Genomic DNA, 130,351 nt, shown 5'->3' with positions numbered 1-130,351 from the left:
GAGTTTCTCGTACATAAATCCACAGCGATACTGATTGCTATCAAGTCAATGTATGTGTATTCTCGCTGCGTCTTTGTTGCGATTTTTACATGCGAGTTTTGATTTTCACAGGCAAGTTCAACACCACAAAAAACGCAGCTACTTTCATGCGAGTTCTGTGCAAGTTTTACGCAGCGAGTCTGTATGTGTGAACAGACCCTAAGTCTCCCGGAATTACAAAGTTGCAGATAAAACCTGCCAGATCATCCGCTGTCTCAGAAGGGAAATACAAAACAATTTTTTTTTGTTAAATGAGAACTCTGGCCAACTCTAAAAATCCCAGGTGGGTAGGGTAAACATAATAAGCCTTGATTATTATGCCTCCGAAGTGCCGCGTCACCAGCTCTTTGTCAATCTCCAGTTTCTTCCGGCTTCCTGACATTTACTGACTGACTGATGTTTGTGTGCGGAACTAGACATCAATAGACCAGGAGCTGCAGGGGACCAGCTGGGTTCTGTGAGCAGTAATGCTGCGCTGCCAAGGCACAGGCATGGGTAAGTATAACTTATTTCTTTTGTTCCCCCTGCCCACCCAGGATCTTTAGATTTGGCCGGAGTGCTAAAGGAGTTGACCAGGCATAAACTCAAATAAATAAATATATTTACTAGGTATATATAGCTTGGGGTAGTTTCACCACGGGAGCAGGCCCGTATCTGCCATGAGGCGAATTGAAGTCTTCGCCTCAGGCGGCAGATAACACAGCCCTTGAGGGGGGCGGCATCAGCATCCTGTGTCATTATCATTACAATTAGTTACGGCTCAGTGCTCAGCCGTGTTTCCTGTCAGTTGCCTCATGAGAAGCACTGAGGAGGCACTGGAAGCCTCATATTCACAGGTATTCACATCACATAAGACATAGATATAGTGTCTCCTGCTGTTAACTCTTTCAATAATGCAGAGTTATTATACTCTGCATCACTTACACGCTTTGTCAGTTCTCGCCTCAGGCGGCAGAAAAGCTAGAATCGGCCCTGCACGGGAGGATCAGAAGCCTCGCACCCACACTGTCGCTGGTACCACACTTAGAGGTCAACTCCGGCAGGACCCCCCCCCCAAAAAAAACACAGACACCATACTCACCATCCCTCCGGTGACGATCGCCACTCAATTCGCCCGCCTCACCGTCACCTGCGTCCGCCGTCCAGCGATGTCTCTCACTTCCGGGTCCATGGGAGAGAAAAGGCTGCCGGTGCGCTTGCGCACAGGCAGCCTTTTCATTGGCTGGAGCGCATCACATGGCTTCCAGCAAGCTCAGCCAATCAGGGCTGAGCAAGCTGGAAGCCATGTGATGTGCTCCAGCCAATAAAAAGGCTGCTGGTGCGCATGTGCACCAATAGCCTTTTCTCTCCCATTCAGTTTCCATGAGGACGCAGAGGAGGAAGAAGACCCGGACCGCTCCCCGGCTCTGACGTCGTCGTCATCAGATGGCACCCAGGAGAAGAGTTATATAACTTTGTAATATGTGTTAAATAAGCCAAAAAATTTTTTCGTGGGAGTTGTCCTTTAAGGTCTTGGCTATCTTATTGCCATGCTGACCAAGGACTGTACAAGCTAAGTTATTTGTCTAAGCTATGTTGTTGTTATGATTGTATGACTGGACATTGTTGCCCTGTGTGGTGCCCTCAGCGGTCTATCCTATTGGGGCCTTAGTGCCTCACACCTGTTTGGGACTGTGTGCTCCTTGTAACTTAGTCATCTTACCTCCTAGGGATATGATTATTCTGTTTTTAGTGAACAATGAAATTATTCTGTAGTTGGAGTGGGTGCATATACTTGGAGGGGTTCATCCCTCTCATTTAATTTCTATACAGCATTCTGTTCATTGTGAAACCTTTACAATACTTGTTCCCTGATGAGCCCGCTGATATCTCTACCATCTTTGCACTGAATCCCTCCCCATTAAATCCTCTCTTAGTTCCACACAAAAAAACGTAACTTACATGGTGCAACTGCTTCCAGCTGCCATGGTTTGGAAGAATGAAATTCATTAAGATGGATATATTTCCCTGATTTTTAGGTTTGCCCATACACATTTTCTACACGTTTCTAAAACTACATGCGCTATTTGAAAGTTTTGTGTGGAAGCATTTACAACCTCGCCTCAAATTTAAGATGCTTATTTGCCCTAAGCATTGAGGAGGGGCCAGGTTACATAATTTGTCTCTTTATTACAAGGCCTCTAGTTTACTGACGTTGGTGGATTGGTTCCATGGCTCCATGAACAAACAATGGGTTAAAATTGAAACAGAGTTATCTTCGATAGCTTTGAAATCTTTTGGTCTGCCTATTCACACACCCAAGATGGAATCATTTTTATGTCCGACCCATTACTATTTGCAGGTCTGGGATAGATTGATGCCACTTTTGCCCCCTCGCACAGTCCTGGCATAATGAGTCCTCTTATTGATGACCCAGCCTTCACCCTGGCACTAGGTAGGAATAGCTTTCAAGGGTACCAGGATAAGTCAGGTGCTGGGGGGGGGCTCTGCTTTTCTAGCGGGATGTTATTTACTACATTTACAGACCTGGGGTCTTTACAAACCCACTTGACGTATTTGCTGCGTGAATCAGTCTTAAAAATAAGCAGGCAAAACGCAGGTTGGCTTTATACAATTGTTCTGCGTTAAAATACGCAATTGCGTATTTTTGAAGCGTGAAGCTACATGCGTTTTTCGCACAGGTTGTTAACAACTGATGCTTTGCTAACAACAAGCTTCACGCTTCAAAAATACGCGATTGCGTATTTTAACGCAGAACAATTGTATAAAGACAACCTGTGTTTTGCCTGCTTATTTTTAAGACTGATTCACGCAGCAAATACGTCAAGTGGGTTTGTACCCTTACAGTCTTCATCTGCGTCCTTGGTGATTTCTCAAGCGTATTTCATACTCTTGGAGACGGATGCTGATCAGGACCTTGTATGGATCCCGGAATGGGAGACAGATTTAAAAGTTTCCCAATTCAAAATGCACACAGCATGCTTGGCTCTGGGCCTGGGGGTGCTGGGCCTTCCTACAGTGCATAGAGCCGGGCCGATGTGTGGAAAATGTTCTGTGTTTTGATAAAAGCACTGTGATACTAGCGACGACTGGGTGACTTGTTCCTTTGGGCACCAGGTGAGTATGGCTTCATGTTATTTTTCAGGGACCCTGTGAGAGCTGTACAGGGCTGTGAAAATGATCTGGTCACCTACATAGAAAATAATTTTCAGTCTCTAGTAGATCCAGTAAGGACTTGCTTTATCCATATTAGTTATCTGCATATTTTTTATATGTTCATTTTTTCTCGCAGTTTGGGAATAAATTTAGGGAGCTTCAGAACCAAATACCAGGTTCTCCAGGCAGCGGAAATTAAAGGGGAACTCCAGGTTAAAAAAAATGAAACTGCAGGAGCAAATAGCATTACTTACCTATCTATCCCAGTTTTGAAACTACCAAAAACTACAAAAATGTGTTTGGGGGGTTTTGTTCTGTATTGTGTTTCTGTACTTCCTGATTGAGCAGTTCCCAGAATGCAGTACTGGTTCCAGAATGCAGTGCTTTCCCTCAGCTGTTCATCATAGTCCTCCACCCTGCCCATTCCCCGCCCAAAGCTTTTGCAGAACATCTAGGCTGTGTTCACACATTGCAGTTTCATTGTGTCACTGAATTATTTGCAGTACTTTATAATTTCATTGTGGTCTCACCCACACAGCACGCAGTTGTACCTGTACCACCACACAACACACTGTATTCCCTACCTGTAACGCTGATATTGGAATAAAGTAAAGAACTTTTTAATTTATTTTTTTTTCCATTTCCACGCACGTATTATGATCGAGCATCTTTTATCTTTGAAGTTGAGCCCCACAATAAGGAGTGTATTCGATATTATTTTACATGGGATATACAGTTTATGCATCGTTTTTTGTCCAGGTGGGATTAGCAGTGCCTGCTCTGATCCTCTCTGCCGTTTAGCATAATTTACTTGTGTTACTGCAAGATTTTTGTGAATATGCTGCAGTACTGCAATGAGACTTCAACATGTGTGAACATAGCCCTGATTTCACTGCAGACTTTTGCACAATCAGTAAAATCAGTGCAGCAGCTGCTTCTGGCCAGTCAGAGATGGAGAATTACTCAGGAGGCCAAGCCTCCTGTGACATTACACCCTGCCCCCTGTCTGCATCATCAGCCTGTGCTCAGCAAACACACACAATGTGTGACAGAGGCATGGAATACTTGTCTCCTGAGGTGGGAGAGCAGTGGGAGCAGGAGACAATGTGGATTGGCACAGAGGTAATTTTTCTTCACTTCCTGGATTTCAAACAGCTACCAGTGTGACAGAACCGTACAGATATGAAATATAAATTATATAGATAGTAGGGCTGGGCGATAATGGCCTAAATCAATATCGCGGTTTATCGTACATGTAGCCGCAGTAACGATAAATTGAACGATAATTATGACACGCCCCTTTTAAAGGCCACACCCCTTTTGAAAACCCCATTTTCCGATGGTAATACAAACGTGAATTTATTCCATATCACAATGTGCAGCAAACTTCACAAGTAATACACAATGTTTTGGCGTCTCCTACACCATTTTCAAGTGCCACTTAAGAATGGCATAAGAGACGCCAAAACATCGTATATTACTTGTGAAGTTTGCTGCACATTGTTATATGGAATAAATTCACGTTTGTATCACATCAGAGAGCTGCAGAGTATTTTTACTAGCCCACTTGGTATTCGACTGCTGGCCTCCACAGTTCGTTTAGTGTGCTGCCTATATTGTTTGCTCTATCTATCTATGTATATATCTATTTCCTCTATCTATTATCTATCTATCTCCTCTATCTATCTATCTATCTATCTATCTATCTATCTATCTATCTATGTATATATCTATCTCCTATCTATCTATCTATCTATCTATCTATTTATCATCTATCTATCTATCTGTCTATCTATCTCCTATATCTATCTATCTATCTATCTATGTATATATCTATCTCCTCTATCTATTATCTATCTATCTCCTCTATCTATCTCCTCTATCTATCTATCTATCTATCTATCTATCTCCTATCTATCTATCTATCTATCTCATATCTATCTATCTCCTATCTATCTATCTATCTATCTATCTATCTATCTATCTATCTATCTATCTATCTCCTCTATCTATTATCTATCTATCTCCTCTATCTCCTCTATCTATCTATCTATCTATCTATCTATCTATCTATCTATCTATCTATCTATCTATCTCCTATCTATATATCTATCTATGTATATATCTATCTCCTCTATCTATCTATCTATCTATCTATCTATCTATCTATCTATCTATCTATCTATCTCCTATCTATCTATCTCCTATCTATCTCCTATCTATCTATCTATCTATCTATCTATCTATCTATCTATCTCTCTATCTATCCCTCTATCTATCTACCTCCTATCTATCTACATCCTATCTATCTATCTATCTATCTATCTCCTATCTATCTATCTATCTCTCTATCTATCTAACTCCTCTATCTATATCTATCTATCTAACTCCTCTATCTATCTCTCTATCTATCTATCTATCTATCTATCTATCTATCTAACTCCTCTATCTATCTATAGACCAAAAAATAGGGTTTCAGCTTGAAAACAGTGCTGATTGTGGCATCGAAACGTTGCTGCTGCATGTTCCTTTGAGCAAATAAACTACACTTTTCTTCCCTATTGGAGTGCCGGAACCCTATTTTTTAGTCTGTATATGTGCACGAAGGATACTTAGTGCGGGGTGGCACCCTATACCTTTACTGCTGGAGTGCTGTGGATTTTCTGATTGCTCTATATCTCTATCTCTCTCTCTCTATCTTTTTCTCTTTCTCTCTCTCTCTCTCTCTCTCTCTCTCTCTATCTCTCTCTTTCTCTCTATCTCTCTCTCTCTCTCTCTATCTTTCTTTCTCTCTCTCTCTATCTTTCTCTCTCTCTATCTTTCTCTCTCTCTCTCTCTTTCTCTCTCTTTCTCTCTCTTTCTCTCTCTCTCTCTCTCACTCAGTTGCTGCAGGGGGTCAGGTATAGGTGGACAGCTCCTTGCTCCCCCGGGCACCGCTCTCTCTCTCCCGCACAGGAATCCTCGGCCCCTGTCACTCGGTGCTGTAGCACATGTATCTGTGTCCCGGACTGAGCGTCACACATGGCTGCTTCCAGCACTAACAAAACATAACGGGGCTCCGAGAATTCCTGTGCGGGACAGAGTGCGGTGTCCAGTGAAGCATGGAGGTGCCGACCCATACCTGACCCCAACTATATATGCGGGAGAGGGGGGGCAGGGCTCACCGTGCAGCTTACAGATAAGTTAGTAGGAGAGAGCCGCCCGGCAGCAGCGCTGAGCTCACACTGGAGGGGACGCTGCCGTCTGTGTGCAGCCTGTCACATCTCCAGCCTTTTTCTTCAGCCCCCACAGCAGGATCTCTTGCCCTGCAGCAGTATATGTGCGTCCTGGCTCGGGAGGTGAATCGGAGCATAAGCTTTCCAGCCTCCGTCTCTCCACCCGGCACCCCTCTCTCTCTCCTTGCACCAGAGCATGCGGCTGCCGGGTGTGGGGGGAAAATACCGCACATACCGTCCTGGCAGAGTTGAGGTCGGTTAACCGACGCCAGTGACGGTATCGGTATTTTTGCGGTATACCGCCCAGCCCTAATAGATAGATCTATATAAATTTTAATGTACTTTTAATAGAAAACAAGTGCACATGCAGGGAAGGAAGGCCATTGAGTGGCCCTGAAACCCCCATGTCACAGGATCAAACCCAAAATGCCCCCCCCAAAAAAGTCCCAGCCAGCACCACCGGCGAGGAAGGCTGCAGGGATTGTGGTCACTGACCAGCACAGTGATGTTTTTTGGTTAGGGACTCATGTGTATCAGAACACCTGCACGTGGTACATGAAGCAATATGGTTTGGCCAAATTATATACTAACTTCTGATGTTGGTTTTAAATGTAGCTGAATAAGCTTTCGTGTCAGCCATGGGTGCGATGTGCAGCCATTTCTGTCTTTTTGGCTTGTGCATATTTTATGTATTCTGTCCCTTTTTTCATTGTGGCTAGCACTCGTGCTTTGTAAGACCCATGTGATCCAAATTAGCAGGAAGCACCTGTGTACATAAGGGGAGGATCTCCTAGTATTCTCCCATTCTACCTGCAGAGGAATGGAGAGAGAGGTAAGAGCTTGTTCACACTTGTGTTGCTTGGCGTCCACTTTTTCCGCCTGCGGGGTCCGGGGGGGCCCTTTAGGGTCTGGTCCTGTGACAACGGGGTTGCAGGGCCATTCCATGGCCCCCCTTCTCTGCTTGTGCACGTTTTGCGGGGATTGTGGTCACTGACCGGCACAGTGATGTTTTTTGGTTAGGGACTCATGTGTATCAGAAGACCTGCACGTGGTACATGAGGCAATATGGTTTGGCCAAATTATATACAGTGGTACCTCGGTTCTCGAACATAATTGGTTCTGGAAGGCTGTTCCAAAACCGAGCAGTTCGAGAACCGAGCTGTAAGTTCCCATAGGGAACAATGTTAAACTGATTAATTGGTTCTTACACTCCGTGGGTCAGGTGCAGAGCACCCGGCCCACGGGGCGTAAGAACGCTCCATGTTCACAGGAACACTGAGAGGCAGGAGCGGGCAGCTATTTAAACTTGCCGCCGCGATCCTGCTCCACTCAGCTGCGGGGGACACCCTGTAAAGAAGTGGGGATTCACCTCATTATGGTGGGATTACCCACTTCTTTACAGGGTGTCCCCGGCAGTTGAGAGGAGCAGGAGCACGGTGGCAAGTTTAAATAGCCGCCAGCTCCTGCCTCTCACTGCAGGGACGCCCTAAAGCCGCACTGCACTGACCAGACACCCCACGTCCCCCACGCTGGCCCGGAGCTCTTCCTGTATGCATCCCCCCCGCAGCCCCGCTCATCAGCTTCTTAGCCGCTTCCTCCCGCGTCTGCAGACTCTCCTTCATCCTGTAGACGTGGGGGGGAGCAGCAGGGAGAAGCGGCTAAGGAGCTGATGAGCGGGGCCGCAGGCAGAATAGCAGATGCGTGCGGCTGCGGGGGGACGCATAGAGGCAGAGCTCCGGGTCAGGGGGGGGACGTGGGGTGTCAGGTCAGTGCAGCCGGCTTCAGGGCGTCCCCACAGTGAGAGGCAGGACTGAGCGGCTATTTAAACTTGCCGCCGTGCTCCTGCTCCTCTCAGCTGCGGGGGACACCTTGTAAAGATGTGGGGAATCCCATCATAATGAGGGAAATCCCCGCTTCTTTACAGGGTGTCCCCCACAGCTGAGAGGAGCAGGAGCACGGCGGCAAGTTTAAATAGCCGCCCGCTCCTGCCTCTCAGTGTTCCCGAACACCTCTAACTGTCAGCTGAACATCAGTTCAGCTGACAGTTATCCCCCTGGTTTTGTTCGGATACCGAGCAATGTTCGGATACCCAGCAAAACTTCAGGGGGAAATTTAGTTCAAAAACCGAATTGTTCGAATACCAAGGTGTTCGGAAACCGAGGTTCTACTGTACTAACTTCTGATGTTGGTTTTAAATGTAGCTGAATAAGCTTTCGTGTCAGCCATGGGTGCGATGTGCAGCCATTTCTGTCTTTTTGGCTTGTGCATATTTTATGTATTCTGTCCCTTTTTTCATTGTGGCTAGCACTCGTGCTTTGTAAGACCCATGTGATCCAAATGAGCAGGAAGCACCTGTGTATATAAGGGGAGGATCTCCTAGTATTCTCCCATTCTACCTGCAGAGGAATGGAGAGAGAGGTAAGAGCTTGTTCACACTTGTGTTGCTTGGCATCCACTTTTTCCGCCGGTGGCGCCTGCGGGGTCCGGGGGGCCCTTTAGGGTCTGGTCCTGTGACAACGGGGTTGCAGGGCCATTCCGTGGCCCCCCTTCTCTGCTTGCGCACGTTTTGCGGGGATTGTGGTCACTGACCGGAACAGTGATGTTTTTTGGTTAGGGACTCGTGTACCAGAAGACCTGCACGTGGTACATGAGGCAATATGGTTTGGCCAAATTATATACTAACTTCTGATGTTAGTTTTAAATGTAGCTGAATAAGCTTTCGTGTCAGCCATGGGTGCGATGTGCAGCCATTTCTGTCTTTTTGGCTTGTGCATATTTTATTTCTAGGAAACCTGTGCTTTGTCCGGTGAGCATTATCCTGCTGAAAAATGCCACTTGGAATTCCTGCCACGAGAGACACTTTACTTCTGCCAAGCTCCTGGAAATGGTCTGGACAGAGACAGTGTCTGAATGGTAGAAGAAGAAACTGGGGGAGCTGCTCATGCTTGTTGACTGATCACAATTCTATTGATGGTCTGTCTGGGCCATCTGAAGCCTATTTGCCATATGTGCATGCCCTTGCATAACCACACAGCTCCCAACACCTTATAACACCTTGGTTAGAATGGCCTAGATCAAACATTCCATGCACGGTCTGTATGTACGAACGATGTGCCGTGGAAGGGAATGCGGAGCTCCCGGTATCATAAATCATTATTATTGATTAGAGAATCAGATTTTTTTTGCTTTGTATGAAGCAGAACCAATCTGCGCTCATATCCCTCAGTCTGCTGGCTCCGTGTAGAGAGAGAATACCACCCAGGGACCGCCTGGAAAATGCTTGAAGAACATGGAGCCGGCAGACTGAGAGAAATGAATGCAGATCTGTTTTGCTTTGTACAAAGCGAAACATCTGATTTACTCATCTCTATTCATTATGATTCAGATTTAAACTGCGGCCTGGCTCCCAGGTATCCCGCTCAGCCACCTCAGGGAGCCAGGAGCCACAGAAGCAGGCTGGAGCGCGGACAGGTAAAGTATTTACTGGGCCGCGGCAGATTAAGGGGGGTGACGCTTTACATACTCACAGCAGAATGAACATTACACTGCGAGTACATAAACCTATTCAAACTAACAGTGCTGGGAATCAAAGTGGAACTCACAGCGTGAAATCTGCTGCAATTCCGTTATGTGTGAACTCACCCTAAGGGCACATTTACACATACAGGATCCGCCCGCATCAGAACCCTGCGGCCGGAAAGATCACCGGGATGATCCTGGCAGAGACCGGCCGTTTCGTGAACTGGCTGGGTCACGGAACGGCCGGTCTCTATACGTAGTGGGAACATAGCCTTAAACTGATTTGGAGCTCCCTGAAACATAACGAATGATGATGCTAGTTCCATAATTCTGGTCCATAGAATTTTCTTCCACCCATGGACCACAATCCCGTAACGTGCCCCAATAACCTCTGATGTGTCAGCAGAATTACTTTTACACTTTTTACCAAGTGCATAATCAGACCACATCTGTAATCATTTACAGATGTAAGTTGTATGTTGGTGTATATGCAATTCTGGTTCTGAACATATGCATATTACCAGGCTAATTCAAGAATAAACCTTTTGCATTATATGTTGATTTTATAGTTCATAGTTTTGACCATTTCCAAACAATTTCTGGCACATGGTATAGATGTAAATGACTTTATTTTTGCCATATATAGGGTTTTTTATTGTATATCGTAAGAAGAATTGTAATTAACTAATTGAACCACTATGCGGCAGTAGTATTGAGCAGAATAATTTTATCTTCCGTTCTCCCCAAATGTTGCAACTAAAGCAGATGGGAAATTTATACTAGTTAGTTTTCTGTTGAGAAGGGGTTGGGAACAGGCAGCTGTAAGTGGCAGTAGAAAAAAAAGAACACAGCCTGATCGGCATGGCGACTAGGTTGCTTTTTATTGTTCAATACAATTGTCTCCAAAGGACTCTATGGCCGCTGCCTTGCTATTTTGGAGTAGTTATATTAACCCTTTCCCAACCCCACAAATTCCATTTTTGGTTTATCTTTTCATCATCCTCACCCATAACTGTTTTATTTTTCACTGACAGAACCAAATGAGTGCTTATTTTTTGCAAGAAAAGTTGTACTCTTTATTTTATGATATGTATTACAAGCAATAAAAAAGTATTTTGGGGCAAAAAAAAATAAAAAATTTCAATGATAGCAAATGAGTAGTAATTACATATCTGAATACCCCAGTAAGTAATGGGTGAGAATGCTTATATATTAGGCTATTTCTGGAACAAGACTGACATTTTGAAAGTACCTATATTAGATCAAAGGCAAGTTTTTCCAATGGGAAGATGGTCATGTAGCATATCGAGAAGGCTAGAATTGGATCTAGCACATTCAGCTCACTGCATGTTGAGTTGTCTAAGCTATTAAATTATATGTTTCTTATTATTTCTTTACTTTTTTTTTTATTGGTAAAAGAGGTTCGCCCCCAGGGTCCTATTATAAGCAATCATTCGATTGCTTACATACTTTTTTTTTTTTTTTTTTTCTTTTAAATATTCTTTATTAGATTTTAACAGATTAACATAGTTGAAGTAAGAACAAGTATAAAAAACAAACCGCAAGTTTACAGAAGTACCCCTTTCTACTGTTCTACTCTTTCCCTTGCTCCCACCCCCCTATCCCCCTTCCCCCCCTTCCCCCTCCCGAGAGAGAGAAAAAAAAAAAAAAAAAAAAAAAGGAACCATATCTATAAATAATTTTTTATACCATCCCTTTTAAATTTTCACCTCAAACTCTTACCCTAACACTCAAAACTCCTGACACATTTTTCCCAGTCCTGGAATCTAGGGGGCTTTGAAGCAAACCAATTTCTTATAATTACCAATTTGGCGTAGAAACATAATCTTAATAATAATTTCACTTTCTCCCTAGAACCCTTAACCCCGGTGGTGTCACCCAGAATCACCACTTTCAAATCTTTATCCATTTGAGACCCCCATTTCGACTCTATGCCTAAAAAAACATTCTCCCAGAAATCTCTGAGTTTGCCACAAGACCATATCATGTGTTCAAAATTACTACCAATTTCCCCACATCTGGGACAGTTACCACCCTTGCCCCTCGTAAATTTTTTAAGTACGCCAGGGGTGTAATAAAGCCTATGGACCACATGAAATTGAATAAGTTGGTGACCTCCCGAAAGGGACACCTTTTTAATATTTTGATAAATTTTGGGCCAGTTCTCTATTTTCCCTATTTCCTTCTCCCACCCCTGTTGACTCTTAAATGGAGGAAAATTTCCCACTTGCAAATATCTATACAACCCAGAAATACTTTTTTTAACAAAATGACCCTCTTTTATTCTATCTATAATGGGGATCTTCACTGTAACCAATTTACCGGAGCATTCTGTAGTTTTTAGTGCGTTATACAATCTCAGATAGTCAAACCATCTCTCATTCTTCAAATTAAATTCCTCTTTTATTTCCCTCCAGTTCTTAATTTTCCCATGTAGCACCACATCTCCTATTGTTTTTATACCTTTACCAACCAAAGATTTTAACACACCTAGTTTTTTCACCTCTTTTAAATTATTATTGTTCCATAGAGGGGTATTTTCCAAGTATGAATGGGTTCCCACCTCCCTTTTGATTACCCTCCATAATCTACCCAGCGTTTTTCCCAACGGGCCCTCATCTATCATTCCTCCTTCCAGCCTCTGAAACACATCGTAGTCCAACTCTTCATCTCCTTTCCCCAATCGTGACAAAAACGTACTTTCCCTCCACTTCAGTAGCCAGACTAGCTGAGAAGCCATAAAATATGTTTCAAAGGCCGGAAGTCCAAGACCACCACTACCTCTTGGTATAGTTAAGAGCTCATATCTCATTCTAATCCTTTTTCGCCCCCATATCAAGTAATTCATCATAGTTATTATCCTCTTAAAATGCTTTTTCTCTATCCATATAGGAGAAGCCCCAAACACATAAAGGAGTTTTGGAAGACAGACAACTCTTACTAAAACTATTCTATCGATTTTTGCCAAGGGGAGTCTGTTCCATACCTCGATCTTCAGTTCCAGTTCTCTCACCACTGGAACTAAATTCAGCCTGTTATAATCAAGGATATTTCTAGATATGTTTATCCCCAGATATTTAAATTTTCCCTCGTCTTCTAACACCTTTAACTGGGGAAAGGATCCCCGGAAGTCCTTATCTAGGGGCATCAAAATCGACTTATCCCAATTAATTCTAATCCCAGAATAGTTGCCCACCTCCCTTATCAGGTTAATCACTCTTGGGACTGCTATTACCGGGTCCTGCAAATATAAGAGAATGTCGTCTGCATAGAGCGACACCCTATCCCCCTCACCCTCCGCCCCGAACCCCAATATATAGGGGTCACTTCTTATGAGATTAGCAAGGGGTTCTAAAGTCAGGGCGAAGAGCAAGGGGGAGAGAGGGCACCCCTGCCTTGTTCCCCTACCCAGTCGGAAAGGAGTCGAGCCATGGCCGTTGACGTTGACCATGGCATCAGCCTCCCTATACATTAATCTTACTAGCCCTATGAATTTTTCCCCCAACCCGCACTCCTCCATCACCGCCCAGAGGAACTCCCACTCCACCCTGTCAAAGGCCTTGACCGCGTCCAATGACAGGATGGAATGGGATCCCCGGCTTCCAGCAACCTGGATGTTCTCGAACAGCCTTCTTAAGTTATTTTTAGACAAGCGTCCAGGTATAAAGCCTGTTTGGTCTGGGTGTATCAGCTCCCCTATAACACTACCCAATCTTCTGGCCAGGACACTCGCAATTATTTTAATATCTGTATTTATCAGGGAGATAGGGCGAAATGATTCTCTTTCCAATAGGTCTTTCCCTAGTTTCGGGATCAAAATAATTTCTGCTTCCCCCATGGACTTGGGCAAACTCCCTATTTCCACTGAATAATCTATAACTTTTTTTAATACGGGTAACAAAATATTCTTATGTTGTTTATATAATCCAAAGGGAAGGCAGTCTCTCCCCGGGGTTGAACTATCCCTCGTTCTTGCTAGGGCCTCTTCCAGTTCCACTATTGTTATAGGAGCGTCTAACCTATCCCTCTGGTCCCGGTCCAATTTCTTCAATGCTGCTTTTTTAATCAGGGCTCTAAGACCTTTTTTATCCTGGGCACATTCTGATGTGTATAATTTCTCATAAAACTCCTTAAATTGATTTACTATTTCATCTGGGGAATTAGTTATTTTTCCAGAAGATGTTTTGATTGCTAGAATTTCTCTGTTCACTCTCTGATTTTTAATAACATTCATTAACCCCTTATTTGGCAACCCTGCACCCTCAAATCTAACTTTACCCATAAATTCTAATTTATTTTTTGCTTTAATAAGTAGGTAATTATCTAAATCCTCCTGACTGGCTATAAGTTTATTTTTCACCTCAATTGAGGGGGCATCCTTATACTCCCTTTCCTGTGTCTGCAATTTATTTCTTAACTCCGCTTCCCTAGCCTTATATCCCTTCCTTAATTTACCAATTGTGCCATAATACTTATCCCTTATTATTGCTTTAATCGTGTCCCAAACAGTGTTAGGGGGAGCTGAGTCCCAGTTAATTAAAATTAACTCTGAAAGCTCCCTTCCAATCTCATCTTTATTCTCTATCAATTTTAACCAGTGCGAATTAATTTTAAGAATTTGTGTACCCCTAACTCTCTGTGTTCCTACCTCCACCACTAGAGGACTGTGGTCAGACAAACATCTTGACATATATTTAATATTTGTGATTCTTTCCACCATATTACTATTTACTAAAGCTATATCTATTCGTGACATTGTGTTTTTTGATTTATTCCAGCAGGAGTAACTTTTTTTTTTAGGGTATCTACATCTCCATATATCAATCAGTCCCATCTCGTTCACAACCGTGGCGAGGGGGGAGCGACTGGGGTTCTTCAGGGATCCACACAGCCTCAACCTATCCATCTGCTCACACATCACTGCGTTAACATCACCAACCATTAATAAGGGGCAACTATCCCTTTTCTTGATGTAAACCGCCAAAGCCTCCAAAACAGTTGGTTTAAAAGGAGGGGGTATATATACGAAGGCGAGCACACATTCTAATTCCTCAACCTTACAGTGAAGGAATACATATCTGCCCTCATGATCAGTCACACAATTAAACAACTCCCATTTCAGGCTTCTATGCACCAACACCGAAACACCCCTGGGGGCCCGTATAGAAATGCAATGAAATGGGGAGGAGCATGAGGCGGAACTAGGTCACGCCTCCGCTGCCGGACCTCCGGATCCTATGTGGAGTAGCATGGCTCTGCAGCCCCGTTATGTCTGACGGTATGCCGGACTTGGTTGCCCCATATGAGCTCTGGTGAAACGGACTTCCCTGCATAAGACAAGCCTGGAGGAAGTGTCTGCCTCAATGTACCTTGCGGTGAGGTCGGTGTGAGCGGCCTGACACCGCAACAGCGGCTTGCAGAACACGTGGTTGGGCTGGTGAGAGCGGCTCACCTCTGAGTGCGGCAGTAGTGGAACCCAGGGGTACGTGTGAGCTGTGAAAAAAGTGGACGGCGGAGTTGGCTGCAGCAGAGGTCTGAGGGAGTGGGCTGGTGTGAGCAGCCTTCCTATCCCCAGTAGAGGCAGAAGCAGAGTCTGGATCAGTGAGAGAGACCCAGAACTGAAGCGATTTCCTCTGTCTGGAGCCGCCCGCAGTGCTAGAGTGGACACAGCTGATACACCACATGGTGACTGAGGTCCTGGAAGTTCGCAGGGGAGAAACGACACTGACTGGATAAGACGGTATTGGGGCAAGCAGGGGGGGCATGAATTAGGTGCTAACCCCATAAGCTCGGTCTCAGCTTTTTGTGTGACTAAAGTCTCATTAAGGAGAACGGATGTTTTTGGAGATCACATAAAAGTAAGGGTTCTCTGTCTGAACTATCCCCTAAGCATTCTAACCTCTTAGCTTTGGGCTGCTTATTCTCTGACTAATACTGATATATATGAAATTTGCTGAGAGCTGGCTATTAAAAAGCAACTAATAAGCTGTGTGAATGATCCCAGACCATCTTGCCTCTAGTAAAGCACATAAGAGGTTAATTTAATCTCTAGCCCCTCTACTGAACAAACACCTTATAAGCAGTAACTAGGAGTGTATGCTTGGCATAATGTCTAACAAAGCCAACAAGGGCAGCCCAGGGAAAAACACCAAGGCTGGGAAGAACTCTGTCAAAATTGATAAGATTTTTGGTTCCCCCACAATGAAGGGGAAGGTTATAGAAAAGAGCCATGGCGATATGGCTCAGGACAGGAGGGAATCCCTGGGGGTAGTGGATGGAAGTACCCCGGAGCAGCCCAGCTGGTTGGTTGAAATATTGGGAGCAATAAAAAAGTGTGACCTTTCTATTAACGGATTGACATCCCAGGTGGGATCTCTGGGGTCAGAAATAATGACTATGAGAGCTGACCTGGATAAAATCCGTGAAAGATTCCAGGAAGCTGAGCAGAGGATCAGCAATTTAGAGGACGAGATAAAGCCATTAAAGCAAAACTGGGAGAAGGTAACAGATGAGAACAGAGTACTCAAAAAGAAAGTAGTGGAATTAGAGGACAGATCTAGACGAAATAACGTCAGAATGGTTGGGGTACCGGAAGGGGAGGAAGGCAAAGAAACTGAGTTATATGTTCAGAAGTGGCTCATAAAGGAGTTTGGAAGAGACAAGTTTTCTGAGCTATTTTTGGTGGAAAGAGCTCACCGAGTGCCATTACGCCCCTCGCCCCCAGGGAGTCCCCCAAGAGCCATTTTATTTCGGTTACTGAATTCGCAGGACAGGGAAAAAATCTTGAAGTGTGCGAGAGAAAAGGGCGACATCAGGATTAATAATAACAAGATAATGTTCTTTCCGGATTATGCCTCTGAGACTCAGAAACAGAGAGAAGCTTTTTATAATGTTAAAAAGAGATTGCGGGAGAAACAGATCAGATATGCCCTTCTGTTTCCAGCGAAACTCAGGATTATGTATGAGGACAAATCCTGGTTCTTCACAAGTCCTAAAGAAGCACTGGGGTGGATGGACCAGAAGGGGTTGTAGAAGGCCATGTGACTATGAATATATTGTTGTCTTGTGAAATATCATTTATTTCTTTCTGATCCGGGGGTCAGGAGGGCTGACGCTCCAAGTTTGAAATCTGGGCAATGTTGCCTGGATTATGGGGGGGTGGGGTGGGAAGGGGGGTGGGTTGGGGGAGGGAGGGTTTGGAGAGGGGGTGGGGGGCGGGATGTGGGAGGGGGGGTGGAAGGGTGGTGGAAGGGGGGTTGGGTGGGTTGTGGGTGGTTTGGGAGGGTTTGTGGGGGGTGGGTGGGTGTTATTCTCCCCCTTTTTTTTTTTTTTTTTTTTTTTTTTTTTTGTGTTCTCTTTCCCCTCTTCTTCCTCTTTTCCTCTCCTTGGGTATTTCTCGCTGTCAATTCCCTCACGCTAAGGTATTTGGGTCCCAGAACTTTGGCCACGGTAGAAAGTCGGGGTTGCTAGATCAGGAACTAGAACTTAAATAAAAATGGGTTTTAAAATCATAACATGGAACATCAGGGGAATGGGGGATAGTAGAAAAAGGATGGCAGTCATGAATCACATTAAGAACTACCTGCCTGGTATGGTATGCCTCTTGGAGACACATCTGACAGAGGAATCAACCTATAGAACTCATAAACAATGGTGGGGGGAGCAGTACCACGCTTGCTTTTCAAGATTGCTTACATACTTCAATGCAATGCATATGTATTGCACTGACTTAATAGAGTGGTGGGCCACTGGAAACAGACCTGCCGAAAAGAGACCTTAAAGCGTAACTGTCATTTCAGGGTCATTTTTCTGAAAACATTAAATATCAACAGTACAAGCGATTTTAAGAAACTCTGTAATAGGTTTTATGGGACTCCTTAAACATCTAAACTCCAGAGTGATCTCCTGCGATTACACGTGTGTGTGTGTGTGTGTGTGTGTAAAGAAGAACATGTGCTGTTTTTAGTAAAGTAGCTTACATTACTGTACCATTTTCCTCCTCTATGTGATTTCTTCCTGGTTTTCTGTCTGAATTGTAACCCTGTGGTTGGCATAGTAACATAGTAAATAAGGTTGAAAGAAGACAAGAGTCCATCAGGTTCAACCTAGGTGAATCCTACTGTGTTGATCCAGGAAGGCGAAAAACCCCTATGGGGCAGAAGACAACCGCCCCACCACATGGAGAAACTCCCCTGCCTCCCCCCCCCCCCCCCCCGACTGCAATGGCAACCAGAACAATCCCCGGATCAACGTATCACCAGAAATCTAATGCCCATAACTTGTAATATTATATTGTTCAAGAAAAGTATCAAGGCCTCCCTTGAACTTATTTAATGAATCGGCCATGACAACCTCATGTGGCAGAGAGTTCCACAGTCTTACCGCTCGTACAGTAAAGAACCCACGTCGATGCTGATGATGAAATCTTCTTTCCTCTAGACGTAGAGGATGCCCCCTTGTCATTGTTACAGACCTAGGAGTAAAAAGACCACTACAAAGATCTCTGTACTGTCCATTCATATATTTGTACGTTGTGATCAGATCGCCCCTAAGACGTCTTTTTTCTAGCGTAAATAACCCCAAGCTTGATAACCTGTCTTGGTACTGTAACCCAACCATTCCCTGCAACAGTGCAGACACTTTCCCATAATCCTCCCTCTTGCTGCATGAGAAGTGAAAACCAACTGCCAGTACTAATCAGACTGGGATTGAACTGAGTATCAGCGCCCCAAGAAAGCAGTTGTCTGTTGGGCCAAAGGCAACAGGTTATGAAACAAAGCAGCACCTGAGGGGATAAGTGAGTCTATATCTCTCAAATAACACATTTTAGGAAATGCTTGTAAATGTTTTTAATTTTTTTTGTAAATCTGAGTTTATTGATATTTTTATAAACAACACATTACAACACAAAGAAGTCATGTGTAGAAAGGAACACACAAACAAAAATACCATAACATAGGTGCATATCATAAGGGTTGTCTCATAGCTACAGAAGGCAAAAGATATTAAAGGGAACCTGTCACCCCCCGTGCCGGGGTGACAGGCTCCCGACCCCCCGTTAGAGCCCCATATACTTACCTAATCCCGCCGGGTCCCGCTTCTGGAGATGGTCGGGTCACGGAGATCTCAGCCGCTGCAGCCCGGCGCGCGCGCTGAGAGATGAGTCCAACGCTCATAGAGAATGACAGAGCGCTGGACTCTCCTGTCATTCTCTATGGGTGTTGGACTCATCTCTCAGCGCGCGCGCCGGGCTGCAGCGGCTGAGATCTTCATCACCCGACCACCTCCAGAAGCGGGACCCGGCGGGATTAGGTAAGTATATGGGGCTCTAACGGGGGGTCGGGAGCCTGTCACCCCGGCACGGGGGGTGACAGGTTCCCTTTAAGACCGTACTCCTGTGCTGAGAAAAGGAATTCCACAAGTTAGTAACCACATATGTACATGGCAGTCAAATAGGATTCCAGCTAAAACAGAGTACAAAGAGTCTGCTGTCTCTGCTATGCATTTCTGATGAGTAACCAGAGGTAAGGAGTACAGGTGCATAAAGAAACTACAAGAGAGGGAAAGTCCCCAAGAGGGGTCAAGGGGTGTCCAGACACTGACGAATGGGAGAGGAACAGGAAGAGAGGAGAAGCTCAGGAGGAGGCAGAGGGGAGCAGACCGAATGTCTCAAAGAAAAAGACAAGAAGGGTAATTTACCACAGGCCTCCATAAGTCCTCTATCAAGTGAGGGACCTAGTGGGTCAGCCATTGAGCAAATAGTGGGCCCTCTTTATAAGTTGTCCAGGCTAGCGTAATCTTTTTATTTAACATAATCCATCACTATAGACCTAGGGCCTTATAACACGGCACAATTAGAAATGTAAACAAGCAACTATCTGCTAAATCAGTGTTATACTGAGCCTAATACACAGCTCGATAATGGTGCAGCAAGGGCTGCATGGAGATCATTAGCAATGTCTGTGAAGCTCTTTCTTTAAATGTATAAAATAAAGTATATACATACCTCCACACTCCCCAGTGTCTTCCTAGCTACTCCCCGTAACTTACTCTGGTGTAACTTCAGAGCTGGTTTCTGAGGGTCCTGTCCTAGGCAGGGACTGGCTGAGCAGCCTGTCACTTCAGAGACCGTCTCTGAAGTTGCATCAGGGGCTGCTGGGAGTAGCCAGGAAGACAGCAGGGAGTATGGAGAGGTAAAGTATATACTTTATTATTTTCTTTACACAGTCATCAGCTGTCGGCAGCACAACCCTATTACGTGTACCGTTGCACGGTCGGCAGCCAATGATTTTTTTTTTCTTCCTTTTATTTGTATTCAATCGCAAAGTACATTACATTACATACACACATCCATTGTAATTCCAATGGAGTGTCCAGCAGGGGCGCACTATATATATAGAAGTCAATGGTACTCATTGACTTCTATATATAGAGCGCCCCCTGCTGGACACTCCATAGGAATTACATAATTTGTCGTGACGTCACTGGTTCTGAGAGAATTCTAACACTTCCTGATACACTAAATTAAGGGAAATAGCAGTATATGAGCATTTCCCATAATTAATGTACATTAGAAAATTGTATAACTTTCCATAAGTAATAACATATAAAAAATAAATTTTGGCTGGACTTCTCCTTTAATACGGCACAATGGTGTTTTTGATGCTATTTGGATGGGGTGTAGTGGAGGGGACAGCAGCTGTATTCTGGCGACGGTCATGTCACATATCACAACCACATTGTGGATAGGGGGGTTCTGCGGCGTATAAATAGGGGACAGCTAAGAAGGGTGCGCTGGCCATTGTAGACTCCAGGGATCTACAATTTAGTGGCACTGTTCCTATATACATACATATATAGCCACACACATGGATGGAGGCCCAGGTTCTCAGGGCTGCAGCGTTCCTGTATAGGAGAAGCACTGTATATCACTACAAAACTCATAGGGGGAGATTTATCACACTGGTGTAAAGTGGAATTGTCTTAGGGCCCTTTTACACAGAAACATTATCTGACAGATTATCTGCCAAAGATTTGAAGCCAAAGCCAGGACTGGATTTGAAAAGAGGAGAAATCTCAGGCTTTCATGTATGACCTGATCTCTGTTTATAGTCTGTTCCTGGTTTTGGCTTCAAATCTTTGGCAGATAATCTGTCAGATAATCTTTCTGTGTAAAAGGGCCCTAAGTTGCCCCCAGCAACCAATCAGATTCCACCTTTCATTTTCCAAAGAATCTGTGAGGGATGAAAAGTGGAGTCTGATTGGTTGCTAGGGGCAACTAAGAGAATTCTACTTTACACCAGTTTAAAAAATCTCCCCCATAGTATTTTTCTAAGAATAAAGTGAAATGTGGTGAACCCCTTTTATAGCATCACATAGGGGAGAAGCTGGCACTGTATCCTGAAGGCCAAAACTAGAAATGTTATACTATAGTCAGATTGCAGGGCAGCTCCACCAGGTTATTGGTAACTAAAGCTGGGGGCCTTTGGTCAGGTCCCCTGCAACCTGATATACCTCAATTATCCTGTATTGCAGTAGCCTAGTGCGCCTACATAGAGTAGTATTGGGGGGTGGGCAGCCACCTACAAGAGGTTCTCAGGGCACTGATGTAATGGGATCCGTTCTGACACAGACTGAACCCCCCGCGGGCAGCTCTCCTCCTCTCCCGGCGGCCGTGGCGGGCTGTGCCGCGCGCCTTCCTCGCGCCTCGTCCCCGGGTCATGGCCTGCAGTACCCGCAGCAGCAGCCCCGCCCCCAGCCCTTAGAATGGAAAGTTGTGCAAGGGTTAACGCTGAAGAGGGGGCGTGTCAACGTTTAAAGAACAGCAAAACATCTCCCTAGCAACCTAACTGAGGGGGGAGGCGCGTATGGGCCAGTAGCTGCATACTTCCGTAAATACGAGACGTAATCGCCAGGACTGTACCATTATGTATTTACACGCTTTTATGTATTTATCTCTCTTATTATAGTATAAAGACCATAAGACTTGGAGGGAAGAGTGCCTGTAACATGAACTGTACGCTTCCCTATGACATCCCTCCATAAAAGCAGAAAGAATCAGTTACAGTGACAGGCGCCCATGTGCGTGATTTGGTACGGTCCGCCCCCCCAACGATCAGCTGTGAGGTGAAGCTGAACAAAAACATCAGAAGGGCTAGAAGCCAAACAGTGCTGAGCGCTGTGTATACCCCGAGTACAGGGACCCGAGCCGTATATATAGCTCCAGCTATACCGGTGTACAGACCCATCACCACAGCAGTGACCCCCGGAGGAGCCCGCTTGCCCTGCTCTGTACACTGACAGGTAAGGGGACACCATGGAGGGGGGCTGTAGGACTACAAGTCTCAGCAGAACAGACAGAGCCTTGCTGAAGTGGAAACGATTTGCCAGCAGGCCTCCTTGTCATATTAACCGTGTAGTGTCCAGCTGCAGGTAAGTGGCTTCATGTGTGTGTCGGTCATGGCAGTAAGTGGCACAGAGGGCATGTAAGGGCTGTAGTATCCGCTATCAGCCCCCAGGGGGCAGTGTTCCTGCTTACCAGCTGCTTCCTATCACTTTACATCCACAATGCAGGACCACAATACAGCCAGTGTAGTATTCCAGCTCCAGGGCTCTATGTATTGTGTGTCCTGCATTATGTGAGTCCTGCTCCAGTAGTGAGGAGGCTGCCAGACTCCAAATGCTGCCTGTCTCTGGGAGACCTAGCTATATATATCTTCAGGGTTTTTTAGTCTCCTGCACAAGAGGGATTGGTGCTTTACCTAAATATGTTGTGGCTAAAAGTAATTTTTAAATGATTTTGGGGTGAGGGGGCTTCTTTATAGGACTATTAAAACCAGAAAAAAAGCATATTAAAGATTATAAAAAAAAATGTTAAGGGGGGGGGGGGGGGGGAGGAGATTTGGTTAGCTAGCGCTTGTAACATACAAAAAAATTTGCATAAGTCTAGGTGATGCCCCAATTCTCTGTATGGTCTTATTCCCATACATGCAGCAGTCATGGACAGAGGTGTCAGCAGAAAACACCATGTCAGACTGGGAAGAATACACCCCTTCTCGCAGGACATACAGCAGCTGATAAGTAGTGGTGAACTGAAGATTTTTTGTAAATGCTTGGAACAAACTTCCAGCAGATGTGGTTGGTAAATCTACAATAACTGACATTAAACCTGCCTGTGATAAACATATATCTATAGTAAAAAAAGGAATACTAAAAGGGGAAGACTAGGTCAGGGGTGTTAAACGCAGGTTCTCTAGCTGTTGCAAAACTACAACTCCCATCATGCCTGGACAGCTGTTGATTCAGAGGCCTGTATATATAGGTGTAGTCCCACAGGTACGGTGTAAGCAGGTAGAATCACATCGCCTAGCTAAAGTTTTGGCTGTCCAGGCAAGATGAGAGTTGCAGTTACATAGGGAAAAAAACACATGACTCAGAGGCAAACAAGAGTTCTCCGAGTTTGGACTATAGGCTTGTTTTCACTGTGTGGGTCTACCGTTCTCTTATTGCTACTAAGCCTGGACAGGATAGTGAGTTTTTGTGACTCTGCTCTTCCTGAGTATACAGACTGAACCTCTGGTAGTTACCACAGAAGGGTGGTGCTTCCTTTAGAGTGCTATGAAGTGTTGCCAGAATAAAGCAGCTGTTTATTTAGCCTACTGATAAATCCGAGACCTCCTTTATTTTGTGCATATGGCTACAGCTAACAATGGCACTCAGCAGGAATATTTCTGTATAAGTGCTATAAGTTATAGCAGTCTGGGTTTACTATGCAAGTTCTTATTTAGGGTGTGTTCACATGTACAGGATCTGCAGCAGATTTGATATCAATGTAACTAAATAACTGAACACAGCATCAAATTTGCTGCATAGCTTGTACGTCCGGAACACGGACGTGGAATGCCTGTAAAGGACTCTCCCCCACCCGAGCAGCATCTGTAATTAGGTGCTGGGAGCGGGGGAACTGTACAGATATGCGCAGCGCTGTGATGACAGAGCCGCACGGCCGATTCATTACAGCGTGGCACATATTGACATCCCGCTGCGAGTATGTAAGGAGACCGCCCCGTTAACCCCCCCAGCGGCCGGACCATACTGAACCTGCTCCACGCTCCGACTTGCTTCGGGGGTTCCCTACATCTGGACATCCGCTCAGCCAATCGGTGCGCTGCGGCAGCACACTGATTGCTTTACCAGGACGTCCACCCGGGAACCCCTTCCATGAGTGGAAAGTGCACATCGTTTTGTTTTGTTTTTTTAGGAAGAAGTTAGGGTCCATTGACACAAAGGTTATTTGAGAGATTATCTGCCAAAGATTTGAAGCCAAAGCCAGGAACAGACTATAAACAGAGATCAGGTCATAAAGGAAAGCCTGAGATTTCTCCTTTTAAAATCCATTGCTGGCTTTGGCTTCAAATTTTTGGCAGATAATCTGCCAGATAATCTTTCTGTGTAAATGGACCCTTTGAAATCAGGAAAGAATATAACTGATATTCAAACAGATGCTAAGATAATAAGAATGGAAATACTAAAAGGGCAGCCTATTATCGCTCAAATGCGATCGTTATCGGGAAAATTCGAAAGATAATCGTTCCATGTAAACGCACCATAATGTGAACAGATTTGTTCATGAATGAGGCAAATGCAGGTGTGAACCTAGCCTACTCTGAGTTAACCTGTTAATCCTGTGAATTATTGCCTCCGGTAAACTATACTGTCTTTACTATGTAGATACAAAAATGCCATTCAGCGATGATAAATCCTTTGGGAATGAGGACCGGCTCAGCGACTCTGATGGATCACGGCTCTCAGAGAGTATGGCTTGTTCATCCAGTGACAGCGAGTCTCCTAGGGAAAGTTTTACCAGTGACTCGTCCAGCAAGCATTCTTCTCCAGTGTGTGAGTGTGAATGTTATTTACCATTTACCATGACACAAATGATTGTATTTGTGAACTGTAGTCCTATCTTGTTTACATATACAGCTATTGATAAGTACGGCAGCTTCCTGTGTAGATACCTGATTGGAATGTGCACATGTCATGTTGTAACATGTGGCACTCGTATGCACATGAAAATAGACTTCTATATGGTTTACTGCTCAAGGATAGGACAATTATCTGAAGCCAGTTAACAGTGAAACGGTGTTCACATATTTTAAAGGGATTCTGTCATCAATTTTTTGCGGCGCCACTAGGGATCCCGGCCGGAGCGTATACTATGTGTATACACTCCGTCCGGGATTCCCTCAGCTGCAGCACAGCGTAAGTTCCGTAGTAATCACAGCCGTTGTTGCCGTTTACACACACAGATAATTGATTTATTTATTTAATTGATTTTTGAAGCCAAAACCAGGAACAGACTATAAACAGATTATAGGTTATAAAGGAAATATTTCTAAGGACTAAGATTTCTCCTCTTCTCAAATCCATTCCGGGCTTTGGCTTCAAAAATCTGTCATATAAATTAGTTAGTTATCTATGTGTGTAAACGCAGTTTGTATGCAACAATAAACAATTCAGCGATGTTTTATAACATTCCAAGGCTGGGTTCACACTATGTATATTTCAGTCTGTATTGTGGTCCTCATATTGCAACCAAAACCAGGAGTGGATTGAAAACACAGAAAGGATCTGTTCACACAATGTTGAAATTGAGTGGATGGCCGTCATTTTATGGCAAATATTTGCTGTTATTTTAAAACAACGGCTGTTATATTGAAATAATGGCAGTTATTTACCGTTATATGGCGGCCATCCACTCATTTTCAACATTGTGTGGACAGAGCCTTTCTGTGTTTTTAATCCACTCCTGGTTTTGGTTGCAATATGAGGACCACAATACTGACTGAAATATACGTAGTGTGAACCCAGCCCAAACATGCAAATATAGCTACAAGAACAAATATAGTATTTATTTTAGTGGCTGACTTCTTTCTTGGACATTTTACAACTTCTACTTTGTTATTCATTATGTTTTATTCATTAGCAAGTCCACCAAGAACGACAACCTTTGATGATGTTATGGCAACCACAAGGAACTTGTCCAACTTATTATTAGCCCATGAAATTGTTGCAAATGAGAACTTTCATCTCGAAACTATAGATCCCCCAAAAAATAGGTTTGTATTTCTTCTTGGCTTCATTTTGTGTGTTAATTTCTATATGGAGGTTATAGTTGTGGCTTAAAGTGTCACTGTTGTTTCAAAAAACTTTGACATGTCATAAGCCATTATAAGCCCAACTGCAGTGTGGTCGTTCTCCCAATCTGTACAGGTCTGAACACTCAGACCTGGACCGACCAAAATTTTTGAAATGCCAAAAAAGTTTTTGAAACGACAGTGACACTTTTTAATGCAGATATGTCAGCTTAAATGGTTATCTCAAGATTCAAACATATCACCTATCTACAAGATGTGATAAGCAGCTGATTAGTGGGAATCCTACTTCTGGAATCACCATTAATCCTGTGATTGGGGGTCCCTTTTTCCTGAGTTGATGGATCGGCAGTGCATGTTTGGCCGCTGCTTCATTCACTCCCCATGAAACTAACAAAGATAGCTGAGTAAAGCAGTTGGCCATAGTAAACAAGGGATGTGGCAGCGTGTCAGTTTTAGGGTTTCATGGGAACAAGGAACCCAATTCTCATGATCAATGGGGGTCTCAGCGGTCAAATTCCACTTAGTACCTGTTCTGTGGTTTAGTAAAAATTTTTAAAGGGGTACTCTGGGTAGACTAAAAAAATGAGGGAGGGGTTGGTTTTAAATACCAATAAAGTGATACTTACCTGTGACAGCACAAAAAATTCTCTGCTATTTTCTTTCAGGACTTATAGCAAAATGGCAGATACACATAGGACAGTATAGTCAGCTGACAGATCTGGTTTAACAGGCTTATTTACCAATACTACTTTAACTTTTCTATACCCAGGACTAAATGTTATTGATGTGTATATGTATTTCTACTCCACATAAGTAAACGTTTCTGATAACTCTCTAGGCGATCTAAGTGATTTAGACCAGATCAGTGAAAGATACCACTTTTAAATGTCCCTCTTAGCTGGGTGCCAGGCTTGTTATATAGCCCCTGGAAGCTGTTTTGCTGTCTGGTGACTGTGCACTGTTCCTGAAAAGGGTGAAAAGGGTGTTTTTGAGAGACCAATATTTTTCAGCTGATATTGGTAATGACCGGACTTTACACCTTTCACAGTTTGGAAGGACAAGTAAAGCAGATTGTTCATAAAGCATTCTGGGATCGCCTGGAGTCAGAACTTAAAGAGGATCCTCCAGTGTATGAACACGCCATCAGGCTTTTTGATGAGATAAAAGAGGTAAATACACTAGGTTTTGTGGTTATGGTTTCAGATTTGTGACTTCTAAGCACTTTGACCCTAGAGATGAGAGGGTTAATAATCTCATTACATATTTTATAATTCCCAAATCATGACAAAGGACCTTGTAATACTATTCAAAAACCAAATTCACTAGATGTTAACTTTTATTTAGGGCTGTGGAGTCGGTAAGCCGCAGCTCCGACTCCTGAATTTTATCAGGACCGACTACGACTCCTGCTCCTTCATAAATGGCCAGTCATATACCAAGGGAGTTATTTATCACACTGACTCAGCAGCTTCTCTCTAATGTCCTACATAATCCTGGGGTGAATTCTGAGGGAATAAAGGAATACTGTATATAAAGTAGATTCTCCTGTGTGTGCAGTGGATGCAGCCAGTCTCCAGCCTCCCTGTCCTGAAATACTCACAACTAGACATGATGGAGCAGGTGGTCTTTTCCTGGTGACAGTCTTCTATGTTTCTAACTAAATATTCCAATTCCAGATACCTATGATATAGAGGGGGTCACACAGTGATATAGAAGGTCACTATGGGGGCACACACACACACACACACACACACGCACACAGCCTTCTGCAGCTATAGCATACACACACACTCACACACAGCCTGTTGCAGCTATAGCACACACACAGCCTGCTGCAGCCATAGCGCCCACACACACACACACACACAGCCTGCTGCTGCAGCCATAGCACACACACACAGTTTGCTGCAGCTATAGCGCACACCACACACAGACACACTCGGCTTGCTGCAGCCATAGCACGCACACACACACACACACACACCCTGCTGCAGTCATAGCGCACACACAACCTGCTGCAGTCATAGCACACACACAACCTACTGCAGCCATAGCGCGCGCGCACACATAGCTGCAGCCATAGAACACTGAAGAAAAACACACAATCTTCTCCCAGAGAAAAAAAAGCCACACTAAGGACAGAGGTTACTGCTACACTACTTATGTCTTCCCCTCCTCTATATTACACAGGATATCTTCATATTACACTGCTGCTCATATACAGGCATACAGGAAGAGAACAGCACAGATCTCCCCCCCACAATGGACTCTTCCAGCTCAGAAACAAACTGCCAAATAGTGACTGACAACTTTTCCATGACCACCCTTATGTAATAGGGCCAGTGTCCTATTAGAATGTTGCTCATAATATATATTCATGAGCAAAACTTGTAAAATTCATATCAAAATTAAATTCATTATAAATTATATTCATTCATGCAACTTCATTATAAATACATTAGCCCTGAATCCCTGATTTTTCAAGAAATATGAAGATATATGTATAACAATGTGATGACAGCAATGTATTTTAAATGCTATTTTTCTTTAATATGCAAAAGAAGAGCCAGTTGAGCCTCTTTGAAGAGTCTCGAAACACAGGACTAACCAGATATCCCTCCGGGAAGGACCCAGCCAAGGGGTAGCTCCTGTAAGGAAACCACCATATCAGGTGGCTCTATAAGTCAATGTAATGACAAGGGGAAAAACCAAGGCCAGGTATCCATCCACTTACAGCTGTTTCGGGGTGTTGCCCCTCTTCAGTGTGGTGCAGGATCCTGGCTAGGTGGGAGCAATGCCTTGTAGAGCCATAAGAGAAACAGATCGCTGATCTTAGGAAGACCAGCCAAATGATAACACTGCCGGCTGCTAGTGAAAGCGCTCAAAGCAGAGAAATCCTAGGTGCATTGCCCCCTGGGAAACATTAATATGCAAAACAAAAGAGCCTGTGGAGCCTCATTGAAGAGTCTCAAAACACAGGACTAGCCAGATATCCCTCCTGGAAGGACCCAGCCAGGGTTTGTTTTTTTTTTTTTTTTTTTTTAGGAAATATAAAGATATATGTATACAAATGTGATGACAGCAATGTATTTTAAATGCTATTTTTCTTTAATGTCATATTGTATTGTAGATTCTACTTTCCTTCTTAACTCCCGGTACAAACAGACTTCGGACCCAAATCTGTGAAGTTCTAGATGTGGACCTGATAAGACAACAGGCTGAACACAATGCTGTTGATATTCCAAAGCTTGGCGGTTATATCATCAATATAATGTCAAAGTTATGTGCCCCTGTTAGAGATGATGATGTTAAGAAGCTTAAAGCCAGTGAAGACATTGTACAAATGCTGCGGTTAGTGCTCACTTTATTAGGTTTTAAGAACTCCTAATGTACAGTCTTATGGCCTACAGCTGTGTTCGTGTCTGTGATGTGTTTTAGGCTCTGTTAAGAGTCTTGGTCAAATATTGACAAATTTTTCTGAGGAAATAGTGTAGCATATTGTGCTATTTTCTTTCACAGCAAATAGATGCCATTTAACAGGCTCCATCAGGCATTGTAGTTACCTGTCATGTGACAAGTTCAACACTGGTATTCCTTTTGTTTTTCTGTACTTTTTACTGAACACAAAAAATGTAAATGTAATGAAAGTCTAAGCTACACTACTGGCCAATATTGCTTTGATATGAGGCAACACCTTAAAGTGTATCCATCATTTAAACAAACTTCTGACATGTCATAGTGACTTGTCAAAGGTCTGTAACGGTGGGGGTACAGGTGCTTAGACCCCCCCCCCCAGAAGCGCTTTGCAGCATGCGCCGTGCCCCTTCACCTCCACTCTTACTGGTAAAGTATCAGTAGGCAGAATTATAATGGAACCTATGGGATGTCCGGTAATCGCATCCACCACAAGTTCCGTAGGCTCCAATTATTATAACTTGGTCTACTGCTACATTACCAGTCAGAGTGGAGTCGATGGGGCAGAACCCAGTCACTGTGCAGCATTTTGAAACTTGTTTTATGATTGGTTGCTTTGGTCAAAACAAACAGTTTTTTTTTTTTTTTTCTTTTTTACAGTTTTATAAACTGCATAACTTCATATCCTCCTGCCTTGTTCCCTTTTTAAAGGGAACTAATCGGGCTGACATGGTTCCCTGAACCGATGTACGTACCGGCCGCGGCTGCAGCAGTAGCTGTATACCTGAAAAAAAGCACTTTAATCCCCCAGGCGCGTGACAGGCAGAGGCTGCCCGTTACTGGCCTCTCTGCCTGTCAATCATCCCATGGAGCACGGTGACTAGACATAGGCAGGAAGCTGCCCAGATGACTACCTCCCCGCCTCTGGCTGTCACGTGCCCGGGGGATTAAAGTGCTTTTTTTCGGGTATACAGCTCCTGCTGCAGCCGCGGCCAGTATGTGCCGCGGGTGCTGCAGGAGCTGTATACAGCGGTTCAGGGAACTATATCATCCCAATTGTGCTGATTGGTTCCCTTTAATACTGGATCTGCTGCAATGTGGTTTTCAGTTAGAGAAGGATTGTCTAGGGATGTGACTGCTCCTTTTAAGCAGATCATGTACACATCCATGCAGCTAAACAATTACTTGTCCCAGGGTACTGTATGGCCTTATCACATCAATCTATCACCAGATACTAGCAGTCGGAGAGTAATGATCCCTATGTTGTTGTTTTTTTTTTTTTTTTTTTTGGGGGGGGGGGGGGGGGGGATAGCAGTTTTGTTGTTTAATGGTAAAAAGTACAACAAAACTGCACATTTTAGACTAAAAGTGAAAAAACTGCAGCTATTTATTTGTGTGAATACAAAAAGCGTGGAAGTAAACCCACTATTCCTGTTTAAATGTATATTTTTAGGGTGTTTTTATTTCATTATAGGAGCCTAATGCAGAACGTGACGATAAATAAATACAAATACCAGTGTGCTAATCTTTACACTATAGTTTAAAAACAGGAGTATTTACAGAGTTCTGTAGTAGTGATTTCAGTAGCAGTGCTGATAGAGGGGGGGAAAGTAAGTTTGTTTCTGAGTTCTTGACTTTATACAGCGAGCTGGACTTTCCATCTGCCTCAAGGTCGAATGTGGAAGCCTAAGTGCAGGGATATTAATAGTGCTGCGATCATCAGTTTATAAAAGGAGTGCCAGAGGGCTGCTAGTATATTTCTGGCTTGTGTAAAGCAAGTGGAGTGTCCCTGTCTCTCTCTATATTTGACTACTGTTTGGAATTTATCTTTACAACCCACACAAATAAAGAGACATGGACAAGAGCTGTTTACTGCTATGTTTACATCTAGGCTTGTACCATATACTATGTCATTGCATATACATCAAAACCTGTAAGAACGAAAACACCATCGTTTTCCATACCTACACAATTCTGTTGGCTTGTTCTATTCACCTTAAGGAAAAGCATTTTTGTGTAGGTTTTGAATAAATCTGTGGGGTTTTAAGAAGAATCCATTGGGCATATCTACTTTATGGGTGCGTTCACACCTATAGGATCTGCAGCAGATCTGCAGCAGATTTGATGGTGCAGATTTGATGCTGTGTTCAGTTATTTAAATGAAATCAGCTGCAGATCCTGTAGGTGTGAACGCACCATATCAGAGTAAAAATGCAATTTGTGGGGTTTCTTTTTGCAAATTTGCTACGATTGTGCATCAAAATTGCTAAAGCCAATTTTTAAAATTGAAATAGTAAATCTGGGCCAATTAATCAGTTTGTTCATACTTTGGCAGAATATGTTTTCATATATGCAACTCCCTGAAATTTGTGTACAGTACAGATTACTGTTATACATACAGCAGATGTATATATGTCACTAGTAAGGCCTGTAGTCATTTAAAGGGTTTATCTGGTATAGGAAAAATATTGCTGCTTTCTTCCAGAAACATAACGTATATACATTGCACTTGTCCATTTTCTATGTACCTATTTAATTTCTCTCCTCTCACCTTTGAATCATCAGGGATGTCTTCCATGTGCTAGACCTCATGAAAATGGATATGGTGAATTACACTATCCATAACATTAGGCCACAGCTTCAACGACAGTTGGCAGAATATGAGAGGGTTAAATTCCAGGAAATACTTGAAAAATCTCCCGGTATGTATAATCCTTTCCACCTCATTTTATTGTGCAACATTGGTTTGCTTATTGCTTATATTATACATTTTTTGAGGGTCATCCCTACACTTAGCAATAAATGAGTAAGTGAATGAATACTAAACAATAAAAAAAAAAAAAAAATATATATATATATATATATATATATATACACTACCGTTCAAAAGTTTGGGGTCACATTGAAATGTCCTTTCAATGAAGATAACTTTAAACTAGTCCTAACTTTAAAGAAATACACTCTATACATTGCTAACGTGGTAAATGACTATTCTAGCTGCAAATGTCTGTTTTTTGGTGCAATATCTACATAGGTGTATAGAGGCCTATTTCCAGCAACTATCACTCCAGTGTTCTAATGGTACTATGTGTTTGCTCATTGGCTCAGAAGGCTAATTGATGATTAGAAAACCCTTGTGCAATCATGTTCACACATCTGAAAACAGTCTAGCTCGTTACAGAAGCTACAAAACTGACCTTCCTTTGAGCAGATTGAGTTGTGGGGTCAATTAATCGCTCAAAATGGCCAGAATTCTGAATTCTAGATTCTGAATCTATCGCTCAATTTTGCAATGCAAATCTCAAGTAGTTGAACGAGGCAGCACTGCTATATAAAGTGAAGGAAAAAAAAATATTTTATTCACCCATCAATATGCAACGTTTCGATTTCTCATTAGGATCTTTTTCAAGCAACCTTATATATAACAAAATATATAACAATTGAAAGTTTCGGGTCTGCAAATACCAGTAATAAACTGTGGAAGGTAAAATGTGAGCTCTATTTCTTTTGTAATAGTTGCAAAATGTCTTCCAATAGGTTTGTATTAAACCATAGGGAACAGTTAAATAATGTTCATAGAATGGTCATAGAGGCACCTGCTGCTGCCCTCCTCCAATAGATTCTCAGTCTCTCCTTGCCCACAGGCGCTGTGTGTGTGTGTGTGTGTGTGTGTGTGTGTGTGTGTGTGTGTGTGTGAGGCAGGAGAGAGTTCATGCTTGCTCCGTACACAGCGCAAGCATGAACTCTCTCCTGCCTCACACACACACACACACACACACACACACACACACACACACACACACACACACAGCGCCTGTCAGCTGAGAACAGCTGCTTACAATAAGTGCCGATACGGGGGCCGGCGCCGCAGCACACTGGGGGGTGCGGGTGAGCTATCTTTGATCAGGACAGATTACATAGGAAGGAGAAGGCCAGGACGATCGGGCTTATAGCACAGGGAGGGGGCCGGGGGGATCGCTGTAATGATAGAGAAGGAGGGGGCCGGGGGGATCAGAACCCGGCTAACTTCGTACAGCAGGAGCACTAAACCCTGATTGGCTACACACTACAAGTCAGTCAGGGTTCAGTGCTCTGCTGCTAATAAGAAAGAGTCAGTCGCCGGCCGGGTGGTGACGTCACCGAACCGGAAGAAGAGGATCCGCGAGTCACAGCTTGGACCATCACGTGACTGGACGGGAGATCTCCGTGGGGGGCCAAAAACGGACAGGTAAGTATATTAGGAAAGGGTTAACCTTGGTTAACCCTTTCCATTGCTAAATTATTAATTTTTCCTGGAATACCCCTTTAAGTATTCCAGAAACCCATTTCCTTTTCAGTCAAACTGAGTGCAGGTAACACCCAGGGACTTTCTGGGCTCGCTATACATAGTCCAAACAGAAAATGATGCAGCACAATTAGACCATAACATCTGTACTTTATTCCTAATCCATGGATAAAATCTAGTTCTTATAAGAACGCATGTATGCGATGTTACATGCTTTGACTATACGTCTTCTTAAAGCATGTAAACAATATACAAAAGTGTTTCATAAATACTATGTGTACATACCCCACAGTTGCTGCTTACCTCACCCAAGATCCGGTCACCAGCCGACTGCCATGCACATGCTCCAGTGCCACTGTGTAATCTGTATCATAATTATGACCCCAATTGGAACAGGCAGCCGCACCTAGTGGTTATCATATTAGCACTGCAAACCTGATCACATCAAACAAATACACAAGGCATTTAATATATAAACATATACACACACATACATAAAGTTCTCCACTCCATAGAAAAAGTATTGTAGATCTCCTTCATAACAGTCTAATGAAGTTCTTTTGTGTGCCAGATAGATTGGTTCCCTTACGATTGATCAACTATATAGGCAAAAAATATACAATGCAGGTAGTGGAAGCAGCAGACCCTGAACCACTCTCACCACACCTCAGACTAAACTCCCTAAATTAATCCTCCCAAACCACAGCAAAAAAAAAAAAAAATTCACGCCCACCAGGGGACATTGCCTGACAGTAAACAATATCTGAACATTGTATATTCCAACACATACTACGTCCTGATGTGTTTAGACATAAAGTCCATCTGGGGTGGTGGGACCTGAGACTAAGTAAGGAGCTGTGAGGATGAGGCATTATGGATTAGTTTTGTATGGTGCAAATCGAAACCCGTAGAAACCGCCTACAAATAACATATTTTTTATTATATTTTTATGCAGATGCACTGAACCAAACCACCAAATGGATTGAACAGTCTCTCAAAGATGCAGTAGAAGCAAAAGCCCAAGAGGGTACATCTGGTGGTAATGGAGTATCTGTGGATAACCTGAGCCCTACCTTGGTGCTGAACAGTGGTTTTGTAAAACTGCTGCATATGGACTATGACAGTGTTGTGCCAGAGGTTGGTGGTTCCTTCTTTAAAGGGGTATTCCCCCCCCCCCTAAAGAGCTAAAAAAATGAAATGTTCCCAAAATTACTCACAAAGTCCCCCTGAGTATTTTGAGCCATCTCCCGTCTTTCTAGCTGCTGCCGTTCCTTTTCTAGAAGCCAATATATACATGCAAGATGGTGCTGGCCAGGAAACTACATTTCCCATCATGCATTGCTTCCTGCTGAGTGCTGCTTGCTGGGACCTGTAGTTCTACAGGAACTCTGTAACCTGATATATTGTGATGTGGATGGATAGCAGCTTACTGGGACCTGTAGTTCTACACAATATATCAGGTCACAGAACTTTCTGTAGAACTACAGGTCCCAGCAAGCTGCTATCAGTCCAAATCAGAAACTGTGTGACCTGATATATTGATGGGAGGGAGGATATTGATGGGAGGGAGGATACAGAGCTAGAAAGAGGAGAGAAGAATCATCCAGCTTACAGCAGAGGCAGGGACGCTGCAAGGGGAGGCTGAGGAGGGAGGGCGCACATGGCTGGGCAGAGGTCACAGCTCACCACACTGCCCGGGAAACGGCCGAACTCTGCAGCTGACACACACACACTTATGATCTGATGAGACACACACACACACACACACACACACACACACTTATGACCTAATGACACACACACACACACACAATTTTTATGACCTAATGACACACACGCATGACCTAATGACACACACACACACACACACACACACACTTATGACTTAATGACACACACACACACACACACACTTTTATGACCAAATTGACACACACACACACACACACACACACACACATGTTCTCTTCAAACACGCTGCTTCCCTGTCACAGAGATAGCCGAGGGAGCAAGCGTGTCATCCAATTGAAGAGAGAGGAGGACACGTGATCCCGACTCCAAAGGTGGGGGCCAGGAGGAAGGAGCGTGTCGGCCTGGATTCCATTTAGCTCATTTTGTGAATACTGAGGGGGTGAATGGGCAGGAATAGCTACAAAACGGCTCAAAACAGGTAATTACTTGCTTTGAGCAATATATTGAGGTAGGGGTGGGCTATTTAACGCTGCAAAAAAGATTTTTGGGAGAATACCCCTTTAAGTACTACAGCATGCATTATAGAAACCTTGCTGTTTCTTTGGGCATAGTGACTAGTGTTTGCATATTGGCTTTCTCATTTCTAGACAGTCATCACAGATGACCTGCGTATTGTAGACCTGAAGAACAAGTTGCATCAAGTGAAACTTGTAGCATGTGTATGTCTGATTACCCAGAATGCTATGGGCCCTGTAAGCACTACTGGAATTATTGAACATGTTAAAGAAATCGCAGCCATACTCCTACAGGGCTTAAATAAGTAAGTGTTTTTACACTAATGCTATCATTTCTCTGCATTCAGTGACTTTATACAAAGCAACTTTTATACATATTTGCAATGTAATTTTTTTTTTTTTTTTTTATTCCAATGCTTTCAGAACATTTAATTTAAAGGAGGCTCTTATTGCTATGAGTACTAAAATCTCTTTTGAGTTGAACAAATCACTGACTGAAAGAGAGTTACCTGCACTTGGTGCTGATACTAAAAGTCTTCTGGAAGGACAAATCTGTGGCCTGACTGAGAAAAATCACCCTATCTACAATTTAGTTGGTAAGTGTGGCATAGTGTTGCATATCTATAAGCCCAGCTATCTTCAGCTTTGTGTAGGTAAATCATTTTGTCATTTTTGTGGTGTGTTGCTAACACATTGACAGGATTTGTTTTGTTGACTTTTTATTTTCCAGCAGTGCTGGAAATGATATGGTGTTAAAAGGTTGAGCTTCATTTATTGGTTCTCTTATGCGCAAACAGCTTTGTACAGTATTAACTTTTATATAAAGAATTCTCTCAAAAAAAAATTGCATTGCAGACATATTCTTCTAATGTCAATCTCTCCCTCTATTGCTTTTTTTTTTTTTTTTTTTTTAGGTAGACTTCTAATTTTTATTGGTATTATAGTGGGTACCACTATCTTCATCTTCACTTATCATGGCAGTGTTACCTAGTGTTTTGTTTGTTTTTTTCACACCTGTAGAAGTCTATTGGAGGGAAGAAACTTTTTTTTTTTCTTGAGAAAAACTTCACACCCTAAGCACCCTGACCATGTGGATAAAGCATTTTATTTTCCCTAGCAGAAGCTTATGGGGCTAAGTTGCAATACCACACAACCTGTGGGCATGACTGGCAATGTGCTTGGAACAAAGCAGATGGGCTTTAACAATTTGCATGATAAACTACTGTAAATAGGCAGTGTATTTCTTTTATATTCATTAAGGTAAATTAAGCTGAGGAGGTTTTAAAAAAAAAAAAAAAAAAAATCAAATATTTTATTGCTTTTTATTTCATTTTTCAGAAAAACGGATCCAAGAGTACTTGACCACATTCCTTTGTCTTCCCTACCCATACAAACATGTTCCTATCGTTCCTGGAGGTCTTATGCCTGTGCGTAAGGAGTTGGAGTTCATTGGATTTCACTATTCAAACATTGTCAATTTCAACAAGCAGGTGTATGGACCATTCTATGCCAATATCTTCCGGAAGCTGCTTTTCAGTCCACCCCAAGAAGAGAAAGCAGAGGCTTAGCCATAGACAGGACAGTCATTAAATACCTGCACACTCTTATGTAAATAGTGGTCTCTTAATAGAGAACTTATACATTTAAGATGAAAAATACTTTTATAAAGAATTTTAATGTTATTCAGTAGAAACTACTGGAAACTAAAAGTTTATGGTTTTTAAGGAAAGCAATGCCAGTATTTTTATAGACAAGCAAAAAAGGTGATGATTGAAGACAATTGACGAAATGTAATTTGTTTATGTGTATCTTGGAATACTATTAAGTCATAGAAGGCTGGATATGGTTATTCTAAGTTTCTCTGGCCTTTTATACAGCTGGGTCTTTGTGGCTTTATATTTAGACCTCAGTAATACCCAGGATACAGCTTACAGATACACGTGTATATTGCTGAGCTTTTAATGTCTGGAACATCTGACAGCAGGCAAAAGGGCTAGACCTCAGTGGACTATTACTTGTTGTATGCTAATACTGCTTATGAGATATCCCTGTGGATTATCTTTTTTTTTTTTTTTTTTTTTTTTTAAAGGACAATAATGTCCTGCTTGGTATTTCCTAGTCAATGAGTTGAAATCTGTAAAGTTTTACAAAGGATTATTTTATACTTGGTAAAAGTATACCCTCAAGCATTTATCACCATCAATTTAGCATTAATAACCCATGCAATGGATGGAAGGGCTGACTACTGGAACCTCCCATAGCTGTGCTGTTTCAAGCTCGGATGATTATGGCAAAGAGGGGTTTGAATGGGACTGTAGTTGAGCATACGCCCTCCCACCCCATTCAAAGTCTATAATACTGACAGAAACTGCCAAGCAGTGGTGTTATGTGGGGGTCCCAATGATCACGCACCTTAAAATATAGCATTTATCATCAAATGCCTCTGGGTGGAATGTTCTTTTAATTTGCATTCATCAGATAGCAGCTTTTAAAAATTGTTAGTGTTAAAGGATCCCTTTCATGCTGCCTGAGCCACGAGTCATCAGGAAAGTCCTTGGCAGCTTCTCCCTACCTAAACCTGCCGTGAGTGAGTGATTTCTCGCTATACCCAAAAGGTAGAGATCTTTGAAGAAGGAGGAAGCCACTAGGGACCGTAGGCATAGTTCATCCTCATGATGAGTGGCTCAGGCAGCAAGAAAGTAATGATAGGTTTCCCTTTAATACGTTCATTTATTTCTGTACAAGCTAAAAGGATGTAGTGGATCCAGGGGATTGGTTCAGGAATTTTTCTAGTTCCAAATGTCCCGACAGACACAAGCTCAGCCTACCTAGTTGTGTGGTAACAGGCACAACACTGTTGTAGGTATATGTTACAATATCAGATGCTGCTTTCCTTTTTTGCGGGACCAGACGTAACTAGAACCACTAAAGTAACAAATGAAAAAACTGGTCTAGAGGTGTTGGTAAATTTAATATAGTAGGACAGTTTCTGTGAATTAGGCTGTTTTCTTATTGTGTTTATGTTGCATTTTTACGCTATGTTCTCACAGTATTTTTGCTCAGTATTTTCTAACTAAAACCGGGAGTGGGTTGAAAACTTAGAAAGGCTATGTTCCCACACACACTGTTAAAATTGAGTGGATGGACTTAATTTAACGGCAAATAACAGCTGTTATTTTGAAACGACCATTGTTTCAAAATGATGGCAATTATTTGCCATGAAAATGATGGCCATCCACTTAAAATGATGGCCATCCACTGTTTTCAATCCACTCCTTGTTTTGGTTGCAAAATACTGAGCAAAAATACTGTGTGGAAACATCTGTTTTGATTGAGCGAACTTGGAGCACGTCCAAACTCTCTGCATTTGATTACTGGTGGCTAAATAAGTTGGATGCAGCTCTAGGGAGGCCTGGAAAACATGGATACAGCCTATGGCTATGTTGCCACACAGTATTTTTGCTCAGTATTTTGCAACCAAAACCGGGATGGATTGAAACCACAGAAAGGCTATGTTCACACACTTAAAATTGAGTGAATGGCCGCCATTTAATGGCAGATAATTACCGTTTAAACCATTGTTTGTTAAAATAACAGCAATTATTTTCCATTAAATGACGGCCATCCACTTAATTTCAACAGTGTGTGAACATAGCCTTTCTGTATTTTCAATCCACTCCTGGTTTTTGTTTCAAAATACTGAGCACAGATACTGTGTGTGAACATAGCCTATGGCTGTGTCTTTGTTTTTTTAGAAAGCCTTAAGGCTGCATCCAACTACTTCAGCCCCTGGTAATCAAATGAGAGTTGAGGTTTGGGTGAGGGTGCTTGAGGTTTGCTCATCTCTATTAGTAACCTCTTCAAGCAAGTGCAACATGAAAGCAATAATAGTGAGTTTGCTTTTTTATGACCTGTGTTTATTGCTATTAGCTCATACAATAACTAGAAGGAAAGTAGAGATTAACTGCTGGGTCCTATCTATTTCTATTGCTTACTCTACTTTAATGCAACCTAGCAGTCATGGTCCTTTACAGACACCAGATATCATTGTAGTTACTGCCTATTTCTGATGTGACTATATGCAAAGTATAACTGATCTAGCCCCCCAATAGCATCTGCTAATTTAATTTTCAGCAATGATAACCTATGATGATGTAAATATATCCTCTAGTATTTCCACTTCCCTAGATGTGGAGCACTGCCGCTATGCTTAGTCTTAGAATATAACTTTTACATTAGTGCTGTGGGTGATTTTGATTTATACACACAGCTTGGTATACAATACATTGTAACGTTTGCCAGAGTAGCGGCACAGCATTTCTTAGCCCTAGTATTAAAGGGAATATGTCGCAAAGACAATGCTATCTAATCTATAAAAATCGTATAGAGCAGGAAAAACTGAGCAAATTGATATATAGCTGTGTAGGAAAATATTCAGTGTTACTTGTTGGTTAAAATCCCTGATCATTCTGTGTTAAGGAGTCCAGTGGACAGTGTCGCTCAATGGACTGGACTCCCTTGTAGAGATGAGCGAATTTACAGTAGGAAGGAGGCAAATCGCTTCAATCCTATCTGCATTCTGCTCATCAGGCTGTGGGCTTTGTAGTCTGCTCCGCTTCCAGTTTCCCAGGACTGAATCCAGCTTTTCCAAGCACCCGAGAAGGAGCTGCACGAAGTGGAGCAGGCTTCAAAGCCTACACCCTGATGAGGAGCAGAATGGAGACGGGGACAAAGCAATTCCTACTGTAAATTCCCTCATCTCTACTCCTTAGAATGGAAAGAAGAGATTTCAATCAATACATCTATACTAAATCTTTTACCATTAAAATATATATCGATCTGCTTATCTCCTTCTGCTCTAGGACATGATGCTGATAGCTTAGGTTGCATTTCCACATTGACAGGTTCCCTTTAACTCTGATGGTTTTACAGGCATACACTTGGCTTTCCCTCACCAATCTGTGTAGTACATATACTGCTCCTTGTTTCTAGTATATCTCCCGTACCAGTTATATCCTAACATTTACATTTAGACAATGTTGGTCTTTATTTACAACTATATTTTGCTTCTTGTGTTATCTAAAAAGTTTACTCATAGTAAAAGGTAGAGACTGATGGCATAGAATAGCATGCATGGAAGCTTGTGCACATTTGTTTTATGCATGATCTCTTCTCATCTGGCTTGGTTGGATTTTGCAGTATTTTACTATTTTATTGTGGAAACATAGTGTATACAATGTCTCATCGTTTATAACGGTTGATGTGAAGATTATTTTAACTAACTGGTCTTGGATAACATTTAGAAATATAATTTTGCACACAATGTTCAAATCACATTTTATGTTCATATTTAGCACAATGTGTTCTTGTGATTTTATTTTACACGTTTTACACTTGTCCAGCCATTTGTTCTATATAAATAGATCATACACAATGGGACAGATTTATTAAAATTATTTGGCATGTATGTCTTTTTTTTTTTTTCCTGTGCAACTTAAAGTGTCACTGTCTCTTTTTGTTTTCTTGTAGAAATTAATAGTCCAGGCAATTTTTTAAAGAAACTTTGTAATTGGGTTTATTAGGCATATATGCCATTATCTGCATTCAAAAAGCCTTTCCCCAGGTCCCCACCCCTCCTCCTCTCTCTCATTCCCTGCTCATTATCAGGAAATCTCGACTCTTTTACATCAGTTGGATCCTGTCTGTTCTATGAAGAGGGGAGGGGGGAGAAGGAAGGAGGGAGGGAGGGAGATTAATCAGCAGAGAACAAAGGATTACACAGTAGGGAGCTGTGTGAAAGCTGCTATTCAGAGGTCAGAGAGGTCAGTGCTGATGTCAGAGGAGAGAGCCTGGTGATGTAGCTGTAAATTAACTCTTTGTTGTCCTGTTTTGGTGCCTCATCTCCCTCCACCCCTCCCCTCTCCATAGAGAACAATGAAGATGGGGGGGGGGGAGAGCTTCAAACTGCTTTTCTATTGGCTAATAAACCCAATTACAATGTTTCTCCAAATTGCCTGATTTCTGCAAAAAAAATGTAAACAACAGTGACACTTTAAGCCAAACTTTTGACTTACTCGAATAATAAATCTGCCCCATTGAGAGATTGCGTATTAATGAAGCAACAAGGCCAAGATTTGAGCTGCACACTGTGGGCTTCTAGGATTAGGTGTCTTTAAAAATATTTACAATAATTCATTCATTTATTTTTTTTCTCATAGATTGCTGATGTTTTCCTACCAATTATAGTTGTTGCTTTAGAATTTACCTGTGTATGTACAGCTTAATGGGATTTTCAGATTTTGTATAATTTTTTTTAATTACCCATTTACATGCTCGTAGGCCACCATGGACTAATATTGTGCTTTTGTTTTCATACATGCATTGACACACAATGGGCAACATTTTATTGAATTCCGGATGTAGAAAAAGAAGTCAGCACTCGCCCTTCGTGGCTGACAAGCCTTCACTTATTTCTTATCTTCCTTGCTGGAGGAAGTGCATGTAGCACCAAAACTCCATTGCTAGGTACATGCCTGCTTTCTGTGGATGAGCACAAATCAAGCAAGCTGTGCTCCATCTGTACCTGAGTGTGCAGCATTTAATAAGTGCTGGATGCAGTTGGATTCTAGGACTCCTGAGGGCTGCAGCAACCGCTAGTCAAATGCCATCTGCTGTGGTCCGGACTGTTTCGAGCTTGCTTGAGTTGCGGTCAACTGCCTTAACTTTCCTTCCTTGCAGATGTGAAGATTAGAAATTAAATAAAGGTTGAGTGCTGATGTATTTTTCTATGTCTGGAATTTTGTATATGCTTGCGCAATGAGAGCGTTCCCTGGCGAGATCTGGAGCCCAGGTGTGCAGTTGAGAAATCGTACTCTTGAGATAATTTGTCTACCTAGTTCCACATTTATGAAAACTGTTTGAAACAAAGGATTGTTGCCCATAGCAACCAATCACAGCACCGCTTTTAGGGTGCGTTCACACCTACAGGATCTGCAGCTGATTTTCTGCAGCAGATTTCAGTTAAATAACTGAACACAGCATCAGATTTGATGCCGTGTTCAGTTATTTAACTGAAATCTGCTGCAGAAAATCAGCTGCAGATCCTGTAGGTGTGAACGCACCATTAATTTGTATTATGCTGTTGAAAATGAAAGCTGTTCTGCGACTGGTTGTGAGGAGCAACAAAGACAGTTTTGTTTTTGTTTTGTTTTTTATTGGACATTTCATAAAGTTGCCCCAGTGTTTTATTTCTCATTCACATTTTGTAACAACTTCTATAGTAATACGTCACATAATATGTATCTGTAAGGAATCTCTGAGGCAGATTCATTTTGCAAAATACAACAGAATTCTGACTCAAATTGTGCAAAAAAAAAAACAACAACTGTGTGCATGCTTTTGGGCTACATATGTTAGCTTTTTGAGTACAAAGTGTCTAAAATGCATATTACACAGTTTCTTAATGTTTTTATGTGAAAAATGTTCTTCTTTTGACAATAACTGACATTAATGATCATGAAAGATGTAGTGGGAACATAGCCTTATAATGGTGGTGTTACAATTTTGGCACAAACTGCTGGTGTAAAACAAGACAACCAGGAGGTGGTGTAAAGAAAAGAAGTGTCTCACATGCTTGTTCACACAGCGTACAAACAACGACTGTTGTTGCAAAACCACAGTCATTATTAATGTTCATGATTGTTAATAACGCCTGTTGTTTTACAGAAACAGCCGTGGTTCAGTGTTAAATGACGACCACCCACTAAAGAACGGACTTCATTACTATGTTAACAAAGAGTTAAGATGCGCCACGTCATTCCACTGTGATAAGTTTGACCCATCTCCCGAAAAATCTCCCACTCTGTTTCCTTCTGGTAAATATAACTGTCTCCGAGGCTATGAGGTGGATACAGTCATATCTGGTTTAGATAATGCTCTGTGAGCTAAACAGAATGTACTGAATTCAGATCCATTTTGGTAATCTGCTGTATCGGTGGTAATAATATGTAAGAGTGATTTGTGCTGGTGTATTTAGACCACAGAGCATTCCTTGGACTGGATACAGTTACAGCCCCTTCTCGCTATATATGGGGGTCTCAGCCTCTGGATGTAAACAAGTGCACTAGAATAACATGCATCAGATGTGTAAAGAAGCACTAACCAGTGTCAGCCCACTCCACTGAGTAACGCCTGACCTTCTGCATTACACTGCCCAGTATGCCCCCGACCTTGCTGATTGACAGTCGGGGATCCATGAGCTCTGCTTCAATTCCCAAGCATGTGCCATTTGATATAATTGTGGTGGTCTTCCCAGCTTCCCTAGCAACTTCATTGTTTTGTTGTGTGTGTGCCACTACTAGCAGTGCCCAAGATCTGCCAGGGGCGGATGGGGCGGCGTGATGCAGGAGGTGAGGAGCTAAACAGCAAAGTGGCCAGTAGCTGGGACACTCCTCTTTGGTACTTTGAAACAATGTTAAACGGCACTTTTTTGTTGCAGCTGCGGTCAAAACATTTAAATGTACATTTGTAATACATATGTGATTTACCATTACTTTCGGCACAGTAAATGTGTTTTCACCGGCTCACAGATGCATTTCAATGTTCTTCTGGGTAAAACAATACTGGATCTGGACTTCCTATCTATTTTTATTTGAAAAGCAGATATATTAAATCTTTATCATGGTGCTTTTGCTACAAGGAGAGTGGAATCTGGTTTCATCCTTCTTGTTTATATAGTTACCACATTTTTTAAATGTTTGTATATTTAGAAAAAAAACATCCAATAAAATGTTAACTACAATGTTACATGTTATTTGACTCTTCTTTGGACTGTACTGACAAATAGTGGGGTCAGTTTGATCGTTCGCTGCATTTACACGTACGATTATCGTTCGAATTCGACCGTTATCGTGCAAAAACGAACGATAAATCGTTCCGTGTAAAAAGACCATTAGTCTCCTGTACTGTATGTCTGTTCTGCAAGTAAAGGAACAGATAAAGTAGCATGTTCATTTTGGGATTGAATACGGGTGAGAAAAATGCGGTTCGCTGTTTCCATCACAGAAGTCTAAAGTTGGCCATATACCTTCAACAAGTGATGTCTAAAAGATTTGTTCAGCTGTCAGTTATCTCTCTCCCACATGTGTCTCCTTGACCTAACAGCTATCTAACAGTGTCGCCAGTTTGGAAACTGAATTACATCTGACAGATTTACATTGTTACCCCCTCCCCCCCCATATGCTACATTCATGGTTGGTGCAAGGGTATTATTAAATCTCCTTTATTGCTACGACTAAAAATAATATAAAGAACCCACTAAATACAATGAAGCATGTTGGTATATAGACAAAGTCACACCCATTTTTATTTTTTAAAAAATGTATACTTTTTTAAAAAAAAAATAAAGGGAACACTTAAACAACACAATATAATTCCAAGTCAATCACACCTTATTGAAATCCCATGTCCAGTTAGGGTCCGTTTACACAGAAAGATTTTCTGTCAAAGATTTGAAGCCAAAGCCAGGAATGGATTTGAAAAGAGGAGAAATCTCAGGCTTTCCTTTTATGGCCTGATCTCTGTTTATAGTCCATTCCTGGCTTTGGCTTCAAATCTTTGGCAGATAATCTTTCTGTGTAAATGGACCCTTATGAAGCAACACTAAGGGTACACACACACACCGTATACGCAGGAAATACGCAGCAGATCTGCAGCAGATTTAATGGTGCAGATTTGATGCTGTGTTCAGTTATTTAGATCGTATCTGCTGCGTATTTGCTGCGTATCGCAGCAGTAAATACGCTGCGTATACGGTGTGTGTGTTTATACCCTAATGGTGAATCAATGACTCCTGCTTTTGTGCAAATGGAACAATTAACAGGTAGAAATGATAGGCACATAGCAGGACAATAGCTATTGGGGTACGTGCACACTACGGAATCACGACAGAAAACCTGTTGTGGATTCTGCAGCTTGCACCAGCTCGCGGACTCTGGCCCCACAGCCCTCCATGTGCTCGCCCCCAAGGTAGCCTGACTGCCAGGTACTGAGATGAGATCCTTAGATCCCTTGAAAGGCCATATGCTGGTGCTGTTGGCCCTGGGTTCCTCCTAATGCAGGACAATGTTAGACCTCATGTGGCTGGAGTGTGTCCGCAGTTCCTGCAAGATGACGGTATTGAAGCTATGGACTGGCCTGCCCGTTCCCCAGACCTGAATACGATATTTTTTTTCCTGGGATCGGGGAGGAGGTGGCTGAGGGAAACGACGTCCACTCACCTCCCCGGTTCCAGCAGCGGGTCCCGCATCGCGGCGCTCCGGTCCCCGGCCGCTTCCAGGTGTCTGACGCAGGCCCGAGATGATACGGATCCCGCCTCTGACTGGCTGAGCGGACCTGAGACGTCAAGTCTTGGGCCCGCGTCAGACACCAGGAAGGGGCCGGGGACCAAAGCGCTGCGATGCTGGAACCGGGGAGGTGAGTGGACATCGTTTCCCTCAGCCACCTCCTCCCCGGTCCCAGGAAAAAAAATGCCCCCCTGCTGGAGTACCCCTTTAAGCACACCACCAACATTATTTTGCACCACAGACTGTCCAGGAGTTGGCGGATGCTTTAGTCCAGGTCTGAGAGAAGATCCCGCAGGAGACCATCCACCACCTCATCAGGAGCATGCCCAGGTGTTGTAGGGAGGTCATACAGGCATGTGGAGGCCACACACAATACTGAGCCTCATTTTAACTTGTTTAAACCCACACACCGTATACACAGCGTATTTACTGCTGCGATACGCAGCAAATACGCAGCAGATTAGATCTAAATAACTGAACACAGCATCAAGTCTAAACCATCAAATCTGCGTATTTGTTGCGTATCTGCTGCGTATACGGTGTGTGGGTTTGTACCCTTAGGGTATAAACACACACACCGTATACGCAGCGTATTTACTGCTGCAATACGCAACAAATACGCAGCAGATTAGATCTACATAACGTAACACAGCATCAAATCTGCTGCGAATTTGCTGCGTATACGGTGTGTGTGTGTGTTTTTACCCTTAGGGGACAAACACACTTGCCGGATCCGCAGCGAGTCCTTGCCGGATCCCAGCCCTATTCTTTCAATGGCAGACAAAATCGCAGCAGAGATGTACATCCCTGCTGCGATTTTGTCTGCAGCCTGCCCCATTAACCCCCCGGCTGCCGGAGATTATACATTACCGTGTCCCCGCTCCTGCTTGCTTTGGGGGGATATCGTGCTGCGGAGGGCGATCGGTGCAGCAGGGGGGGCGTCCAGGCTATACATTACCGGGTCCCCGCTCCTGCCCCGAAGCAAGCAGGAGCGGGGACCCGGTAATGTATAATCTCCGGCAGCCGGGCGGGGTTAATGGGGCAGGCTGCAGACAAAATCGCAGCAGGGATGTACACAAAGAATAGGGCCGTTATCCGCAGCGAGTCTCGCTGCAAATACGCAGCGAGAGGACTCGCTGCGGATCCGGCAAGTGTGTTTGTCCCCTTAGGGTACAAACCCACACACCGTATATGCAGCGTATTTACTACTGCGATACGCAGCAGCAGGGCCGCCATCAGGTATTTCGGGGCCCCATACATTAATAAAAAAAAAAATTGTGTGTTCGACCCACGCCTTGCTGGGAGGTATAATTTGGTTCCGATCAATTCTAGAGAACTGGCTCATATACCCCATTTTCCCCAGTGGCTTAAAATGTAACCTCTGTTATACAGTTATAAAATTGTAGAAACTAAATGTGAACAAGGTGCAATTTAAATGTCACAAGTCACTTACTTGTATAGCTGCCTCTTGTGCTCTGTATGCAGTGCATTATACTCACCCCTGCAACGTACAATTTATAGCGTGTCTACAAGCCCAGCGGGACTCATTATGATGGAGACTAAAACTTATACAAGAGTGGGGTAGGGGTTCCCCTGTATTCAGAATGCTGTTGAGTACTAGGCAATGCCCCGTTTGGGGTTATTGAATTTCGAGGGTCTGGGGGGCTGTTTGATTTGTATATGTTCACCAATAACCCCCCCCCCCCCCCGGTATGCTCACTAACATAGAATATGTTGATAAGGCTAATATAATGAGGCTGTTCCATGTTAGTGAGCATATACAAATCACACACACCCCCAGGCAGACTAGTTTAGCTCACCCAAGACAGTGATAGCGAATACATGGCGGTGAGAACGCTTTCTAGGAGATCCTGTTTGTGCAGCAGAGGTGTCTTTATCCTGCTCTGCATAGACCCTCGAAATTCAATAATCCCAGACGGGGCATTGCCTAGCACTCAACAGCATTCTGAATACAGGGGAACCCCTACCCCACTCTTGTATAAGTTTTAGTCTCCATCATAATGAGCCCCGCTGGGCTTGTAGACACGCTATAAATTGTATGTTGCAAGGGTGAATATAATGCACTGCATACAGAGCATAAGAGGCAGCTATACAAGTAAGTGTCTATTTGAATTGCACCTTGTTCACATTTAATTTCTACAATTTTATAACTGTATAACAGAGGTTACATTTTAAGCCACTGGGGAAAATGGGGTATATGAGCCAGTTCTCTAGAATTTATCTCACACACAGACACCAGCACACATGTATACACACATACAGACACCAGCACACATGTACACAGACACCAGCACACATGCATACAGACATACAGACACCAGCACACATGTATACACACATACAGACACCAGCACACATGTATACATACACCAGAATGAACACACATGAATACAGCACAGATAACACAGTGATATCTCTGAGTACAGATAATGTAGATGTCACCTGCAGTCCTATGTAACACCACAGATAACACAGTGGTATCTCTGAGTACAGATAATGTAGATGTCACCTGCAGTCCTATGTAACACCACAGATAACACAGTGATATCTCTGAGTACAGATAATGTAGTAGCTGTCACCTGCAGTCCTATGTAACACCACAGATAACACAGTGGTATCTCTGAGTACAGATAATGTAGTAGTCACCTGCAGTCCTATGTAACACAACAGATAACACAGTGATATCCCTCTGAGTACAGATAATGTATATGTCACCTGCAGTCCTATGTAACAGCACAGATAATACAGTGATATCTCTGAGTACAGATAATGTAGTAGCTGTCACCTCGGGGCACCCCTACTAAATGATGTTCTACAAAAATAAGAAAAGTGTCATACAGGGACTCACAGGTGACGTCTTCTTTGATCTGAGGTGTCACTTTCCCTTTTCCTCTCCATCCGGCCCAGGCTCCCATAGTAACTGCGCTGTTTGGTGTTATGTGCAGTAAAGCGAGTAGGAATGTGGGATGCCCCCTGTATGTAGGATCCCCTGCTGTGCCCCCTGTATGTAGGATTCCCTGTTGTGCCCCCATGAGCTAATAATGCCCCTAGAGGTGGCCCCCATGAACTAATAATGCCCCCAGAGGTACCCCCATACACTAATAATGCCCCCAGAGATGCCCCCATGAGTTAATAATGCCCCCAAAGGTGCCCCCTGAACTAATAATGCCCCCAGAAGTGCCCCCATGAGCTAATAATGCCCCCAGAGGTGCCCCCATATACTAATAATGCCCCCAGAGGTGCCCCCATATACTAATAATGCCCCCAGAGGTGCCCCCATGAGCTAATAATGCCCCCAGAGGTGCCCCCATATACTAATAATGCCCCCAGAGGTGCCCCCATGAACTAATAATGCCCCCAGAGGTGCACCCATACACTAATAATGCCCCCATATACTATTAATGCCCCCAGAGGTGCCCCTATACACTAATAATGCCCCCAGAGGTGCCCCATACACTAATAATGCCCCCAGAGGTGCCCCCATATACTAATAATGCCCCCAGAGGTGCCCCCCATGAGCTAATAATGCCCCCAGAGGTACCCCCATACACTAATAATGCCCCCAGAGGTGCCCCCCATACACTAATAATGCCCTCAGAGGTGCCCCCATGAGCTAATAATGCCCCCAGAGGTGCCCCCATGAGCTAATAATTCCCCCAAAGATGCCCCCATACACTAATAATGCCCCCAGAGGTGCCCCCCATGAGCTAATAATGCCCCCAGAGGTGCCCCCATACACTAATAATTCCCCCAGAGGTGCCCCCCATGAGCTAATAATGCCCCCAGAGGTGCCCCTAAAAAAACAAACATCCTACTCACCTTATCCGCGCTGTGCAGGCAGCAGCTCTTCCTCCTCTTCTGGCTCCATCTTGCGAGCCGCAGGGACGGGACTTCCGGCAGGTGTGATGACGTCACATGATCACGCCTGCCGGAGAGGTCACGGCCCGGCCTCCCATAGGCTGCTGGTATGAAGTGCCGGCAGCCTATGGGAGGGAATACAGGAGGAGGACACTGACAGGTCCTTCTCCTGTATTCTGATCGCTTTAATGTTCCGCCCGCTCATTGTGCGGGCGGAACATCGAAGCGATCAGTGCATCCCGTGAAGCTGCGCGGCCGCAGCTTCTCTGGATGCTCAAAAACAAGTGGCAAGGGGGGCCGTGCGGGCCCCCCTAGCATAGCGGGCGGGCCCCCCCCCCCCCCTGTCTCTTAGGGTCCGGTCCCCATACGGCAGTACCACTTGTACTGCCCTATCGGCGGCCCTGCGCAGCAGATGCGCAGCAGATTAGATCTAAATAACTGAACACAGCATCAAATCTAAACCATCAAATCTGCTGCGTATTTGTTGCGTATCTGCTGCGTATATGGTGTGTAGGTTTGTACCCTTAGGGTATAAACACACACACCGTATATGCAGCGTATTTACTGCTGCAATACGCAAGAAATACGCAGCAGATAAGATCTAAATCTGCTGCGTTTTTGCTGCGTATCTGCTGTGTATACGGTGTGTGTGTTTGTACCCCAAAGGACATTACATGAAAGTTGGATCAGCCTGGAATGTGTTTTTCCACTTTAATTTTGTGTGTCACGCCAGGTCATCCAGGCCTCCATTGGTTAATAAATTTGATTTCCATTGATGATGATGTACAGAACAAAGTATTCAATGAGACAGGGGTGTAGCTAGGATTCAGGGGGCCCCATGGCAAAAAACTGTATGGGGACCCCCTTCCCTACACACTATACAATATATATATATATAGAGAGAGAGAGAGAGAGAGAGAGAAGAATAAGCCAATGTCTGCTTGTTCTGTCCATCCACTGTATGTAAATATAACAGCCTTTAACACCTTAAGGACAGAGCCTGAAATGGCCTTAATGACAGAGACAAATTTTATGAATATGACCAGTGTCACTTTATTCATTAATAACTTCGGGATGCTTTTACCTATCCGGCTGATTCTGAGATTTTTTTCTCGTGACATATTGTACTTTACATTTCTGGTAAATTGGAGTCGATACTTATAACGAATCTTTATGAAAAAAAACCCCAAATAATGTGAAAAAATGCATTTTTCCAACTTTGAAACTTTTTTGCTTATACAGAAAGTGGTTATACCACATAAATTATATATTAAATAGCATTAGCAACATGTCTACTTTATGTTGGCGGCATTTACTAAACGATCTTTCATTTTTTTTAGACAATAGGGAGCCTAAAACATTAGCAGCAAATTTCCAAATTTTCAGTAAAATTTCAAAATCAGATATTTTTAGGGACCTGTTCAGGTTTAAAGTGTATTTGAGGGGCCTGTATGTTAGAAAGCCCCACAAAGCACCCCATTTCAGAAACTGCACCCCCCACACTCTGCAAAAGCATATCCAGAAAGTGTTTTAACCCTTTAGGGGAGTCACAGAAATAAAAGCCAAGTGTGTAAGAAATTTGAAAATTTTAATTTTCTGTGCTGTGCAGTGATTTTATTGTAATCCAATATTTTTCATAATTATAAACCTATTACCAGAGAAATGCACCCCAATAATTATTGCCCCGTTTCTGCAGTTTATAAAAATACCCCATATGTGGCCCTATTGCGCTATTTGACGCAACCACAAGCCTCAGATACAGAGGAGCGCCTAGTGAATTTCAATGCCTCCGTTATATTTGGTCATTTTTGACTGTACCACTTCAGGTAGAGGCTCTGGGGTGCCAAAACCTAAAAAACACCCCTAAAGGGACACCATTTAGAAAACGACACCCCTCAAGGAATGTAACAAGGGGTGCGGTGAGCATTTGGACCCCACAGGTGCTTCACAGATTTTCCGAACAATATGGCGTGAAAAAAGAAAAATTTTTTTTTTACACTAAAACGTTCTTCTAGCCTTCAATTTTTCATTTTCTTAAAGGGATAAGAGGAAAAGAAAGACACAAAATGTGTAGCGCAGTTTCTCCCGAGTACGGAAATACCCCACATGTGGCGATAAAGTGCCAAGGGGGCGCAGGAAGAGCCTCCAAAGGGAAGGAGCGCCAATTGGCTTTTGGAAGCTGAATTTCACTGGAAAGGATTTCAAGGGCCATGTCGTATTTACAGAGCCCTCGTGCTGCCAAGACACTGGAAACCCCCCACAAGTGATTCCATTCTGGAAACTACACCCCTCAAGGAATCTAACAAGGGGTGCAGTAAGCATATGGACCCCACTGGTGACGGGCACAAATGTGGAACAATGTGACGTGAAAGGGAAAATTTTAATTTTTTCACTTTCATGGCACAAATGTGCCCGTCATCAAGGGGTCCATATTCTCACTGCACCCCTTGTAAGATTCCTTGAGGGGTGCAGTTTCCAGAATGGGGTCACTTGTGGGGGGTTTCCAGTGTTTTGGCAGCACAAGGGCTCTGTAAATGCGACATGGCGTTCATCATCCATTCTAGCCAAATCCAACCTCCAAAATCCAAATGGCGCTCCTTCCCTTCGGAGGCTTGCCCTGCGCCCACATGGCGCTTTATGTCCACATGTGGGGTATTTACGGACTCGGGGGGAATTGCTCTACACATTTTGTTTTTTTTCCCCTCTTTTAACCCCTTGTGAAAATGATAAATTCAAGGCTAAACCAACATTATAGTGTAAAAAATGTAATATTTCATTTTCACGCCACATTGTTCCACATTTGTGCCCGTCACCAGTGGGGTCCATATGCTCACTACACCCCTTGTTCACTTGTGGGGGGTTTCAACTGTCTTGGCAACACACGGGCCTTTTGAATGCAACATGGCCCCTCGAAATCCATTCCATCCAAATCCAGCCTTCAAAAACGAAATGGCGCTCCTTCCCTTTGGAGGTTTACCCTGCACCCGCATGGCGCTTTATGTCCACATGTGGGGTATTTCCGTACTCAGGGGAAATTGCGCTACACATTTAGTGTTTTTTTTATCTTTTAGCCCCTTGTGAAAATGAAAAAATCATGACAAGATTAATGATTTAGAGTAAAAATTTTAAAAAAATTACACTAAATGTTGGTCTAGCCTTGATTTTTTCCATTTCCACAAGGGGTTAAAAAAGAAAATGAACACAAAACGTGTAGGGTAGTTTCCCCTGAGTACGAAAATACCCCACATGTGAGCATAATGTGCCATATGGGCACAGGGCAAGCCACCAAAGGGACAGAGCGCCATTTAGAGGCTGGAATGGAGGATGGAGGCCATGTCGCATTTACAAAGCTCCTGTGCTGCCAGGACAGTAGAAACCCCCCACAAGTGACCCCATTCTGGAAATTACACCCCATAAGGAATCTAACAAGGGGTACAGTGAGCATATGGACCCCACTGGTGACGGGCACTTACGTAGAACATGTGCCGAGAAAATAAAAAATACAATTTTTTTCATTTTCACGTCCCAAATGTGGCCGTCACCAGGGGGCCATATCCCCGCTGCCCCCCTTGTTAGATTCCTTATCGGGTATAGTTTCCAGAATGGGGTCACTTGTGGGGGGCTTCTACTGTCCTGGCCGCACAGAGGCTTTATAATTGCATCATGGCATCCTCTAATGGGAATGGCGGCCATACCTACTTAGCTGGGGAAAAGGGACAATTCTAATTTATTTGGGGGTATTAGGCCAATTATTAGTTTATAAGGTTGAAAATGACAGGTGTCCATCAAATTCAACCTGTGTTGACCCAGAGGAAGGGAAAAAACCCTCGTAAGGCAGACGACAGTAGCCTCATCACTGGGAAAAATTCCTTTTCGACTCCATAATGGCGATCAGAATAATCCCTGGATCAACGTGACCCCTGAAATAGGAATAAGGGACAGAATTTAGATAATGTAGAACCCCAATGACGTGTGGTGCGCCTTGGAGCGATCCAGTATGCAGAGGCCGGGGGGATCAGGACAGGTGTCACACTGGAAAATGGCGTCCTTCCTGATCCCCCTGTTACATCACACTCTACACTTCTTCTGGGGTCTCCTGTTCTCCAGTGTGGGGGACGTCACCTGGAAAATGTCCTGGTGCAATACGGGGTCCTTCATATCCAGAAGCGCTGGGGCCGCTCCATGGCTGCTAAATATTAGGGCGCTATTACTACTTCTGATATGTTGGGATCGTGCCGCAAGCTACAGGGCAGCGAGGGACCAGAAGAGGGGGTGCTGGTATAAAAGTTATCCCAGTACAGGTGGTGGTGACCTTTATCCAGCAGTGGGAAGATCAGTTCCCGAATGATCTCCCCACTAACTCCGAGGATGGGGGGGGGGGCATTGTGGGGGTATCTGGGGGCTGGATTTGGGTGTCCCTTCCTACATACACTCTAAGGGTATGTGCACACTGCGGAATGGCGACAGATAACCCTTTGTGCATTCCGCAGCTGGCACCCACCGGCAGACTGATGCAGGCGCACGTCTCCACACGTGTCATAGACTCCATTCTATGCACAGGCGGATTCCGCTCTCCGATCAACGTGTTCATTCTTTGGATGGACGATGGAATCCGCCTGTGCATAGAATGGAGTCTATGACACGGGTAGAGACATGCGCCCGCATTAGTCCACCAGTGGGTGCTAGCTGTGGAATGCACAAAGGGTTATCCTTCGCCATTCCGCAGTGTGTACACACCCTAAATCTGTAAGTGTACCCAGAGGTACTCTCACAGAGTTTGGAGAATTTCATGGCGTCATCTCTTATTGGGACGGTTCTGGCGGAAAAGACGTGTCTGGGAGGCAGCGTACGCTACGCTACCCCCAGACACGTCACTGGATGATGAGGAGGATGAGGATGAATGGAGGAAAGAAGGATCCCCCCATTCATCCTCACTGAATGTTTCGGTGTCGGAGGCAATAATAACGTATCCCTCTGACGCCAAAAACACCCTGGGGGCCATCTTTATACGGGGAATGGTATATGGGGTATGTAGTGGTGTAGTGTCAAACTTTATTCAATGTAGTGTGGTGTAATGTAGTGTTTTGTACGTGTTTTTTTTTACATTAATTATAAAAACAACCTACGGCAACAAAGGCGTTGCTGATAAATGCCGCACTTATCAGCAGACCGTGGCAGTAGGATATAGAAAAAAAACACCATACGCCAAAAAGGAGGAGTTGCTGATTAGCAGCGCACTTTCGTGCGATGCTGATCAACACTCAGCGGCGATAGGGTGCGGAAAATAGAAAAAAAAAATTTGGAAAAAAAAACCAAAACTTTTTCTACATTCTGAATATCCCTGTAGCTGCTGATAAGTGTATTACACATATCAGCCGCTAGGGGGCAGCAGAGCGCAAAATCCGGAAAAAGACGAGGCTGGAGCCGAAAATAGCCCAAAAAAAACTATGGGGACCGCCGGAAAGAGCCGACGACCGACAGGAGAAGACGGAGGACGCCGCGAACCCGGAAGACGCCGATCAGGACCCCGGGACAGGTGAGTAATGTACAAATACCTGCTCTGGACCCCTCAGCTACCTAGCTGAGGGGTCCAGAGCAGGTATTTACTATTTTGGGGGACCCTGATCGCCGTGAACGGCCGGTACCGGCCGGCCGTTTACGGCGATCGGGCCGGTGGCACCGTGACCACCATTACTTTTTACAGTAATGGCGGTTGGTGCCGTCCTCGGACAGCACCGACCACCATTTTTTTCCGGGTCATCGGGTCACCGATGACCCGGAAAGGTTCCGATCGCCGCTATTGGCTGATCTGAATTGATCAGCCAATAGCGGCGATCGTAAGCTCGGGGGGTGTTAACCACCCCCGTGCCGAGAAGCTAAGATGGCCTGCTATGAATCATAGCAGGCCATCTTCCCCGATCGCTGTGTGCGAACACGCAGCGATCGGGGAAACATCGGGCGTAAATTTACGCCCTGATGCGCTAAGAACCAGGGCGCGAGGGCGTAAATTTACGCCCAATGTCGTTAAGGGGTTAAGGAGCCTCATGGTTAAATACTAGGTACAGTCTACCTTTTGCTTTACCCCTCATGTACTGCGGTGTGTAAGTGACCCAGTGTTCTCTTACATGCTGCAACACAAAAAAGGGTTAATAAGCTAAAGACAATTAGGGCCCTATTCCACCGGACGATTATCGTTTGCATAATTGTTAACGATTAACGATCTCAAACTACTGCTATTGCGAAAGACCTGAAAACGTTCACTCATTTCCATGGAACGATAATCGTTACTTATGATCGTAATTGCGATTGTTTCTTCTTCGCTATTTATTCGCTATTGCGTTCGTATCTATTGCGAACAACCGAACGATGTCTTATTCAATGCAAACGATTTGCGAACGAGCAACGATAAAAATAGGTTCAGGTCTTATAAAGCAATCAACGATTTCTCGTTCGGTCGTTACTCAATAACTGCATTTCAACCGAACGATTATCGTTTAGATTCAAACGATTTAACGATAATCTGAACGATAATCGTCCAGTGGAATAGGGCCCTTAGCTCTATCCTTCACTGATAACATCTGAGCTCCTGCAGAGGTCAGGGGTTATCAGAGCAGTGAGGCAGAGAACCCTTTTTTGTGTTGCAGCATGTAAGAGAACACTGGATCACTTGCAATACACACTGCAATACATAAGGGGTTAAGCAAAAGGACACAGGAGGCTCTTATCTTCCCTGTGCATCGGGCCCCCTCCCCCCAGGGGCCCCATAGCAACTGCCTTCCCTGCCTCTATGATAGTTACACTTTCAGGGAAGACATCCCCTGAAAATAAGACATAGTGCATCTTTTTGAGCAAAAAATAATAAAAGACACTGCCTTATTTTCAGGGAAACACAGTATGTACCATCTGAATTGTGCTGACTGGCAGCACTGCTTGTGTCCAGTAGCTGCATCTAACACCATGTTCAGACTGAGTTTTTTTTTTTTTTTTTTGAGTATTCAGACACTGTTTATGAGTGACTATCTATTGTATGAGTGCTATATGGGGATACAGGTGATTGTGGCTGCTGCTAATGCAGAGAATAGGAGTTGTAGTTTTGCAGCTATAGGCTTATGGTACTTTTACACGAAGCGATAATTCGCCCGATCGCACGATTAACGATATTGAATGAACAATGATTTTTTTATAACGATCAGCGTTTAGACGGAACGATACATCGTACGGAAAATTCGCTATGCGATCGTTTTGCGATAGTTTAATCCTATCTCACACATAGGTGAAATCGTTGAAAGACTGTTTACACTGAACGATCTGCAAATTTTTTGCGAACGACCAACGATGATTTGTGAACATGTTGAAAGATCAAAATGAACGATTTCTCGCATGTCGTTTGATCGTTCGCTGCGTTTACACGTACGATTATCGTTCGAATTCAATCGTTATCGTGCAAATTCGAACGATAAATCATTCCGTGTAAAAGGACCATTAGAGTATCCCTGTCACAGAACATTTCTATTGACTTTGATACGAACAAGAGTATGATTGTGGCAGCAGGTGCTGGGCTGGTGTGTACCCCGGGTGCCCTTCAGCGCCCCCCACTGTTACATAGCCATACTACAAAGCAGTGTTCCCTATTCTGAGGGAGGGGGATTCCTATGGGGATTATAATGCTGCAAAAGCTGGAGAGCCACAAGTTGGGAAGGTAGTGCTACCGATAACTGCTGGCCCATTGCTGCAGTGTGACGCACCCCTCCTCTGCCCTGTGCACCGCCATTTGTATTCCCCTGTTCTGGCTACAATGTACCGCTCTCACCTCCCACTCCCTCACACACACGGACGCGCTCCCCACTCGCGGTGTTAGGCGTCGCATAGCAACAAGGCTCAGACACATCTAGCATACAGTGACCGGCTCTGTCTCCCTTCCTGCCGGGGTAAACGGGGCTTCCCGGACAATACAGCTGCAGGTACGTACATACCGGGAGGGTCACCGGCTAGTGAACAACGGGAGGCACAGGGCACCGCAGTTCCCGTTATCCTATAAATCAGAGTCCCCAATCTGTAGCTCCCCTGCTGTTACAACTTGGTGGCAGTTGTATTTTACTACCGCTTGGGGGCGCTGCTGTGACGACATGACGTCTTGAGAAACAGCCTCTCCTTTCAGCCCTCAGTCTGTCCTTGTCTACATATGTCCCTATTCTGGAAACTCTGATTGTATAATCTGTTAGGGCTGCACCATCTCTCAGTGCACCCAATTGTTTGGGCAATGGCTTAAAAATAGCTGCAATCCTAGTCAGGGACATTCATAGGAGACCCCAGGTGTCCTGCTGATCATTTACATGCCCCCATAACAAGTGCCCCCAAGTGCTGAGCACCAAGTAGCAGCTGCTGTGCCCATATAAGTGCCCATTCCTGTCTTTAGAGTCCCCAGAGCAGTGACAGAAGCTTCTGACCTGATGCTTGGGACATTGTCTGCTATTTACCATAGACCTGTACATAAATGTTAAGGACACTCTATAAGGATATCAGCAGCCTCCAGCATTGTCTCCGGTAACATGTTCACCAGTCTATTTAAAAATCTCTAACCTTCCAGTACTTTTCAGCTGCTGTATGTCCTGCAGAAAGTAGTGGATTCTTTCTAGTGTGACACAGTGCTCTCTGCTGCCGCCTCTGTCCATGGCAGGAACTGTCTAGAGCAGGAGCAAATCCCTATAGAAAATCTCTCCTGCTCTGGACAGTTCCTGCCATGGACAGAGGCGGCAGCAGAGAGCACTGTGTCAGACTGGAAAGAATAAACCCGTTTCTGCAGGACAAACAGCAGTTGATAAGCACTGGAAGACTGGATATTTTTCAATAAAAGTAAATTATAAATCTATATAACTAACACCAGTTGATTTAAAAGAAAACGCATTTCACCAGAGTACCTCTTTAATGTGCTAGGGAAACCCTCTTTGACACTTTGCACTTGAGACTAAAAGCTTTTTTCTATGTTATAAAAGCACAGACAGATCTATGAAAGCAGGTGTCCATATTTATTTTAAATGGTCATACTTGCTCACACCCTTTGGCTGTCCAGGCATGATGCAAAGTGTAGTTTTGTAACAGTTCTAGAGAATTAGGACTTAAAATGTAAGTTCTGTTAAATCTATTCCCACAAAATTGTCTATCAATCTTCTCGGCTAGGGATGGTCCGAACCGAGTTCGGTTCGGGTTCGTACGAACCCGAACTCTCGGTAATGATTCCCGCTGTCTGCCCGCTCCGTGGAGAGGGTGGATACAGCGGGAGGTCCACCTGGAAACTGGGATACAGCCATAGCCATAGGCTGTATCCCAGTTTTCCAGGCGGTCCTCTTGCTGTATCCACCCGCTCCACGGAGCGGGCAGACAGCGGGAATCTAATGCAGAGCATTCGGGTTCATACGAACCCGAACCTCGGCAGTTTCAGACCATCCCTATTCTCGGCAAATCATGCTGTATAACATTCACCTGGCAGATGAAACTGAATGTTCACGGTGACAGGTACAGCTGTGCACTACAAGTTCAAAGTTGAAACTGATTATAACGGGACTGTAGGGAAGAAAACATATTTAGGGTAGCTTCACACATAATGGAATCGCAGCGGATTTTATGCTGCAAGATTGCAGTGAAATCCACTGCGATTCCCGTACTGTCAGTCTGAATAGGATTGCATAGAATTTTCATCCCGCTGCGAGTCTGTAAATGCTGCCCCCCTTAACCTGCGGCAGCCCGGTGAATACTTTTCCTGTCCGTGCTCCGACCTGCTTCTGTGGCACCCTCTCAGTCAATCAGTGCGTTGTCCCGCCGCAGCCACTGATTGGCTGAGCGGGCTGTCAGGATGCTGGGAGCCACAGAAGCAGGCCAAAACGCAGACCGGTAAAGTATAAGGGGGGCGGCATTTACAGATTCGCAGCGGGATGAAAATTCCACTGCGAATATGCAATACTATTCAGACTGACAGGACAGGATTTCGCAGTGAACTCGCAGCGTGAAATCCGCTGCAATACCGTTGCGTGTGAAGCTAACCGTAAGCCATGGCCAGTGGGTAGCCAATCACTTGTGTGAGGTCCACTTGGGCCAGTCACATTGATTAGAATTTGCAATATCTCTTTTGTTTCAAATGTTATCAATACAGAACAGCAACAACTAGAAACGTTCCTGGTAGAGATGAGTGAACCAGGCCGAGGTTCAGGTTCGTACAAACCCTAACCACCGGCATGTGCATCCTGCAGTCTTCCTGTTCCGTGGGGAGGGTGGAGACAGCCAGAGTCCCGCCAGAAAACAGGAATTTAGTCTAGGTCATAGGCTGTATCCCTGTTTTCCAGACGGTACTCTTGCTGTCTCCACCTTCCCCATGCAACGAGAAGACTGCGGGATGCACATGCCAGTGGTTAAGGTTTGTACAAACCAGAACCTCGGCCCGGTTCACTCATCTCTAGTTCCTGGTGCTGAACACAAGGCTGAAGGCGTAACAAATAACAAAATTGTTAACTTTTGAACCACACATGATATTGCAAATCTGATTGTGACAATTTATTTCTTACCTGACTGAGCAAATTGTTCACTAATGCTAAATAGTTTGTACCAGTCAGATTGCATATCAAAGAAGATCAGTATTAAGATTTTTCTTGTGTTTTATTTGCAGACTCTGATTTAGAACTATATTGTGCTGTAAATAGGACTGTAACATGGTAAACGGTGCTGGAAATCTCAGATCTCTATGGACAAAGCAAAAAAACAGCTCAAACACAAATGAGAAACTAGATGCCAAGAAACTGTATCAGCTCTACAATGACGTCCTGCAGCCTCTCAGCCTGTTTTCCAATCGGACCAATCAGACTGTACCTGGGACAAAAGGTTTGCACTACCTTCCTTCATACACACCAAAAAATTGGATCCCACTTAGGGGAAAAAAATAAAGAGGTAGCAAATCAATTACTATACACCTAAAAAAAGTTTGTGACTTGCATATATAGAATATACCCCACAAAAAACATATCAATCTTCATTCATGCTAATGAAGTTTGATATGTTTTTTTTGGGAGGTATATTCTATTTTTAGGTGTATCCTTCGTGTATGTTTCACTAAAGCACTAAATAAGTCACTAAATTTGTATGTGAAAATCCTTAGTGACCACAATAGAAGCACACTATTTTCAGTGTCATGCCTGCGGTACGGCAAAGGATAAGGAAGCACTGCAGCAAAATACTACTACTACTTTAAGGGATGGAGATGGCGGTGTTGATTTTTTTTGTAGCCTCTGCTTTAACTATTTAATTGTCAGGGATTTTGCAAGACATAATTTTTTTATGCTTAAAACATTGTAAAAATTGTGCACAATACTTTATACAGAAAGGCAGCTTAAAGCGAATGTAACATCAATAGACTGCCGGTGCCGTAGTCCTTTTTTGTTGAACTGCGGCTCAGTTCCCGGAAAACCCTCTCCCCCCTATGATGTGGCTCCATTAGAATCTATGGAGCTGCATCACAGAGAGGCAGGGGCCTCCTCCCACTGGGGGCGGGCTGGCCCGCCTCCTTTGCTTCAGGCCAGCTGATGACCGGAAAAAGACCAGCGCCGTGCACGGGAACTGAGCCGCGGTTCCAAAAAAGGACAGCGGCATCAGCATCCCCATGCCGGCACCAGTCTATTGATGTTAAAATCTTAAAGCGACGTACCTGCTGGTACATTCATTTTAATGCAATTTTGTCAGGGGTTGTCTGGGTTTATAACACTCCAAAGGACAGGCCATCAAAGTCTGATCATTGGGCTTCAACACCCTGTGAATAGCCCATCAGTGTTATAAACCTGTACAACCCCTTAAAATGAGTTAAAGGGAAACTATCAGCAGTTTAGAAGTCTCTTACCTGCTGATATGTATTTGTAATGCACAGGGTGCTGACCTTCCTCCTCAGTGCGATTTTCATGTACTTTGTAGTTTAATCCATATGCTCATGAGGTGGTTTAATGCATTGGAGGCGGGACTACAGCCCTTAGTGCACCAATCCACCCCTGGCTGGCCTGCACCTTCTAATGACTATTCATCTGGCACTCTGCAGTGATGAGCCGCTGGATTGACGGCCAGCCATGCCATGGTGGGCCCGCCATGATGGATCAGTACACCGAGGACGTCCCTCATTAGGATATGGATTATACTACAGTACATGAAAACGGAGCTAAGGATGAAGGTAAACATTTTTTACCTCCATCCTCAGTGCCCTGTGCATTAAAGTGACATATTAACAGGTCAGAGACTTTGAGTTTCTCTTTAACTCATCATTAAATGTTATAAGTAAACTGCAATATTCAAAAGCTCTATTGAACATGAGTGGAGCACTGGCTATACGTGCTCACTGCTGTTCTGTTTATTCAGGAAAAATTTGATCTTTCTTTGATTAATGAGAGTCTCAGGAGTCTGACCATCACGGATCAGCTAGCTAGTTATCACCTATCCTGTTAATAGGGAATAACTTTTTATGTTGGGATAATCCCATTAAAGGAGAAGTTCTGTAAAAAATTTTATTTAAGTATTGTATTGCCCCCCAAAAGGTATACAATTTACCAATATACACTTATTACGGGAAATGCTTATAAAGTGCTTTTTTCGACCCGAAAAAAGAGCTGTGCGGGCTGTGGCTGCTGGAAAGGATGATAGCAGAGGGATGCTCAGTGTCCCTCCGGTGCCCTGTGTCCCTCAGTGTCCCCCTGCCATTATCCTCTCCAGCAGCCACAGCCCGCACAGCTCTGGGAGTCGCGTCGTGACATCACCATGTTATCCAGGAAGTGAGGCCTTGATTCAGTAGTAAGTGCAGGGAAAAAGCACTTTATAAGCACTTCCTGTAATAAGTGTATATTGGTGATTTGTATAACTTTGTATAACTTTTGGGGGCAATATAATACGTTTAGCTGGACTTCTCCTTTAAGATGAAAATGTTACCCCATATATTTCCCCAAAGCAGAAAATTTCAGTTTTTTTGCTAGTCTGAGCCATATCTTCCTTCATGTAAGTTTGTGAATATTTTTTTAAATGAATGCATTAAAACATATATATTTGCCCCTTCAAACTTTCATGATCTTTGTATTTAATGTATTGATTGATTAAATTGATAAAAAAAACAACAACAACTGTTTAACCTGTGCAATCATATAACATATTTTGTTACTCCTATTATAGATATTGATGAAGAACAGAAACATTTAATAGAAAAGAAGATTCCCCTAAAGGAGAACGTTGTTGCAAACAAAGTTTGTAATGGTAAGTTTCATATTGATGCTTAAGCTCACCTTAGGCTTTCACATAGTATTTTGGTCAGTATTTGCAGCCAAAACCAGAAGTGGGTAGTAAACCTTAAAGGACTCTTTTAAATCAACTGGTGACAGAAGTACTGTCCAAATACTTTATGTGAACCCAGCCTGTAGCATGTATTCCGACTTAATATATTATTTTAAAATCTCGCTGCACATCATCTTAAAAAAAGACAAAACAAAAAACAAACTTCCCTGGACTTCTGGTCCCCTGCTGCTTGTCTCTGCTCCATTCTTTTGAGACAAGGGGGAACATGTATCAAGTAGAAAAATCTTATTTTTCGGCGGAAAGGGGACATTTGCGAATAAATTTATTCGCAAATAGCCGCTTTGCGAATAAAATATTTGCAAATGGCCACTTTCCGCCCGGTACGCCAGGGGGGCAGGGAAGGGGGTGTGGAGGGGGCGGAACGGGGGAGGGCGCGGACTCAGAATCCACGTGATTCATAATTTTTTTATTGTAAAAATAGGCAGGAAACCCACTCCTGCTTTGAGCTGGCGTAGGTTTCCTGCCGCGTGCATGGGATTTATCTAGAGGCAGTACGCCTCTACACAATTCTCCGTATTGCCGGAGCTGCCGGCACATTTTTAAGTCCGGCACAGAAAACGCCGGACTTAATAAATGTCCCCCTAGGAATTTAAGCAGCACTGTGCTGGGTAGGTGTTGTTTTTTTGCAGAAAAACTTTTCAAACTAGCTTTTATTGGTATAATTTTTAGGTATATATGACTTTTTGATTGGTATCTTTTCTATTCTGTTGCTGTATTTTGTTTGTTTTTTTTGGTCACACCATGTTGGATAAATAATTATATACTGAGCAGTAAGGCTATGTTCACATGTAGCAAAAGTGGCGGAATTCCGCCACTTCTGCTACGTGTGAATGTAGCCTAACAGCTGTCCGGCACAGCACGCTGAGGCACTCTCACTTGCAGCGCTATAGAGCTGGGACCACGGAGTGTAGTAAATGCATGGCCTTACACTGGGTGCATAGACAAAATGAGGAAAGGCAGTAATGACGATAAGTAGAAAAATCCAGCACTTACCGGGTCGGTGTCTTCAACCACTTTATTACATCAGGTGCTGCATCACTCTATCCTACTTCTCCCTTCAAGACTTGATGTAATAAAGTGGTTGAAGACCACTATATACTTTTAAGCTTCTAGGCGGAGGTTCCTTTGCAGGGAGTGGGAGAACTCAGTGCGCAGAGTATGAAAACTGGAAAAAAAAAAATCTTTAAGGAATATGTTTTACAATAGTTCATTTTCTGACAATACACTCCCTTTACAGTGTATAAATTCTCCGAAATAGAAGACCTTTTTAACAGTATTAGGCAGCACTAACAAGTGATTATTACAAAGGTTAGCTGCACTTTTTGTTTTGTTAAGTAGTATTATTATCAGATGAACATCTTAGCAAAGTAACTGGTTTCTTGAACTGTATTAGAATCTAAATATAACAATATCATATATGTAATTAACTCTTACTCTTTCATATTTACGCAGATGAAATATATAGACCATCAGTTGCTCCATTCATGAAGGATGTCTGTACCATTTCTGCAGAGGTTCTCTGCGACATCATTAGAAGGAGGTTACATCAAATATCAGCCAGAAATGTTGTCTCCTCTGAAGTTCAGCAGACTTTTGTAAGTACAGTGCTGTTTTCAGAAAAGGATTGTAGATTGCCTATTATTCACCACATGTGCTACCACAGCACATGGGCTGGATCGTTAAAGGACAAGTGCCATGAAAACCTTTTTCCCAGTAATTGAAGCACATTACAAAGTTATATAACTCTGTAATATTTATCAATCACCTATCTGCCTCCCTTCCCTGTCTTTTCCCCCCTCCACCCCCCACCAGGAAGTGTCCTGACTCACACAGACCTGATTACTGTCCTCACCATCACCAAGCTCTTCTCTCAGCTCCTTCTCCTGTTACACTAGCCTCTCCCCTCCCCTGCCTTGTCAGGTGACAGGCTTGCTTAGCTCCCATTGGCTGAACAACTGCAAGCCATCACTTGTCACATCTCACTTGCTTATCTTCCCTCCGACTGACTATGGCACTTAGGCAGCTCCCCCCTCCCCTCATACCCTCTCTCCTGCTGCAGTGGACTCAGTGAAGGAGTCATGTCACTAGAGAAGATAAGCTGAGCAAGTAGAATCACCTGACAAGGAGGGGGAGGGGGAGGCTGGTGTAACAGGACCTAGAGCAACCCTCCTGCTGATGACTCATCCTCACAAGAAGGAGCTGCCTGGTGACGGTGACGACAGTAATCAGGTCTGTGTGAGTTAGGACACTTCCTGGTGGGGCGTGGAGGGGGGAAAAGACAGGGAAGGGAGGCAGATAGGTGATTGAAGCATATTACACAGTTATATAACTTTGTAATGTGCTTCAATTACTGGGAAAAAGTTTTTCATGGCACTTGTCCTTTAAGGACCTGTGCAATGTTCAGCATGGAGAAAATGTTTCAGTGGCATTCCTAATGATGAAGAGGGTGGAGAGGAGGGACAGAGTGGTTGTGCAAAGTTAGGGCACAGATACGCCCGTAGGGCACGGGGCTGCAATTTTAAAATTACTTTTTTATGACAATAACTGCATCACCTGCCAAACGGACCGCAGGACAGATCTTAGATTAAAAGCAGCTATCCGAAAGTACAGGTGGTTTTGGGGGGTCAGATTGTGGGTACAGAGTCGCTTTAAAAAAAATCTGTTATATAATCTGTTGGTGTAATAGGCCCCTAAGAGTACTTTTACACAAAACAATTTTTGGTCATACCTGTTCATGAAAGGCAACGATCAGCTGACATGCACGATGTTGGCTGATTGTTGTCTTTCAGCATGTTCTAAAATCCTGATCACAATAGCGATGGTCTGCTGCCTGTCGCTTTGTGCAGAAGGCCATCCTAAAGATCGTCCCGCAGTTCTCTGCTGCCCCTTAATCTTCCCGCTCAATGTCTGTGTGTGTAATAGCACAGACAGTGAGCGGGGGAACGAGGAGGAAGCGAGTTCTGAGCTGACAGGTTGGACCTCACTTCCTTCTCAATATCGGGCTGTGTAATAGGGCCCCTAGACCTTTTTAGATAGGTGTGACCCCTAGATGAATGGGAGGTCTGACTTAATGTTACAAAAACAATGTGAGGCTTTAACCTAATTTGACTTATTCTTACCCAGTCACCCCACTTTTTTATGTAAGTTTTATTATGTGTTCCTGATAAAATGTTTTTCTGTCCACATCACTGTTTAAAAACATTCACTATAGCTGATACGACAAAATAATAAAGAAGATCTGTGTTTAGTGATGAAATTACTTTGTATATTTGCCCAGAGGTAACAATTGGTGTGTATAAGAAGTGTGCAGCTGCACTGATAATAGTTACGATAGATAGGAGGTAAAGCTAAAGACAATCCTATCTATTTTATCCTAATTAGAATCTAGACCTGTACTGTTCTCTTAGGGTACTAATACACGAATCATTTTTTCAACGATAAACGATCTCAAACGACCGCTATTGCGAATGACCTGAAACCTGTCGTCCAAATACATGTAACGATGATCGTTACTTATGATCGTTCTTGCGGTCGTCTTGTCGTCGCTATTGCGTTTGTCGCTACTGCGAACGACGTCTTATTCCATGTAATTGATTTGCAAACGATCAACGATAAAAATAGGTCCAAACTTGTTTCTCGTTGGTCATTTAATTGTTGTGTGCTATTACTCTGAACAGTTATTCGACTGATCTTTCGATTTTTCGAACGATAATTGTCTTGTGTAATAAGGCCCGTAGTGTAGCAACAGTGAGATGTATTTAAAATAGGTCAAATCCCTTATTGGTTTTAGTAATGTGACTAATGCTGCGTTTACACAGAGTGATAATTCGCCCAATCGATCGTTTTTATATTGATCAGCGTTTAAACGAATAAATCGTTAGAAAATTCGTAAGAAAAATCGTTATTGCGATCGTTTCTACGATCACTTAAAGGAAACCTGTCACCGCCCGTGCCAGGGTGACAGGCTCCCGACCCCCGTTAGCTCCCCCTATACATACCTCATCACGCCGGGTCCCGCTTCCTGAGCCGGTCGGGTGACTGAGATTTCAGCGCCCGAAGCCCGGTGCGCGCGCTCACAGGAGAGTCCGATAGAGAATGACGGAGCATCGGACTCACCATTCATTCTCTATGAGCATCTGACTCTCCTGTGAGCGCGCTTGCCGGGCTTCGGGCGCTGAAATCTCAGTCACCCGACCGGCTCAGGAAACGGGACCCGGCGTGATGAGGTATGTATAGGGGGAGCTAACGGGGGTCGGGAGCCTGTCACCCCGGCACGGCACTCTTTAAGCCCATCTTTTACATAGGGTAAATCTTTGAAAGAATGTTTACACAAAGCGATTTGCGAATTTTTAGCGAACGACAATTTGAGAACATGTTGAAAGATCAAAATGAACGATTTCTCGCTCGTCGCTTGATCGTTTGCTGTGTTTACACAGAACAATTATCGCTCAAATGCGATCGTTATTGTGAAAATTCAAACGATAATCGTTCCGTGTAAACACAGCATAAGACCGTATCTCTCTCGTAGTGGGGAGAGAAGAATGCCACCACATAGTTTTCATACACTCAAACTCCAACTGATCAAAACTTTTAAAGGTTTCTAGGAAAATGTTTTTGTTTGTTTTTTTTGACAGGTACACCTTAATAATAAGCTGAAAGTTCCTATTCTGTAGAGAAAACTTTTCAGCAGTCTCTTCACTATGATATTATCACAATCCCACATTAAAGACATTTATGAAGACCAGCGTACGATTACAAATTAGGCCCCATCCCCAATTAACCCTTTTGGGACACAGCCAGTTTTCATTTTTGCGTTTTCGTTTTTCCCTCCTCGTGTATATAAGGCCATAGCGCCTGCATTTTTCCACCTAGAGACCCAAATGAGCCCTTATTTTTTGCGCAACTAATTGTACTTTGCTATGGCAGATGTAATTTTTGCCTAAAATGTGCCGGGAAACCAGAAAAAAATTATATGTGTGGTGAAATTGAAAAAAAAAATGTTTTTTTTTTATTTGGGGGGGGGGGGTTGTTTTTACTCCGTTCGCCCTGGGGTAAAACTGACTCATTATATATGTTCCTTAAGTTGTTACGATTACAACGATATGTAACATGTATAACTTTTATTTGATTTGATGGCTTGTAAAAAATTAAAACCTTTTAAAGAAAATATATGTTCCTTAAAATCGCTCCATTCCCAGGCTTATAGCGCTTTTATCCTTTGGTCTATGGGTCTGTGTGAGGTGTCATTTTTTGCGCCATGATGTGATCTTTCTATCGGTACCTTGATTGCGCATATATGACTTTTTGATCGCTTTTTATTACAATTATTCTGGATTTGATGCGACCAAAAATGCGCAATTTTGCACTTTGGGATTTTTTTGCGCTGACGCCGTTTACTGTGTGAGATCAGGAATGTGATTAATTAATAGTTCAGGCGATTACGCATGCGGCGATAGCAAACATGTTTGTTTATTAATTTATTTATTTATTTTTATTTATAAAATGGGGAAAGGGGGGTGATTCAGACTTTTATTAGGGGAGGGGATTTTGTGTTATTAAAAATACATTTTTCTTTTACTTTACACATATACTAGAAGCCCCCCTGGGGGACTTCTAGTATATGCACTCTGATCTCTCATAGAGATCCATGCAGTATAGTTATACTGCATGAATCCATGAGATCGGTGTTCTATTGCTTTTGGCTGCTGCAGCCAAAAGCAATAGAATGCCGAGCCGGGATCAGCGCCATTACGGCGCAGACCCCGGCCCGGGATGGATGCGGGGATCGCCCCCCCGCAATCGCGCCGCAGGGGGGCGATCCCCCCACTAGACCACCAGGGATGGATATGAGCAAGTATTTAGAAGCAGCTGTCAACTTTGACAGCTGCTTCTAAGTACTTAATTAGCGGGCACGGCGATCGGACCGTGCCCGCTAATAGCCGCGATCCCGGGCTACATGCGGCAGTTCAGACCCCCCTCTGAACTCCCATAGCGGCACGAGGACGTTCAGTAACGTCCTGGTGCAGCTATGGGTTAATCAGCCAAATTCACTATGAGGTGCTTATTTCTTTAGTTAAACTGGACTCCTGAGCAGGTGTAGATTTCTGCCATGATTTCTGCCTGCGAACAGGTGTAAATCATGGTAAATCAGGTGCATGAGGAAGCCACGCCTCCTCCCCACCTTGCTGCACCCCCTCCATTAGGTGAGAGGGTGTTGCAGCAGGAGTACGCCATAGAGAAGGTAAGTATCTGCGCCTTCTACGTGGCATACCTTATGAGCAGAGGTTTCCAACTGTGTACAAAAATCCAAGTAGATCCAGCCAAATACACTGTTACCAAGTGCAAAGAAAGGTCTGAATCTATTTGGATTTCTCCTGTATACAATGTATACAGAAATTTCAGTATTTAAGTTTTTATTATTTATTGTGGCGGTATAATGCTTGACTAACCCCCAGGATTTATCTTTTTGTGTGTTCATGTTACACTGCTGGGGTTTAGATACATGCTTTAATTAGATTTGAGTGTAAATGTGGGGAGTGACTGCCGTATGTCTTGTTTAAATAGTGTGGTAGGGTATCCCGTCAAAATAATAGGTTAGTTACTGCGTTTGGGTCATTTTCCAAGCTTACACAAGTTTTATCTTGAACCAAAAAGCGTGGTTTGCTGTGCTTTAGCATCTGAGATAAAACTCCTATACACTTGGAAAATGATCAGAGCATAGTCACTATCTGACTACATTCAGACCATTAAAAGGGTACGCCAGCGTACCCCCTAAAGTAAATGGGACACATGCCTGCCAGTGGACGGGTACTTCAGTGTCCGATTTTAACATTATGCTGACATATCTGTGCACTGTAAAGCCACATCATGATGTGAACATACCTGTACGTACCAACAGCTATACAGTGGCATGTGTTGGAGGTATATGTTGGGGGAATACTCCTGACATATTCCCCTGATGTAGTGAACAGTATGCAGACATACTGTAAATCTCAAGTCGATCTCATCTTCATTGGCTGTATAGTTGAATGCAAATGACTATTCTTTTTTTAGGCATTCTGGTTGTGGATAGGCAGGCTGTAGTTTTCTTCCATGTGTTTACTCACATGGAGATCACTTTTTTTTTTTTAATTATTTGTCTGTACTAATACATTAAAACATCAATACAAAAATCTTTTTCAACATACCAAATCATTTTACAATTTCAATAATATACATTTTCGCCCCTTTTCTCATCCCCTAGATGCCATCCAACCTCTCACAATAAGTAACCTAGCATAAAATAGTATCCTAATTATTTTCTGTCTTAATTTCCTATTTACTTTAACCTCGGAAATGTTACCTAGAATGCTTATCCTTGGCTCCATTTCAACTGCCACCCCTGTCATCTTCAATATACTCTCATGAACCTGACGCCAAAACCCTTTCAGCTCTCCACATTCCCACACCATATGCACAAAACCCGCCCCTCCTATACCACATTTAGGGCATTCGTCAGTATTTCTTTTCTTTATTCTATACAAAAAACTCGGAGTATAATAAAGGCGATGGAGAATTTTAAACTGTATAATTTGAAAATCCAGAGACAGAGACCAGCTACATATTCCCTAGTATATTATCCCACTGACTTTCCTCTATACACCCTATCTCTTCCTCCCATTTCATTTTACTTTTTCTACTATACTCCTCCTCCTCCCTAAGATTATCATACAGTATTGTTAACCCCTTCCTCTTGATACCTTGCATCCTAATTCTATCAATAAATTTGTCTGAGGCTGAAAAAAAAATTCATTTTTACCTATAGTAACTATCATCGCATTTCTTAACCTAAGATAATCAAACCAAACCTCCCTTTGCAAATTAAACTCCCTACTCAATCTATCCCAACTCTTAATTTTTCCTCCCATTACTATATCTTTTATCTGGGAGATACCGGCCTCCTCCAACCTTTTCAATCCTCCTAGTTTATTCACTTTCACCAAATACTTATTATTCCAGATAGGTGCAAAGTCCAAAATACCTTTTACTCTTTTTATCTTCTTAATTTCTTTCCAAGTTCTAATTAGATCTCTGACCAATATCCACCCTTTCCATCTATCTTCTTCTAGTCTGCCCCACTCCAGAACCTGAAAAATGTCATTCTCTTCTCCCCCAGTTTCCCTAATCAGAAAATTAAGAAAGTTCTTCTCATTTGCATTAAGGAGGCCTAGCCCTTGTGCTGCTAAAAAATAATTATATAAATCAGGTACTCCCAGCCCTCCTTTCTCTTTTGGCATGCATAACCCTTCCAATTTCATTCTCACATGCTTTCTTCCCCAAATTAATGCATTTAACACACCCCTCAACTTTTTAAAGTAGCTATTTTCAATCCATATTGGGGCTACAGTGAATAAATGCAACAATTTGGGAAGCATAACGTTTTTAATTAGGACAATCCTATCTGCATTTGAGAGCCTTAATTTTTCCCAAATCAAAGCCTTATTTTCCAGCTCTTTAACCACCACTCTTGTATTAAGGAGATTAAACAGTTCGATCTTCCTGGATATCAGGATACCCAGGTATCTAAAACTCTCCCCTTTTCCTAATACACGCAATGGGGGGTATTCTCTAATCTTATTTTCCTCCAAAGGCATCATTACCGATTTTTTCCAATTAATAGCTAACCCCGAATAAGATCCCATTGCCTCCACCAAACCGATAACTCTCGGTACACTTACTTCTGGATGTCTAAGAAAAAGCAGCATATCATCCGCATAAAGGGATATTCTGTCCCCTCTGCCCCCCGCCCCGAACCCTACCATTTCTGGATCCTCTCTAATTTGTATAGCTAATGGTTCAATTGCTAGGGCGAAAAGCAGAGGGGACAGGGGACAACCTTGCCGAGTTCCTCTGCTTAACTTAAAGGGGGCGGATTTTTTACCATTGACCAACACTACCGCCTTGGCGTCCTCATACAAAACCCGAATGATTCCAATCAGTCCTTCCCCAAAACCAAATCTCTTCAGAACCTCCCATAGGAATTCCCACTCCACCCTGTCAAAGGCCTTAACTGCATCCAATGACAGGATGGAGTGGTCCCCCCACCTCTTCCAACATCTGCATATTCTCATAAACTCTCCTGATATTATGACTTGCCATTCTCCCTGCCACAAAACCACACTGATCAGGATGAACTAATTCCCCTACCGCTTTCCCCATCCTAATAGCTAGTGCCTTTGCAAAGATTTTTGCATCACTATTTATTAATGAAGTCGGTCTATATGAATCACATTCAAGAGGATCTTTTTTTGGCTCCCTCAGCTCCCCTTTCTCCTTCCTAAATTCCGTAGTGTACAAATTCTCAAATGGAGATCACTTTTTAGTTGACATCAGTAGTTATTTAGTCCATAAACATTTAGATATGTGTGTGAGTGGTATTAGTGTATAAACTGCAGACTAGGCTTAGTGCTTCCTTATATAATGTGAGAGTGCTATAAGTATGTTATTTCTTACTATACTTGTGCAAAGCTTTCTATGTCTAGATTTATTTATATGCTCCTTCTCCTCCTCACTTATAGGAGGATGTCATTCTCGGTGAGATAAAGGTCGCTTGGGCCAACATTCCAGATGTTCTTTGTACCGGATTACTAACGCAAAGTGAGAAGCGACAACTTCACAAGCGTCTCATCACCCATCTCATGATTGTTTCTGAGGAGCTGTTCTTCTACTACTTGCAGAAAGTGGAACAAAACAAATCCCACTCTGTGTTTTCTGAAGAAGCCAATCTTACACGATTCAAAGCACAACTGTTACTGGATAGTTCCAAATAGTACGTCCAATCATCAATTATTTCCTATTGTAAGGTTATATCATTAAGTCATGTGTTTGAAGAGTTCAGTTTGGGTAATTGTTGATTGTACTTGTGAAGATGGTTCAGCCAGCAGAAGCTGACAGCTTTCCGGAAAATGGCTCTAGGCTACACATTACAGTGGAGATCTGAGAGGCTTGATCACAGTAGTGGATTATAATAGGGGCGTTTTGGGCGGCAGCCTGTGGCCCTGAGCTCCTGGGGGGCCCATGGCCACCCAAAAAGACTTATGCTTTAGATGGTGTACTGTCTCCTTGCTACAGTTCTGCTATGATTTGCAAAAAAACACTGTTTTTTATGGCAATTTTGCACAAATCAGGGCATCATGACATTATCTGTCCTGTACTATGACCGCTAGGCTAGTGCTGCCATAGTTACAGTGGGGTGGGGGGGCCCAGGCTTGGTGAACAGCCCGGGGCCTATGGTAAAGTTAATCCGCCCCTGCTTGATCAGATAGCTTTTAGTTGTTTCTTCCTACTTTGGAGAACTGCTCTCTCAGCACGCCTGTAAGCAATGATACACTTCCAAGTACTTCCAGAAAATATACATCATGTCCATAATATTTTGTCTTCCATGGCTGTCATCTTTAAAACAGTAATAAATGTCCACAATAATAAATCACCACGGTAAAACAGGGAGACCAGCCAGTATAAGACACTGTAGGCTGCTAGTAAAGGGCTCAACACAGTGAAAACCTAGGTGCATTGTACCCTGGGAAATAAAAATATACAAAAAGAGTCTGCGGAGCCTCATTTAAGAATCTCGAAACACGGGACTAGCCAGATATCCCTCCAGGGAAGGACCTAACCAAGGGGTGGCTACTGTAAGGTTCCTATTACACAGAGGCATTTTAACGATTAATGACTAACGATAAACGATCGCAAATGAGATTGTTTATCATTAACCTAAAATCATTCACCATATTACACAGAACGATGGTCGTAAGTTACGATCGTTATTGCGATTTTTACTACGATCGTTTACTCCATCTGATCCCAGCAAAACAATGAACAATGTGCAATTACACTGAATGATTAGTGAACAAATGCGGAACTTGAGCGAATGAATTTGGAATTACAGCGAACGATTAGCAAACGATTAACGATAATTTTAGGTTCAGATCTAAATCATCGATCAACGACAAACGAACAATTTTTTGATGGTTGCCTGCAATTACACATAGCGTTTATCGTTTAAATTCGAACGATATAACAATTTTTTGCACGATAATCGTAATAGAGCCCTAAGGAGATCACCATATTAACTGGCCCTTTCAGTCAATACCCAACTCAATTCAGAGTAATTATCCACAGAAAGCTGTTTCGGGTTGTTGCCCCTCATCAGTGGGAAATAGGATTCTGTCTGGGTGGGAGCCATGCCCAGTAGACAACCACAGTAAAACGATCACTGATCTTAAGGAGACCAGCAAAGAAGAATGTAGGCTGTTTGTAAAAGTGCTCAGCACAATAAAAACCTAGATTCGTTGCTTCCAGGGAAATATGCAAAAAGGGAGACTCATTTAAGAGTCTTGAAACTTTCCCTTGTCATATCTTTAGACTTGTAAATTGAGTTGGATATTGACTGAAAGGGCCACATAATATGGTGGTTTTGGTAGTTTTGGTGCTCTCCTTACAGGAGCCATACCTTAGCTAGGTCCTTTCCTTGAGGGATATCTGGCAAGTCTGGTGTTTCGAGAATCTTAAATAAGGCCCCATGGACTTTTTTTTTTGCAAAATAATGTCCACAATTTTGCCTTAGCATTGGCTGCTTATTAGAGTTATCCTGTGTTATATATGTTATAGAATATCTTGAGTTAAAGAGATTAAGCAAAAGGGATATTGTTTCTCTCTGATGGGAGAAATTCCCAAAAAGGCGTGTGGAGACCATTTTAGGCCATTTATGCTTCACTTGGAATCCTGGAAAGACGGATATGCAAAGTAGATTTTTGGTACCACCTTTGCAAGGTAGCTTCCCTCCCTTCCCGTTAGTGTTTAACCCCTGAGAAGCCTTAGAGCATAACTGTAACTGGGGATTTATTAAGCCAATATTTAGACAGATCTAACCTGCTGATAGCCCCCTATAGCGCCAGGGCCGCTGAGGAGGAAGGTATGTGTCAGACGTTGTGATGGGAGGGGGGGGGGGGGTCTAGCTGCTGAGACTGCAACTTGTTCACGATTTTTTACTTTATGAAATGTCGGAAGTTGTCTGAAAGGTATACTTACACTACTACTTGGCTGGGAAAATAACATGTCTATTCTGATTTCTCTAATGGATAGATATCAGAATAGATAGATTACCAGGTACATTCATGCCTACACATGTATTGACACAAAGACCATACCTAACAAATCAAAAGGGGGCATGTTAGCATTAGAAGCACTCAGTAGTGCAGCGCCATCTATAGATTTGTTACTGACAATGATTAGGTCATGTGACCACTAAAATCTACTTATATATATTTCATTTTATTTTAGTATGAACATATTCTCAGTCAAACATTACCTGATTACTGAGATAAAGGAATTAGAAGAAAAACTATTATTAAACAGCAATGAGGCTTTTTATTTTCATGAATATGCGAGTAACAAGCAAGATCAATACAAACGATGCAGACCAAATTTAACAATGGAAAATTTCATAAGACTGGGCAGACCTGAGATTAAAGTGCCTAAAGAGAAAAGAGCAACTGACCTAATGCAGGTAACACATAATGCAGGTAACATGCGTATAATGTTTTATTGCTGATAAACCCTGGTAAATGGTTGTCATAAAAAGCTTGAACAATATGAATGTTTGTAGGGTGAGAATAAGAGCTCTGAATAGTATCATGCTAATGTTGGAAAACTTTTTTGTGATCTAAGTGATTTACATAGTTTAGGAATATTTCTAAATGTCATTGACCATCAATAAACTTGCAGCTTGACCTTTTATTCACACGTTGTAACAGTGCGGCTGTATTTGCGGCTGTAATTGTGCGGCGGTATTTTTGGTGGTTCGTGTGTATGCTTGGAAGTATAGGATATGCGGCTGCACAGTGCACACTATGTCTGAATCTACGGCCCTATCGTAAACGGACCCGTAAAAAATGAACAAGACCATTGTTTGCGGCTGAACATGCGGCCGAGGATTGACAGGCGGTCCGTACGGAGTACTTCAAAAATAGCCGGCAATGATGCCGACTGCCGATGCCTCTAATAGTTAATATATTAAATTACTAAAACACATTTTCTTTGTAATCAAGACACTTTCGTTGGTCAATAATTTATTTCTAACGAATCCATCATTTTGCAATTAAATATACTGTTAAAAAAATAGATATATAAATAAATGTATATTTATCTATATATTTATTTTTTGACAGTATATTGAATTGCACAATGATGGATTCGTTAGAATTAAATTATTGACCAACGAAACTGAATTTATTTCCACGAAAATGTGTTTTATTCATTAAATATTAATTAGTACAGGAAGCTCTATAAGCCGGTAATTCATATTGCCGGCAATAGAGCATTCTGTACTAATCATCACTTTACTTTAATTAAAACATCAAATGTTTCTTCTAATTATGTTATGACAATAGCATTATTAGAAGAAACATTTAGAATTATATGTGCGCTCAGCTGATTGGCTGATCGGCTCAGCGCACATATAATTAGCCGGTCCGCAGCACAGTGACTTCATTGTGCTGCAGACCAGCGAAGAGGACACATCGGGGTGAGTATAGAGCTGTCCCCACCCCCTCCCCAGCACTGCACCCCTCCCAGCAAGGAAGGGGGGGTCAGTTAACCCCTTCCTTGCTGGGATGGGTGCAGTCTGACATCAGTCTGGCCCCCAGGGGGTTAAGGGGGATGCAATACATCCTCCCTTAACCCCTTGGGGGTCAGACTGTAAGCAGCGATCTGTAAAGATGCTGCATACTGTAAGGAGCACAACACCGCTCACAATGATGGGTGTTGTGCTCCTGTTTGTGTGTTTTTTGTGTGTTTCTCCCTTTTTGTTTTTCAGATATCGGTATCCTGGGGATTACGTCGGATTCCATGGACTACGTCGATGACCAGCGGTTGTTCTTTGAATTTTTTTAATAAAATGGTCAATGAGGGGTGTGGGGGTGTTTTTATTTGAATAAAAAAATATTTTAAACTTGTGTCTTGTCTTTATTTCTTTACTTTATAGACTTAGTAGTGGAAGCCGTCTAATAGACGGAATCCATTACTAAGTTGGGGCCTAGTGTTAGCCGGTATAAAATGGCTAACACTAACCCCTCATTATTACCCCAGTACCCAATGCCACCAGGGGTACTGGGAAGAGCCGGGTGCCAGTGGTCCCGGAGCGTCAAAATTGGCGCTCCTGGACCGGGCGGCAGCAGGCTGGTAAGATTTAGGCTGGGGAGGGCCTAAACCAATGGCTCTTCCCACCCTGGTGTTACCAGGCTGCTGTCGTTTGGTTTTTAACCCGGCTGGTTATAAAAATAGGGGGGACCCTATGCGTTTTTTTTTTTAATAAATAAATAATTTAAAAAAAACGCATAGGGTCCCCCCTATTTTTATAACCAGCCGGGTTAAAAACCAAACGACAGCAGCCTGGTAAGACCAGGGTGGGAAGAGCCATTGGTTTAGGCCCTCCCCAGCCTAAATCTTACCAGCCTGCTGCCGCCCGGTCCAGGAGCGCCAATATTGACGCTCCGGGACCACTGGCACCCGGCTCTTCCCAGTACCCCTGGTGGCATTGGGTACTGGGGTAATAATAGGGGGTTAGTGTTAGCCATTTTATACCGGCTAACACTAGGCCCCAACTTAGTAATGGATTCCGTCTATTAGACGGCTTCCACTACTAAGTCTATAAAGTAAAGAAATAAAGACAAGACACAAGTTTAAAATATTTTTTTATTCAAATAAAAACACCCCCACACCCCTCATTGACCATTTTATTAAAAAAATTCAAAGAACAACCGCTGGTCATCGACGTAGTCCATGGAATCCGACGTAATCCCCAGGATACCGATATCTGAAAAACAAAAAGGGAGAAACACACAAAAAACACACAAACAGGAGCACAACACCCATCATTGTGAGCGGTGTTGTGCTCCTTACAGTATGCAGCATCTTTACAGATCGCTGCTTACAGTCTGGCCCCCAAGGGGTTAAGGGAGGATGTATTGCATCCCCCTTAACCCCCTGGGGGCCAGACTGATGTCAGACTGCACCCATCCCAGCAAGGAAGGGGTTAACTGACCCCCCTTCCTTGCTGGGAGGGGTGCAGTGCCGGGGAGGGGGTGGGGAGAGCTCTATACTCACCCCGATGTGTCCTCTTCGCTGGTCCGCAGCACAATGAAGTCACTGTACTGCGGACCTGCTAATTATATGTGCGCTCAGCCGAACAGCCAATCAGCTGAGCGCACATATAATTCTAAATGTTTCTTCTAAAAATGCTATTGTCATAACATAATTAGAAGAAACATTTGATGTTTTCATTAAAGTAAAGTGATGATTAGTACAGAATGCTCTATTGCCGGCATATGAATTAACGGCTTATAGAGCTTCCTGTACTAATTAATATTTAATTAATAAAACACATTTTCGTTGAAATAAATACAGTTTCTTTGTTCAATAATTTAATTCTAACGAATCCATCATTGTGCAATTAAATATACTGTCAAAAAATAAATATATATATAAATATACATTTATTTATATATATTTATTTTAACAGTATATTTAATTGCAAAATGATGGAATCGTTTACATTTAATTATTGAACAATAAAAGGGACTTTATTACAAAGAAAATGTGTTTTATTAATTCAATATATTAACCATGAGAGACATCGGCTATAGTGCAGAGGATCGCAAACCCCGGTAATAGCAATTCATGTAAACTGTGTTCCCTGCTTTCCCAGATGCATCCAGAGGTGTTTCCATCACTTTCTTAACATTTTATTTCTTATTTTTAGTTGAACCAGATTTCCAAGTAAATGACCGTATGTTTTGAGCCGCATGTCTATTTTTTCCCACGGCCGGAGTTTCACCCGCACATTTACAGCCGCATAAAAAAAACAGCCGCACAGTTACAGCGTGTGAACCCAGCCTGAATGTGACTCCTTACATTGCCACCGTCGTATTTCTTTCATTGCTTTGTCAAGTTTTGTAAAAGTAACAACCAGAACTTCAGCCATGTTAGTTATCACCAGTTGTCAACTGCTGCTTTAACTTATGATGTCTATTGTAATTGCTTTAGTCTTATGTTTCATATTATAAACCCCTACATGTGTACAGTGCTGTGGAATTAATGGTTCTTTAATTTAATAAAACTAGTATATGGCCAATTTACCATTATGATTGAAAATCCATTGAACAGTACTGTGCATTGAAAAGTATAAATGTGTGAATCCTTGCAGCTTGCCAACATAAAGCGGCTGGACTTAGAAAAAGTGCATCTACTGATTCCTCGACAAGAAGAACCACAATTTATTAAAAATATGCAGTGTAAGTAACACCAATATTGAATATTTAAAATTTCCATATTTTACTGTGTTCACATGAATTATAACCATAGTAATAGAATATAGATTCACTTTTATATGGTTGGTCTGGTCATTTGCAGGCCATACATTTAGATTTCTGTATTTCTTTTTGCCTGCACACACGTGTCCTGTGATCTGGAGCCAGATGGGAATGCCAGATGCAACAAGCCATCTAGTGCCCATAGGGTGAAATGCGGCATGATGCCAGATGAACCATCCAGCATAGTTCCCCTTTGGTTTGGTTACTTTGGTTCAAAGACATAATATTCCATTCATTGATTTTGTGCATCCATTTCAGACTGCAACTATGCCACACTGACAACAGTGTTATCTCCTTACTGGAGCTTTGTACAGTAAAACTTCATTGTAATGAAAACATGTACATCATGGCCAGTGGTTCTCATGCCATGTCTTCTTGCTCCCACACAGGTAAAGCAATAACCACCCCGTGCCCATTTCTTCATGAATCAGTTCATGAAAAAGAAGAAAGCAGCATTCATACAGAGGACAGAAGTCTGAAGGTTGTTACACTATGATCTTTGGTTTGTTTCCCTGCATTGCACATCACACATGTATGAGATGCTTTTGAAGCAAGACAGTTCTTTTTTTGCAGAAGGTGTGGCTGTTTGACAGGATATTGTATTTGACTTGGTTAGATGCAGTTGCATGCACTATTCCTTACTTCTAAAGCCAAATGGCAAATGTCACAATATAAAACTTTGTGTTACTGTAGAAGTCAGTTTCCTGCCCTAATTTGAGAACTGGTGACCTCCTGGCCGAAGAATTGAGGATAACGTTTAAAAAAGGTGCAGCTGAATGTCCAGAAATCATCGGTGCAGCAAAAGTGGCAGAAGTCAGTGGCAATCCCATTACAGATGATCTTAGAAGGTATGATGATTCCAAATACAATGCACATCTATCATGATTTTAAAGTGTCTTTGTCATTCGAACTTTTGACATGTCACAGCGACATTTTAAAAGTTTTGATCATTTGGTATCTGGTTGTCCAAACTCCCAGTTTTCTAGATATAGCCAGGAGATCAGGCATGTTGGAAGCCTACTTCCCCAAACTTTTTCTTCCCTAGTCGCCCATCAGGGCAGTCTCCGGCACCACCATACTCGTACAAGTTTTTGGCTGACCCCACTGAATTCTAATGTGTACAGTCAGCTTGAAAAGAGTATATGTCTCTGGGACATAAATGGCATAAACACAGGGCATGCCATAGATGCTACTTTTACCTCTGGGACCTGCACTCTTTCAAAATTTTTATGATTTATGACTCCTCAACCCCCTCCAGCCTGCTTTCAGTTGATATGCTATACCTTTCCAAATGGGAGTACCCTGTGATCGTATGTGCACACTGTGGAAAAGTGACGGAAATTCTGTTGCGGAATCCGCCGCTCGCACCCACAAGACATGAATGAACACGTTCATTCTTTGGACGGATGAAGGAATCCGCCCGTGCATAGATAGGAGTCTATGACGAGGGCGGAGACGCGCGCGCCCGCCACAGTCTGCCAGCAGACGTGAGTGGCGGATTCTGCAACAGAATTGTGTGCACATACCCTCAGGGCTGATTTCACATTTCTAAAGAAGATTGCTACTACTACCAAGTTTTGATCTTTACTGAATTTATGTGCCTAAATTACATTAGGCACATTTTCACATTGGCATTTTCCAAATTATTTTACAATGAACAAGCTTTTTTTTTTTACAGAAACTTAAATATCTACTGAGCTTATGTGTGGCTGGTGAAAAGTTTTAGTAATGTTGCTTATCCTCATGTCTCAAGGTTATTAAAAGACTCCACATTGCAGACTTCTTACCAAAGAGAGATTCCTCCCTTAATAAGAGCTATGGCTCCAGGCAACACCAATAAAAATAAGCGGCAGAAAATGGAAGCTTTATTACAGGTGGACAAACATTTGCTTTACTTGTTTTCTTTCATATATAAATAGTAAAAAAATTTGCTTACATTATGTGAGAAATGTCCAAACTTATTTTACTTAAACATAGGGTAAGTCCTAGGTCACACATTGGAGCCAAAAGTAGGAGTGGAGCCACAAGCGAGATTTAAAATATACGGTAATGAAGGGTGTTATCCCTTATTTTCTCTATTCCTAGTATAGGCTACAACTGCAACAAACACAAATTATGGACTTTTTATACACTATAAATGGTGTAACTGTGAAGGTTGTTAGGGTTCACCTAGATGCAGTTTGCATGGCACTGCATATGTCTATACCAAACTAATTACTTCTAGAGGCCCCTTATTAAAAGGTTTAGATAATAAGAACCAGAAAGATTGTCTGAACAGGATCCAATAAATTGGCATAATGTGAGCTTGACTTCTTATCTGCCAGTCAGAATAAATCCATCGTTCTATGACCCTTCTCCAGACCTTCTCACCGTGACCACTAAGTCTGGCAGAAAGTTCAATGATAGTCCTGCTCCTGCAGTAAAACATTTCTTTTTAAGTTGGTGTAGAAACCTTCTTTCCTCCAAACAGGATTCTACATTGTTCAGAGACGTAGCTAGGTTATTCTGCACCCAGGGAAATATTCAGTTATAATACTCTGTACCCCCTTAATTAGATTTAATGCACTGCTTCCCTACTGCCCCCTTCACTGAGATGTAATGCAGTATTTCCCATCCCCCTTACTAATGAGATATAGTATACTGTGCCCACCCTCCCTCCTTAATGAGATATAATGTACTGAGCCCCCTGAGAATTGTTTCATACTCACTTATCCCACTCCAGTGCTGTCCTCAGCAATCACTGCTCTGGCATTTGATCATCAGGCCTGGCTTTTAGGGAGAATGCAGGTGGCGTGACAGGTAGTCATGCTGCCTCCATCTCATACTGGAAGCAATGAGTGGTGGTGTAGGGAGATACAGGCTCTTTAGATTGCAGGCTCCCAGCACCCAGTGCCTGTCAATAGCCCTTTTAAAGTGACAGAGGCGATCTGTAATGGGTAATGGGAGAAGTCTTTGTATTGACCTTTGATATTTGCATTTATAATGTCGCTGCAGAGAATTTAGGTAAGCTTCTTAAAGTGAATCTGTACCCACAATCTGCCCCCCCCCCAGCCGCTTGTACCATTGGATAGCTGCTTCTAATCCAAGATCTGTCTTGGGGTTCCGTTCAGCAGCTGATGCAGTTATTGTCCTAAAAACAACTTTTAAACTTGCAGCCCTGTGTCAAACTGGCATGGCTTTTTGGAGTGTCTGTGCCGTAGGCCTGCACTGCCTCTCTGTCCCTCCTCCACGCTCTCTTCATCACTAGGAATGCCCCTGGGCAGGATTTCTGTTCATCATCTTTTGTCTGAACACTGCACATGTGCAGTGTTTAGACAAGTGATGAATAGGAAAAATTCTGCCCAGGGGCATTCCTTATGATGAAGAGAGTGTGTAGAAGGGACCGAGAGGCGGTGCAGACCTAGGGCACAGACACTCTAGGCAATGCCAGTTTGACACAGGGCTGCAAGTTTAAAGGGTTTTTTTTTTTTTAGGACAATCACTGTATCACCTGCCAAACGGACCTCAAGACAGATCATGGATCTAAGTGCCTAAGGTTAATAAGGAAAGTGTTTTTAGTAAAAAAAAAAAATGAACTCGAGAACAAGAGGACACAGTGAGAGTTTAGTTGGGGGAAAGATCAGAAGCAACGCGAGAAAATATTATTTTACTGAAAGAGTAGCAGATGCTTAAGGCTACAAACCCACTTGGCGGGTCTGCAGTGAGTTCCCTTGCTGCGTATTTGCAGCGAGACTCGCTGCAGATCCCGGCCCTATACTTTTAATGGCAGACAAACACGCAGCAGGGATGTACATCTGCAGCCCACCCCATTAACCCCCATTAACCCCGCTGGAGCTGATACTTCACCTGATCCCGGCTCCGGCGGTTCCCGATGTCTTCAGCAAGCCGGAGCGGGGACCAGGTGAAGTATATGCTCCAGCCAGCCGCCCGCAGCCCCTTTAACACCTCCCGCAGCCCAGGCCGCCCGATCGCCCCCCCCCCCCCGCAGCACCGATCGCACGCCCCCCCTCAATTGCCCCCCCCCCGCACCACCGATCGCTCGCACGCCCCCCCAATCGCCCCCCTGCAGCCCCGGCCGCTCGATCGCCACCCGGCAGCACCGATCGCCCCCCCCCCCCGATCGCTGGCGTGGGGGGGTGTGCGAGCGATCGGTGCTCCGGGGGGGGGCGATTGGGGGGGGGGGCGTGCGATCGGTGCTGTGGGGGGGGCGATCGGGTGGCCTGGGCTGCGGGATGAAACATCCCTGCTGCGTGTTTGTCTGCCATTAAAAGTATAGGGCCGGGATCTGCAGCGAGTCTCGCTGCAAATATGCAGCGAGGGGACTCGCTGCAGACCCGCCAAGTGGGTTTGTAGCCTTAAACAAACTTCCAGCAGATGTGGTAAATAAATCTACAATAACAGAATTTATACATGCCTGGGATAATCATATATCTATCCTAAGATAATAAGAAGGGAAATACTAAAATGGCAGACAAGACACCCTCAGTTGCCTGTGAGAATCAAATAGAGGTTAATATACAGGCTTAGAGGTCACTGACTGCTGGGCAGTGACACATATAAACACAAAGGGGGAGATTTATCAAAGGGTTTAAAATTTAGACTGGTGCAAACTGCCCACAGCAACCAATCACAGCTCAGCTTCCAGCTCTGGTGAAAGGAAAGCTGAGCTGTGATTGGTTGCTGGGAGAAGTTTGCGCCAGTCAAAATTTTACACACTTTGATAAATCTCCCCCAAAATGCGTATATATCTGAGAATTTATTCAGTAGAAAAATTTCCTAGTGTTTGCTGCAAACCTGTCAACCTGTCAACCTATTGTCTCACACTGGGGTATGGTACAAGCTCTAATTAAAGAGATAACAGGCCTACACGTCCTTCTGGACACAGTGTTCTAGATCTTTCTGCTTACCACATTTGATGTATTTGTATTATCTTGAAAAACTATTTAATAAAAAAAAATGTTTAATAAAAAAGACCAATCAAAAGGTCTCAGCACTGTAACATCAGATGACAGCAAACACTTAATTTTGTTGATTTTTACACATTTGTATGTTCACAGCTAAGTTTTTTTTTTTCAAACTTAATTATTAGTTTAACGCTCTTATACGTAATTTTAAATTCTTACATGGTTCAAATTGGGGAGCCAATAAAAAATCTGGCTTACTTAATGTCCTTCTGTTTACCAATCACAGCCTCCCTCTATTACATGCATGTTTTATTATCGCAGCCATAGGCAGATCCTGGGCAGTGCCCCCTCTATATTATTGGAGCACTGTTGTACACAGTCAGAAATTACCCCACATGCATCACAGGAGATGCTTTATTGTGTATTTGTGTTCTATAACGGATGCCATTCAGGAAGGTCAGCACACTGTCTAGCCCCCATGCTATGTACTCCATTTCCTACGCCGCATACACCAGCGCCAGCCCACTTGGATATTATGGACATGTTTGAGCACGCACTTGGATCCTTAGCGGTAATACCCCAAATGGTCACTGCAAATGCATTTTGAGTACATGCTTAATTGTGAAAAATACCAAGATGATGTTTTTTTCTATATTTAAATCTGCCTTTTATTTCACACTAGGATTTATACCAGGAGCCAGAACAACAGAAAGAGAGAAAAACTGAAAATTGTGTCCATCCTCAGCCATTCACAATTGATATGCAAATTTCTAACAGGCCACTAGTGAGAAAAGCAGATGCTCAGGCCTCTGACAGGATATTTTCTGATTTAACTGAAATTCCCAAATACCCCCCACTATACAATGATTTCACATCAGAGGTAAGTAATCTAGTTCTTAAGAGATAAATGTGTAGCAGGTAATTTGTTAGGTCAAAATATAAGAATGTAGCTATCTATTTATACACTTATATCGGATTCAGTAAAAATCAGACAAAATATATTGGCATATTCCATCCGAAGCTTTATTCCCTTCTAGGAGCAGTTCTGGTTATACTTGTCACTAATTTATGTGGCTTTTACATGTATTTGTTTGTTGAAATATTCTGCAGCATCGAGTTACATGTTTTATATGATGGTTTTCTAAAAATATACCTGTATGATTGAAAAAACAGTAGACTCCTATTGAACCTTATTATGAGGATAGGTATTTTTTTTTTTACTGTAAGAGAAGTGAGGCAATGCCTCATTTGGGTCAACACAGTAGGGTTATAAGTTTGATTTGACTGACCCTTGTCCTGTTTTCAGACATTAGCTATGTAACTGTGACTTTGTGTCTGTAAATGTTTTAGAAAATGTTTTAAGAGATCGCTTCTTCCTATTTATGTGTTATATTTGTTTAATATGTGTTTATTTTCACACTTGGAAATTTTTACATGCACCTATAGGTGGCAGTAGTAGGACACTAAACAATATTTAGAGTTATATAACAGCATATTGTAAAATGAGAAGTTTTTGTCACAAACCATAGCGTTGACCATAAAAACAAACAAGATGCCTGGTTTAATTTCCTAGAGAGCACTATGCAATATCTTAACAGTAGTTTTTTTTTCCTATTGCATGCTTTACGCTTCATTGCATTGAGTCTGATTTTGTACTGTCTAGTTTAATGGAGTATTCTGTCCATACCGTAAAAATCAATATGCTGCTGGGACAGGGTGGAAATAGAAACAAAAACCCATACTTAGCCCTAAACTCTCTTCTTTCTGCTGCAGAGACGAGTGCTCAAGAACAGGACCTGATTTCTTCGCCAAAGGCAGGCCACAGCAATGTCCTGTTTTAGTGGGTCACTAAATGCCACATTGCATTTGGAGTAAAACTTATGGTGCAGCAGCCATAGTAAATGCAGATGTGTGTGTATAGACATATGTAAATGTATATAATTTAAAATAATATTAAAAGATTTATGTCTATAAAATCCCAAAACTCACATGACTCCTTAATTGATACTAGTGCCCCTCAGTGGGGTGATTATAAAAGTTGGTTTACATTTTGTGAACTTACCCTTTAATTAGTATAGGTATCATATCAATCATAACAATTTCTATTTTGATTTACAGCTGTCAATTTTGTTGGCTGCAAGTTTCCCTTTTGTAAAATGGCCTTCTGTATCTTAACGTTTCAGATGGCAGCAAACCCAAGAATAAGTAAATCATTTTGCTTTTACTACTGCCATTACAGTAAAGTAGACAGTGAACGTTGTGGTATGCACTAGTTCAGAAAATGGCAAGAGGGAAAACTGGAAATTAAGGAACTTAGAAGTCTTACGATAAATCATTAGCCATGTAGAGTTGTCACATTTGTACAGGAAGTGCCCTGAGCAATTCTCAGCAAAGTAGCAAAGTTTGCCACCTGTTAAGAATTATGTATCACATGTACGCTCTATCATAACAGGGTTTAGTGATAATCTTTGAACTGCTGCCCAGCATCTTCCTGACAGGGAGTGCTAGGTGACTCATAACTGATGTATTGCTGCAATGTACTTCCTAATATTCTTTCCACATTTTGTGTACTTAAAGGGGTTGTCCGGCGCTAAAAAATTATTCACAGAATAACACACATTACAAAGTTATACAACTTTGTAATGTATGTTATGTCTGTGAATGGCCCCCTTCCCCGTGTCTCACCACCCCCACCCGTTGTATAACTTTGTAATGTGTGTTATTCTGTGAATAATTTTTTAGCGCCGGACAACCCCTTTAAAGAGAACCAATCACCTAAAATTAACTGTCCCTATAATAAAAGATTATCTCTCCCTAAATCTATTCCTGAAGATCTGTATCTATATCTTATGTCTGTATATATATGTCTGTATCTTATGCTTTTACCTAATCCTGTAAAGCGGAGCAGTAAGGACGGGGGCAGCCATTTGATGACGTCACAGGGGTGCGTTCCAGCGCTGGAACGCAAGGGACGTAATCAAGATGGCGCCCGGCTTTACTGCACCGCTACAGAGGACTGGGTAAAGTATAAGATACAGACTGCAAAGGCAGTCTGTATCTTCATGTAGTTTATTTCTGAAGATACAGACTGCCTGTGCAGTCTGTATCTTATACTTTACCCAGTCCTCTGTAGCGGTGCAGCTAAGCCGGACGCCATCTTGATTACGTCCCTTGCGTTCCAGCGCTGGAACGCACCAGTGACGTCATCAAGATGGCCGCCCCCGCCCTTACTGCTCCGCTATACAGGATTAGGTAAACGCATAAGATGCAGACTGCACAGGCAGTCTGTACCTTCAGGGACATACTAATAGGCCCAGTTAGAATAGACATACACAGTGATCTCGCGCTGTATAGCGCGGTATCACTGTGTATTTACAGAGTGGCGGCAAAGGCTCATGGGAGCCCTTCCCGCCGCTCGGCATGCCGGGAGCTTCCTGTCTCGCACCGACTCTTTTGAAAAGAGCCGGCGCGAGACAGGAAAAGAGAATGTGTATATTGTAAAATCACGGGCGTAAAATTAAATAATTCCAATTACAAATATTAATAAAATATTAATTTACAGCTAATTATCAAAAAAAAAATTTAAAATTTCGGCCATGATTGGTTCTCTTTAAGGTGTACTTGACACTTTAAAAAGTTTTGATCAGTGGGGTACTGGGTGTCCAAACCCCCAAGATCACTAGAACCAAGTTGTTTCCTCTCTGTGTGCAACAGGAGGCAGTCCTATAGATTTGCGGGCACCTCTCACTGCTATCTCTAGGAAACAGTGGGGGTCTCAGCACCAAGAATCTACTTAAAGACACGGGTATAATCAGCACTAGTACTACAGTGTCCAATATAGGAGAGTACACGTCTTAGCAGACTGGACTCCAGACACAATCTAAAAAATAGCAGTGGGGACAGTACTTGTAACATGAAAAAACTGTGACTTTATTCACACCCTCTTTTGCGACATTTCGGCTGTAATCTAACCTAATGCTAGATTACAGCTGAAACATAGTGCAGAAGGGTGTGAATAAAGTCACAGTTTTTTTTTTACATTACTGTCTCCGCTGCTATTTTTTTTTTAGCACTGTGAATTCGACCAAGCAAAACATTTTTGAAGAGAAAGTGTCCATTTACGAGTCTTTGCACAACTCGGAACACCATTTTACAGTTTGCACTCATTGACAAAAAAAACTATAACTGGGCATTCAGTTATGTAAGTGATTACAGGTGTGTTCCAGGGTACAGGTGTGCTCCTGATTTTGGTTGAAAAAAGGCTGATGGAAATACTTTGTGTGAACATAGTCTAAAACTGCTTCCCCTTCTGCCATATAAAAAGTTTCTCAGAGGCTACTTTGGGGTAGTTTATCACTTGGGAGAGATTGTTGACTGCTAGTCTTGGCTCTACAATGCACTTAAAGACATTTTGCCCAGTTAATAAAGTTGTTGTTTTTTTTTTTCATGTTGGTCATTTTGACAAACTGACTGCTATATAGGCTATTTTGACCAAGCAGTAAAGCGTTGGCAACAGTAGTTATGTGAGGGCATGCACACATGGCAAACAAGCTATGGATGGCCCATACAGACTACGAGTAGAAAGGATTGTTTGATCTGATGGCAAGCATGAGCAGCTCCCAGTTTCCTTTTCCACCATCCAGACACAGGCTGTAATGCCTCCCAGTGATGCTCCGATGCTTACTGCTGTCACCATTCTGTTCCCAATCCCTGTCGCACTGCTTTCTATCTTGGTCATGCTTGCTCCTCTTCCTCTCTTCCCAAGTCTGCTGGTGTCCTTAGGCTGCTGCAATGCCACTTCTATTCACTAAAGTGTGCAAGTGGCAGCTTGCCAAGGATTTAAAGGCCAGTGTGTCTCCACCTAGTTCTGCCTCCACCAGTCCTGTTCCACCTGCACCCATTTAAAGCGACTGTACCATCAGGTACATTACTTCTGTTTTTTTACATTAACAAATCGTCCTTTTTTTGCGGCTCCATTGATTCATGCAGCCGCGTCACAGAGGGGAGTGGAAATCGTCACACTGAGGGCCATCGAGCCTGCCCCCAGTGCTCTGGGACTGGCTGGTTCTCCCGAAAAAAAAAACAGCAGCGTGTGCGGGAATTGGTTAAAAAAAATAAGAGTACGCCACCGGCATCCCGCACCAGTGCTCATCCATTAATGTTAAAAACCAGAAGCGATGTACATAATGGTACATTTGATTTAAAGTCATTCCACCTCCTTGTCTGAGCATTGGATTCTCATGTTCCTAAGTAGGGTGTGTTCTTGTCTGCTGCTCCTCGATTTACACTCACCTGCCTGACCCTTCCTGGGTACATGTCCCACCAAAGACAACATCTGTAAGTTGTTTGTATGTTCTCCACGTGATTGCCGTGGGTTTCCTCCGGGTACTGCGGTTTTCTCCCACACCTAAAACATATACGTAGGGGAATTTGGATTGTGAACCCTATTGGTGACGTGAGCGATGTAAATGTTGCAGAATTAATTTCTCTATATATAGATAAAGGGTTCTCAGTTTCTGTAATGTTTGCCTCTCCCATTTCCCACTCTGATGGTCTGAAGTGCATCTGAAGCCACCTGCCCTCATCCTGCGCCTGATTTACTATGTCTCACTTCGACTGTAATAGTTTTACATTTTTGACTTTAGTTTAGTTTATTTACAAAGTTATTCTACTCTTGATGAAGTCTCAACGTGATGTGTACCCAGGTTGTTTTTCTGCCTACTGATTTTAAAGGAGAATTCCCATGAAATAAAAAGCAGAAAGGCGGGAACATAATAAACAAAGAATACTTACCGATCCTCGTGCTACATAGTACCAATTCCGGGTCCAGCTGACAGCCGATGGCCTCCTGCAGCTCTTCCAGCTGCATAGCCATGTACCTGGCTGAGTGATTGCTCACTCAGCCAATCAGTGAATTGGACAGTACACCACCCAAGTTACTGACTGGCTGAGGGGGTAATCGCTCACCCGGGCGGTGACATTGCAGCTGGAAAAGTCGAGTGTGCACCTGGATTCCAGATGAAAATGATGGCTCGGGCCCAGAAGCGGTGCTTTGGAGGCAGGAGGACTGTACTTTGTTTTTAAGTTCCAGCACCCACCTGCCTGCCTTGCTTTTTTACTTTCATGGGAGTTCCCTTTTGACTAAAGTCTAGCGTGATTGTGGTGCTAATAGTGTGTTTACACGTTGACGGTTTTTAATGGCATATATTGAATACCTAGCCAGGAATGGATATAAAAATTCTTTCCTTTATACATGCCCTCCATGTATATTCTCTTTATGGCTTTGGATTCAGTAACCGCATTTAAAACATGTGAACACACCCTATCTGTCATGGGTAATAAGTCCTAATCATCAAAAAACAGCTTTAGAAATAAAGAGCCATAGAGTTGAATTTGTAATTTTAAGACTGAGAATATAAATTTCCATTACAGATTGAGGCCAATACTGTGAAAAAATTGGACAGAAACCTGTATGTAGGACAAGAACTTCAAGAAGTTTATACAGAATTAACTAAGAATATTTCAACTGATCACCTGAGGTTTGATCAGGTATTTCATCAACATGTTAGGCTGGGTTCACACTACGTTTTTGCAATCCGGTTTTCATCCGTTTTTTTTTGTAAAAAAAAGGGATGAAAAGCAGATGCAAAAAAATAAATCCGTTTATTTTAACGGGCACAAAAATTTTTGTGTATGTAAAAAAAAAAACTGATCCGTTTTGATCCTTTTATTTATAATGGAAGTCAATGGAAAAACGGATCAAAACTGATGCACAAAAATGCATCCGTTTTTTGCAAAAAAAGGTAGAAATAAAACGGATTGCAAAAACGTAGTGTGAACACCAGGAAATAAGTGTGATTTATCCATATCTGTAAGCATTTAAATGGGCACTGTCATTAATAAAACTTTAATATGTCAAAGAGACATATCAAAAGATTTGATTTGGTTGGAGTCTGATTGTTCAGACTGCGACCAATCAGGAAAATGAACCAGGAGAAGTCAGTATGCAGTAAATTTACTCCTGACTACATGTCACTTGACCTAGATGGACTTTAAAAGGGGTTATCCAGCGCCACAAAAACATGCCCACTTTTCCCCCTACTGTTCTCTCCAGTTCAGGTGCAGTTTGAAATTAAGCTCCATTTACTTCAATGGAACTGAGTTTCAAAATCCCACCCAAACTGGAGACAACAGTAGGGGGAAAGTGGCCATGTTTTTGGAGCACTAGATAACCCCTTTAAGGCAATGTTCACACTACATAAAAGTACGGCGGTTGTTGTCATGGGCAACAACGGCCGTACTTTATATGGTGTGAAACACTGCCTTATCTGCTATGGGATCCCAGCCGGAGCGTATACACATAGTATACGCTCTGGGCAGGATCCCATACAGCGCTGCAAAGAACTGACATGTCAGTTTTCTGCGGCCGCATGCTCCATAGTGTGCTGTGTGAAGCTCTGATGCGCACGCATCAGAAAACGGCGGTTGGAAAGATCATCCGGCCGATACTGCAGTACCGGCCGGGATGGTCTTTGCAGAGACCGGCCGTTCCGTGACCCAGCCGGGTCACGGAACGGCCGGTCTCTCACATAGTGTGAACATAGCCAGCCTAAATGTAAGTCTATGGGGCTGTCTAGATGGACTTAAAATGTAAGTCTATGGGGTTGTCTAGACCAGTGATTTTCAACCTTTTTTGAGCCGCAGCACACTTTTTAGACTTAAAAAAATCCCGGGGCACACCACCAACCAAAATGGCACAAAATGACACTAAAACAGTACATGTTATACATATAGTTAATAATATAAAATCTAAATGTATTTATACTCACTCAGTGTGAAACCTGGGCCTATTTTCTTCTCCCCCCTGTGCTTCTCTACTGTGCTTCTCTCCACCATACTTCTCCCTCTTACTTCTCTCCTGTGCTTCTCTCCACCATACTTCCCCCCCCCAGCTTCTCTCCTGTGCTTCTCTCCACCATACTTCTGCCCCCTGCTTCTCTCCTGTGCTTCTCTCCCCCATGCTTCTCTCCTGTGCTTCTTTCCACCATACTTCCCCCCCTGCTTCTTTCCTGTGCTTCTCTCCTGTGCTTCTCTCCACGAAGCGCCTAGTTGATTGGATGCGTGCATCACGGCCCGCCGCAGCGCACCACGCAGCCGCCCACATTATAATCCGCCACTGATCGCTGCGCATTGCCGGGGAACAAAACACAGGGGCAACATAGTTTGGGGAACTTTCCCCGCGGCACACCCGACCATGTGCCGCGGCACACTGGTTGAAAATCACTGGTCTAGACCTCACACAGAGTGGGGAGAGGAGCACGCAGCATCACCTCCGTCTCGCTGTTATTTGTACTGGTCAGTAAATAGAGCATTCAGACCAATAAAAACGTTTAATATGTCTCTTTGACATAGCAACGGATTTTTTTAAACTGACAGATATGTTTACGCATCTGCATTACAGATGCAGGTTCTGCCATTGGGCCTGAGGTCAGGCTGGGATATGGATGTATACACACAGGCTAAATACAGCAGTGTTTTTTTATTTTTTTTCAACAATGACTACATGAGACTTCAAATACTTAAACTTATTTGAGTGACAAGAAATAATATTGACATATTTTGCATTTGACGGTTAAGGATTTATACTCTGAACCCTATGCAACAAAAGTGGATATCTCCATATGTGCAGCTTCCTCAACTCTGACCAAGACGACGAGTCAGCGAGTCATTAACAAGGAACTGGACTCTGTTATTTTCAGTGATAAGTGTGAAAGGTAAAGTGTTATTGGGAATTTTTTTCTTTAGTATTTATAGTACAGAGCCAAGTTCAGATTTCTGCTAGATACCACTGCATTCACAATCAAGCATTCACAGATGACATATTACAATACAATGTTTCTGTCTATACTGATTGTATCATAGTGCCTAATGTTGAAGGTAAAATGTCACCAGAAAATGACATATTGTTTAAATGTTTAAAAGTTCTTATGTTAAATATATTTTTGTTTTTTGATAATGTTTTTCTAATTTAACATTTTGCTATTTATAATTTAATGATAAGCTTATATGTCCTGTTTGTTTCCTCCTTTTCATCACAGATTAAAATAGAGTAGAAGCTTGGGCAGTATGTCTGTCCATATGGTTTTAATCATTCACTTTTAGGCCATGTTCCCACTCTGTAAGAGACCGCCGGTTCCGCGACCTGGCCGGGTCACAGAACAGCTGGTGTCAGAAAAGATTATCCCAGCCGATACAGTAGTAACGTCCGGATGATCTTTACTGCAGCTGAATTCGGATGTGGGCATATCCGTGCGCACCCACATGCGAATTTCCCGCTGCACACAATGGATTGTGCAGCTGGAGCTCCAATATGTGAACTGACAGGGTTTTCTGCGTCCGCTATTCACTGAATAGTGGCCGCAGAAAACTGACATGCCAGTTTCTTGCGGCACCGCTAGCTAGGGATCCCAGACAGATATGTATACACTCCGGCCGGGATTCCTTAAAAGGCAGCACTACGTAAGTTCCGTAGTAATCACGGCCGTTGTTACAACAACCATGATTACTATGGAATTTACGCAGTGGGAACATGGCCTTATGGTGCGTTTACACTGAGAGATTTATTTAACAGATCTTTGAAGCCAAAGCAAGGAACAGAATATAAACAGAGAACCAGTCATAAAGAAAACACTGAGATTTCTCCTTCTTTCAAATCCATTCCTGGCTTTGGCTTCAAAAATCTGTCAGATAAATCTCTCTGTGTAAACACAACATAAGACCATAACATCTAAAATTCAAATTGCTAGAACAAGAAGGGTATGCTGAGAGAGTTGAGGGAATGAGATGATCAGTGGTTGAATTTTATGAAGATGTGTCTTATTTTCAACCGTACTAACTATGTAACTCTGTTACTTACTGAAACATTTGTACCACTTGTTTCTAATATTGTTTATTTTCTTTTGGTACAAAGTGTGGTCCAACACATACCCGTTGACAAAGATGCTTCCAGAATTTGCAATTCCTGGCTTGTTTGGTGGAAATCTATTGTTAACATCGACGACTACATGAAATATGTCGCCACTCAGGTATAGTAAAAGGTTTTAGAAAAGCTTTCCAAGTATTACAAAAGTGTCAAAGAACTATTGATAGAGATACAGAACAAATATTTACACACAAAGAATGTCCTGTTTGATTTTATTTTGTAGGGGAGATTTATCGTCTTATGGTTTAAGATTTTCTTTGTTGCCAGTAACAATCAGTCAGAGCTCAGCTTATATTTTCCCAGATCAATATAAGAATCAGAAACTGAGCTGTGATTGGCTGCTATCAGTAATCTTACCGAAACACAGCTTTATAAATCTCCCCCAAATATTTTATTTAATATATAGGGTATTCTCGCTCATACTGAGTGTTGTTTTTGCTGTAATGTTAACAAAAATGTGCAAAAGCACAGCATGATTTTGCTGTAGAAATGCCCTTTAGGCCATGTTGAAATTATCAAAGTTGCACCCCTGGCCACGGAAAAGTCGCAGATTCGTACTCTTTCCTGTGACATACGCCAGCCATAACCCCGCAGACAGGGGGGCGACAAGGAGGGCAGAAATCTATGCTTGCTGTGGGGCAGGTGTAGATTTCTGTGCAGGTTTTGTGACAGTCACAGGTCACACCGATTTTACAAAATTTTATTTAAAGGGGTATTCCCCCCCAAAAATCTTTTTTTTTTTGCAGTGTTAAATAGCCCACCCCTTTCTCAATATATTGCTCAAAGCAAGTAATTGCCTGTTTTGAGCCTTTTTGTAGCTTTTCCAGGCCGACATGCTCCTTCCTCCTGGCCCCCACCTTTGGAGTAGGGATCGCGTGTCCTCCTCTCTTTTCAATGGAATGACACGCCCGCTCCCTCGGCTAGCTTTGTGACAGGGAAGCAGCGTGTTTGAAGAGAACACTGCAGCCGGCCGACCTGTGTGTCATCAGGTCATAAGTCAGTCAGTGTGTGTCAGCTGCGGAGTTCGGCCACTTCCCGGGCAGTGTGGTGACCTGTGACCTCTGTCTGGCCATGTGCGCCCTCCCTCCTCAGCCTCCCCTTGCAGCGTCCCTGCCTCTGCTGTAAGCTGGATAATTCTTCACTCTTCTCTGTCTAGCTCTGTATCCTCCCTCCCATCTACATATCTCCCTACCTTTAATATATCAGGTCACACAGTTTCTGATTTGAAATGATAGCAGCTTGCTTTTATTCAGGCTGATTCCTATGTGGGTTCTGCATCAAAATCTGCATTAAAACCATGTGGATTCTTCATAGCAATGATTTCAGTTATATTGCCAGTGTAGTAAAAAATGAGTGACATATCACCTCTTTGATGTGGAATCCAGAATACAACCTGCAAATCCTAGGATTTCTGCCACAGACTCCACAGTGTATTTTTCCAACAGAATACTCTGTTGTTGGAACATGGTCCTAAGGCTCCAAAGTGTGTTTTTTGTAAACTTTATCCTACAGTATATTGCTTAACAAAAGAGAAAAAACATCTGTTATTATCGCATTTTAATTTACGTCAATGGAATGCACTGAAGTCAATGGAATGACGGCCACCCAATGCACACAGTGTATTAAATAATGGACGTTGTTTGGGCAAACATCAAAATGTTAATCATGACAATTATTCGTGGATGTCTATTGGTCTATTGCAAACAACGGACATTATTTTTTAGTTGTTTACACATTTTTTTCTTTTTTTACCGTCCTTTCTGTGTCTTTACTATTAAATTCAATGGACTTTTCAATTAAAGACACATCCAAAGGCTAATCAGTCCACCTGACCAAGAATAATATACCAACAGCTGTCACTGTAATGACAAGTGGCTAAACAGTGAAATGACTGACATCATTTTGAACTCAAAATGACGGACATCATTTTAAAATATAATAAACGGAAATGAAAAAACGTCATGTGAGCCTATCTGTGTAAAAATTATGAAGGCTCTTTTATGCTGTCCGACATGCTGCAGTAAGAGAACACCTAACTGTGATGGCCTTTCCTTTGCCTGGACAAGGTACGATCGATCATTTAGCTCATTAATTGACATTGTCAGCTACGCACATCACCTGCTTACACAGGGTGATGCATTGAATTGTCTGCACAAAAGAACCAATCAGCCCATGAACAGGTTTGCGCTCATTTTTTTTTTTTAATCAGATAATTTTTATTAAAGTTTTTGTCATAACAAAAAGTTAGAGTACCCCCCCCCTTCCCTCCAACAATCCCCCTCCCCCACCCAAACCTTCAGAACAACAGGTAACTAAGCAAATACTCGACAAAAATATTGAAATCAATTGAAAACAATGGCCGTTCTTTTCATAAAATGTATGTTGTGTGAACATAGCATAAGGGCAGCTTCACACAAGACGGAAGTTTTGCAGCGAGATCCGTTACGATCCAAGGTCCTGGCAGTTCCTATGTTAATACATACTTACATGCAGTGGCGTAGCTACAGTGAAGGCAGGGAAGGCGACTGCTATGGGGCCCCTGCATGAAGGGGGCCCGAGGAAGCCTGCCCTGCCTTCATGGTAGGTAGCCCGCTCCCCCAGGGGTCCAGAGAGGAAGAGGGACCCCCACTGCACTGTTCAGCCCCCTCACTGTACTGCCGGGTGAGCGGGCTGAACAGAGGAGCAGGACCTGCCAGACGGCACAGGAGAGGGATGAAGGACCTTTGGGTCACATGACCCAAAGGTCCTCAATACCTATGTGAAGATCAGCCCGGACTACAGAAGGAGGAGGGGGGAAGCCTGGGAGCTGTAAGTGCTGTGTATGTGTGTCAGTGAGTGTATATATGTATCTGTGTATATATTTATATGTCAGTATGTGTATGTATCTGTGGCTATATATATGTGTGTGTGTGTGTATGTCAGCAATGTCTGTAGCACTGGTGTATATGTGTGTGTTTGTGTATGTCAGCAATGTCTGTAGCACTGGTGTATATGTGTGTGTTTGCTCCCAAAGATGTTCTGCAGCAGCTTCTATTAATGCTGGGCTCTAATAAAAGAACCCACCATTAATATCTGCAGCATTTTCTTTTATTTCTGGTTGAGTATTTCTTATTACAATCAGATGATTTCCCTGTGTACAGTCTATTCATGGTGTATACATCAGCACTAGTGTCATCACATTACAGCGTATATATGTGTGTATGTCAGTGGTGTATCTGTATATATGTTAATGGTGCCTCTTTGTGTGTATATGTGCGTCATTGTCTGTGTTTGGCGGGGGGGGGGGGGGGGGGCGTACAGGATTTATGGGGCCCCATACAGTTTTTTGCTATGGGGCCCCATGAATCCTAGCTACGCCCCTGCTTACATGCATGTAATTCACCCACTCTCTTAACCCACATGCTGCCGGCGCATACATCACCTGTCCTCAATCTGGCTTGCTGCATGGAGTCCCGGCTTCCTGCTCTCCTGCCCAGCCAATCAGTGGCTGCGGCTGAGCAATGCACTGATTGGCTGGGCGGAAGAGCAGGAAGCTGGGACCCCGTGCAGCAAGCTGGATTGAGGACAGGTGATGTATGCGCCTGCAGCATGTGGGTTAAGGGGACAGGTGATTTACATACTCACAGCGGTCTGAAAGATCTGCTGCAAGTATGTAACATACCATTAGAGAGTGTTATATTTTATTTGTATCCTCCGAGGCCATGTTTGCACTTTTGTCAAAGTTTAAAAATGTTAAAAAATCAGATTAAACATAATATTGTAATGAATCATTCTAATAATAATAATTGTTCAGATAATTGCTCTGCATAAACAAGCCTCCGCTGTCTTCTGTAATGCTGTCGGTAACAGATATCCAACAGAGTTCTGAATTTTAACATTCTGTCTCATTGGAGAACAAAATTTAATATGATTAATTGCAGCATGAGATAAGTAAAGCAAAATGTTTTCAAAGATATTCAGCATTGTTGTAGATTCTGAGCACATGTACAATGCCACAGGGGATGTGTTGCAGTCAGGGCTGTATTAACAGCTGCTGCTGCCTTAGGCACTAAACCTGAAGACGCCCCATCTTCACGCACCTATTGGCGATACCAGACCTGACCAATACCACCATACCCCTACCCCCCTGGAGAAGACACCAGATTTACTGGCAAGTCTGAACGGGAGGAGGGAAACTAAAAAACTTAAAAAAAAAAAAATAGTTTTTTCTGTCCCCCTGCTCCCTGGTGCTGCCCCCCTGCAAGGTGCTGCCCTAGGCACCGTACCACGGGTGCCTAGTGGTAAATACGGCCCTGGTGGCAGTGCATGGAGCCTGTACTGATTCTATAGCACAGAGCTATAGATAGCTATATATATGGCCTCTGTACAATAAAGCAATGAGTCAAGGGGCAAAATACATCAGTATATAAAGAATCCAAAAATATCTTTGTATGCAACAGAGGGCTCATGCAGCCCTTACTTAAAATGCAACACATTCACACCATTTCAATGTTTAAAGGAAAAATAGTACTTTTGTTCATGACGGATCTGTTTATGTATGAATAAGCTTTTCTTTTTTTAGAATCTGGATTTCTTAAAGGTGATATACCATCTATATAACAGTCATTCAGAGGAAGAAGAGCAGGCAAAGATGGCAGACAAAATAAAGAGAGAAGAACAGAAAAGGTTTGGAATGTTTAAGTGTCCCTTGTTAGTATTGTCACAAAAAAAACTTATTACCTTGGTTTAAAAAAACTCAAGAATGTAAAGATGCAGGCCAGGTTTTCTTTTTGGTCATATTATGGTATATTATAATGGTATGCTAGCAGTGGGAAATTTTACATTGAAATACAGTACTGTGCAAAAGTTTTAGGCAGGTGTGGGAAAAATACAGCAAAGGAAGCATCTTGGTCCACATTTTTAATGTGTAGCTGGACGACAATGCCAAACATACAGCCATTATTTGAGAGATGGGGGAGCTCACCTAAATCCAAAAAGACAAACAAGGGGTGCAGCTAAGTGTACAAGAACAAACTATCACTAAACAAGCAGAAAAAGCTGGACACTATATAGTCAAGCGCACACCATCATATACACAATATACCATTTTTATTGGGACAATTTACAAGACACCACAACAAACAGCAATAAAAACAATTAAAAACCACAAAGGTGTATAAACAACAAAGTAGGGGGACAATATACTCCCCTACAAAACCAGGGAATCGAAAATGTTAATATTGCTCCACTTGATTGATATGTAAAACATACAAACATTGCCATTAGGAACTGATTTCAGTGTAGAGCAGAACAATTGCCCAGATATACCACCAAATCGCTTATTTTCATTAGTGGATAATGTTATTTCATTGGTGAAAAGTATTACCTAGGCGGGGCTCCATGGCGGTTGGGCCCAACTGCTGTGAAGCCCCGCCTAGGTCACACTGTCCACCAATTTAAAAAAAAACGATTTTAGAGCAGACACATTTTATAACTGCACATTGAGTAAGAGGATGGCATTAGCACTTAAAAGTCGCTTTGTATTTTGTTAAATTGCAGCATTTTTTCTTACTTTGCAGCACCTATTTAAAATTTGTGGACAGTACTGAATATATCAACGTTTGCAAATTCTAATTTCTTGTCACCTCCATTGATATGGTCTCAACCATCACTCAAAGTTACAAGCGTCTCATGAAGCCTAAAAGAGTCTAATGACTTTTTTGTTTTTGTACATAGTTTTTATGTTATAGGGACCTTATCACTAGGATTATAAGTATAATAGTACATATAATGCTTCATGGAAGCTAAGCTAGATGGTGCAGTTATGTCCATTAAGTGTGTATACAACCATGTTGAGATGAAAAGCAGTAAATCAATAAGCAGTGAAATTAGTATGCAGATCTGTATTCACTCCAGCTAGGCTGCAGCTCACGAACAGAGCTTTTATAAGGGCCTAGTTTGCCATTATTTGTCTGTCTTAAAAATGGAATATATGCACAGGGTTCTGTGTCTCTTATAGGCTTCTTTAAATTTCTTGATTGTAGTGACATCTAAAGTGGATTTCTTGCGTGTAAGGAAAATAAAAAAATCTACGAATTATGGACTATAGATAAGATGTTATGCTTTAGCATCATTCTTTTCCGTGCCTCGTCTTTTACAGACTGTAGTCAAATCATAGATTGTTGACTACTGGGATTCGGATTTGTAATGCTGAGCATTCACATGCAGATTGATTTATCCTGCTGGAGTAATATTATTTATACCAGCGAGTCTTTACTAATCAGATGGGAACACTTTATCAGCAGCAGCTGAAAGGTTTTTATTTTTTAATACATCCACAGGGCTGAGATTGTACGGAACATTTGTACTTTGTGTTAATTAAAAACCCCTGTGGAACAAGGGAAAGCTTTTAGATTGTAGCGTTCTTATTGTTTTCACTTCTGCATTTCCCCAGCCAAATTAATTTGCTAGATACAGTGGGGGTTCATAACAGGGCTGTATTTAGTTTATTCATAGTAAAATCATTGTATGCTCGGTGCTAATAACAAATATTCAATGTATTTTCTGCAGGCAACGGGATAAAAAGATTGCTGATCTTAGAGAACAGAAGCAATGCTACATACCTGGCATGTGGAATGTTAATAGTGTCATGCTTGGGGGTCTTGGATCAGAACCACCTTTACAGGGTAACCACTTCTTTTTTTAATATACTTTACCATTTTATTAACACAGTCAATCTCTTCCGCCCATTACTAGGGGTTGTCTGGTTTAGAAAACCCATTATATATCTATCATATACCCTATGAGGGAATTCTGAGTTAATAGTGGAGAATTCCTTGTTCAACCCCCCCAGTATATCTAGTGCAGAGAACAACTACTAAGATTTAATCCTGCTTTGGAGCACCCAGGATGCCTATGCCTTATGAGGACTGCCTACTGATTTCACATAGTGCCATTTCACTAGCAGCTTGTAACCGGCTTCTTGAAACTTGCTGACAATAGAAGAGTAAGGGGTAAACTCTATCCAGCTGCGGACCAGTCAGGGAGATGTTTAAAGGGAATGTATCACCTATTTTTCTTTTACTAATTACAGTCGGATACTAAAAGATGTTCTTTTATTGTAATCTTTTTCTATTTTCTGACCATAATTTTTTATTTAATTTTTTTGTACATTGTTATGGGGGCTGCCATCTTGCCTGACTTGTTTTTAACATTTATTGAGATGGTTTACATCAAGACTCGTGGACATAGACGACACTAGACAGTCTGTCCCCTTAAGATGAATTTGAAGCATTAAGACTGGGTTCACACTAGGTTTTTTTCATCCGTTTTTTGCAAAAAACGAATGACAAACGTATGAAAAAAAACTGGTGCATTTGTGTGCATCCGTTTTGAACAATTTTTCCATTGACTTCCATTATAAAAAAAAGGGATAAAAACTGATTTTTTTTTTAACGTACACAAAAATGTAATTGACCTCATTTCTGTGTCCATTAAAAAAACTGATCCGTTTTGTTTTTTTTTTAATGAAAGTTAATGGAAAAACGGATCAAGACAGATGGACACAATCAGTTTTTGCAAAAAAAGGATGAAAAAAAAAAACGGATTGCAAAAACGTAGTGTGAACCAACTCACACATGAACGATGTCATCACAGTCACTGGTATATTTCCGAAGCGTAGATGGATTAATTGCTCATAACAAATTTTACTATTAATACTAAACACATAGCAAATTTTACCTGTCAGCACATCCACTCACCCAATCAGTGGTGAATTACACTCTTTGCTAGGAAGTTGAGGCATCCATGGCTAAGGACACGCCGACACCATAATGCATGCTACCAACAATAATCCAATTGGAGTCGCACGCATTACACTCTCTGCATATTCGTAGCCATGGATACCTAGACTTCCGGGCGAAGAGCGGAATTCACCACTGATTGGGTCAGCAGACGCGCTGACAGGTACATTTTAATTCTGGACATAAAAATTACAATTAATACTGGATACATTACAGATAAATATAATGGTGTTATATTTGTCTAGCTATTGACATGGCTTGCACAGAATCCCAAATATATAACAGTGCAAATAATACATAAGCTTAGTAACATAGCAAAACAAGGATGTGGGTAAGTAAGAATAGGAACCAGGTGACTGATAACTTATGATAGTTAGGACTATCCTAATTTTATCAGGTATTAATTAATTTAACTACAGTCATGGCCAAAACTTTTGAGAATGATACAAATATTAATTTTTACAAAGTCTACTGCTTCAGTTTTTAAAATGGCATTTTGCATATACTCCAGAATGTTATAAAGAGTGATCAGCTTAACAGCAATTACTTGCAAAGTCAATATTTGCCTAGAAAATAAACTTTATCCCCCAAAACACATTTCAACATCATTGCAGCCCTGCCTTAAAAGGACCGGCTAACATTGTTTCAGTGATTGCTCCATTAACACAGGTGTGGGTGTTGATGAGGACAGGGCTGGAGATCAATCTGTAATGATTAAGTAAGAATTACACCACTGGACACTTTAAAAGGAGGCTGGTGCTTGGTATCATTGTTTCTCTTCTGTTAACCATGGTTATCTCTAAAGAAATGTGCAGTCATCATTGCACTGCACAAAAATGGCCTAACAGGGAAGAGTATCACAGCTAGAAAGATTGCACCTCAGTGAACAATCTATCGCATTATCAAGAACTTCAAGGAGAGAGGTTCCATTGTTGCCAAAAAGGCTCCAGGGCGCCCAAGAAAGACCAGCAAGGGCCAGGACCGTCTCTTAAAAGTGTTTCAACTGCGGGATCGGGCTACCAGCAGTGCAGAGCTTGCTCAGGAATGGCAGCAGGCAGGTGTGTGTGCATCTGCACGCACTGTGAGGCGGAGACTCTTGGAGCAAGGCCTGGTCTCAAGGAGGGCAGCAAAGAAGCCACTTCTCTCCAGAAAAAACATCAGGGACAGACTGATATTCTGCAAAAAGTATAGGGAGTGGACTGCTGAGGACTGGGGTAAAGTCATTTTCTCTGATGAATCCCCTTTCCGATTGTTTGGGACATCTGGAAAACAGCTTATTTGGAGAAGACGAGGTGAGCGCTACCACCAGTCTTGTCTCATGCCAACTGTAAAGCATCCTGAAACCATTCATGTGTAGGGTTGCTTCTCAGCCAAGGGAATCGGCTCTCTCACAGTCTTGCCTAAAAACCACAGTCATGAATAAAGAATGGTACCAGAATGTCCTTCAAGAGCAACTTCTCCCAACCGTCCAAGAGCAGTTTGGCAATCAACAATGCCTTTTCCAGCAGGATGGAGCACCTTGCCATAAAGCAAAGGTGATACCTAAATGGCTCAGGGAACAAAACAGAGATTTTGTGTCCATGGCCTGGAAACTCCCCAGATCTTAATCCCATTGTGAACTTGTGGTCAATCATCAAGAGACGGGTGGACACACAAAAAAAAACAAATTCTGACAAAATGCAAGCATTGATTGTGCAAGAATGGACTGCTATCAGTCAGGATTTGGCCCAGAAGTTGATTAAGAGCATGCCAGAGAGAATTGCAGAGGTCCTGAAGAAGGGTCAATACTGCAAATATTGACTTGCTGCGTTAACTCATTTTAACTGTCAATATAAGCTTTTGTTACTCATAATATGATTGCAATTATATTTCTGTATGTGATAAAAACATCTGACAAACACATAAAAACCAGAGGGCAGCAGATCATGTGAAAATATAATATAAAATAATATTTGTGTCATTCTCCAAACTTTTGGCCATGACTGTACTCTATATATTTTGGGATACATCGTAAAGGGGAAAAATGTTACCCATGGCTTCCAGATCTTCTGGTAAACTTGATAGGTTTGTGTTTCCCAGGTTGAAATCCCCACCATCTGAAGTAGGTGGAAGAAGTTCAGTGACAAGAAACACAAATAGCATGTCAGACAACACTGATAACTTTAGCAGTTTTACAAGTAACACTGTAATCTAAAACATGCCAAGGTACGGGTGACAGGGACGGTTGTGGTTGGCAGATTGTGAATTAGTCTGACAGATTCAGTTACATGTTTTTACAATTACTACTGTTTCACAATACACAGTGTACTCTTTTAGTCATCTATAATATACAGTATCGTTATTTATTTTTTTGCAGATATGGATTGTGAAATAATAAAAGCAATCAATACTTCTACTGAGGTAATACAAAATGTAATGTAACTACACTACAAAGACATATGTTCAAGTCATTAGTTTTAAGCTAAGCAGCATATACACCAGTTGTTTCTATAAATCACATTGACATGCTGGCATTTGTAATTCCGACTGCTCTGCTACAGTGTGCCATGGCTACGGCACCACTGACACAGGCAGCTTTCCCAATTTTCAGCGCCCGCCCGCATCAGAGCTTCCCATAGCCCACAGTGAAGCAAGCGGTCGGAGCCGCTCGCTTCACAGTGTGAACTGACAGGTCCTTCTGCGGACGGAATTCATTGAATTCCGTCCGCAAATAATGGACCTGTCAGTTGTTTGCGGCATGGGAACCGGCCGGAGCGTATACGATGTGTGTACGCTCCGGCCGGGATCCCATAGCAAACAATGCTATGTTCCACCCCGCAAATCTACGGCTGTAGTTCTGCGGCGAGAACTACGGCCGTAGATTTAGTAGTGTGAACATAGCCTAATAAAGTAAAAGTAAAGTAAAGCTTAAATTCTGCAGTTTTTACAACTTTACAGCTGTGTAGAGAAGTCCTCATACATAAAATTAAAAAAAAATTTTTTATTACATTTCTGTTTTACAAAGTTGCATAACTTTGTAATATAACTTTATTATAGAAATTATATTTTTTTTTTACATTTTTACACAACACGCCCTTCTGCCACCAATGTGGCTGCGTAAGAAACTACAGAAATGCTCAATAATTATAAATTGACAACTGCGTGCTATTCTTGGTAGTGTGTCTCTAGACCAGTGCTTCTCAAACTGTGAGGCAGGCCTCACCAGTGAGGCGCCCCCTAGTTGCTGGTGAGGCCCAGCTGGGGAGGCAGTTCTCACAAAAGTGACAATAAGCGGCACAGTCCTTTCCCTGAATCCAACAATTTCTGCTTTAGGAACATTATTGACTCATTTTGTGCTTATTTAGGGTACAAACAGACACACCGTATACGCAGCAGATACGCAGCAGATCTGCAGCAGACTTGGTGGTTCAGATTTGATGCTGTGTTGTTATTTAGATCTAATCTGCTGCGTATCTGCTGCGTATCGCAGCAGTAAATACGCTGCGTATACGGTGTGTGTGTTTGTACCCTCAATGTTATACAGAGATGAGGAGACAAATGGAGGGTAGACTGAGCAACAGTTTTTTTTATTTGCATGGACTTCCACCACAAATTGTGAGGCCCCAGCTTCCTCTTGGTCAGTCTGGTGAGGCACAGGCATAATTTTGTCTGTTGTGTGAGGCTCCAGTAGAAAAAGTTTGAGAAGCGCTGCTCTAGACTGACTTATCAGTGCTGCCAATGTGAGACTTTGGACTGTCATTTTACTTTCAGGCCAATCCTCTGTGAGAGTGGGAATAGTAACACTTAATCGATACTTTGTAAAAAATGAAAGTATTTACTTAAATAGATTTGTCACAAGTAATGACACATTTTTAAAGGGGATGTCCCTATTGCGCAGGAGGTGCCTAGGATGAAGGTATGTCTCTTACCTTCATCTTTGGAGCTGTTCCTGTACACTTGTTTGTATACTCCTAGGTCCAGTAAGACCGCTAGGAGCACAGCCCCGCCCTCCTAGCGACGATCTGGCCTGCACCATTGATAGTCATTAGAAGGGGCGGGCCGGCTGGGCACAGAGTGATATAAAGAACCTTTTTGAGCAGGAAACATACTCTCTTTCAGGTGTGTCCATCTCCATAGGTGCATTATCATGTAAATGCCACTTTAGGGACAGATTCTACCTTATGAAATAAAGTTGTTTTTGCCTCTTGAGAATTTCTAGATGTTTTACTACTTTTATTTGATTTTCCCTAAGCAGTCATCATTTCAGTGTGGATGGACCATTACAAAAACAACAGATATGACTTTTGACCTGTAGTTATATTTGATTTACTGAACATATAAACATGTTAGTGTAGCATGAGTTAACATTTTAGATCATCAAATGAACTTGAAAGGTTTAATAAATGTATTGGTATTTATAATAATGTAATAATTAATGTTTTATATGTGTAGACAGAGCCAGTGCTGAACCATGAAGATATGCAGAAAAAAATAAATGCCATATGGACTGTTCTTCACGTTCCAGAAAGTCAGAGACTGGATATGGCCATTAAGTATAGTTCCAATGAATACCGGAATCGACTACAAGAGGTAATGTTTACAAAATGTGGGCTTTAATGAGGATGTAGTAGAGGTGTAGTTCAGTGACCATACTGATGGCTGTAACTCTTGGATCTCCCCTACAAAAATATGGAACTGCACTATGCTGTTGATTTATAATAAACACATGAGTATTTAGGGTTTTTTTTGGCTTGTACAACAGCCAGGACCCCCAAGATCAGCTTTATAGTTGAGACCATGATATTTTATATTAAAGGGAACCAATCACACTAAAATTGGGCATAAAGGTAAGGAAACGTGCTGGTACATCAGCCAGCACGCTTCCTAAACATCCCCCTGTACCCTCCATCCCCTGTACATACAGCCCGCAAATTTAGTTTAACAGTCTCCCGCACTCTATGCAAATTACCATCTAAGTAGTCACGGTGGGCGGGTGGCTGGTCATGTAGTCACGGTGGGCGGGTGGCTTCTTCAAGTAGTCACTGTCCTGGGCCGGCTCCGGCGCTGTTATCATGCCCTTCTGGACGTGTGTGGAAAGCACCGCATGGTGACGTAATTGGGGGGGGGGCGGCATTGCACGTTGGCTACGCCGACGTCTTTACTAATGCACAGTGCAGCCGGAGAAGACGCTGCTGTACTGCGCCTGCGCAGCGCAGTACAACAGCGGCTTCACCCACTGTACTGCGCATGCACAGCTTAGTAAAGGCGTCGACGTGGCCAAGAGGGGCGTGATAACAGCGCCGGAGCCGGCCCAGGACAGTGGGAGGCCTGGTAGGAAAAGATCAGACCGGGTTTATCCCGGGGCGACAGATAAAAACCAACCTGAGGAGATTATTTGAGAACGTGCAGTTAGCAGGCAGGGAGGGTGACCACTTTATCCTGTCATTGGACGCGGTCAAGGCCTTTGACAGGGTGGAGTGGGGTTACCTGATGGAGGTGATGGAGAGATTTGGGTTGGGGAAAGATTATGTGGAGTTGGTGAAGTTGTTATACAATGATGCAAGGGCTGCTGTCACGGTCAATGGTTTACAATCAGCTGCTTTTGGACTCGGTAGAGGGACCAGACAGGGATGTCCCCTCTCCCCCTCACTCTTTGCCCTCAGTATAGAGCCCTTAGCAAGCCTAATTAGGGTTGATTGGGACATAGTTGGCTTTGGGGCGGGGGGTGAGGGGGACAGGGTGTCCCTTTATGGAGATGATATGCTTTTGTTCCTCCGGGACCCGGTGGTGGCTGTCCCTAGAATTATTGAGCTGATACAGAATGTGGGGCAATATTCGGCCTGGGAATAAACTGGCAGAAATCAGTATTATTGCAGCTAGCCGCAGAGGGGGATTTGTCCCCAGCTTCAGGTTCTCGGGAGGGACGACTCCTTTAGGTACTTGGGGATTCGTGTCTCCCGGAACGTGGAGGCCTTTAGCGATCTTAATCTTGTTCCCCTGATAAAAGCAACTGAGGAAAAGGTAAAAGTGTGGCACAGCTTGCCCCTCTCTAGAGCTGACCGGTTGGTATTGCTGAAGTCGGTTTGCCTGCCTAAATTCTTGTACATTTTTGGGGCCGCCCCGGTATGGGTAAGACAGAAGATTTTTAAGAGGATTAGGAATGTTTTGAATTTCCTGATATGGGGGAGCAAACGGGTTCGCATTAAGTTGGAGTTGTTAACAGCTCCTAAGAATAGAGGTGTCCTGAGCCTCCCTTCTATGGAGCTTTATTTTTTGGCCTCTCAGACCTATTGGCTTTTGGACTGGAAGGATAACAGCTTTTTCTCTCGTTTAGGGGAGGGGGCCAGGGATGATTACCTGGATATATTCCAGATTCTTGATGCCGGGATATTAGAGAGAGGGGTAAAAGCCAAATGGCCTATGGTGGACGCTCTGGTTAAAACCTGGAGGGAGATTAAAAGGTGTTTGGACCTGAGGGGCTTTCTTAGTTTTTCTCCTTTATGGGACCACAGTAGTTTGGTGGAGGTTGGGAAACTGGGGGTACTCTGCAGAATATTTGGTCAGGACCTAAGGTTGATCACAGATATGGTGACTATGGGGAAAATTAAAACATGGGAACGGGTTAAGTCAGAGTATGGTTTTAGAGATACCCGACAGTTTGAATATCTACGACTCTCTAGGGCCCTGAGGGCAGATATGAGAAGGGTCGATGATGGAATAAGGGCGAACTTAAAGTGACACTGTCACCCCCTTTGTGCATTTTGACATCTCTACACAGGTGTAAAGGGTAAATTTAGTGTTTTTCATACCTTATTTCATATCATATGTCATGGTGCTTGTTCAAGCAAAAAGTGTCCTTTTATCAACTGCAGATTGTATTAAGTGGGCGTGGCCTCGCGGCATTAGCGCCACATAGCCCCGCCCACAACGGCACAGTTGGCCCTGCCCCCTCGCCGGCCATTGGAACAGGCTGGCCGAAAGGTCTAGACCCCACCCCCTTCACGTCGGCCAACCAATGGGCGTCAAGGGGCGGGACCAACCGTGTCGTTATGGGCGGGGTTAAGTGGCGCTAATGCCGCGATGCCACGCCCACTTAATACAATCTGCAGTTGATAAAAGGACACTTTTTACTTGAACAAGCACCATGATGTATGATATGAAATAAGGTATGAAAAACACTAAATTTACCCTTTACACCTGTGTAGAGATGTCAAAATGCACAAAGGGGGCGACAGTGTCACTTTAACATCAGAAAAGTTGAGAGGGTTTGGGAAGTAGATTTAATGGGGTATCCATACTCTATAAATGTTTCCTTTTAGAAAGAAAGCTGGACTTTATGAGCCGAAATGCCTGGAAAAGAGAGATTGGGGTGGGTGTGAACTAGACAGTAATCTATAGTAACATCAAAAAAGCTGCACCCTCGGCGAACCATCAGCTGATCCAATTTAATATTATTCATGGATTATATTATACCCCCTCCTTCCTTTGTAAAATTAAAAAGAGGACTGATGATCTTTGTCCGAGATACTTAAAGAAGAGAGGGGATTTTGTTCACATGCTTTGGTCATGTGAAAAATTGGGCCAGTTTTGGACCGGGGTCTCCCAGGGGATAAACGAGGCTATTGGTATGACCCTAGAGGAAGATCTTTGCTTGTTCATACTGGGGGATACTTCGAGACTTTCCTCTGGGACATCGGGGAAACAGAAAAAGTGTTTGTTGAGATTGTTGTTCTGTGCAAAATTATTGATTATGAGGAAATGGATATCTCCCCTGCCGCCTAATGTGGTGGAATGGGGTCAATGTGTGAGGTGGTATGATTGCGAGAACGAGGTGAGGGGGTAAAGTGTGTTGTGTTTTTTTTTTTCCCCTCCTGTGTTTGCCGTGGGTGGGGTTCAGGGGAGCGGGGGGGGGGGGGGGGGGGGGGCAGAACTTGGGTGACTAAATAAAGCTTGATGTAATTAGCCCATTTAGGGTAAGGGGGGGGGATGGGAGGGGAATGGGAGTGGTTGGATGGTTTTTTTTTATATGTTGTAATTATGTGGTGCCTGGATAATTGTATAATGTTATAAAGTGTTCTTTTTTGTAACTAAAAAAAAAAAACGGCGTACAAAAAATGGTGAAAAACAGCTGCTAAATTGTGTTTTTTATTCGTACCACTTCATAAAAAATTAGTTAAAAAATGGTGAGGGCGTTACATGTCCCCCTAAATGGAACCGATGGAAACGTGATCTTGTCTTGCTAAAATATTTTGGCACCGCAAGTATAATGGTATAATGGCTAAAAAAAATGAAATAAAAAAAGGTCCCAAAATTCCTCAGGTGACTCACTGCGGCCACATATGGGGGATTTCTAGAAACATTGTAATTGGAATAAATATTGAGTTCCATTTCTCAGTTAGTATTTGCTGTGTTAGAGGAAAAAAATGGATTAAAATGGAATACCTGCTAAAAAAATGAAAATGTTAAATTTCCCCTCCAACTTGCTTAAAATTCTGCGACACATCTAAAAGGTTAATAAGGTTAGTAAGGTAAACTTATGAAATGTTACTTTGAATACTTTAAGGGGTGCAGTTTTTACAGTGGAGAGATTTATGGGGGTAACTAACATACAGGCCCCACAAATCCACTTTAGAACTGAAGTGGTCTCTAAAAAAATCAGAATATAAAAAAATTTCCTGAAAATGTGAAAAATCACTGCAAAATTTCGAAGCCCTCTAACATCCTAAAAAGTAAAAGGACGATCACCAAATGATGTCACCATAAAGTAGACATGTTGTAGATGTTGCAGTAATAATTAGTTCATGTGGCATGACTATCTTTCTTAGGAAAAGAGAGTTTTGAACAAAAAGAAACATACATTTTTCAAATTTTTTTGCAAATGTGTTGTTTTTTTTTTTTTTTTTTTTTACAAAAAACTACTGAGTGTATCAATCAAAGTATACCACAAAAATAAAGAGGAATATGTCACGAAAAAACAATCTCAGAATAGCTGCGATAATTAAAGGACAACTCCCACAAAAATTTTTTTTTGCTCATTTAACACACATTACAAAGTTATATAACTTTGTAATGTGGTTAAATACCCGGCCTGGCCGCCTTCCCCCACTTTCGGACCCCCGACCCCCACCCCGGAAGTTAAGGAATGTATACATTACCTATTACGATCGTCACGGTCCTCTTCTCCGGGGCCTCATCTGGTGACGACGACGTCAGAGCCGAGGGGCGGTCCGGGTCTTCTTCCTCCTCGGCGTCTTCATGCAAAGTGAATGGGGATGAAAAGGCTGCTGGTGCACATGCGCACCAGCAGCCTTTTCATTGGCTGGAGCGCATCACATGGCTTCCAGCTTGCTCAGCCCTGATTGGCTGAGCTTGCTGGAAGCCATGTGATGCGCTCCAGCCAATGAAAAGGCTGCCGGTGCGCAAGCGCACTGGCAGCCTTTTCCATCCCCTGGACCCGGAAGTTGGAGACATCGCTGGATGGCGGACGGCGGCGACGGAGAGGTGGACGGCGGGCGAATCGAGTGGCGATCGTCACCGGAGAGATGGTGAGTATGGTGTCTGTGTGTCTGTGTTTTTTTTTTTTTTTTGGGGTCCCGCGGGAGTTGTCCTTTAAAAGCATTGCAGAGTTATTACTACATAAAGAGAGACAGGTCAGATATTAAAGGGCCTGGCTGCACCTGCTATGGATCAAGCTCAGCTCCTGAGCCCGCTCCATAGCCTGCGACCCTGGAAGGACGTACATTTACGTCCTTCTGCGCCACGGCCCAAGCTGCGGGGGCGTAAATGTATGCCCTTGGTCCTTAAGGGGTTAATTTTTTTTTTTTTTTTTTTTTTTAGTTATGCTTTATAACAAAGCTATACTTAGGCTGGGTTCACACTGCATTTTTGCAATCCGTTTTTTTCATCCGTTTTTGCAGTGTGAACCTAGCCTTACTTGTATCCAGGTCCAGTCTCTTGAAGGCAACTTTGTTTCACATCTCCTTTGGATTTAAATTTTGAAAGTTATAATAACAGTGACACATGATTAAAACCTTTAACCCCTTAACGACCGCAGGTGTAAATTTACCAGCAGCAATGATGGCTGCTATAAATGATAGCAGGCCATCTTGGCTCTTCGGCACGGGGCTGATTTACACCCCCGGTGCCAACGATCGCTGTAATTGGCTGGTCAATTCAGACTAGCCAATGACAGCTGAATTCAGCTTTCCGAGTCATCAGTGACCTGGAAATCAATGGTGATTGGTGCTGTCCGAGACAGCACCAATCACCATTAATGCCCTGTATGAAGGGGGCCACGGTGCCACCCCCACGATCGCCGTGATTGGCTGGCTGGTACCGTAAAAAAACCTTTTACCTGGTTCAGCAGAATGGGTGTGTGTGGTGTATGTGCACCATACTCACCTGATCCCGGCGTCCAGAGCGAAGATCCAGCGGTCCCACGTCGTCCTTTTCTCCTTGTCGTCTATTTTCGGCTCCTGTCGGCTCCCAGTCGTCTAGCTTACATAGTGTTTAGCCTGTCACAAGAAAAGTCTCAGAATCAGCTGAATAGATAAAAGCATTCCCAAGTTATCAATGAATAAAGTGACTCATTTCATATTCATAAAATTTGCCTCGGTCTTTAAGGCCATTTCAGGCCCGGTCCTTAAGGGGTTAAATAAGTTAAAGGACTAAATACAGTTTGTGCAATAATCTGTGACTCTTTCTCAACATGTGCGGGGTGCAGGATTGAGGAATTCTTCAATCTGGGGAGATCTGGGGTCCCATAAATATTACCATTCTATTGTAAACTTTGTGCACAAATAAACATGAATATAAATGTTTCTACTACTTACAGGCTATAAAAATGTGGGAAAAAGCAATAACACTTATTGAGAGAAGAGAGAAGCTCTTAGCTGAGCTGGAGATGTTTGAGAAGGAGGCATCTGATCCCAACAGATTCTTTCACAGGGGTAAGCTTCATGTAACATGACATATCAAATGACTAGTGGGAGTCACAAACAGAATCTTATGTTTCCTCACTGCCATTACTTCTGCCTCCAAATACTGACACTTTTGTCCCAATATGTGCTTTTGTTAATAACAGAATAGATATTCATACCCTCTTTAAATCATGAACAGACTGTTGTCAGTTCTGAAAACTACCTTTTCATGTTCTGTTTCATAGTAGCAAGGTAAAGGTAGACCCCTCACAACATTAAAGGGGTTATCCAGCGCTCCAAAAACATGGCCACTTTTCCCCCTACTGTTGTCTCCAGTTCAGGTTTGCAATAAAGCTCCATTTACTTCAATGGAACTGAGTTTAAAAACCCCACCCAAACTGGAGACAACAGTAGGGGGAAAAGTGGCCATGTTTTTGTAGCGCTGGATAACCCCTTTAAAGGGAATCAGTCGGCACACAGGTCCTACCCGAGATGCTAAATCAGATGGAAATCCCGGCACTCACCACTTTCTTCATCATATAATTTTATTCGGTTCCATAAACCATAACAGTGTGAACAGCAGAACACGTTTTGGCCATATGCCTTCCTCAACTGCCACTTGACAAAGGCATATGGCTGAAACGCGTTCTGCTGTTCAAGCGTCAGAATCTGAAGCGTGATTTCCTCAGTGTGCAAGGGCCCTAAGACAGTGTTGTTTTCTTGTTTAGGGTATGAAGGAACATCGATGGCAAGGATGGAAGAGTCTAGGAGAAGAAAAAAGTTTTGCAAACAAATGGCAGAAATAGAACCTGAAATTTATAAAGTGTTACATGTTTTAAAGAAGAAGTTTAATGACACAGTCAGCTATAAGGTGAGTTTATATAAGCAGTGTTTCAATGACAAAGCCCATGGAATCCTGTTTTCCATAGGTGGCAAAGGCTGCCACTTTTAGGGTTCACACAGGCCAGATAGGACCTGTAACAGCACTGGCTGAGAATTATGGAATGTTTTATCCGCTACTAAAATATTTATACATATACAATGCATATTGAATACATTTTGACTAGAGATGAGTGAACCTGAGTGTTCGGCGTTTGATTAGTTGGATAAAGTCCTAAGGCTATGTGGAAAACATGGATATAGTCATTGGCTGTATCCATGTTTTTCAGACAACCTTAGAGCGTTATTCAACTTCAGCAGCCACTGCTAATCCAATGCTGAACGCTCGGGTTTGGATTACCTCGAACATGTTTGAGGTTCGCTCATCTCTAATTTTGACCTTTTGGCTCTATAGCACTAACATATTCTAAATAGCATTTCCTTTGACAGCTGTTGTACGGTACCTATTTAGCTGTGTTAAAGGGGTTATCCAGCGCTACAAAAACATGGCCACTTTCTTCCAGAGACAGCACCACTCATGTCTTCAGCTTGGGTGGGGTTTTGCTGCTCAGCTCCATTGAAGTGAATGGAGCTTAATTACAAACTGCACCTGAACTGGAGACAAGAGTCGTGTTGTCTCTGAAAGAAAGAGGCCATGTTTTTGTAGCGCTGGATAACCCCTTTAATGATCCCCACAACAAACATTTGGCATGCTTTAAACAGCCAGATATCCTGCCTTGAATAAATGCAGTGGGGTATAAGGGTTCTTGATTTAGTAAAAATGTCAATCAGGAAGCCAAAAATAGAGAATTTATGTGAGAAAATAGGTAGGAAAGGCACAAAATTCAGTACAGAATCTTCAACTCCCTCTCGTAGGGTGTATATAATAAGACCCTTGCTTGGTGGCCAGAAGCCAAAACAGTGACTTGCATTTTATACAGTACCTGTGTGATTTAGAGCTATGTGCCTCTATTTACAGACTGTGAAATAGAATGCAGCCTCCAGCTCCATGAAATTTTTAAAATAATAACAGTGTCCATAAAAATACAAAGGAACCCCAACGGTTTTTGGGGTGCAAACCCCCTAATCATGGCAAAGCTCTTACTAAGGCAACGCTCTTTAAATATTAAAGTGATATTGTCTCCCCCATTCCATATAAGGTGTTCTTGGCACCATTCGAAGCTTATATTGTGGACATTTCATATTTTACCATATAAAGGATTTGTTTGTGGTCTCTCCCCTTAAAAATGTATGTTATTGTTGGCGGAGAGTGCCGTAAGGGTGGGGCTTAACAGCCGTGGAACCCCATATCTTGCTATAGGCCCCACCCCTCCGTGATGTCATAGACATCTAGGCCCAGCCTCCTCCGCAGCAGTATCAGAATGGGCCGATCTAGAGGCATGGCCCCCACTCTCTCTATGACAGCCTGATTAGAGGGACGGGGCCCATTCCAATGGCTGAGGAGGGGGTGGGGCCGTGACACCTATGATGTCAAGGGGGTGGGGCCTACAATGCCAATGGGGCAGAGAGATGCCCACATCGGCATCCTAGGCCCCACCCCTCCTTGACATCATAGGTGTCACGGCCGATGACGTCACAGAGAGGCGGGGCCTAAGTTGGTAATGTGGCCGGGGCTAAGTGGTTCTGTGGCGGTGAAGCCCCGCCCAGGTGGCACAATCCTCAGATGATAAAAGATCACTTTTTACTGGAACAAGCACCATGACGTATGATATAAAATAAGGTATGAAAACTGCAAAATTTACCCTTTACACCTCTGTAGAGAAGTCATACTGCAAAAAGGGAGTGACAGTGTCACTTTAAGAATGGTCCTGAGAACTCCTTATATGGAAAGGGGATGAGAAGAAATCTAACAAGTCACCTTACAGTGAATAAGCAGCGCCGATGAACACAGTTTACAAAAGAAACACCCCCCCTTCAACCCCTCCTTCCCCCCCCCCAGACTTGCGGATAAAGAAGGCTAACAGGAGTCTTGCCAACCAAATCATTGTTTATAATTTAACCCGTTTTGATATTGAGTGTTTGAAGTACTAAAAATGTATTTGCCCAGTCTCCAGCATATTTGGGTTTATCTACTTGCCCTATACCATAAATGTGCAGACTAGTAATGTCACCCCTATTTCCAGACCCTCTGTGTAATCTGATCTTGTATATGTGCCCTCTTCCACCAACTATAATAGAAGCAGTAATAGATGGGAGTTTATCTGTAGTCTGTAACAATACGTATGCCGGGCAGAGATAAAAACTACCCAGTTATGGTAGCATAAAAATGTATGTATCAGCAATATACTACTGTTTCAAAAAGTACATACTTTTACTGATTTTGCAGCACTTAACCCCTTAACTTTTGTAATGCATGAGCTATGCTCTGCTTGTTGTCAAGAGGAAAGGTTAATTTACATAATGACTAGGGGCTTGGTACACAGTAGCATCTGCATACAAGCCCATCTCCATTATTTTAGTAAACTGCTTAGCTCAGGTGGGGGAGTGAGAGCAAGTGAAGATCAGAAGCAAAATGAGAAAATATTACTTTACTGAGAGTAGTAGATGCTTGGAACAAACTTCCAGCAGATGTGGCTGGTATATCTGCAATAACAGAATTTAAACCCACCTGGGATATCTCTATATCTCTATCCTAATATAATAAGAAGGGAAATACGGTACTAAAAGGGCAGACAAGATGGACCGATAGGTCTTTTTCTGCCTACACTCCTCTATTTGTTGTTAAAAGGGGTATTGCTTTCTAGTCACACTGGACTGTAGCATACATATATTCCCCATTCCCCACGTTGTATGTGTAATTTTGTGTTGTTTCTGTTCAGATACACATATTGGAAATTCTCTATATTCACTATTTTTCTTACTCATACTGACATCATACAGCACTTAAAAAGGTCTCACAGCCCTGATTGGATGTAGATTATGGTCCATATAATGTCTGCAAGTGCTTTGTATTAGATTCCACATTCTGTGCATTTGCATGGACCTAAGACCACAAATTATACTGTCCGGATTACAGGCTGGTCTTATAGACTTTTATGCCTTCTGCATGGTCTAGGATTGCAGAGTCTACAGGCAGGGCTGTGGAGTTGGTAAGCCGCAGCTCCGACTTCAACTCTGACTCCTGAATTTTATCGGGACCGACTCCGACTCCTGCTCCTTCATAAATGGCCAGTCATATACCAGGGTAGTTATTTATCACACCGGCTCAGCAGCTTCTCCCTAATGTCCTACATGATCCTGGGGCAACTTCTGAGGGAATAAGGAAAGATATAAAGCAGCTTCTCCTGTGTGCATGGGATGCAGCCAGTCTCCAGCCTCCATGTCCTGAACTACTCAGAACTAGACTAGATGGAGCAGGTGGTCTTTTCCTGCTGACAGTCTTCTATGTTTCTAACTAAATATTCACCATACACACAGGAACACTGCTAACAATGCCAGACACCTGTAAAACCGAGGTCACCCATAGTGATATATAGGGGGTCACACCAGGGGCGGACCTAGACTGCAAAGGGCCCCTGTGCAAAAAATGTGCTTGGGCCCCCAATAACCTAATTGTACTGCTACCCATCTGCTTTAAAGGCGCATACACACAGATGAATGATATGTTCACCCGGTTATCTGGGTCTGTGGGCAGGGAGCAGGTATATAGGTGAGGGGGATGTATTCTGTAGGCAGGGAGCAGGTATATAGGTTAGGGGGAGGTATATGGCAGGCAGGGAGCAGGTATATAGGGGAGGGAGATGTATTAGGCAGGCAGGGAGCAGGTATATAGGTAAGGGAGATATAGTTTGTAGGCAGGGAGCAGGTATATAGGTAAGGGAGAGGTATTGGGCAGACAGGGAGCAGGTATATAAGTGAGGAACTGTATTCTGTAGGCAGGCAGGGAGCAGGTATATAGGTAAGGGAGAGGTATTGGGCAGGCAGGGAGCCGGTATATAAGTGAGGAGATGTATTCTTTAGGCAGACAGGGAGCAGGTATATAAGTGAGGAGATGTATTCTGTAGGCAGGCAGGGAGCAGGTATATAGGTGAGGGAGATATATTGGGCAGGCAGGGAGAAGGTATATAAGTGAGGAGCTGTATTCTGTAGGCAGGCAGGGAGCAGGTATATAGGTGAGGGAGATGTATTGGGCAGGCAGGGAGCAGGTATATAGATGAGGGAGATGTATTGGGCAGGCAGGGAGCAGGTATATAGGTGAGATGTATTCTGTAGGCAGGCAGCAGGTATATAGGTGAGGAGATGTATTCTGTAGGCAGGCAGGGAGCAGGTATATAGGTAAGGGAGAGGTATTGGGCAGGCAGGGAGCAGGTATATAAGTGAGGAGCTGTATTCTGTAGGCAGGGAGCAGGTATATAGGTGAGGGAGATATATTGGGCAGAGAGCAGGTATATAAGTGAGGAGATGTATTCTGTAGGCAGGCAGGGAGCAGGTATATAGGTGAGGAGATGTATTCTGTAGGCAGACAGGGAGCAGGTATATAGGTGAGGGAGATGTATTGGGCAGGCAGGGAGCAGGTATATAGATGAGGGAGATGTATTGGGCAGGCAGGGAGCAGGTATATAGGTAAGATGTATTCTGTAGGCAGGGAGCAGGTATATAGGTGAGGAGATGTATTCTGTAGGCAGGCAGGGAGCACGTATATAGGTGAGGAGATGTATTCTGTAGGCAGACAGGGGGCAGGTATATAGATGAGGGAGATGTATTGGGCTGACAGGGAGCAGGTATATAAGTGAGGAGATGTATTCTGTAGGCAGGGAGCAGGTATATAGGTAAGGGAGAGGTATTGGGCAGGCAGGAAGCAGGTATATAAGTGAGGAGCTGTATTCTGTAGGCAGGCAGGGAGCAGGTATATAGGTAAGGGAGAGCTATTGGGCAGGCAGGGAGCAGGTATATAAGTGAGGAGATGTATTCTGAAGGCAGGCAGGGTGCAGGTATATAGGTGAGGGAGATGTATTGGGCAGGCAGGGAGCAGGTATATAAGTGAGGAGATGTATTCTGTAGGCAGGCAGGGAGCAGGTATATAGGTGAGGAGATGTATTCTGTAGGCAGGCAGGGAGCAGGTATATAGGTGAGGGAGATGTATTGGGCAGGCAGGGAGCAGGTATATAGATGAGGGAGATGTATTGGGCAGGCAGGGAGCAGGTATATAGGTAAGATGTATTCTGTAGGCAGGGAGCAGGTATATAGGTGAGGAGATGTATTCTGTAGGCAGGCAGGGAGCAGGTATATAGGTGAGGAGATGTATTCTGTAGGCAGACAGGGAGCAGGTATATAGATGAGGGAGATGTATTGGGCTGACAGGGAGCAGGTATATAGGTGAGGAGATGTATTCTGTAGGCAGGGAGCAGGTATATAGGTAAGGGAGAGGTATTGGGCAGGCAGGGAGCAGGTATATAAGTGAGGAGCTGTATTCTGTAGGCAGGCAGGGAGCAGGTATATAGGTAAGGGAGAGCTATTGGGCAGGCAGGGAGCAGGTATATAAGTGAGGAGATGTATTCTGAAGGCAGGCAGGGTGCAGGTATATAGGTGAGGGAGATGTATTGGGCAGGCAGGGAGCAGGTATATAAGTGAGGAGATGTATTCTGTAGGCAGGCAGGGAGCAGGTATATAGGTGAGGAGATGTATTCTGTAGGCAGGCAGGGAGCAGGTATATAGGTGAGGGAGATGTATTGGGCAGGCAGGGAGCAGGTATATAGATGAGGGAGATGTATTGGGCAGGCAGGGAGCAGGTATATAGGTGAAATGTATTCTGTAGGCAGGGAGCAGGTATATAGAGGAGGAGATGTATTCTGTAGGCAGGCAGGGAGCAGGTATATAGGTGAGGAGATGTATTCTGTAGGCAGGGAGCAGGTATATAGATGAGGGAGATGTATTGGGCTGGCAGGGAGCAGGTATATAGGTGAGAGAGATGTATTCTGTAGGCAGACAGGGAGCAGGTATATAGATGAGGGAGATGTATTCTGTAGGCAGGCAGGGAGCAGGTATATAGGTGAGGGAGATGTATTCTGTAGGCAGACAGGGAGCAGGTATATAGATGAGGGAGATGTATTCTGTAGGCAGGGAGCAGGTATATAGGTGAGGAGATGTATTCTGTAGGCAGGCAGGGAGCAGGTATATAGGTGAGGAGATGTATTCTGTAGGCAGACAGGGAGCAGGTATATAGATGAGGGAGATGTATTCTGTAGGCAGGCAGGGAGCAGGTATATAGGTGAGGGAGATGTATTCTGTAGGCAGACAGGGAGCAGGTATATAGATGAGGGAGATGTATTCTGTAGGCAGGGAGCAGGTATATAGGTGAGGAGATGTATTCTGTAGGCAGGCAGGGAGCAGGTATATAGGTGAGGAGATGTATTCTGTAGGCAGACAGGGAGCAGGTATATAGATGAGGGAGATGTATTCTGTAGGCAGGGAGCAGGTATATAGGTGAGGAGATGTATTCTGTAGGCAGACAGGGAGCAGGTATATAGATGAGGGAGATGTATTCTGTAGGCAGGCAGGGAGCAGGTATATAGGTGAGGGAGATGTATTCTGTAGGCAGACAGGGAGCAGGTATATAGATGAGGGAGATGTATTCTGTAGGCAGGGAGCAGGTATATAGGTGAGGAGATGTATTCTGTAGGCAGGCAGGGAGCAGGTATATAGGTGAGGAGATGTATTCTGTAGGCAGACAGGGAGCAGGTATATAGATGAGGGAGATGTATTCTGTAGGCAGGGAGCAGGTATATAGGTGAGGAGATGTATTCTGTAGGCAGGCAGGGAGCAGGTATATAGGTGAGGGAGATGTATTCTGTAGGCAGACAGGGAGCAGGTATATAGATGAGGGAGATGTATTCTGTAGGCAGGGAGCAGGTATATAGGTGAGGAGATGTATTCTGTAGGCAGGCAGGGAGCAGGTATATAGGTAAGGAGATGTATTCTGTAGGCAGACAGGGAGCAGGTATATAGGTGAGGAGATGTATTCTGTAGGCAGGGAGCAGGTATATAGGCGAGGAGATGTATTCTGTAGGCAGGCAGGTAGCAGGTATATAGATGAGGGAGATGTATTGGGCAGGCAGGGAGCAGGTATATAGGTGAAAGATGTATTCTGTAGGCAGGGAGCAGGTATATAGGTGAGATGTATTCTGTAGGCAGGCAGGGAGCAGGTATATAGGTTAGATGTATTGGGCAGGCAGGGAGCAGGTATAGGGTGCCTTCACACGTACCGTATCGCTACGTTTTTATCACTGCGTTTTTGGTGCGATTTTTACATGCGAGTTTTGATTTTCACATGAAAATCATGTGAAAATTAAAACGCGCATGTAAAAAACGCAGCAAAAACGCAGCGATAAAAACGCATTAAAAAACGCAGCGATACGGTACGTGTGAAGGCACCCATATAGATGAGATGTATCAGGCAGGCAGGGAGCAGGTATATAGGTGAGGGAGATGTATTGGGCAGGCAGGGAGCAGGTATATAGATGAGGGAGATGTATTGGGCAGGCAGGGAGCAGGTATATAGGTGAGAGATGTATTCTGTAGGCAGGGAGCAGGTATATAGGTGAGGAGATGTATTCTGTAGGCAGGCAGGGAGCAGGTATATAGGTGAGGAGATGTATTCTGTAGGCAGACAGGGGGCAGGTATATAGATGAGGGAGATGTATTGGGCTGACAGGGAGCAGGTATATAAGTGAGGAGATGTATTCTGTAGGCAGGGAGCAGGTATATAGGTAAGGGAGAGGTATTGGGCAGGCAGGGAGCAGGTATATAGGTAAGGGAGAGGTATTGGGCAGGCAGGGAGCAGGTATATAAGTGAGGAGATGTATTCTGTAGGCAGGCAGGGAGCAGGTATATAGGTGAGGGAGATGTATTCTGTAGGCAGACAGGGAGCAGGTATATAGATGAGGGAGATGTATTCTGTAGGCAGGCAGGGAGCAGGTATATAGGTGAGGGAGATGTATTCTGTAGGCAGACAGGGAGCAGGTATATAGATGAGGGAGATGTATTCTGTAGGCAGGGAGCAGGTATATAGGTGAGGAGATGTATTCTGTAGGCAGACAGGGAGCAGGTATATAGGTGAGGAGATGTATTCTGTAGGCAGACAGGGAGCAGGTATATAGATGAGGGAGATGTATTCTGTAGGCAGGCAGGGAGCAGGTATATAGGTGAGGGAGATGTATTCTGTAGGCAGGCAGGGAGCAGGTATATAGGTGAGGGAGATGTATTCTGTAGGCAGACAGGGAGCAGGTATATAGATGAGGGAGATGTATTCTGTAGGCAGGGAGCAGGTATATAGGTGAGGAGATGTATTCTGTAGGCAGGCAGGGAGCAGGTATATAGGTGAGGAGATGTATTCTGTAGGCAGACAGGGAGCAGGTATATAGATGAGGGAGATGTATTCTGTAGGCAGGGAGCAGGTATATAGGTGAGGAGATGTATTCTGTAGGCAGACAGGGAGCAGGTATATAGATGAGGGAGATGTATTCTGTAGGCAGGCAGGGAGCAGGTATATAGGTGAGGGAGATGTATTCTGTAGGCAGACAGGGAGCAGGTATATAGATGAGGGAGATGTATTCTGTAGGCAGGGAGCAGGTATATAGGTGAGGAGATGTATTCTGTAGGCAGGCAGGGAGCAGGTAAATAGGTGAGGAGATGTATTCTGTAGGCAGACAGGGAGCAGGTATATAGATGAGGGAGATGTATTCTGTAGGCAGGGAGCAGGTATATAGGTGAGGAGATGTATTCTGTAGGCAGGCAGGGAGCAGGTATATAGGTGAGGGAGATGTATTCTGTAGGCAGACAGGGAGCAGGTATATAGATGAGGGAGATGTATTCTGTAGGCAGGGAGCAGGTATATAGGTGAGGAGATGTATTCTGTAGGCAGGCAGGGAGCAGGTATATAGGTAAGGAGATGTATTCTGTAGGCAGACAGGGAGCAGGTATATAGGTGAGGAGATGTATTCTGTAGGCAGGGAGCAGGTATATAGGCGAGGAGATGTATTCTGTAGGCAGGCAGGTAGCAGGTATATAGATGAGGGAGATGTATTGGGCAGGCAGGGAGCAGGTATATAGGTGAAAGATGTATTCTGTAGGCAGGGAGCAGGTATATAGGTGAGATGTATTCTGTAGGCAGGCAGGGAGCAGGTATATAGGTTAGATGTATTGGGCAGGCAGGGAGCAGGTATAGGGTGCCTTCACACGTACCGTATCGCTACGTTTTTATCACTGCGTTTTTGGTGCGATTTTTACATGCGAGTTTTGATTTTCACATGAAAATCATGTGAAAATTAAAACGCGCATGTAAAAAACGCAGCAAAAACGCAGCGATAAAAACGCATTAAAAAACGCAGCGATACGGTACGTGTGAAGGCACCCATATAGATGAGATGTATCAGGCAGGCAGGGAGCAGGTATATAGGTGAGGGAGATGTATTGGGCAGGCAGGGAGCAGGTATATAGATGAGGGAGATGTATTGGGCAGGCAGGGAGCAGGTATATAGGTGAGAGATGTATTCTGTAGGCAGGGAGCAGGTATATAGGTGAGGGAGATGTATTGGGCAGGCAGGTAGCAGGTATATAGATGAGGGAGATGTATTGGGCAGGCAGGGAGCAGGTATATAGGTGAGATGTATTCTGTAGGCAGGGAGCAGGTATATAGGTGAGGAGATGTATTCTGTAGGCAGGCAGGGAGCAGGTATATAGGTGAGGAGATGTATTCTGTAGGCAGGCAGGTAGCAGGTATATAGGTGAGATGTATTGGGCAGGCAGGGAGCAGGTATATAGGTGAGGGAGATGTATTCTGTAGGCAGGGAGCAGGTATATACTTTAGATGAGGAGATGTATTCTGTAGGCAGGCAGGGAGCAGGTATATAGGTGAGGGAGATCTATTGGGCAGGGAGCAGGTATATAGGTGAGCACACACACACAGCTGCAGCCATAGCACACTGAAGAAAAACACCACATTGAGGACAGAGGTTACTGCTACACTACATATGTCTTCTCCTCCTCCTCTATATTACACAGGATATCTTCATATTACACTGCTGCTCATATACAGTCATCCAGCATCCAGGAAGAGAACAGCACAGATCCCCCCCCCCCCACACACACACAATGGATTCTTCCAGCTTAGAAACAAACTGCCAAATAGTGACCGACAACTTTTCCCTGACCACCCTTATCTAATAGGGCCAGTGTCCTAGATTAGATTAGAATGTTGCTCATAATATATATTGAGCAAAACTAAAATTCATATCAAAACTGAATTCTAAATTGTTTTTAAAGCTGGAATCGGTAAATTTTTTCAGACTCCAGCCAAGACTTGTTCCGACTCCACAGCCCTGTCCACAGGTGACACTCTGTGGCCGTCTGTACGGATCTGTGACTTTGATCAACACAAAACCAATACAGCTGTGTACAGGAGACCTTAAGAAACAATTATTTTTAAACTCACAATATATTTTTGTATTACAGGGCAGAGCATATACTGACAAAATGAAGTGGGACAAAACAGAAATGCTCTACTGGTTACAACAAGAAAGACGCAAAACCTTAATGGAAATGAATATAAAAAAAGAAAATACCTGTGGAGAACTGGAACCAATTAACTGTGAAAATTAATATAGATGCAAATAAAAGTAGTGTATTCAAGAGAACCTACTAAACAGACATCCTAGTTGCAGATATTCAGTCTTTCATGTATTGTTTTATTTCAGAGGAATCCTTGCTGCAAGTTTGGCAGGGAGCAGGGTTTTGAGTGATCAGAGTGGTCTCCGGCCCTAAACGACAGATTTCTCTCTACTTGTCCATAGGGAAAGATGTGTCATCAAGCTACTAGGGCTGCCCTGAAGATTCAGAGCCCTGTTTTCAGCCAAACTTACATCTCTGATTACAATGAAATAGCCCAGTTGTTCAGAACTAATAATGTATTGCTATAAAAGGGGGGGGGGGGGGGGGGGGGGGGGGGGGGGGGTTCCTGTGGATTAGGCAGTGTAAATGTAGTGACAGGTTCTCTATTAAAGGACAACTCCAGCCAAAACTATTTTTTAATATGTTATTACTTATGGAAAGTTAGACTAATTTCTAATGTACAGTAATTTATGGGGAATGTACATATAGGGTTATTTCCCTTAATTTAGTAGATATGGGAGACTTCAGATTCTCTAAAAAAAAAAGTGACGTCATGAACCAGGGGGAGCGGAGGGGGATGACAGCTGCTGCACAGTGAAGAGCGGCTTCCCCTGCGCAGCATCAGCGGCGGCAATCTCAGCCATATAACCCAGCTACTACTCTCCCATCACCTGCTCATGCTATGAGCAGGTGATGAGAGTAGTAGTTGAGTGTAGTCCAGAGCTGCGGCGGCGGTTCGGCGGGCGGCGGGGGGCTTACTGTGATGTACTGTTGATTACATTTATGGAATACTTTGGGGAGCAAGGACACTTGCTCCCCAAAGTATTCCATGAATGTATTCAATCAAAAACACTGTATATTCCATTTACACACACATCCATTGTAATTCCAATGGAGTGTCCAGCAGGGGCGCACTATATATAGAAGTCAATGAGTACCATTGACTTCTATATATAGTGCGCCCCTGCTGGACACTCCATTGTAATTACACCCCTGGTTCGTGACGTCACGGTATTTCAGAGAATCTGAAGTCTCCCTGATCTACTAAATTAAAGGAAATTGCTCTATTTGTGCATTTCCCATAATTAATGTACATTAGAAAGTTGTCCAACTTTCCATAAGTAATAACATATTAAAAAATAGTTTTGACCGGACTTCTCCATTTAAATTAATAAAAAAAATAAATGGGATTGATGTAAATATTTACATGTAAATAAACTACAGTTTAATATATAGTATTCTATGGAATTTCAGTCACACAACACATTTTCTGTTAACTCAGTCTTATGGATAGTTCAGATACTGCAGCTACTGGTTGGTAGTGCACCATGCAGTTTTGCAGAGAATACTGTAAAAGTTTTTATGTAATTCACTTGTATTTGCCACTTGTTTGCATGCGATACGCTACTATCCCTGACTACATGGTACAAACACAGTCTTAAAGTGTGCCTGAGCTTTCAAGAAAAATTGAAAAAATTACCTGATCCTTACTCTTTTAAAATTTTTTATATTTTTGTGTATCTAGAGCCAAAGATTTGCGCTGTTATATTATTTTCCCAGCTGTCACTCCCGCTCCATGCTCCCTCTTTACAGTGGGTGTAAACCTCTCCATCAGCACTGCCCTATGTTGTTTGTCGTGCACAAAACTGTGCTGCCCTGAACACACCATCATTTTGGCAAGTAAAAACCCTTTATAACGGTACACTAAAAAAACAACAGTTAATAAGTGACTAGCTAAATTTAACACACAATACAAGAGGTTATTCAATATTATTCATTAAAACGTTGATCCAGGCAATATTCTGATTGCCATTGGAGTCGGAGGGAATTTTCTCCCTGAGATGGGGCAATTGTCATCTGCCTCATAGGGGTTCCCCTGGGTCAACACAGTAGGGTTTTTCCCTAGGTTGAACCTGATGGACTTGTCTTCTTTCAACCTTATTAAACGGGTTATCCAGCGACAATCTTTTTCTTTCAAATCAACTGGTGTCAGAATTTACTTTACTTAAAAAATCTCAAGTCTTCCCATACTTATCAGGCACTGCATATCCTGCAGGAAATGTTATTTTCTTTTCAGTTTGACACAGTGCTGTCCAGAGCAGCAGCAAATCCCCATAGAAAACCTCTCCTGCTCTGGACAGTTCCTGTCTCGGCCAGAGATGTCAGCAGAGAGTACTGTGTCAGACTGAAAAGAAACATTTCCTTGATAGTTTCGAAATTGTGGAAGGTATTATTGCAAGCGTTTTTTTCTTTTTTTAACCATTTCGTGGCAGAACCCCTTTAGGCTGTGAGACAAAGATGAAGAGGCTGCTGCGAGTGTCTGCCCCTTCATTCTTATGATTGTCGGGAGTATCAGCACCTGGACCCTGACCGATATAAACAGTGGCGGATTATAATATAGGCCGCTACTGCGGGTGACTCTCTTGTGACCGCAAGCATTATTTTGCTTGCGGTCACAAGAGTCCATCTGTCCCCGGCTGATGTGCGGCTGCCGGGGGTGTCCCGTCCTATCCCCGGCAGTGCGCGCATCAGTGAGCTCCCCGTGCGCCTGTGGCTGTGACTTCCGGCGCACGGGGAGCTCTCTGATGCGCGCGCTGCCGGGGATAGGACGGGACACCCCCGGCAGCCGCGCATCAGACGGGGACAGACCGAGAGGCTCGACGGGGGAACGGATGGCAGGTGAGTACTGTTGTGTTGTTGTTTTTTTGTTGTGTGTTATCTGCGGGGGGGGGGGGGGGGGGGGGGGGGCAGCAATGAGGGGGACCATCTATAAAGGGGGGGGCAGCAATGAGGGGGACCATCTATAAGGGGGGGCAGCAATGAGGGGGACCATCTATAAAGGGGGGGGCAGCAATGAGGGGGACCATCTATAAGGGGGGCAGAAATGAGGGGGACCATCTATAAAGGGGGGGCATCAATGAGGGGGACCATCTATAAAGGGGGGGCAGCAATGAGGGGGACCATCTTTAAGGGGGGGCAGCAATGAGGGGGACTATCTATAAGGGGGGGGCAGCAATGAGGGGGACCATCTATAAAGGGGGGGCAGCAATAAGGGGGACCATCTATAAGGTTGGGCAGCAATGAGGGGGACATCTATAAGGGGGAGCAGCAATGAGGGGGACCATCTATAAGGGGGGGCAGCAATGAGGGGGACCATCTATAAAGGGGGCAGCAATGAGGGGGACCATCTCTGAGGGGGGCAGCAATGAGGGGGACCATCTATAAAGGGGGGGGCAGCAATGAGGGGGACCATCTATAAAGGGGGGGCAGCAATGAGGGGGACCATCTTTAAGGGGGGGGAGAGGGAAGAGGGGGCCAGCAATGAGGGGGACAATCTATTAGGGGGGGGGACGGAAGAGGGGGACCATCTATAAGGGGGGGAGAGGGAAGAGGGGGACCATCTATAAGGGGGGAAGAGGGGGACCATCTATAAGGGGGGAGAGGGAAAAGGGGGCCAGCAATGAGGGGGACTATCTATAAGGGGGAGAGGAAAGGGGGGGACCATCTATAAGGGGGGGAGAGGGAAGAGGGGGACCATCTATAAGGGGGGGGAAGAGGGAGCCATCTGACATCCTCTGTGCTGCTGTAACCTCCCCTATAGTTTAGCACCCTCCTCAGGGCAGGTTGGGTTGACAGCCCGGGGCCCAGGGTACATTTAATCCGCCACTGGATATAAACCTCTGACGCGTCGCTATGACTTGTCAGAAAATTGTTTAAGTGATAGGTATGCTATAAACAGTACCACTTTGGTATAGATGGGACTTTTTGTCCATTGTTTATTTTTATCAAATATACAATATGACAAAAAAAAAATCTGATCTGCAATTTTTTTTTTTTATTATCCACTTTTCTGCTTACACCATTCACTGTGCAGGATAAGTAACATTACATTAATTAACTTTTTTTTTATTTGTAAAGTAGGAAAAGTGATATTTTAATTTTTATTAAAAGGGGATATATATAATTTTATATATATATATATATATATATTATATATATATATATATATATATATATATATATATATTTTACCAATTCATCATATGTCGAGAGGTGGTTAATACAGACAGACTAAGCCTAACAACAGGCAAATTCAATGTGAGACCTCTGGTGGCAGATTTGTTAAAACTGTATAAAAGGACCCCTGTCTTTGGTTTCCATAGCAGCCAATCATAGTGTAGATTACATTTGAGTAGAGAAGGTTAATAAAAGCTGATATGTGGTTGCTATTTGCAACATAGTTTTTCCGTCAGTTTTGATAAATGCTCACCATTTTTTAGATGTATGAACGCTAAATGTTTAAAGACAGTACATTGGAGATTTCCCTGTGAACAGTTGTCAGATGAGCATGTTGTCTGGAAAGTAGCATACCATAAAGAATTGCATCTAAATACGGCCACATAGAGTTGTCCTTAGACTAACTGGAATAAAATGTATTACGCCACATTGTCAATGAAGCTAGAAGTGTAGTCTCCCCATAGTACCACATGATAATTTTCTATCTGTCAAAACTAAGGTCATCTGTAGACCCATAAAGAGACTTTTCCTTATGCCCTACCACAGTATCTTAACCTGATTTATTTCAATATGCTTGACAAACATACATGATAAATGAATAAAAACTGACTTTCTGACAGCAATCAATCAGAGCTCCACTTTTCTATCTTTACAAGCACTGTGATTAGTTCTATGGGAAAACTGGACAGTTTTCATTTATTTCCAAACACATTTATTTTAATGTTTTAATTTTTTTAAAGTAGCAAAATAAAATAAAAGATATATAAATTAATGTCGCTGCAATGTTAAAGGGGTAGTGCGGCGCTGAGAAATTATTTACAAAATAACACACATTACAAAGTTATATGTAAACTTATATGTATGTGAATCGCCCCCCTTCCCAGTAACCAATAGGGCCCTACGATGTGATTGTAGAGCACCGATGATATCCATGGACACTGGAAGACTCAGGCTTCCGGCGTCCTGGCTACGGTGGCCGCAAGCTCTGCCCCTAAGCTCTGATCATTATGATCCCATAAGCTGAAGTTTCAGAACGACCTGGGCATTGAGCCATTAACCCCTTAACGACATCGGGAGTAAATTTACGCCCTGATGCCGGTAAGGGAGTTCAGAGCGGGGCCGCGCGGCGACCCCGCTCTGAACCGCGGCGGTCCCGGGTGCCGCGTGTAGCCCGGGACCGTAGGTATTAGCGGGCACGGTCCGATCGCCGTGCCCGCTAATACAGTAATCAGATGCAGCTGTCAAACATGACAGC

The 130,351-nt window shown here is 43.2% G+C and overlaps 2 protein-coding genes across 3 annotated transcripts; both read left to right on the top strand.

Annotated features, from left to right (window-relative positions):
- The first annotated feature begins 21,649 nt into the window (after window positions 1–21,649).
- On the top strand, window positions 21,650–38,101 carry TCP11L2 (t-complex 11 like 2). Of its 2 annotated transcripts, none has more exons than XM_069973026.1 (10): window positions 21,650–22,253; window positions 24,681–24,848; window positions 25,936–26,068; window positions 27,156–27,276; window positions 29,238–29,458; window positions 32,087–32,223; window positions 34,762–34,943; window positions 36,146–36,318; window positions 36,437–36,609; window positions 37,352–38,101. In XM_069973026.1, the coding sequence occupies exons 2-10, from the start codon at window positions 24,689–24,691 to the stop codon at window positions 37,579–37,581; spliced, it is 1,530 nt and encodes a 509-aa protein (XP_069829127.1). In that variant the 5' UTR covers window positions 21,650–22,253; window positions 24,681–24,688; the 3' UTR covers window positions 37,582–38,101. The 2 variants fall into 2 exon arrangements, with proteins under 2 accessions (XP_069829127.1, XP_069829128.1); XM_069973027.1 differs by lacking the exon at window positions 21,650–22,253 and adding an exon at window positions 22,261–22,382.
- A 19,951-nt stretch (window positions 38,102–58,052) lies between these two features.
- Window positions 58,053–125,389, top strand: CCDC87 (coiled-coil domain containing 87). The gene is made up of 21 exons (XM_069955429.1): window positions 58,053–58,196; window positions 60,893–61,104; window positions 63,421–63,501; window positions 65,053–65,195; window positions 73,158–73,408; window positions 75,922–76,147; window positions 79,844–79,931; window positions 80,399–80,490; window positions 80,703–80,857; window positions 81,763–81,883; window positions 85,596–85,793; window positions 91,346–91,462; window positions 93,551–93,687; window positions 94,884–94,998; window positions 99,457–99,560; window positions 101,445–101,560; window positions 105,033–105,076; window positions 107,108–107,245; window positions 113,490–113,604; window positions 114,303–114,445; window positions 124,924–125,389. Exons 2-21 carry the CDS (start codon window positions 60,936–60,938, stop codon window positions 125,068–125,070), a joined length of 2,700 nt encoding a protein of 899 aa, XP_069811530.1. The 5' UTR covers window positions 58,053–58,196; window positions 60,893–60,935; the 3' UTR covers window positions 125,071–125,389.
- Window positions 125,390–130,351: the final 4,962 nt, after the last annotated feature.

The sequence above is a fragment of the Dendropsophus ebraccatus genome, chromosome 1 (genome assembly GCF_027789765.1).
Source record: "Dendropsophus ebraccatus isolate aDenEbr1 chromosome 1, aDenEbr1.pat, whole genome shotgun sequence".
Classification (NCBI taxonomy): domain Eukaryota; kingdom Metazoa; phylum Chordata; class Amphibia; order Anura; family Hylidae; genus Dendropsophus; species Dendropsophus ebraccatus.
Note: the sequence above shows the minus strand (reverse complement) of the source record. Positions and strands in the feature narration are given on the sequence as shown.

Bases quoted from the DNA above. Each gene is read 5' to 3' on its own strand.
- TCP11L2 (XM_069973026.1), top strand. From the start codon at position 24,689: ATGCCATTCAGCGATGATAAATCCTTTGGGAATGAGGACCGGCTCAGC. The intron at 27,277-29,237 runs GTAAATACACTA...ATTGTATTGTAG, and splicing joins TTTTTGATGAGATAAAAGAG to ATTCTACTTTCCTTCTTAAC. The intron at 32,224-34,761 runs GTATGTATAATC...ATTTTTATGCAG, and splicing joins AATACTTGAAAAATCTCCCG to ATGCACTGAACCAAACCACC.
- CCDC87 (XM_069955429.1), top strand. From the start codon at position 60,936: ATGGTAAACGGTGCTGGAAATCTCAGATCTCTATGGACAAAGCAAAAA. The intron at 101,561-105,032 runs GTAACCACTTCT...ATTTTTTTGCAG, and splicing joins ATCAGAACCACCTTTACAGG to ATATGGATTGTGAAATAATA. The intron at 107,246-113,489 runs GTAATGTTTACA...TACTACTTACAG, and splicing joins ACCGGAATCGACTACAAGAG to GCTATAAAAATGTGGGAAAA.